General features: G+C 40.7%; 7 protein-coding genes across 10 annotated transcripts; 3 read left to right on the top strand and 4 right to left on the bottom strand.

Annotated features, from left to right (window-relative positions):
- Positions 1-9,377: 9,377 nt before the first annotated feature.
- Positions 9,378-15,292, top strand: LOC118792378 (GDNF-inducible zinc finger protein 1-like). Its single transcript, XM_036550216.1, has 8 exons — positions 9,378-9,662; positions 10,041-11,216; positions 11,607-11,971; positions 12,014-12,626; positions 13,478-13,572; positions 14,007-14,174; positions 14,734-14,891; positions 14,993-15,292. Exons 2-8 carry the CDS (start codon positions 10,042-10,044, stop codon positions 15,122-15,124), a joined length of 2,706 nt encoding a protein of 901 aa, XP_036406109.1. The 5' UTR covers positions 9,378-9,662; position 10,041; the 3' UTR covers positions 15,125-15,292.
- Positions 15,293-16,351: 1,059 nt separating this feature from the next.
- Positions 16,352-23,300, top strand: gzf1 (GDNF-inducible zinc finger protein 1). The gene is made up of 6 exons (XM_036549825.1): positions 16,352-16,415; positions 17,460-18,865; positions 19,491-19,585; positions 20,078-20,245; positions 20,531-20,688; positions 21,811-23,300. The coding sequence occupies exons 2-6, from the start codon at positions 17,472-17,474 to the stop codon at positions 22,702-22,704; spliced, it is 2,709 nt and encodes a 902-aa protein (XP_036405718.1). The 5' UTR covers positions 16,352-16,415; positions 17,460-17,471; the 3' UTR covers positions 22,705-23,300.
- Positions 23,301-25,166: 1,866 nt separating this feature from the next.
- napbb (N-ethylmaleimide-sensitive factor attachment protein, beta b) lies at positions 25,167-37,685 on the bottom strand. Of its 2 annotated transcripts, XM_036550163.1 has the most exons (11): positions 37,485-37,685; positions 33,519-33,598; positions 33,220-33,336; positions 31,550-31,596; positions 30,860-30,937; positions 29,524-29,579; positions 29,160-29,244; positions 28,817-28,921; positions 27,719-27,787; positions 27,534-27,584; positions 25,167-26,835 (listed from the first exon to the last, which is right to left on the bottom strand). In XM_036550163.1, exons 1-11 carry the CDS (start codon positions 37,580-37,582, stop codon positions 26,734-26,736), a joined length of 888 nt encoding a protein of 295 aa, XP_036406056.1. In that variant the 5' UTR covers positions 37,583-37,685; the 3' UTR covers positions 25,167-26,733. The 2 variants fall into 2 exon arrangements, with proteins under 2 accessions (XP_036406056.1, XP_036406057.1); XM_036550164.1 differs by lacking the exons at positions 31,550-31,596; positions 33,519-33,598; positions 37,485-37,685 and having other exon boundaries at positions 33,220-33,327.
- Positions 37,686-41,348: 3,663 nt separating this feature from the next.
- On the bottom strand, positions 41,349-60,287 carry gpcpd1 (glycerophosphocholine phosphodiesterase 1). Of its 3 annotated transcripts, XM_036549383.1 has the most exons (22): positions 60,209-60,287; positions 59,695-59,791; positions 59,224-59,267; positions 58,822-58,932; positions 58,412-58,502; positions 58,213-58,297; positions 56,584-56,659; positions 54,692-54,733; positions 54,173-54,296; positions 52,467-52,701; positions 51,855-52,017; positions 51,232-51,364; positions 50,536-50,590; positions 50,126-50,218; positions 49,375-49,452; positions 49,203-49,239; positions 48,524-48,582; positions 48,328-48,393; positions 48,073-48,209; positions 47,128-47,263; positions 46,232-46,392; positions 41,871-42,066 (listed from the first exon to the last, which is right to left on the bottom strand). In XM_036549383.1, exons 4-22 carry the CDS (start codon positions 58,868-58,870, stop codon positions 41,871-41,873), a joined length of 2,016 nt encoding a protein of 671 aa, XP_036405276.1. In that variant the 5' UTR covers positions 58,871-58,932; positions 59,224-59,267; positions 59,695-59,791; positions 60,209-60,287. The 3 variants fall into 3 exon arrangements, with proteins under 3 accessions (XP_036405278.1, XP_036405276.1, XP_036405277.1); XM_036549384.1 differs by lacking the exon at positions 59,224-59,267; XM_036549385.1 differs by lacking the exons at positions 59,224-59,267; positions 59,695-59,791; positions 60,209-60,287 and having other exon boundaries at positions 41,349-42,066; positions 58,822-58,870.
- Positions 60,288-93,771: 33,484 nt separating this feature from the next.
- Positions 93,772-100,681, top strand: chgb (chromogranin B). Its single transcript, XM_036549279.1, has 5 exons — positions 93,772-93,978; positions 94,417-94,463; positions 94,618-94,711; positions 96,504-98,140; positions 100,275-100,681. Exons 1-5 carry the CDS (start codon positions 93,933-93,935, stop codon positions 100,356-100,358), a joined length of 1,908 nt encoding a protein of 635 aa, XP_036405172.1. The 5' UTR covers positions 93,772-93,932; the 3' UTR covers positions 100,359-100,681.
- Positions 100,682-102,619: 1,938 nt separating this feature from the next.
- Positions 102,620-111,261, bottom strand: trmt6 (tRNA methyltransferase 6). Its single transcript, XM_036550296.1, has 11 exons — positions 111,015-111,261; positions 110,642-110,772; positions 110,191-110,300; positions 109,955-110,046; positions 109,448-109,531; positions 107,187-107,311; positions 106,469-106,797; positions 105,953-106,038; positions 103,766-103,868; positions 103,585-103,671; positions 102,620-103,047 (listed from the first exon to the last, which is right to left on the bottom strand). Exons 1-11 carry the CDS (start codon positions 111,125-111,127, stop codon positions 102,889-102,891), a joined length of 1,419 nt encoding a protein of 472 aa, XP_036406189.1. The 5' UTR covers positions 111,128-111,261; the 3' UTR covers positions 102,620-102,888.
- A 925-nt stretch (positions 111,262-112,186) lies between these two features.
- On the bottom strand, positions 112,187-128,668 carry fermt1 (fermitin family member 1). Its single transcript, XM_036549769.1, has 15 exons — positions 128,565-128,668; positions 126,595-126,759; positions 123,263-123,496; positions 122,334-122,468; positions 121,122-121,311; positions 120,823-120,925; positions 120,073-120,180; positions 118,050-118,181; positions 117,676-117,725; positions 116,324-116,448; positions 116,116-116,222; positions 115,542-115,766; positions 114,360-114,484; positions 113,482-113,623; positions 112,187-113,015 (listed from the first exon to the last, which is right to left on the bottom strand). Exons 2-15 carry the CDS (start codon positions 126,743-126,745, stop codon positions 112,842-112,844), a joined length of 2,001 nt encoding a protein of 666 aa, XP_036405662.1. The 5' UTR covers positions 126,746-126,759; positions 128,565-128,668; the 3' UTR covers positions 112,187-112,841.
- Between the last annotated feature and the right edge of the window lie 15,511 nt (positions 128,669-144,179).

The following is a 144,179-nucleotide window of genomic DNA, read 5'->3' as shown; positions in this document are numbered from 1 at the left end:
TGGGGATTGCTGTTCAGAGAATGTGGTCAGAGAATTCTACAGGATTTCCACAGGACATCAAGGATTGATTGTGTGTGTGTGTGTGTGTGTGTGTGTGTGTGTGTATGTGTGTGTGTGTGTGTGTGTGTGGGATCAAAATGCATTTCAATGTAAGTACTGACCAGCCATCATAAGATCCATTAGGCCAGCTGTAACAAATTGTATTGAACAAATGAAATTTCATTAAACAAATTCTGGTTTCATTTTACACATTTGAGTTTTCTTCTTTTTCCTTGCACTCCGATGTTCATCTCCTTAGCTGAACCTTGTTTGTGTGGTCAAATGACACGTACACTGTGCCTTCACATAGTCTTTGGATGGCGTAGAGCTTTGGAAGCTTGAGAACATGTGAACGAATCCATTTTGTCTGGGTATGCAACACTGTCAAATGCAGGCTCGGGAATCACAGGACCCTGCATCTGTTTTCTGTGAAGGCGTATCCAGAGGGATCAAACCTAAACCACAGTAGATTTTTGACCTCGGGGGGGGTGGGGGAGGGTGGGGGGGGGGGGGTGTTTGGGGTCTGGGAGCTGCAAAGTGGAAAGCAGCTGGATGGCTTCCAGCATCCTCGGGCTAACCAGGCATGAAATTCCTGCCGCGGTCACACAAGAGGCTGTGGAGGAAGCGCTGAGGGCGTGTGCGACCACGGGAGTGGACTGGTCCAAGCCAGCGGCTGAAATGATGCAATCTACGGACGGGCGGGGGGGGGGGGGGGGGTCAGCTAGGGAGGGACGGAGAAAAATAAACTGGGGTGAAGGGAGAGCTCATCACTGGCTTTGACCTTCCAGGAATGTGCTGATGGACAGGTTTCACATGGAGGAAGTCCCTGCCAAAGAAGAGAGGAAGCCGTGTGGGGATTTCTTTTCCAGTGACACCACCTGCTGTCGGACAGGAAATGTGTCCACTCATTTAAGCTCACATGGAAACACTTTCCCCTATCAAAGACAGGGATGTATTGCTAAGTCTCTTCGCAAACAACAAGGCAAAAAGATCAATGGTGTTGAACAAAAAAACTCCTATGTCTGCAAAATGTGACGTTTAATTTCTGAAGTGAATCTTTTCATGCCTTCAGCTGTACGGAGGAGCCACAGAAATAAAGGACATATATGTTCCTAAAACATACATTACCATATTCTCACCAGTTTAGAAAAGGTTGAGATGTTTCTTATCCCAGCAAAAATAACCTGATATACCATACTGGCCCAAATATAAGCAAGGATTTTCCTTAAAATATGTTTTGAAAAAATTATTTCACCCTATATAAGCAAACTAATCAGAATCACCAATGATAATGATAAGATGTGAAAGGGAGTCATTACTAGCTAAAGCACAGTCAGCGGATGGAGAGCACATTCAACAGACATGACTGTTTTAAATTTCTAAATAAGAATTTTCCCTCCATTCACCCCAACCTGGAATTGCTAAATGAGCGTTAACTCAAGCATTGAGAGGTTGAATCTAGGGGTGTAATAAAATGCATCCTCCGATACACTCACCCACAGAAAATGCCTACTTTGTAAACTGTGCATCTCTCTGGGGGAAAACTCTGTCCGTAGTAAGTGTCAGCAATCCAAAAGAGCTGGTGTCTGCAATCCAATAGCAAGGTTTGAAATCCAATATGCTACCAAAAATTGTTTACATTTTTTGCACAGGCAAAAACTGAATTGTCTTAATTAAACTGTGAAAATAGGTACTGAGACATTATTTAAACACTTATCTTTGTCAAGGGCCAGTGGGTTCAGTGAATAGCACCATATACTCCAATAGTGCTGGCTGTCCTAGAGTGCACTATGGGACTTGTAGTGTAAAAAGAAGGCCTAGCTGTTCGCTGTGAGTGTATCTGAGGATTAAACATGTTTGGCTTGTTGTAATAAATCAAAGGTTGCATTGTTTTCTTGGTTTGATAAAGTATTTTGTGCTGTTTTTAAAAAAAATTACCTCTTTTGAAAAGGGGAGGATGCCTTGTAATCAGGGCCACCTCATAACTGGGCCAAAATGGTATTGTAATTCTCCCAATATTGCACGCTAAGAACCACTCATGTGATGACAAAACAGCTGTCCTTGCCACATCAGAATTTATTATCCTATCAGTTCCATCTGTTGCAGAATTTTTTTCAAGAAGTCATCCCTTCTTTAAATCTAGTTGTTCTGGGTAAAAATGCACAGAAAGTGTTTGGTGGGGCATTTATAATTCAGCCTCAGAAGCAGCATAATGACGTGCTATGCGTTCAGTGCATCCAAGCACATGCTTTCTCTTGGGTTCATTCTAAAACAAATTTTGATTTTTCAATAGGGCCAAAAACTGTCACGGTCCAATTAGATGTGGATGAGAAATAATATTTACAAAGTAAGAGAAGCTTCCAAATACCTGCCAGTTGGTGCACCCCTCTCACTTTCTCAGCAATGATGCGTTTCAATGCTCAGAGATACGTTACGCTTGAAGATGAAGTCATTTGAGCAACTACATCCCATATTTCCCTTTGTGTTGAGTGTTTTTTCTGGGGTGTGGGGAAGGGGGGGGTGGCTTTCTCTTGTCAAACCATAATTTACATCCCACAGACACCAACCCTGTCCTTCCCTCAACACGGCCCCTATTCAGTCACATGGGTAATCACAGAAATGGATGTTCTCAAAACGCATACTGCCTGGAATGTGTAATATTGTATATCCATCACCACGGTTTATTGGTAGTCCCAGAAATGGGATCCATCTAATGTCTCACATAAACACAGATCAGTTAAGCATAATAATGCAATAAAGGTCAGTATTTAATGATGAATGAATGCTGTAAAAGGGCCTCTGTTTTTCACTGCACAGTACGTGTTTGTGAAAAGCGACTGGCATACATACACAAATGGATTATTTATGGGTATTGTGAGTACTGGCAGTTGTTCTAGAGTTCACTTTTCTAGCTTCTGAATGGCCAAGTGCTAAGTGCTGTATACAATTACACTTTAGAAATATCACCAAGGGCAACTCAAGGAGAGACCGAAGAGCGCTGGAAATAGCCAGTGATTCAGAACCAGGGCTGAAAGAATGGATTGAGAAATCTTATCACTCGCTCATGTTGTTGTTTTTATCAATGGCCTGAATTGTATTCGTTTTCATATGAAAACTGTTTCCTTTGATTCCATGGGTTCTATTCTTAGTATGTGGGAAGAAAATTCACACGCAACATATTCTTTTTTTCTCTTCATTGAAGTCAATGTGATGTTCTATTAATAAAAAAGCAAAAAAAATATGAAGGCTATATCTAAAAAAGCAGTTCTGAATGGCCATTCATACATCTGTTTCATGGTTATGGTGCTATAACTTTCCTATCTATGAACTTGTGTTGCTGTTCATCTTAAAACTATGTATTGCAACAAGTAATTTATTTTCAACTCAGGTTAACAGCAGGCAAAGCAATTCAGTCTTTTCCCCTGTACATCTCAAATTCACATTTCTGTTTTTACACTGTTTATGAGTTTTGTAATTTTCAGCAATTTTCCTGGATCACATCAGTGCGGTTTGGAAGTCCAGTCACTGAAAGAGCAATGAGTTGGAGATGGGGGGAGGCAATGTCTGGAAGCTGCCAAGACAGGATAAGAGTAGTCTGGCTGTATCAGAGGTATGTCCTGTGTAACACAGAGGCTTGTAGCATGAGGTGACCATTCACAGGGCTCTCAGACCAATGTCTGACTGCCACAATTTGTTTATGCTAGCTGGGAACTTTGCATGGTGTTGCCATGCCAGAATCACGTGGTTTGAGCTACATTGGTGCGAATCTGGGTGTTGCTCTGTGAGTGCTGAATGGTGATGTGAAGTAAAGCTAACTGTGCCCGGGGACCGTGCAGCAGGGGGAGAGCTGACTGGAAACAGTGATAGTAGCATGGAAAGCACCATTGTCAATAACGGCATGCAAATTTTTCTTCTCAAAACCGAGTGAAAATTGGCTGTTGGTGCGAAAATCCCGTCAATCTGCATACCGGCGTTTGCGGTATATTTCCTGAAAGTTCCGTTCACTTCTCAGTTCTCTGTTTCTGTCACTTTCATGCAAAGAGATTGTATGCCAGGTATGTCGTTTGACAGTCTAATCAAAGGGAAACTGCACAGTCAGAGTGGGCCCAGATAAGTTGTCTTTTATTACTTGAGTGCTTACGGTTAAGATGGAACCTCTGTTACACCAGACAAGTGCGGCAATTGACAGACTTGACAGTATAACACCTTAAAGACAGTCAATATGAAGTGGTTTGTAAAAGCCACCCACTAAACTAATGCTTCTGCAAGCATTGCCCGTGAAATAATATTTGCTAAAAAATTAAAAGGTTATTCATATCTAAGAATGATATTTCATAAAGAACCCTTTATAATCTACTTTTGCTTTACAAGAACAGAAAACATTGAAACAAACAGAAATGCTACTTACTCACCACTCAGTGCTGACCGGTACGGAACTTGAATTTTATTACATAAACAGCTGAAAAAAAGGAGAAAAATACAGAAAAACAGAAAAAAATGTGGTATTCACACTGACGAGCAGGGCACCACAGCCCAGCATGTTCCTGGTGTTTACCATCGCCAGTTCAGCGTCTCGGGGAATTGATTTAATGGATATTTAAAACCACAGAGAGTTCGTGTGAGGATAAAGCTGTCCTGTGTTAATAATTCCATGCAGCCTGCGCTGTGAGTCAGACTGTCTTACAGTCAGGCCAAAACTTTCTCTAACTACTCATTCATTCATTTTTCGAGGGTTCAGCATTTTTTCCAACCAATAAAACATATTTAGGCTATTGGCTTATTTTGCTTTTTTCCTACATTAAATGTTTTTCTTGTGTTGTTTTTATCCAACACCAGACCAGAGTAATATTTTTATATGTATGTATTTTATTTTCACCTTATTTACCTTATATTCATAAATGTATGAAGACAGCACAGTCATTCATTTATTTACACTGGTTTTGTTATTAATGCCATTTGTGTTCTATTAAGTTTACATTTCAGTCTGGATTTATTCACTGATGATTGGAAATCTCTCATAAACTCTCGTAATCTACCCTAAACTGACAATAAATGCAGAGAAGTAGATGCTTTGGTAAAAAGTGACTGAAGAGAACAGAGACAAGGCATGGGGTTATAGGGACAGGAGCCGAACCGTTGAGTGGGGGGCGGGGGTGTTAAGGATTTTGGCCCCCATCCCTCTAAACCCACAAAGTGAACTCTTCCCTCCAGATACACAGGCACTGCAGAAGGGTGCATTTAGAAAGGCAGAGACAGGCAGAGAATGCAATACAAATCAAAGAGAGAGGGATGGACACGGCAGCAGAGCACGGTCAGAAAGGCGAAACACAGGTCAACATTGCAACAGAGCACAGTTAGAGAGGCGAAACACAGGTCAACATTGCAACAGAGCACAGTTAGAGAGGCGAAACACAGGCCGACGCTGCAGCAAGGCACAGTTCGACCAGCGCAGTTGCGCAAACATTCGCAGCGGACCGCAGTGAGGATCAGTGCAGGCCGGCAGACATTGCAGCAAGGCACAGTTTGAGCGGCGCAGACAGGCAGACACGGCGGTGGCATTCCTGTGTGAAATGGAAAAACCACAACCTCCGGTCTGCGCTGTGCAGCATGAGTCATAGGAGGAAGCTGCGTGCTTGCAGAACTCATTAAGGGTAATGCAAGGCAGATGGATTTCCTGGGTCAATAAAATAGCTTGGCAGCTGCCCATGATGAATCTAGAAATCACTGTTATTAGAAACACATAATAACAGGGGAAACATGAAAGAATGTGTGAGGTTAACACTATTAAAAAAAAAAGATATGAGCAGGTATGGGAATCTCCCTCCCTGTCACTTGTGAGTGAACTGCAATTCCCCATAGCTGCTCCTGTTCATTGAACAGGTGGGATGCATGTATTAAGTTTCCGCATGATTTGCAAATTGTGAAGTATTGGATACTTTATCAAAGGTACAACTGCTTTCCACAATATAAAATCTTTAAAGAGCGCATAGTAAACGTTCCCGTAGACATTGTTGTAGCTCTTCCAGTGTAGCATTTCTATGCAACAGTGCCACTCTATGGAAGTTAAAACACATGACAATTTGGAATGAGGAAATTTAAAATGCTCTAGGAAATTCTGAGGTCTGGAGAGTACAGTTAGGGGGTAAACATTTGGGGAATTACGTGATAGTATGCGTAGAGACTCTCTCCTTTCTGCACTGCTATGGCAAAAAACATGGTCCTTGTATGGAACATGGCATCAACTGGGCCTTTTTCTCAATTCCATCCTCACCCTGGAGTGAAAAATTAAAAGATGCCAAATGATCAGGAATATCAAGAAAATACCTAAAATAACAAAAATACTTTTACTCTTTTCCAAGTGCAATAACTAGGTGTGACGACAGCATTATAATAGCAGTCGTTTTATTCAAGCAAACGTATGTATGGTGGAAAGCAGCTGTAAAATTAAAGCACTGCTCAGGACTCAAAATGAGACTAAAAGGTATGTGTAGGTAACAGTGGGCACCAGTCTGTATACTATTCTGTTGAACAGGCCTAAAAGTACAACTTAGCAAACCACTGTATTGCTTCATTTACATAGCAGGCATATGTCAGAGCAACTGTTTTTAAAGCAACTGTTTTTTTTAAAGGAAATCCAATAAAAAATGGTTTAATGCACTTGTGTTTCTACCAGCTAGCTTGTACGTTGCCTGGCCAACTACTGAAATCTGGTCATGCAGCACTTCAAATATTGTGACTCCGTGTATGTAAATGTAAATGCAAATGTAGCAACTTACACAGCACATATTTTGCAGAGCCATTCAGGGTTTGCTGGTACTTTGCTCAAAGATAGGAAAAAACAGTGCCCCACCCTGGGATTTGAAGCGGTAACATTGTTAGGCTGGTAAAATTGTTAAAATGGCAGATTCCTTGACCACATACAGCCGCCACTGTAACCAACCACAATGTGTTCACTTAAACTGAACACTAAAACTCAGTGGAAAAACATAAAGTGCCAAAAAAAAAAAAAAATCAAAACATACTGCAGGGTAGCTCTATCCTCTTCCAGGCAGGCAAGTATTCTATTAACCAAGCTACAAAGCAATTACTGTTACAGCATGCGTCTGCTGTTGAGCAGCCTGCCAGACATCTGGTATGGCAATTAACGTTGCCGCAGTGTATTCAGGTCATGCTCCTACACTGCAAACAGTGCACAAGAAGCCTGTGCCCGGCCTGGACTTCCCATTCACTCTTACAACTGGAAATGGACAAAGTTCAGGTTGCTGGGATGTCATGAAGGATCGCTCTGGCAGTTTGTGGGTGATGCCAGAGCCAACGGAAAGGGGCTAGGAGAACAGATCAGCCTGTGCACCGGTGTGGATACTGCTTATGGGAGCCTGAAAGCCTAAACTGTGTCTTAAAATATAACTTAGTCATTGTACATCACAGATGTACTTATTTGATCAAGGCACCCTAATAAATTTTTTTTTTTAATTTATGAATGAAACCGACACAACATATTGACATTCCGTGCCAGATGTGTTCCTCTTCTGTGCTCTTTGCTCTAACTTCTCTGTTCAACAAACCAAATTTAATCCATTCAAACACCTGATATGCCTGACATGAGCTGGAAAGGCTCATGAGACAATGCCAGTGAAATTCACATTTGCAACTAGTCACAGCCACAGTATTTAAAAGACAGCAAACATAATTCAATAAGTTAGGCAACTTTGGCTGGATTTTGCCATTCATGTCTCATCCTAATGGAAACAAAAATGAACAATCAGAAGATGAACATCAATTAAATATGAAATTAAATAATTGATAGAAGATCCTCCTCCACCCCTGGCTCGAAATTTCATTTTTCAACTGCTAACAAAATGACCAGACTAGCTGATGTATATCATTTTCCCTTAAGAAGAGCAATTAGTGGAAGTGAAACATGACAGTACTTGATAAGAGTTTCAGTACACTATCTTTTGATTGAAGGTATGTACACAGGAACTTGTGCAGTTGTGAAGCTAGCTGAATACCTCTCACATAAAAAAAAAAATCTTTAAAAAAAAAAAGAAACAGGAACAGAGAGCTCCCCCACCTCAAAAAAACAGAATGTTATTTAAAAATAAACAGGACCAGAGAAAAAACCCATGAAATACTCCATTTCCCTCTCCATGTCTCTTTGTGTGAACTGCAAGGCATGGCCAATCAATTAAGCAATTAACCCCTTATCCAATGCCTGAGCAGACACTCATGCAGACTGACAAACTACCAACGGTGAAACTGATGTGAAACACCTTAGCAATCGCAATACTTGCAGTCCTGATAATCCCAAGGCCCTGAACACATACACACATTTACACACCAAATAAAAAGATAAAAAGTTGTCAATGTTTACAACTGCATTTATGAGTAAAATCGAACAGCGCAGTTTCTTGTTACAGCTATAGCTTTTATTCTTGTAACTCAAAACATGTTATAAACTATTGGATGCTCACAGTATACTGGTTACATATGCCATAGGCTGGACACCCATGCCGATTTAACCACTGGTGGCATGCTGGCGACTGTGTGCAAAGCAGAGAGCAGGCCAATGTCACATGACCACCACATGTAGTTCTTCTGCAACTTTAGCTAGCTAACTGTGCTCAGACATTAAAATGAAAACCTCCGTCGGCCAAAATCAGAGGAAATATGCTGTTAGTACTACCTGTGCAGATCCACTTTATTGTTATATGTATACGCACTAATCAAAGCACTCACGTTTAGTACAATAAATATCCTTGATGTTACAGGCAATTACGGGTAACAATGAGCTGTAGATATTACTGCAATTAGCGGTAAGTGACTTCTCTGACAACGGCAAGCAAGTGTATGGGTTTTTTTGACTGCCTGTGTTCACGCGAGCCAATTAACTCAAAGCGTTCACAGCACAAGTGAAACCCTCACCTAACGCAATCAGACACTTTTAAACAGAAAGACTGCTTGCTTCCTCAATTAGAGTACGCCATCCGCATACCCTTATCCTTCTACCGATGACTCTCCCGTATTTTTCCCATCATGAAGAGAAAAAGTTCAAAGAAGTTAAACGAGACGTGCCTACACCGAACTGATGGCCGTGAACAAAATGAATGCCCTTTGTGCGGCTTCAGAGTTAGGCTATTAAGTTCCGGTTACGAGAAGTTCCGTGAAAAAAGAGTTCCGGTGGTCAACCGTTTGGTGACAAAGAAAGAATTTTCATTTTCATTGTAAACCAGGGTGTCTTGTTTTCAGAGATATCCTTTGACACAACAACAATACGCATGGGCAGGGATGACGCGCCTGTATGTGTTGCATGTGTTCATTGTTTGGGTCTTGTAACGTATGGGAAGGTCTCTGTTTCTAGTGCCTGCTGTGTAGTGTCACAGCAACTCGTACACCTGCTCTTAGGAAACCGGAATCCAACATTATGTATGAACAGCGGTGACATCATCTTATATTTATTTGCCGTATTAACAATTAAAGCTATTTACTTGCAAGGTGATTTACGGTTATGGATTCAAAGAGCAGGTCATCATTGCCATTCTTGCTTTGCACCCGACAAAGACCTCTGTTTGAATTAGCTCGCTAGCAAGCTAACTACAGTAGCAAACAGTACATTAAATAGGGTAAGTGATGGTCAAATTTTAAGAATTCAGTTTTTATTTTTTGGCGTATTATTATTTTTGTTGCATGCTGTGTCTTTGCAAACCTAATATAGTGATATTGTTTATAACTAACTGATAAGCCGTCAATTAATAACGTATTTTAATGATAACATGCACTCATTAAATATTAATGTAGAAAATAAAAGGTTAATTTTGATGTCTCCTAGATGTTTAAAGACCCAGAATCAATTAATATTTGCGGCATTCAGCAGTAACATCAGACCTGGTTAATTTATTGCAGAATTTAATCAAACCTCAAGCAATCAAGCAATAGATGGGCATGTTGGATTGAATTAATGGTTGTCCCCCAGTTGTTCTAATGGAATTATGTTTTATTAGGATGGAGGTGAAGATCACTCTGGAATCTAAAGTAGCTGCTTCTAACTTGCTGAGGTCCCTCCACTCGCAGTACCAGAGGGGGTACCTTTGTGACATCATCATTCAGACAGGACAGGAAGAAAGCCAAGCGAGTTTTCCAGTGCACAGGGTGGTTCTGGCTGCATGTAGCAGTTATTTCCAAAATATTTTTGCCCTCCAGAGTCCTGCTGGGGCCCAGCTCCCTGCTGTGATCGTGCAGAATATCAGCGCAGAGGATCTTGCAGCTTTTGTGCAGTTTGTGTACACAGCCTCAGTGGAGGTCACACCAGACCAGCTGCCTAGACTGTTAGAAGTGGCGACAAAGCTGGATTGCAGAGACCTGCTGGAAGCTTGCAAGGCCCCAACTGTGACTTCCTCATGTTTGGCTGGCAAACCTTTCCAGACTCCACCGTCAAAGGCTTCTCCTGAGCCAGACAGCACTCTGAGAGACAAGGATTCTCCTGCAGACCAGGTCTTAAATCCGGACATCAGGAAATGTGAAACTCAAGAAAGCAGCACCATAGTTTCAGCAGGACCGAGCGTTCTGAAGCATGTGCCAAAGAGCAAAGCAGAGGAGATGAGATCGCAGGGGTGCGAACCTGTTCCAGCAGATGAGGGTACAGACACTCCAGCAAATGCATTTGAGACCAAGCTGGTGATCAGGAAAGTGCATCTCGAGGAGACAAAGGCCAGAACTAATAAAGGGAAGCCTTTTGGAAATGCCCTAAAGCAACATGCCGAAACCTTCAGGTGTGAGAAATGTCTCAGGGAGTTTGTGTCTGTCAAGCTCTTCAAAACACACATGGAGAAAGTGCACAAGGTGAAACTGGTAGTGAAGTACAGCTGTGACCTTTGCCCCCAGCTGGTCTCCACCCACCAGAACCTGCGACAGCACCGGCTGGCGGTCCACACCAGCGAGAGACCTTTTGTCTGCAGAGTCTGTGACAAGAGATTCAAGTGTCCCAAGGACCTCAGTGACCATGCAAGGCGGGTACATGCCAAGAAGACCCCACAGATGTGCCCATACTGTGACAAGATCATCAGCTCCAAAGGGGGTCTGGCCGTTCACATCAGGACACACACTGGAGAGAAGCCCTACCGCTGCGCAGACTGCGGTGCCCGCTTTGCTCAGAAGTCAGCCTTCAACACCCACATCAGGTGAATCATCGCAAGCAGACACATTTATGCTTTATTTAGAGGCACCCTTCCTGGGTTTTATTTATAGAATCACCCTAGGTGCCCTTGATATGACAGCATTAGCTAATGCTCTTTACAACCCATTAGAACTGGGGCAAATATAAATGTGTTCAAGTGCTCAGGTCATACTAGGTTTAAGTGGATTAATGGTTGATACTTTAAATGCTCACATATCATATGTCATTTAAATGGCTTTAAATCATGTTTAAAGTCTCAGTTATGTTTGAGAAAAAAATCGTTGTACTCCTTTGGCTCTTATTTTAGGTGAAGATAGGTGATCATCTCATGTCTGTCTTGCTCTGCCTCTAAATGTGCATTTGTTTTCGTCACCTTAATTTTTTGTAAATTCAGAAAGGTTCATCAGAGCACAAAAGTGAGGAGTTCTGCTGGACCTGCCCACTGTAAAAGGGCTGTTCCTAAGTGTGGAGCTGAACCAGAGTCAGGAAAACCTGGAGCAGACAGTGGAGAAGCAAACCAGTGTGCAGTGCAGATGGAAGTGCCTGGGATGACCGAGATGAACACTGTGATAGAAGAACAGAGTGTGTCGAGGGCAGAGTCAAACGATGTCAGAGAGCCGGAAGGTTGGACACGCCGTGCGCCATTATACAATGAACATCACAAAAGGCCGGAGAATGTGATGCAGGAGAAGAAGGAGACGGGAGCAGTAGAGGATGCTGGGAAGGGGACCTGCGAAGGGCCAAAAGACGAGGGAGAAAGTGGGCTCCCACAGGAGGAGGAGGAGGAGGAGGAAGAGGAAGGGGAGGAGGAGGGGGAAGAAGACTTTGAATCTGATAAGAAAGATGGCGGATGTAATTTGGTGGATAAATCTTACCAGCGGCCTAGTCACAAGTGCAAAGAGACTGGCGGGACAGGGGGATGGAACCAGCAGAGGTCCAAAGGGGAAAAGACCCCAGAGGAGGCTGCTGTATCTCTCGGGAAGGAAGGCTGTGTTATCCAATGCGACAGATGTAACGGGCAGTTCCCTGCTCGTCGGACGTTTGTCCTGCACTACCAGCAGGTGCACCGGGCCCAGCCGGAGAAGAAGGTCTACAAGTGCGAGACGTGCGGGAAGGCTTTCAGCAGCCTGCATAGCTGGCGCGAGCACCGGGTCTGCGTACACTCGGAGGAGCGCAAGTTCGCCTGCAGCGTCTGCGGAGGGACCTTCAAGAGGAAGCGGGACGTCCGCACCCACTACGTGCGGAAGCACGAGGGCCGGGTGAAGAGGCCGCTGTGCTCGGTCTGCGGGAAGATGCTCAGCTCCCAGACGGCCCTGCTCTTCCACATGAGGACCCACACCGGGGAGAAGCCCTACCAGTGCTCTGTGTGCCACACCCGCTTCGCCCAGCCCTCACAGCTGAAGAGCCACACCAGGTAATGCTGCGGACACATCGGTCACTCAAACTCACCACTGCATGTAGCGGCAGGGACACAACAGCAGGTGGGGTCTCAGCAGGGGTCTCTCACATCATGTTTCTGGGAAGCTTCCTCTGAAGGAAAAAAAAAACATACATCAGTTAGTATGGATAATACACTGGAGACAAGGAAACAGTGGGGCAGAATTTGTGACTGGATGAAGTATGACTCCAGTTGTGTTTCACAGGCCACACAAGCCAGCAGTATCAATGTACCCTATAACTATATCTATATACTAGGTATTATACCTATAGCTGGGTACATATTAAGTATAAAAACTGCCATGTCATAACTACTGAGCAAATACATGCTCATGTGTTTCTCTGTTCATGTTTGCATGTCTGGGTGCCACCAAGGAGAGACCTGCTTCTACAATCTCTGAGACCTCTGCTCAGACCTAGTTTGAGTTTTTGCATGTAAAAAATGTTGGCTAGCAGAAATGGCCCCTTTGCCTATTTGAATCAGTGGTCTCACTGAATACAATTCCTTGTGGTTTGTCATTTCACCTTTTAACTTTGTGCTGCATATAACATAAGTCCTTTAGTGTTGACTGCAGTGTTTGATTTTCCTCTGAGGTGAAACAAACAAATTCTCTTTAAAACCTTATTACTTCTTTCTGTCACTTCTTGGGGAGCAGCATTTAGTAGAATGTGCACTCACTGCAAACATTTTTGATTTGCCCAGCACCATTGCAACCCGGGGCGAAGAGATTCCATTGTCTGCTACGCACCAAGTGATGTTGTGTGCTGTACTGCAGGGGCATTGATTGAAAGTTGAAAGGGATTCGTGTGTTTTTGTTGGGAGCACAGGGCCCACACTGGAGAGAAGCCGTACATTTGCGAAGTGTGTGGTGCTAGCTTTGGAGACTCGAGCAAGCTGACCACTCATCGGCGAACACATACAGGTCAGGGGCCGCGACCCCCATGGTTTTTCATTGCTGTAATGTAGTGTGCTGTTGAGGATGGCGCTTACAGGTGTAGGCAGTGCAGTAAATATTCAGCTGTACAAATTATTAATGTGTGAAAACATAAGTTATGCAAGTCATCCTGGTTAAGGGAATCTCCAAATGCATAACAATAATAATAATGTTCAATTAACAACATAATACAAAATAATCTTCAAGCTAATGTCAATATATGACTTTAGAAATGGTTGTTTGCACCAAAGTTGAATGACTACTATTCCACATCACTGCAAAATCTATTTTACAAGTGGTCCTAAACCAAATGAATGGGGTTTAGTTTTCAAAAAAACAGCAAAAAAAACATTCATTTGCAATTGATATGTGCTTCTTTGAAATATCCTGTAGTTCACACAGGTTTCCTCTCTTTAATCAAGGTCAGCGTTTGTTTAAATGTGACGTGTGCGAGAAGAGTTTCACTTCCAAAGAATACCTGAAGCGCCACAAAATCTGCCACCTGGGAGTGAAGCCTTTCAAGTGCGAGATGTGTGGGAAAGCGTTCGGCCTGCGGGCATCCTACTTTCAGCACTGCAGAGTTCATTCAGGTCTGGACTGTACCTCACTGTACTATTAAAGATAGGATTTGCTTGTTTGATACTTTCTCTTACATACTTTATGTACTGTATGTAATCACATATGTAATTGTGTTTCACAAATGCATTCTATTGCATGTGCATATATGGAATTGTGTTCTAATCCTCTTGATGTCTTTTGTGTTGTTGCCACCAGCATGTTGGCAAAAACTAATACAAATTGTTTTTGCCAACGCTGTATCGTTCAATGAAACAGAGCGACAGAAGGTCATTCAGTCAAGTCAAATCAGCCTCAAATCACTCTAAAATGTATTGACAGCATCAAAGTTCCAGCACCAAGGTGCCCTTATCAGGGTGATGAACTTGGGTTGGTACTGCTGTATCAGTGCCTTTGTGGAGTCATTTGAGTGCACAATCTCCCCCTTTTATACCATCCCCCTCATTATTTCTATGTGTCGTTTGCCCTGTCTTTTCTTTTCTTGTATTTGTTAATTGTTACTCCAAATTTACTAAAGAGAGAAAAATAAATGATGAGTGAGTAAAATTTTCAAATGTGCATTCTACCCCTTAGATACGCGCCCTTTTTTCTGTGAGCAGTGTGGAAAGTCGTTCACACAGCAGGGGGCGCTACGGAGACACCAGAGAATCCACACGGGAGAAAAGCCCTTTAAATGTAAAGCTTGTGAGCGTAGCTTCACCGACATGTCCACTTTAAGGAGACACGTGGCGGTAAGTGCTGCTTGAACTCATATGTGTAACGTTTCTGATAATGTTGTCTTAAACTACATACTTACTTTTTCCCCTTTTTTTATTACTATAATCCCCTGCAGGTTCATGACAAAAAAGCACAATGGAGGACCTATGTTATTGACCTCACCAACAAGAAAGAGCACAACTGGTCCAAGATTAAGGTTCTCGGAGGTAGCCGCGTCGAGAGCAGTAACGGGGATGTTGTTTCCTGAATATCAGTACCAAGCACATAAGGGACGGGGCGAAAGAGACCAGTCATGGTGCTGAAGTGGTGTTTACACAACAGCGACATTCCTAATTAAAATGGTGCATGTAGTAACTGCCTGCAAAATGTGCTGTTTTACTTTGCAGCACTCAGATAAACTACAATTTTTTTTTCCACTGCCACTAGCCTGATTGTGCCATTGTGCAGATTCTTATTTTAAAAGATGACAGTGCATTTATAAACCAGATGTATTCCTTGCTCAAGGGTTGGCTTTTCAATTGCATCGATTGTTCTATTGATTGTCTTTTTAAATGTAATATGTCAGCCAAAAATTTGTCAAAGAAGTGAAATGTATTTGTAGATAAACATCACATTTACAGTGTTTTACTACTGCTGTGTAGACATAGTCATTGCATTGCAGTGCTAGAATAAATGATAAGTTATAATGTTAACAACAATGGAAAGTCTCAGAAAAGAGTTGTATGATGTTGTAAAATGTGTGTGAATAAAGCTAATTTTCACTTTTCTCCTCTGCAGTTTTGTTTAAGCACCTCCAACTTGATGTTGGCAGCTACCTATGGTTCACTGGTTTGTGGGTTGGATTACATTTCTCCCGTGGTGTGCAGTGAAATACTGACTGCTAACGTGTCACTTGTGGCAGAGAGTGTGGTAGATTCATTGTAATTAAAGTTTTTGTTAGACCTTAAGAAAATAGGTCTTTGTATTTTTCCTGCAGGTCTTAAAGTTATTTTGTATTATTTAATATTTCTTCCCAGCTCAGCATTGACCTGTTTACTCTGGGCATAGTATTGTAATTACAGTGATTACTGCATAGCGTTGAAAGAGGTTTGACCTTTTTTGTCATCTGTAATAAATAAAAACTACCACTGTGTACTGAAATTGAGTCATTGAGCTGTGCACAGGTCTTTAAAAACAAAGACTGGTTACAATTATTGTCACCAGAACAGTATTCAGTCCAATGAAATACACTGTGAAGTAAACTGTAACAAAGCTAACAAGGAGTATTTTTCCATTCGAGGTCATAAGTGAAATTATGTATATATATAGAGTCTACTATACCTGATTTTTTTTTTGGGGGGGGGGGGGGGGGGAAGACCCTGGAGTTCTATCTGATTTGCAACCATTTTGAAAGGCCTCCTTTCGGCGCTTCGAATGACCCGTATCCAATATGGCCGCCGCCGAGAGCGAAGGAGTTCTGGGTGCAATTTTTACAGGAAATACTCTCAGAGAGTCGGATTGCTGCATTTGTGTAGTGCTGCCATTTTACCGAGCTTACGGTAAGAAAGCTCTCAGGGAAATGTGCATATGTTTGTTGGATCTTTCCCACTGCTGCCGACACTAGCATTGAAATGAGCTGCTTTTGTGTTAGAAAATCTGCTCGAATTGAGCCTGACATTGTTGAAGTAGTGCTAAGTTAGCAGGTTAATTAGCTATGCTAACCATCTAACAAGCTACCCAGTTAGCTATTGTGCTTTTTAAAGACGAACATCGCGTCGTTGGAAGGTTTCTTGCTAGCTAACTTAACCGCGTATAGCTTGCTAGATAAATGCAACCTAAAGTTCTTACTTGCTAGCTAGCTAGTTGGCTAACTTACGCCACTCTATATGTAAAATGTAAAAAATAAACAAACAAACAATAGTCTCACCACCACCCACGAGCTAGCTTGAGGCTACCAGCTAGCAACCCAGTACCCCAAACCTTTATAGTATGCATGCTAAGTCGCAAGCTACTGCTTTTTCAACTAGTTAACACAGTTCGTGATACAGCTAGATGGCATGTTCACGAATTATTTTCCAGCTATCGTGTGATTATTTCGACGTGCTTGCTAACTTTGCCACTGGATTAGCATTGAATGGCAACTGGCTAGCAGGCGAATGGGCTGACTGACTTTGTTTAGTAGTGAGCGACCTCTCATCCATGCAAGTGTCAGCTGAGTTGCGTTAGCAGACTGCGTTCAAGAAGTGAATGTACATCCTAACACAATCACATAGGATTTTAATGTACTTCCATGTCAAATTGGCGTGTGAAGGTAGATGTGCACAGAAGCTATTAGTGTAGAAAGCTAGCTGCATATTTTTATTTATTTAGCTGGCTACCTACATTAGAAGTCATGCGTTTAGCTGAAATGTTGAGTCCCCTTTATATAAGAAGCAAATTGACCTAGAATGTTGTACAGCTGTACATTAGTGATTAAAAATAATTGTATTTGCTTAAGGGTGTTCTGCTGTTTTCGAAGTTTGAAAGAGCAACGCCTTGTGAGTACTGTTGTCGTGTGTGTGTGTGTGTAATTTTGTTTTGTTTTCCCCAATATTTTCCAACAGACACGTGGAAACATGAGCAACTCTGTCGTTCAGCTGATGTCAAAGGTGTATCATGAGAATTTGCTGGGGGAGATGCAACAGCTGAGGCTCATGGGAAGTCTCTGTGATGTCACTGTCCAGGTGGACTTCCAAGGGGAGCTAGAAGAGTTTGAGGCTCACCAGGTGATGCTCGCTGCTTCTAGTGGGTACTTTAAAGGGCTTCTGCTGGGCAAAGATCCACCCACAAAAATATTCCTGGAGACTGTGCCAACAGCCGATTTTGCAAAGTTCTTAGAGTTTGTGTATACTGCTAAGCTGGAAGTAGAAAAAATTAGGACTGGTGATATTCTACAAATGGCAAAGCTGTTAGAGTGCCGGGATCTTATAGAAGCGTGTAAAAGGGTAAGCGAGCCTACAGATGCCGATGCAGATGGTTCTGGCGCATCACAGAGGGACCATGTGGTACAGGGTAGCGAATCGTCTGAAAACTTGCAGCATAACATCACACCAGAGCTGGAGTTTCTAACAGACGGCTTTGGACAGGAAACATCTGATGGGGTAGCGGCTTTGACTGAGAAATCCAGCCCCTCAAAAAGGGCAGAAAAGAAGAAAGAGGCAAAAATCGCGGCGCCAAGCAGGAGGCTAAGCAACAGGTTAGCAGGCCGCAAAGTGTTTGTGGAGATTCCCAAGAAGAAATATGTGAGGAAGCTGAAGGACCAGCGGAAAGCGCCCAAGAGTTTGGGCGGGCAGGAGTCTGCTGAGAAGATCCAGGAAGAGAAAGGATCGCAAGAGCCTCTGGTCTGGACAGAGGAGGTTTTGGAAAGCACAGGAGGAGCAGGGGCTGAGGCGCTGGAGGAGACGTCGGAAATCCCCGATCTGGAAGACCAAGAAATGCCGTTGGAAGACGACCCTGCCACCTCAGACCTCCAGGCCCAGAAGGAGGAGGAAGAGGAGGAAGAGGAGGACAAGGATGCAGACGAGAGGGGAACCAAGAGGAAGAGGAACGGGCAGTTCAAGTGCGAAAAGTGCCTGCGCTCCTTCCACTACGAGAAGAGCTACCTGAAGCACATCAGTGTCAGCCACGGCGTCCAGCCCGAGGTGACCTACCGCTGCAGCACCTGTGGCCAGACCTTCGCCAACCGCTGCAACCTGAAGATCCACGAGCGGCATGTGCACAGCGACGAGCGCCTCTTCCCCTGCGACGTCTGCGGCAAGGCCTTCAAGCGCAAGAAGGACGTCAAGCGCCACTGCCGGCAGGTGCACGAGGGCGGTGGCGAGAGGCACTTCTGCCCCGTCTGTGGGAAGTCCCTGAGCTCCAAAACGGCCCTGGTGCTTCACCAGAGGACCCACACGGGCGACAGGCCCTACGAGTGCCCCGACTGCAACGCCAAGTTCTCCCAGAGCTCCGCGCTCAAGACACACCGCAGGTATGGCTAACTAGCTCTGTGTGTGTGTGTGTGTGTGTGTGTGTGTGTGTGGTTGCATGTCTGTGTCTGTGTGTATCTATGTATGTGTTTTTCTGTGTGAGCATGTGTGTGTGAGTGTGAGAGAGATAGACAGAAAGAAAGAGCAAATACCCCATTACTAAGGCTTATAAATGTAAAGCTATAACACTAAGATTGTCTACTTGGCAAGAAGTTAGCCTAATAATTTAACAATGTCTGACAGTTAAAGGGACATAAATAACGTAAAGGATAGTTTTAGTCTGATTGTGTCAGTGGGTTTATTTGATATTTGTTTATTTGCATTTAAAGGATTAAAAGGCACATAATGCCAGCATTTTTTTATGGCTCAAGAGTATTTGGAATCTCAGATTTTTTGGAAACACTGTAATTACACATGTGATAATTGCTTACTCATTTCGCTGTCTAATATGTAGCTGGTCCCCTTTTAGTTCAATTGAATTCATTTCCGTCTGTCCTGTGTATACTGTGGTTAATTGTGTAATAATACAACAGTTCCACATGTCTTTGTCAGCAAGTGATAGTAAATGTAGATGCTGTAGATGCTAATTTTAAATCGCGCATTCTTTGTTGTCGCTATGTGTGACAGGACTCACACTGGTGAGAAACCTTTCTCCTGTGACCAGTGTGATGCTCGGTTCACACAGAACCACATGCTGTCTTACCACAAACGATGCCACACAGGTAAGAGGCTACCAGTGAGACAGGTGCATTTGTCTATAGCGTAGCGACTTAGCCCTAGTGCTGGAGGGTAGCCGTGTCTGTGGGGCTATTTGACTCTGATTCTGGATGCATGATCCAGAGCCAGACTCACATTGCCCTGTGCACTTAATCACCTAATTCAAGTGACTGCTGTCTGCTATCAGACTGAAGCGGTTTACCCTTCCTGCCCAGTTATAGGGCATCACAGGTATAAAGTAAGTCTGGAATTCCTGTTGGATTGTTGTCCTCCAGGACTAAAGGTGAGTATCTCTGCAGACGTTGGGGCACTCCATAGCCAGAGCTCGTCAGCTTTGTTATGCAGTCTTATTAATTTCTGTTTTGGCTACCTCTACCCACCATGTCTATCTCTATTAAGTCGTGTGACTCTGTGGGATCATTTATGCACTTTCCCTGTATCAAATGTGAGAAAAGGGAGACATGCCTACACTGCTGTATTTTAACATTCTCAATCAGGAGAGAAGCCCTATATGTGTGAGAACTGCGGGAAAAGCTTTGCATCCAAGGAGTACTTGAAACATCATGCCAGAATCCACTCTGGATCCAAGCCATACAAGTGCGAAATCTGTGAGAGGGCATTTGCCCAGAGAAACTCGCTCCATCAGCACATGAAAATACACACAGGTAAACCCGTTGAATGGGAAGTCTTACTGTTCTAAGCAAACGGAGTGGACAGTGGTGATTTATGCAGTGTACTTAGTGAAACATAATGTGGATTTTTCCAGTTTGAATGCTGTCTTATTTTTAGAGATTAGGGATTTATTTTGAATTGTGCCTTTTAAAGAAAAAAAGACATCTTGCATGGAGAGCAATTTCAGAAGCCAGTTCAGCAGCCAGAAGAACAGCTTACTCCTGCCTGTGTTGATATGGAAACTGCTTTGATCCCTGCCCTCTGCCTGGGCCTTGCAGGTGAGAGGCCATACAGCTGTGAGGATTGTGGGAAGCAGTTCACCCAGCTGAACGCCCTTCAGCGGCACCACCGCATCCACACCGGGGAGAGGCCGTACATGTGCATGCTCTGCAGCCGCACCTTCACCGACAAGTCCACCGTCAGGAGGCACACCATGGTGAGCAAAAGTGCAGTGTGGCAGCTTTGTAGTGCTGTGGTTAAGGAGGAGGACCTGTAACTGAAAAGGTCGCCGGTTCGATTCCCCACTGGGGCACTGCTGCTGTACCCTTGGGCAAGGTACTTAACCCACAATTGCCTCCTTAAATATCCCGCTGTATAAATGGATAACATTGTAACCGTAACTGATGTAAGTTGTTCTGGATAAGAGCGTCTGCTGAAATGCTAATAATATAATGTAATGAAAAGAGCTCGCTTAGCTTAGCGGTAATTGCTAAACCTGACAGAGTCCCCAGAGTGGCAGAGTGTCACAGTGTATGAGGAGCTGGGCTGGTCAGTGGGTGTTACTTTTAGCTTGGGATATTTCACTGTACCCTTGAGCAAAGCATCGTCACCAGCATTGTTTCATTAAATATTTAGCTGCATAAATGGATACGTAAGTATGTAAGTCGCTTTAGATGACAGTAACTTTGAAGCAAGCAAATAAATAAATAAGGCCACAGTTGAGAAGAATGAGCTGTGATTTTGCTTTCTTAATATAGAAGGTATTAGCATTGGACCCTCTGGGGAAGATCTTTGATTGATGTGCTCCTGCTGTGTAGTGCTGGTTTAGTGACATATTTTTTCGTTAGGTCAGAGAATGTGGTTGTATTAGGGAATGTGGACTGTGACTGAGATATCCAAAGTGTGAAATCCACCAGAGATGATCTGAATTATGACAAATATTTATGTTTGTATCTGTACACACAAGCATAACTGACCTTGTGTTACAATTTTACAATCATTTATTACCTTCACTGTTCTCTTAAAAGTGCTAATAAGTCTGTGAATGCGTAACCAAGTGAAATGAGGTAGTTTTGTTTTTCCATTAGAGATTTAATAATTTAACTGCTGCGGACAGGCACATTGGTCAGGTTTGTACATCTCTTTAACTGTGAAGGATCTGTACTTCATCTCTCCCATGTTTACCAGCCTGTCAGTTCCACATCTGTCCTGTTCATTTATCTGATATCCTGCATATGATTTTCGTAACTGGAATTTGAGGCCTTAGGTTGCAGTTTTCAGTGTGTAATTGAACTGGTGTGATGTCCCTGCCACGCTGACCCTTAAACTGTATCCACAGACACACGACAAAGACACTCCGTGGAAGAACTACCTGGTGGTTCTCGAAGGGAACGTGGAGAGCAGCCACAAGAGGATGAAACGCGCGGGCGCCAGCGAGAAGGAGGAGCAGGAAAGGGCCGCGGGGGCAGAGGGCGCTGAGGACACCGCGGGGGAGCAGAAGGGAGACAAGGGAGTAAAGCTGGTGGAGGAGGAGGCGGCGACGGTGCAGGTGGAGCCTGTCACCATCTCAGGAGACTGGAGCGCCCCTGGTCCAGGCGCTATAGCCCTGCTGAGCCACACTGCCCTGGGGGGCTTCACGGTCATCCAGACCGACCTGCCGGGAACCCAGCTCCAGCCCATTGTAAATACAGACTCTACCGGCACCACCAGCACACAGGTGATCTCCCTGGAGACCCCTGCCATGGCCGTTCCCGTTCAGGTCCCGGTGTCAGTCCCAGTCTCAGTTTCGGTTTCCGCTCCCCTCTCTGTTCCGGTTTCCCTCCACGTTCCCGTTTCGGCTCCCTTTTCCGTCCCCGTCTCGATCTCCCTGCCCGTTCCCGTTTCGGCCTCCCTCTCGGCTTCCGACGTGGCTCCGCTTCCAGGTTCCGATTCCACGCCGCTTCCCGTTCCCGTTCCAGCCTCCGTCTCCGTCTCCGTGTCCGACCCGGCCGCTCCTCTCGCTGTTCCCGGTGCCCTGCCCATCTCTGTGTGCAGCCCTGTCTCTGCTGAGGTCTGCGTTTCGGTGCAGTCCTCGGAGCTCGATGCGGTCACAGATCACACCCCCTGCATCACCTCAGACCCCACTCCCACGGTGGGCGGCCATCTTGCCGTAAGCGAGGACGTCACTGTGGAGGCTATAGCTGTGGAGACCATGGAGGTCTCCTCTGAAAATGCGCCTGACGCAGCAGTGTAGATTGTCTAACACGTATGTATACATTGGTTTGATTCTGTTTAATTCATATGTGAAAGCAGCTTTAGCTGGTTACCTCACCTTCTCTTACGCAATGTAAAAAAAAAAGTAGCTTCTCAGTCTTCTACTCTTGTTTTAATACAGAGCAATTTAATGGATAAAATTATGAGCTTTAATTTTTCAAGATGCCAGAGATGTTATTTTTTTGAGCTGTGACTGCAAAAGGACCACAAATCATTGACATATGGTCATACATTGGAAGTATTTATTACAGAGGACACTAAAACCACTCTGTGCATACCTCAGTCACTCTGTCAAAAGGTTGCAGAAAGGCAGTGAGGTTTTTAGCTTCTTAACTTAAACTTTAATCTGTAACTTGCAGCGCTGTTTCTGTGCTGCTTCACATAATACACATTTAAGATGTCCGCATTTTAAACTTGTATCAATGGCATTATCAGGACCATGTTATTTTGTGCTCGTCTCTTATCTAATTCTGCTGCAGTTGTAGTTCTTGCCAGGTGTTGAAGGTGCTGAGAGGATTCCTCTCCATTGTGGAACAGGAAGTCATTCCCATACTTTCATTCACCCCTTATGCATGCAAGCACCGTCAGATTTTCTGTAAGAAAATGTGGTAATAAATATATTTGTTTTAATACGAAACATGTTTGGCTTCATAAAAGAGAAGATCTTATGTTGGAGAAAATGAGAACATTTTCTGGTAAAATTTTCAAGGAAATTCAGTGTATGTATTCATACAGTCATTTTAAGAAAGGAAATGCAGTGTTGCACTATGTGCTGCACTGTCCTAGAATAACATTTGATAGATTGCAATGAAATGATGAATTAATTGTATACATTCAATTCCACATTGTAAAATGTCTGCCGTGTTTCGTATCATCAAGGCAATGTTAAAGGCAAATGACTTTTTGTGTTGTTTTCCAAATGCTCCCAAAGAAGCTCAGTGTTTTGTTTTCTAGAAGTTCATCAAATGAATGAAGTGGTCTGACAAAGTAGTGAAGAAATTTCCAAAACACGTATTTGGAATGATTTTAAGAGCCCTGCTGATTGTACATACAATATGTTTGTGGTTTTGGTACATTCAAAGAAATGGAAAAACGAAAGGGAAATTTTCACTTTTTTTGTTTGCAATGTGCATGTCTAAGGGTTTATTGTTTTCCATGCAGAGAATATTTTGCTGTCTGAAGTATTTGTTGACGACAATTTCAGTTGTACGCATACATAAGTATACATATTTGCATCTGTATTAAGTAGATGTGAAATAAGTAGGCTCGTTGTACATAAATCACTGAATGAACATCTTAAGAGTGAGTAATAGCACAGAGAAGTATTACATAGCAGGACATAAATGAATAATGCTAAATATATGATTCTGTCTTTAAAATTTGGTACAAATTTTCATTGCAGTAAAAATAAAAATTTAATAATGAATTAGTGTTTGTGTCACTGATTCACCATATATTTTACAAAGCATTGAGTGTCACCAAAAATAGTTAATATGGTTCATTGCTGTGTTGTAATGCTACAGATCCAAGTGTACTTTTAGGAAGGCGCTTGCCATTCAAAGACTAGAGAATTATATGGAAAGGGAATCCCACTATCTCTGTACTGTACAGATTCTAAACCCTTGTGCACAGTGGGAGACTTGTTCCAGACAGTGTAATAATGCAGTAACTGATCCATATGTAGAAACTGTATGTACAAACAATAAACAAGTGATTTGTACATTTTTTTATTATTTGTATGAAGTCATGACAAGGAATAGGAATGAATGCAGGAACATGTCCTGCTAATGTCTGCTAATCATAACAGAATCACAAGTTTACACTAAATGGTTGAGTTGTAAGTTAACAATATATTGGATCTTTTTTAAGGAAAGCAGTCAGAGTATGTGAATGCTCTAAACTATGAATACCAAATCTGCAAAGCTCTGCTGTTCAGTAAATTCACAGAAAATGTTTCTTTCTTGCTTCCCCTTCACTAAGCTGGGGTGCAGAAGGTGCATCTGTTGGGAGAGAGGAGATGGACAAGTGAGAATTGTGCAGTTGCATTGAAACTTCCATGCAAGTGTGTCCATGCATGAGGTTCAGTTGTCGTCTTACTCCATCAGAAATTTAAATTAGCAAAGTTGTCTGCTCCAATAAGTTATTCATATACGATTTCAAGACCATAGATGTATGGTTATTGTTGATACTCTGCTGACTGAAGACTGCATGATCAGGAAGATTAAAAGTAGTGTTAAAAAGCACTGCGCCCCTGCAACTATGCCCATTGTAAGGAATCAATTAAATGCCTCATTATTAGGGGTTTTTCAAAGAAAATTTAGAGAGTACTCGATTTTTAAATGACAATCATACTGAGGTGACCAGATTAAGGTGACAGTGGTACCGTCTACCTTCAGTCAAGGTGGTCCCCCTCATATTTCACAGAAATAAAAGCCAAACCAATTTGGAGATCTATCTTTATTACTGTACATTAGCACAAACCAATGCATAATAATGGGTACAGTTACGCTACTGGAATGAATCTTCATATGAAGGTCGATTGTCCCTTTGTTGGCTTAAAAACCTTTATTTATTCCACTTCACAGTACTTTACATAACACAATACTTTACAATACACACAATGACATGCTGTATGCTGGAGCTTTATGGGGTGCAAAAGGTTAACCTCTAGAACAACACTATCACGACAGACATTTAGAACATTAAAATGTGTTACACAGAGCCATGTTAAATTTCAAAGTCGTAAGGACTGAGGGAAACGGATGCACCTCTTTCTGCAAACACTTCAGAAAACTGAGAACTGAATTTGCAAACCATTAAATGTAAACGGAGACAACCGTAACAGAAATGTTAAATCGATATCAATAACTTGTTTGCGAGATTGATTTTCTCATAACAGTCCATTTGGAAATGGGAACTAAAAAACAAACACTTCGTCCAAACACACTGTCCAATTCACTGAAGCAGTACTGTGAATGTCTACCATTAGAATTCTACATTTCTTCCTTGTGACATCACAGAGTAACAAAAGCATGCCAGCAATTCAGATGAAAGCTTAAAAAACCTTTTTAAATTATATGAGACAGCAACTACAGTAACTGGTGGTAAATAACATCAATCTTTGTACCCCATTTGAAAACGTGATTCAAAGACATACCCCTCATCATCAAAGAGAGATGTGCAATTTGCCCCACCCTTTCTGCTTCAACATAAACAATATGCCACAATATCCTTCACAAAGGTTCTGAGTGTTTAACGTCATCTATTTCCTGATGGAAAACAGACTGGATGTTTCAAATGAGTGAGAAATTGGACTGAGCACCAAACTGCTTCCTTTTTGCTGGAAATCAATGTGTCAACTAGAAGTTGACTCATGATCTATGATGATGTGAAACGGTCCAGTCTGCTGTTCCTTTAATAGATATGTGAAGCAACAGATTACAGAAATACTAGAAAAACTAAAAAGCAAGAGCTTTTACAGAAAACTGTTTTAAAACAAAAAAAATCATTTAAATATACATTAAAAAATACTTATTCCCACAGCATCTCTTCAATAGATGTGCATCATGCAAGACTTGCACTAGTCCCATATAATACTTTGATTATGTGAAAGTTAAAATAAAAAATACATTTCTCAGCTTTCCTAGAGGGAGCCTGGACTTCCACTGTGAACTGAACAAACACTATTTAAACTCATAAAAGTCCTGAAACAAACAAACCAAAAAAAAAAAAAAAAAAAAAAAAAAAAGATCATGCACTTCCGTTGCATCCTATAGGCATGAGGGACATAAATAGGATGGTGCTCATGTGATCCTCACTTGATTTGACAACGCAAATCAAAACATGTTAATATTGGGGAGATATGGAATGTATATATTTTAAATATCTCTGTATATATTTATGTCTATTGCAGCAATTAGTACTGAACCTAAGAAGAACCTGAACCAGGCCATTGCACTAAAACAATATAGAATGATTTGGGTGACATGCCATGGCTGTGTTCCAGCGTTCACTTGAGGTCCCCAGCATCGCCCTGGATGGTCTTTTTTATGCGCAGAAGCATAGTGGTCAACCACTGGTCCAGACGAGAGACAGAGTCAAACTCCTTCACCTAATGAAATGCAGATCGTTAGCAAATCCTGTTTGCTGATTGGTCGAGAAGTATTCCAACCATTGACATAATCACTGTAACAGCTCAGGAAACGAAGTCTTTGGGTAAACTTCTGACCGTTTTCTACACACGAGCATCAATAAAACAATAAGGCAACAAAATTAATGACAATTGATCCCTTATGGCCAACACTTATTAACAACTGTTTGTTAAGAGGTGCCACAGGTCTCTAAGCACTGTAGCATTCAGAGAAATATGAAAGACTTATTGAAAACCAATAACCTTTGACAACTACATTAATGCAAATGCCAGTCCCCTGTATCCACTTTATCTGACTCAGTTCATAGTGTATGAAGGCAAATCACCTTTTATTCCAGGTGTTTATCAGGTGCTACCTCTAACCATGCACAAGGTCCAACATCTCCATAATCATTTCATAAATTCAGTGCCTACATAAACATTCAGCAACTCATCATATATTGTAAGACCTAAATTGACGTGCAGTTGTTTGACTTGAACATAGCTTGTGATTTTTGCGAATTTGATTTTTGGACTGGCTCACCCCTACGTGTTGTGCGGTATGCCCGCAAAGAACAGTTTTTATCCATGTATCACAAGCTTTTAACATTATTGTGGGTTTAACCAAGAATTTCAGAGTCAGCATTTATATTCAGGTGTTTCCTTTGGTGAATACTTACAGCTTCAGTGAAAGCTTCACTGTTCTGCTCTTCATGAGCTTCCAGCAGTTTCTGCAGAAGGTGAGAGAGTGTATGAATACCCAAAGATGCAATTTATCCCTTCAAACAGAAATCCAACAAACCCACCAATCTCTGGCACTATGATAATTATCTGGTACTATCCCTGTTCTGGTGTTCCAACCTACCTTCAGCAGTTTGCATTCTCTTGAGTCAGAAAATGCTGGAAACATCTCCTCATACTTCTCCACAGCAAGCTACAAAGACAGATGAATTCAGATAAGACAGATGAAGATTCTGACTGCATTTGGAAATCTACTATATGTGTATGAGATGGTACCATGGTAACACAGAGCTTAGCAAAAAGCACAATAATTTTATTTCTCCAAAACGTCTAAAAACTTGGAAGTCCTGTGTCCAAATCTGTTCTGTTCTCTTATCTAATTACATGCAGAGATTGGAGACTGAAGTTTCATGAACCAAATAATGGATGGTGTTATTGAGTGCTGTCAATCACAGACATACATAAATCAATCAGAAGACTATGCTCAACTGCACCAAAATAATTTCAATTAGTCATTGAATAACTACCATCTGCATGTAATTGCACGCTTACCAGTTTTAATCAGCAGCGTTCAGGATTATATCTCAGTAATTGATTTTATTTACAAGTAACAGAATATGACTTGTCAACTATTGATTCCGTGCTACTTCAAGAAAAATGCTGAATCAAATATTCCAACTGACATGGTTAAAAGAAGTATAACGAATTTTTATTATTATTCTGTACTTATTCTATAATAAGTATTTAAAATCTTTTTAATCTAACATTAAGGAAGTAAACGAAACTGTTTTTGGCTTGCTTCAAGACATAATGGAACAAACTGATACCAAGTAATACACACAGTATCAGCTACCATCCACTAACTATACAGGAGCTTCAGTTTCGTCTGATATGTTATGAATGCAAGCTTTGTATGTGCAAATATTTGTATGTTCTATAATTGCAGTAAAATATTTGGCACAGTGGCTGCATTTTTTAAAGCACTGCTAATGCCATTCAGACTTTCTTTTGCTAAATTTTGATGATCCAGAACAGATGCTTCATTAGTGCCCTGTCAGTGGCAGCAACAACCAAGATGGCCAACACAGAGCCAAACACCATCAGCTTTATGACACTTCCAGAAAACTGCTTTCAAAGTGTACAAAGTGAGATGTACCTTCATGAGCAAAACTTTATCATAATGTGCCAGAAGACATGCTAAATACACCCCAGATCCACTGACCTTCGCATTTAATTCGTCCACGATAAAGTGGCACAGAGCGGCTTTGAAGAAGTATTCTTTTGCACTGTATTTCAGCAAAGGGTTGTCCATAGTGTTGGTTCCAACCTGGGGGACACAAAAATGGCTTTAAAGTTAATGTGCTGTGGGCACATTCATTTCCACAGGGAAATCACTAAGAGCTATGTGGAACAGTGAACAAGACTTTGGCTTTTAATCTTGAAAGCTCATTGGTATAAACCACACAGGTACACATGGCATTGTTTAGGATCCTGCTCTCACTTTAAGAGGGGGACAATAAGACTGAAGGAGTGGCCCTTTCAGAGTTATGTGGAAGTGTCCAGACCTGCTCGTAGATCTCTATGGCCTTCTGATACTGCTCCAGCTGTGCACTGTACGAAGCCACCTTCAGCAGACATTTGTTTGCAGAGCTTTTGGAAAGACAAGGAAAAGACCAGTCAGCTCATAACCAGCTTCAAAAAACAAACGGGTCACCTCCCCAAAGACTATTAGCCCTGGGTCCTACAAACACTTTTCCAAACCATGAAGGTTATTTTGGTTATTGCCCTTGGTCTGAAAAACATTAGTACTAATATAATTAGTTCTGACTGCTGCAATTTTTGAATGCACGAAAGACCATTACATAAATGTTGATCTAAACAAGACACATGATAGTCAGCCTCATGGGAAGATCAAAGCAGTTTTATTACCTGTTCGACTCCTCTCCTTTGTAATAGTCTGCTGCCTGTTCATAATGTGCGATTGCCTGAAATATAATAAAAAATGTAAGATCTGTACTTATTTTTTTAAAAGTTACTGCACAAAGCCAGAAACATGTTCTGAGAACAAAAAATGAAATGCTGCTGTCTGTAGTAAATTTTTGCTAATCAAATGACATTACTGGTTATTTGTCAACTTTTAAATACAGTAAGCCTGTAATGTTCCATTTGAGAATGTAAGATCATTAGAATGATTTACTTGCTTCTCACACAATACAAATATCACATTTCATACATAAAACAATACAAAGATCTAAGTAAAACGAGTAAGAATAATTTTTAAAAGATTAATACTGAGCCAGCCATAAAAACTAAAAGTAGACTGAAGTTTGAAAGTTTGAGAGCCCTCCTGCTGTATAAAAATGGTTCTTAATGGTGGGTCTACAGGATGTGGACTTTTTATATACTCTCTATGCCTTTGGTGTGCGCTGCTTTGAGACTTCGGCCTCCTATAATGCACACATGTTCTAGTAAAGCACAAGAGCTGTGTGGTGTGCAGAGCCGTTTAATTCTTTGTGTGTGAGCTAAGCATGCAGATCAAAATCCTTTTGACCTGAATCTGATACGTTAAGACCCAAACTACAGTGCATCCAGTACAGCATTACATGCACATCATGTAAAAGCAGCCTAGGGGGCGGGGCAAACACTGACTGACACACAAGTTAACCAACCAGCCTGTTGGAAGCAATAAATGGTAGTTAGTGAAATAGAAGCCTCTGAGCAGGGAAGATGTGGTGGTCACACCAAAGATGGCACCGTATGGCAAGATATACTTCTCCACTTTTATTTCTGGGTCCAGTTATATGATTAGGACTGACATTCACACAGAAGTAAGGCGCCTTCCAAACACACACTATAACAAGGTGTAAAAAAAGGAAGTGAAATCTGACAAAAAAATTAACATATTAACATAACTGTAAAGCAACCAAAAAATGTTTCAAGTGTTGAAACATCTGTAATTATCAGTGGGTATAATCTGCCAAAGGTGTTTTATGTTGCCTCCTGTATACTTGTATCTGCCTGCCATCTGCTGCATTTCCCACCATCCACCTTGGTGCAGAAGGCCAAATGTGAAACTCAGTTGGGTAGTCGTTCTTCAGAAACTGAAAGTCAGGGGTTCCCCAAATTTTGGTGGGAGACAGTTAACTGCCCTTTATAGTATTAGAATGGGGCCGGCAGAACATCTTTCAAAAGCCAAGACACTGAAATAGCGAGCAATAAACACTGTCCCAAGCTGTGTTTTTTTTTTTTGTTCTTCTCTGTGTACCTTTTCAATGTCCACCAACTCAGACTCGTACACCTCGGCGATGGTGATATGGTGCTTGGCAGCAATAGTGAACCGTCCCTGGGAAAGGAAGGAAGAGAATAAACTCAAATCCACGAGTAATGTGCAGTCTTATACACATCCCTCTGAAACAAAAGCTAAACGAGTTTCACATTAAACACTACACCGATCTGCTTTGTTATTACAAATCCAGCTATAACTCACTACCTGCTGAAGTCTAACTCCAGTGGCGTTTTTTGCAGAGAGTTTTTGGGAAACATGCTGCCTGAGTTTATTTAGAAGAGATACATAGATTTGTCAAAAGATTAATACACAACAGACCAAATCAAACAAATGCCTCCATCTTAAAACATCACCCTTCAAAACTACAATGTCTAAATAACAAGTAATATATTATTATTAGGTAAATATTAATTTGTGATATATGGGTGTGTTCTCTGCTCCCATAGATAAGGACCCTATCAGCAGCCTGGTGCTGAGTGCAGGAACTTTTCAAGACCTCCCCTAACCACCACCACCACCACCACCACCCCGCGCTGCACTTCGACCACAAAACACACACACATATTCACGCAGTTATTTCTGACACAAATCTTCTATCTGTACACATATTTTAGCCATCTCTAAGCTCTAAGAAAAGATGCTTTCTTCTCCAGCGGATTCACATCTTACCATATCTGTGTATATATCGATGGCTGCATTTAAGCAGTTGATAGCCTCTAATGGGTGCATTAGGAAAAAGGAAGGAAGAGTTAGATTCGGAGACTAAGGTTAAGGGGTTGAAACAGAGGTCAGTCGGAAGAGGAGACAGCTGCACATTAACCGAAGCAATCCAGGTTAATTACCCACCACAAGACAAACAGCAGCATCCCACCCGTGATTCAAGCCCACAATGCAAGGGTTCTTAATTCAGTGGTTTAAAAACCACAACGTATCACTTTATAGATATGAATAATATGTTCAATGAAAATGTGCATTTCCCCCTTTAGGACTATTGGAAAGATGCTGACAATTTAATGAGATTACCTAGTACTTGTAGTCTAATAACAATAAAAATACCATCTGCAGTGTAGCAGTGTTTGAGGTACTGGGGTTGTAAGCAAGGCCGCAGGTTTGATTCCAAGGCAGGGTGCAATAAATGTATTCAGTTGAAGGCTTTTTAATACTCATTTGAATTATCTAAGGAGAGACCAATATTGTGCATAATACCATTAACAGCACTGGTGTCCCGTTTTAATCCTTAACAACCACAAAACAGAGTAACTCGTAAAATGATGGCATAAAAAGGGTATTAAAACTCTCATAGGCATACTATAAATAGCAGCAGAAAGTAAACCATCACAGCGTGACTCTTTTGGATTGTCAAAGCTGATACGTCTGCCTTTGATGACCTTGAAAAACTAAAAGCAGGAGAACTACAACATTGTTTTTGCTAAATGTCAGCAGCATGCTGGCTCTCAACTCAATTCACACTGCATTATGTTACAACAAAATCCCAGCATTTTCCCACCAGTTTATTGACCTTGATGGTGGGATGAAAAACATGCTGGTATTTTTTCCCCCAAGCATTTAGACACTAATTTCTCAGCCCCTGCCCAGGTATCAGAAGTGGGGAAATGCTGACATTTGTTTTACATGCAACAGGAACCATGAAAATGGCTGTGTTTTATGCCTTGAGTATTTGTATATGATGACCAAGTATCATGTAGACATGATTCACCAATAATGGTTTGACTAACCAATCACAGCACTCGAAATAACTGTCAAAACACAGGCAAAGAGCACTTCCTGCATCTCTTACATACCTTAAACTTACACACAACACAGTTCTTTCTAAATCCTAATTCTGATTCAGGGCGATAAAGGTACCACTGTGCTATCTAATCAGTGTCACAACAGAAGTCTACACTGTATAAAAACTCATTTCAGAAACTTGGAATAATGTAGAAGCCAATTTTGCACGGCAGTAATGCACAGAAACTGGCTGGGTAATCATTCTGGTGAGGCAAGATTCACAGGACACCTTCCGCTAATACAACGTAAAGCACTAAATTTAAATAAATAAATCTATATAATTTACAGAGGAGTAGGCCTAATCTATTTCTACTGACGACATACTCGACGGTCGGGGTTTGAGAGATGCTGTATTAAGACAAGGATCGTGTAATTTACTACACATTTCAGGGGAGACAGATTACTGCAGGGGCATGCTTCCAAGTTCAGACGCATCACCAAAATGCTGAACCATCACTTTGCGCTAACACAGGGGCCAGTGGTAAATATATGACCTGATGCTAAAGGCAAGGGAACGGTCTCTCAGCGACACACGGTGCCTGCCTCACCTTGAGGGTCGGCCTTCTTGTAGGCGTTCCCGGCGTCGACGAAGCTGGTGGCGGAGTCGTGCTTATTCTGCAGCTGCATGTGGAGCTTGGCCGCCTGACAGAAGGCATTCCCTGCGGCTGAAGGAGGAGATACACAGCACAGCTCCCCTCAGCACCGAGGCTCAAACGCGACCCAACCGCAGTGCAGTTCGGCACTGACACTCAGCGGTGTCAAATTCACGTGTCATGTTTTTGTTTTCTAGGAAAACTTAAAAGAAATAAAGCACATATTTACATTTGTGCAAAAGGAACATACATACCGCTCCAATTCTTGGCCATCTTAAACATGTTGGCTGCCCTGGCATACATCTCACATGCCTCTTCTACTTTGTGGTTCCCTCTGACAGAAGACAGAAATTACACATTATGTAGTGAGAAAATGCTTTCATCAGGACAACATAGTTTGTGTATGCCTTATATACCGAATATATATACACCTATTATACATATTACCCATTTAGTGGGTACAAAGACAGTGTGCACAAAGACAGTGTGCAGCCTGGGACCCTGAAAACAGCTGATTACAAGCAAAGTAACCAGAAGTAATCAATGCAGAGTGCTACTGCCCTTAATGTGGCTATAATCACCCTTACAACCACATCCACAAAGTATGATCACAGATCACTGCAAAGGATTTATTTTTCTTCCTTCAACATGCAGTCCAAGGTGACCTCTGGGTAAAGCCCCAGGGAGCAGTGATGCGCTATCCACATTCACTGCAGATGACATCATCACGGTCCACACAGTCCATCTCTGACATCATCACCTCTCTACATTCCCTGGAGAGCAGTTTTGTTACAGCTCTATAGCAGCACTGCAAGAGGAGCCTCTCTGCCTTCAAATTAGATGCATCCAAGTAATTGGCTCCCGGAACAAAAATTTTGCGCTGCATTGTATCATTAAATGCCTTTAGCCTGCTATGCCAGCATTTAACCACCCTCTGCTTCTCACGACAGCCTACTGCAGGGGTAAGCAATGCCAGGGCTGGAGTGCTAAAGATGGAGCACAGTGGCTAGGGAATGCATTTTCCGACCACAAGACTTCTGGTCTGAATCCTAAGTGGGCAAAGTTGTTGCTGCACCCTTGAGTACTTACCCTACTTGCTTCAGTAAACATCCAGCTATATAATATGTAAAAACTAAGATCTGAGAGTGGCCCTGGATGAGTGCAAATGCTAGATAAATATAATTAATGCAAATGCCTAAAAGTACTACATATTTTATAATTCACAGAGACCCAGAAACTCTATAAGGCAACTCAAAACTGTGGCACTCTAAGAACTGGGTTGCCCACCCCAGTCTTCCAGCACTGTAGCCATCCTTCTGTAGAAGAGGGATGAATTATGCATCTACTGTGTGCAGACTGCCAAGAGACCTATAACCTATAGACTAAACACTCTACATCCCAATCACACAGCAGACACCAAAATCACAGACAGATTCCACTCAGCACTAAACAAACAAGGACACAGCTAGTAGTGACCGGCATCCACTCTGCTGGAGCCTGTGGTTTTGTCAAGATCGCTGCCATATGATGATAGACAGGCACAGAGAGCCTATGGACCAATGATGAGACCAATTTGTCATAAATACTGCATGGAAGCCCGTATAGGAGACTATATTCACCATCTGCAACAGGACTGGAAAAAGAGAGTTGCTTCAAAGATGCTAGATTATATCACTCTACATTACATCAGCACCAGGGTTTCGACTACCCTATGTATTAAAGGCTGCATACTTGACAACTACAGCAATTATCAAAATATAACATATCTCAATGGTTTTTATGCATGTTTTTAGCATTATATTAAAGGTAAGGATAAGTGTAGCTAACACTCATAATCTGAGGTAATGTGTAAGGCCTGACAGAAATATAAAATAAATATAAAAAAAAAAAAAAGATCAGCACCATAATCAAAGCCTAACACGGGCACTTTCTCCCTCCTTCTAAATTGCCCAGCTTGGCGTCTTTCCATCTGGCAATTTCTTCCATAGGAAGGTGCGAATTCATCGACAGCCTTAACGTCAATCCTCTGACCCACCCTCAAACCGTGTAATGAGTGTGTCCGGTGTCCAAACACAGGCCTAATGTGATGTCTGTGGCTGTCACAAACGAAATGTCGAAGGGTGACCTTTGGTTTGTTTGGAAGATGCGCCAGTCCTGCAGCTCTGTACCGGACCCGAACGCCTCCCCACAAAACTACACCTCACCGCACCTGCGTGCGCACACCGCAGTGTAGGCCTGGCACCCACACAGCAGGACCCACAGCCTGTTCCCGGACCGCAGCGGGGATGGCCTTCCTCCAGTGCAAGGACCCAGCAGGACTGGCTTAGGCGGCAACGTCCATTTCACACCCCTGTACCTCTGCAGTGGAGGTGCTTCAGCCAATGCTCGACAACACCAAGAAATGGAATGCTACATTATATTACACTACTGTCATCTAGCAGATGCTCTTATCCAGAATGACCTACACAGCTTACAGTTGTACATGTTATCTGTTTACACAGCAGGATATTTACTGAGGCAATTCTGGGTTAAGTACCTTGCCCACGGGTACAGCAGCAGTGCCTTAGTGAGGACTTGAACCAGCAGCCTTTCAGTTACAAGCCCTGCTCCTTACCACTATGCTACACTGCCGCTCTCCTTACCACTAAGATAAATTCCTAACCCGGTAAACTCATAGCATGATCTTCATGAGTCAAGAGGAGAAGGGAGCAGGATCTTATTTTTTGGTTCACTCTGATGTTTCAGATGTGTGTAGTGTGCAGTGCTGGCCAGTGGGATACAGAGCCAGCTTTATCCTGACCAAATGCTGGTGTGAGCAGAAGACCACACATCATCCACAAATTGTTTTAAATTATATTAAACTGAACTGTTGTCAATGGCCATGGGAAACACCACTTTAGTGAATTGATAGGGCACATACTTTGGCTGTCCGGTTAGATTATGCTGTTATTGTTTGTACCTTACTAAAAACGTTCTTTATGTAAACCAAACTCAGGAAACTTCACAAACAGTATCCGTAACATTTTTGTAATTTACTTTTTTTTTTTTTACATTTTGGTTGTCATCGACCTGTATATCTGTAAAATACTTAGGCCAACAATTTAAACTCTCGGACCAAGAGTGAATAACCGCACTCTTTCAAATTTGTAAAATACACATTTTAGGTTGCACACATGGGCAAAAACATGAAAGCGAAATCGTACATTTTACTCTGTTGTATATTACTACAAATAAGTGTAATACCTAAATATTCAGAACTACGAAGCGTGACGAATGACCAAATGCACGCATATCTAAACTGCATTTATATACCCAGCCAACAAAGAATATAACCTTTGTGGGGAAAAAAAACCCTCAAGTCAGACAATAAAAGTAATATCTTAGTAGTTACACAAACCTCAGTCCCCCACACGATTACATAACCATCGTTAGCTAGATTCTGTAGGATACTCTACTGTGCCATTCATACAGTATTTTATTCGATATTAATAAGCGTTGTAGATACCTAGTGACCAACAATGGTTTGACAGTGTGAGTGACCTTTCACTGCGGCGTTATTTCATAATTTCGCTGCAAAAAATTATTCCTTAGCTAGCTAGCTAACTGAACCGACCTTTGCCAATCGCGCACACTCGAATTTCTTTAACCATCCGTTAGCAGGTGCCGATATCACGACACTAGATATGTCGATATCACGATACTGTATGTCACGACAAAGCACATAAGTAACCCATCATTTGGCGGTTTTTACTAGCGCTAGCTAACTGGGACAGACCTCTGTCACACTGCTAGCGAGCATACGTTAGTACAGACGTCTATAGCCGTTCCAGCTAGCTAGCTAATTTCGTTGATTCATTGCTTGCTGGCTAGCTAGCAATTTATCCTATGGTGCAAACCGGCCCCAGTCTAATCAAGTAGAATGCCAGATGCAAAGAGATGGACTGTCTAAGTCATGGCCTGATATCTATAGAAAGCATGTAAATACAAGGACCGTAGTCCCCATTTTTCTGATCGTGTTTTCTCCGTACGATGTTTCATTTGCTATTCCAAAATACTTAGCTAGCCATCTCTTCCCACGCATTTCACATACTGCCTTGCGGCGCAGTGAGCCATTTACCTGCCTATATATCAAGCTAACTGCGTCTGCTGGGTAGGTACCCATCACTGATTTTAAACATTTCTATCCCCTGGCAAATAGCTGGCTAGCTAGATAATCTTACCCAAACATTCCTCCCAAGAACGAACCAGAAGACTTTACTTTCTTATCTGCTTCAGCCATAAGCTGAATGGCTTCTTTTTCTTTACCAGAGTTGTCCATTTTTGTTTATCTGAAGCCTTCTAATAGTATCAATTCGGCAAACAAACACTAGCTAGCTAGCTAGCAAGAATATATCCGCATCAGCCTGGTGTTGACAAGATTAGCTTCCGTCGATGGTTTTATCTAGCGTAGGCGTACGGCTTTCAACAACATGGAATCATGGGATTTGAAGTTTTTATGTCTTTCATTAAACCGCTGTGTAAATCAAAATTAAACTACAAATCCCAGGGTTAAACAACACAATGATTCAAACCACCTGATTCTGGCGACAGATTGTTTATTCGAGCTCAGTAGTAAAAGAGGATATGTACTCCGGTGTTGTATTCACATATTAACGGCTTATGCCACTTGGGCCAGGTGCCTTCTTTGAGACTTTGCGGTCGTTTGTTTTGACAGTCAGACTGTCTGAGTAAAATTTTGTCATTAAACACTGAGCACAGAATTGCAGTAACCGTTCCTGAAGTGGTCACCCCCCGCAGGATGAGCCGAAGAGTCCGCGGTACTCTCAAAGTTTTCAGTAGCTAACCCTTTCGTACGGCTCGTGTTTAGTGGTTAGCTAGTAAGCTCTTCCAGGGTTGTTTCAATTGTATTTGCGATTCAGAGGTCTAAACTGAAAGTTTAAAGTCCCCGTTGTCACCACGTTTAATGTTTGTCTTTCAGATCGCGTATTGATGCTATAAATGAACCATGAAATGGACCTGGTTTTAGTTATTTAATCATTCATTTTTATCTCGTTAAAATGTCTTTTTGGACAGTTGTGGTCATGCAGCAAAGACTCAGTCTTTGGACGTAGGAGGTAATGAGGTAAGTGGGCGTTTCTACCCCCATCTCATTACTGTTAGAGACCATTTTTTCCAAACGCTACAGCATCCCTTTGATGCTGCAGTAGGGGCGCTATGAAGGGTTTAGACCGTAGCATAGCGTTTGCAAAGAACAGGGTACTCACAATAGGTGATTTAAAAAAAAAATCAAACCACAACAGCTCGCTCGAATGACATGCATTTTAGATGAAATTGTGTCGATCAGAGCGCGTGCGTGACAGTCGATCAGAAACGAGAGATGACATTCTTGAATTTCGCGAAGGGAATGAATAAAGTATCTATCTATCTATATATGTATGGTTTGATTGGGCGGTCTGGAATGAAGCCAAGTCCTTCGATCGTGTGTCCCCCCCTTCAGATGCAAAAAACCACGTCCTGGTTACCTTACCAGTACACCAATATTAAAGGGAATAAAAATAAGAAACATAATTTCCCCAACAGCGTGACTCAGCCTTTAATTTCCGTGGCATTGTAATCTTATGGCAGTAAGAACGATATTGTTCCGTTTCTTTTCTATCTCCCCAAACAGTGCCCACGTGATCTGTCTTTACTGATAATGATAAATTCCCATATTTTTGTGTCGCTTTCGTGAACCCTTGATGTTAGCAGCTGATGACAACTTTCTGCGGCAGACGTCACAGATTGCGCAGCATACAATGCACGCTGCAGTTACACACCAATTTAATGTGAGGCGTATGTTTGCCGGCCAAGTGCTTTTTCATAAACCCTTAATTAATAGTTTTTGGCTAATTACCTAAAACGGTTTGGGGGAAAATAATATGTTCAGGCTCAGGCTTATATTTTAGACATAGCCTACCACGTGGATCCTTATTAACTACAATTTGCGATTCCAGTTCCACACTCTTCTGTGATTATATTTAAAAGAAACACACTGCCTCTCCGTTCCTTTATGAAACTCAAGTAATTTGTGGCAACAAGATTATATTACAGATCATTTCAAATACTGTACACACCTTGAACCTTTGCTCACACCTTTCCTCGATAGAGCGCTCTTACACAACTTACACTGGGTGGCAGCCGTCAGCATTTATCGTGGCTAAGTTTCTCTGGCTGACAAAATGCAGTATTAGCAGTGAGAGAGAAACATTGTGGAGCACAGTCATTTTTAAAAAATGCATATTAAAATGGCTCTCTGGACTCAGGTTTCAGTTCATCAGGAAAGGTTATTTACTCCTATTCCATAACATACATACATACAAAAGTAAGACTGTGCCCTTCCAAGGAGTCAAACCAGCAACCTTAAGCCCAGTAGCATTTCTGCTGTGCCACATTAATTTGTACCTGCATTCTCTCTGGTATTTCCAAAGAAGGTAATCCTGTTTTTTTCAGTCAATCTAAGCATGGCTTCACAGCAGGGAGAGACATGCAAGGCTGCTACAGGATTTAAAATATGATGCAGGAATTGCAATATGCTTTGAGGCTAATACACCACGTGTGGACAAATAATTCTAAAACACCTTGGTCAAACCCAGCAACTTCCCTTAATGAATTTAACTCCAAAAGTGTCCATTTTTTATGATTAATTAAATATGATTTTCCAGCTACACATTTCAGAAACTCAAAAACCCAAACCTTGAAACAGAAATGTGTTATTGGACAACAGTGCATTGAGTACATGGTATGTGTACAGCTCCTTGGGAAGCTATTTAATCTTTACAGTGTGTTCCTGTGGGTCTCTTTCAGTCAGTGCCAAACCCATGTATGCCCACAAAATATTTCCAAAAAAAAGAGATGTAACAGTACTTAATAGCTTTATTTTTTCACTTGAGCAATTCCCTCTCTGGAGGGAGGAGTTAAGTCACACCTGGCAGTGGATTCCGCAATCAACCTGAAAGATTCAGGCAAGCCAAACAGTCAAGACATGCGTGGTTTTTTGCACCCTGCACGGAGTCAGAGTGGAAATGGACATTAAGGTTTACATTTTAAAGTTACTGTATAATTATAACACACACAATTTACACTTTTGCTACAAATCAAGTCGTTCTTGCTTTGCAGTGTTTCAGGGAGAAATGCTATATGTTACAGTTGGGTCGGTTTAAGCAAGACCATAATTGTATACTAGGAATATTAATGACAAAAAAAAAAATGTATAAGCACATCATTGTTACTGGAAAAATGCTTTGTGATACATGAACAGAGGTACATTTGTTCAGCTGGTGTTAAGCAAAACCTTGGTCTTTAGAGATTTTAATTTTTCACTATGTTGCTGACATACACCGCATACAAATAGAAATATAGACTTTACAAAACTGAATTGAACTAATATTCTACAGCGTCTCTTCAAGCTAATCAACAGTACATTTTGTCCTTCACTTTGAATAATGGATTGAGGCATTTCAATTTTTTCCATTTTTCCACTTCCACACGCATCCATTTCAGCCACCACAGACCTCACAATGTGCGTGTTGTGATTCTTGTGGGCCCTCTCACAGTGCTCCAGATGGTGTTCTCGTCAATGTTCAAGGGTGGACACAGATCAAAAGAGCTCTCATTGTACATCTGTACAACGTGCTATTTTCCACAGCTAGCCCCCCCCCCCCCCCCCCCGTCCCCGTCCCCTTTAATTTAAAGACTCACTGGAGGGTTGTGATGAAAATGAGACATTTGGCACAGGTGAAGTTCAAACTAAATCGGCTATATCTTTAATATTAAGCAAAGAGGATGCAAACTGATTTGTGGTGCTGTTACGCCCGGCACAGGAACACCCCTGCCTCACAGCCCTACAATCTCAGTAATAACTAAAATAAACAAACTCCTTAACAAGAAGCAATATATACAAAAAGCTACTTTACAGCATTTTATTTAACTGAGGTATTGCTAATTGGCTAAATAAAGTTAAAGAAATATAAAATACAGTGGCAGTCCGAGGCTAGACTAAATCTAAAGGCCCAAGCCTCCTCCATTTTGGGTGGTTTTTTTTTTTGATTCTGTGCTGTTCCCTTAACAGTAACTCAATTTTTTGTATTTAAAGTGATTACTCAGCAAGCTGTTGTGACAGCATGTGCATCTGAAAGTTACGGAGCTACATTCACTTCAGTATTTCCTCCACCTGAGCAGGGCTCTTACAGCCGAGCTGAAGACCATGCTCACAGGAAAAAGAAAAACTTTGTTGCCTGGCGACCTGAAACACCTCTCAAAAGTGCTTCGGGCGCAGGTGTGTGTGCGTCTCCGGTGAACAGAATCAAAAGGTATCGATTAGTAAGCAGTCGCATCTTAAGTTAAATAGCAGCCATAATCAAAAAAAAAACATGAAAATAACAGGACGTTTTCTGTACGTAAATTAAATAGTCTTTCATGTGATGTGGGCGGGCAGGTACTCAGTGAATTGGAATGCAGACCTCACGTTGGCACACAGCCCTCTTTCCGTGGAACAGAAATCCTTCAAGTGAAAAAGTAAAACCTATGCATGCATCGCCCCAGAGCGCCCAGGCCAGGTTTCTGGGGGGTTAAGAGGAGCTCAGCCCTGAGTCAGACTCGCCGCTTCCGGCCCCCGGGCGCCCTCCGCACGGCACCGAGGTGCAAGGGATGCTGTAGCAGGAGCAGGCGCAGCTCTTCAGCGTCTCCTCCGAAATCACCTCTTGCAGAGACACCTGCTCCTCTACTTTGAAGATGTTCGGCTGCTCGACTTGGTCATCCCAGATTCTACAAGAACAAGGAGAACAGTTCTCAGAGTTAGTGGATTCAAATGAAATGTAATGGCTGGTCAAGTCCCATGATCTAGATAAAAAACTAACAAAGGTGCCATACAGTGTAACATTTATAAATCCAAGCATCTAGGAGGGAAATAAGATTATTTTAGCAAAAACAACATGAAACACAAGAAGAATAAAAATGTCAAATGTTCCAACAGTTTCAAATGGTTCCAAGAACAAAGTTGTAGTTGTTGAAAGTCTAACCTCATGGTAAAAATTTCTTTCTTCAGGACTACAACATAAGGTAATGCAAACAACCCCCCCCCCCCCCCCCCCAAAAAAAAAACAAGCAAAATAATCCCATCATCAGAGGTGCATTATTAACAAACTCTTGGGTGGTTATCTACTTGATTTTCTAGCCTGCAGTTTCACCTTCAGTCCACAAGGAGGTGATCAAGGCAGCAACACAATGGAAAAAAATCAAGTCGATAAGAACCCTGTTATTAGTAATAATGCTCAACTTTGACGAAAACACACAGGAGTGCATAGCAAGGCCAACATACCTTTGAACTGTTGGACCAAATATATCTATACTACACACAATCACTGCTGCTTAATCTTTACACTTCTATATAATGTGAGGCTTGCTTTCATGCATATATGTTTTCATGTACAACACTGACAATACATAGATGACCTGAGAGAAAAAAAACAAAAAACAGAAGCGGTTCAGGGTATGACAAAAATACAAATAAAATGTATAAGCCACACTTCCATCAATAGGAGTTTTGAATCAATTACATATCATAATCATACAATACAAAAGTATTTGAATCGTACTTCTAAGACATAATTGTGATACTGAACGCCCCTAACAATGTGTAGAAAAGGAAACTAAGAACTCTTTCACGTGCCTGCCATCTGACAACCCTACCTTTGTCAAGGTGCAGTACTATGGTGGCAGTATTATTTCTTGTGTAATGTTGACACATTACATTTTTATTATTGACCCCCCTTATTGGCCGTTTTCGGCTGTGTACTCTGTGTCTCTTGTTGACTCAGCCTTTCAGTAAGTGTGAACAGCAGTGTTTGGGTTTATGGAGTCATGCTGTCAACTGCAAAGACATGCCAGCAATCCAGCAACGCGGGTGCTCTGATCTCTTCGCCTCATTTTCAGTCTGCTGAAGTTAAATGAGTGACAGCATGCACACACTCAACGAGGGTAGAGAAGAATAAAAAAAATACCCGGGATTATGTGAAAATTAAAAAAAATATTAGCGTGGGTGATGACTTAATGTCATGTATAGGCATGAGCTCGAGGGGGGGGGGCTTGGGAATTGTACAATGATGGTCTGGGCAGTTGACTAGTCACTGGTGTCAGGGATGACAAAAGACTACGCTGTCAAAGAGATTTCCAGTTAAACGACACCCTGAGGTAACCGGTAAGAAAATGCCATGCTGTTTCCCCCCTAAACTGTGCAGCATGATTAGTCAAGCACCACGCATCATTCTTGCGCAGTTCCCTGTGCAGTAAGTGAATAAGGTTGCTCAGGCATTAATCTGGAGCAAAAGAAAAAAAAAAACCAAAAACATCCAAAGTGAGGAACGCAGTCAGGAACTAGAGAAACATTACTGGTATCTGCAGAACTCGGGCCAATGAAATTTGGCGGCGAGCATTCGCAAATTCTGAAAGAAAGAGGCAGAGTTATCACAACAATTCCTCAACACAACCAAGCTCTTGGTCAATGTCCCTCTAATGCCGTAAGGAGAAGAGGTAGCCAAACTTATAGCCTCTATTCTTCCTAATATAAGTCATACTTCTGAGTTCTTTGTCAGAATTACTTGTTGACTACACTTTTGATGTCAGAGGGAAGTACAGTCCTTACTCACTGACACATTACTGGCTTACTCTGCTGTTTCTCTCAGAGGGAAGCATACTCATTACTGGTTTACTCTGCTGTGTCTGTCTGAGGGAAGTATACTTGTCACTGGTTTATTGTGCTGTTTCTCTCAGAGGTAAATTCACTTGTTAATGGTTTACTGTGTGGGTTCTGTCAGAGGAAAGTATACTTGTCACCGATTTATGCTGCTGTTTCTGTCAGAGAGAAATGTACTGGTTTAGTCTTCGAGAAGATTAAGTGAGACGCATTCATCAACCATCTAACTTTTTCTGCCACTTGTAATCAGTGTTCTTTCCACTTCAGTTTAATCTAATACTACAGGAAATACCACTCTTTTGGCGGTCTAAATATTCTCAGGACACACACTGAAAAGAATTTTCCACATATGAAGATATCTGAAATTAATCCAACCGCTGTAACGTGTTCAAGACATTTGAGCTTATTTTTCCTTATGATTCATCTAGCACCACCTTATTGCAGAGAGAAAGATGACAGAAAAGATAAAGAAAAGAAGGAAAAGCTCTTCTTAAGATACACATGAACAGGCTTGACTACTTCCTTGTCTCCACCATGCTGCCCATATTCTGCCTCAACGATAAGCGTTTGGTCAGACAGGTTTGGTGATAATGTTCATTGTAATAAAATGGGTTGGGTTTGCTTTACAAAGTACTGTATAGTGTTTTATCTTATGTAGGCCAACTGTATAGATTATAATTTTGCTACTACTAACTTGAAGGTTTAATGACTGGGGCAAATCTGTGTGGCTATTTGTACAAACGCTAACAATACTGTTGTTGTATAGTACGGTTTACCAGTACTTACTCATTTACAAGTGCACATATACTAGTTGCTTTACTACACCATCCCTACTTGCAAAAGAAATAATTCAGCACTGTTGCTGTTAACTTTAATTATTTTTGGTTATGAATAGAGTGTTCAACTGAAATTGAATCTTCATCAGACTTATATTTTAATATGGAAGGTGATTTTACAACCACTTTAACTGGAACAATATATAAACAAGTGTGTTTAATCTGTAATATATCACACCACTGTATTTCCCATTTCCAATATGTTAATTTCAATTTGCATGATGTTCAAGGAGTCGCACCAGCTCTTAAGTATTCTGCCACTCTGGACAGGTTTTTCTGAGAAAATAAAAGATATCTGGGTCACCAACATTACACAAAGGTTTGCGTGACAATGAAGACACTCACAATTTGGCAGATAGTCCACAGTCAGTCTGTAACTTGGCCAGTGGAGACGAGGCACATGAGAATAAAAGCTGGTTTCAAAGAATATAATGGCTGCATCCTTCTATCAAGCATAATGACATCATGCCGCATTAACAGCTGATGTTACCTTATGTGAGCAAGAAGGCATCTCTAATCCTTAGTATTATCATTCAGTGTTACTGTCTGTTACTTAACCAAAAGTTAAAAAAATACTGAATTAAAAAAACCATTTAATTCAGTAAAATGTGAAGCATAAAACTTTCTGCAAAGAAGGAAAAAAACAATGGATATGCAAAGTATGTGTGTATGTGTGTGAGGGTATCTGTGAAACTGTGTGTGTGGGAATATGCTTATGGTGTTTGTCTGTGTGTTCGCATGTATGTAATCACCCAGGTGGCCATGTGTGCATCCTTACCTACAGACTACAAACATTCCTAGATCAAATCACAAACTTCCTTTTGTCACACTCATCCTGTCCTGACCAACTTTGCACTGACAATTTAAGAATTTAAGAAAGAATTTGGGTAATTTAAGTTGTGCAGCTATCTCCACCTGTTTAAATGCAGAGCTCTCCAGAGCTCTCCATTTGGGAATTTGAAATGAGTGGACAACTGAACATGAATTAAAAGACAAACAAACAGTCAAACGCATGGCACAGTAAATGAATCTCACTGAAACACTGTTATCCTCACTAATCAGGGAGGATGCAGCTCTGTGCCCGCATGTGTATGAGTGACTGGGGGGTCAGTGATTTCTGTCAGCTCTCCTGTGCTCTCTGGGAGTGTGGCTCTGCCCTGTACGTTTTATATTACATTACATACATTACATACATATCCAGAGCGACTTACGTAGGTTACAGTTTGTACACGTTATCCATTTATACAGCTGGATATTTATTGAGGCAATTCTGGGTTAAGTACCTCGCCCAAGGGTACAGCAGCAATGCCACAGCAGGGAATCGAACCAGCAACCTTTCAGTTACGAGCCCTGCTCCTTATCAACGCACTACGCTGCTGCCCCGGTAACGGTCTGGGTTTACCTGTCGTAGATGAGGCCGTCGATGCCGTGCTCACGCAGCTTCCTGCGGGTCTCGTGGTCGTTGTTGTCGTCGCCCCAGCAGAAGACCACCAGGCCCTTGGCCTGTGCCTCTTTGATGGAGTCCATGTTCTTCAGCAGGTCCTCGGTGTGAGCGCTGATCCCCTGGGAGAGGAGAGAGTGGTGTTACATGCGTCACGCGAAAACCGCAACCACTGCTATCGCACACTTCACGTGAAGACTCAAACAACTTATCTGATTTTTGCTGTAATCCTAAATCTCTGCCGTTACCTTCCAATCCTCCAAGTATCCTTGTTAAGAGCTCTGAATGGGTGAAAAGTGCTATATAATTTATTATTGCATTGTTTTGCCTTTGAGTTAGTGATGGACAGCACATGGTAGCTCCATCCATCATGAAGTTCATGATGCCTCACTCTGACATCCACCTTTCACCCATTCATGCAGTTCATTAATAACATTAATAACAATTTTGTCATTCTTTTATCCATCCATTTGGCAGATGCTCTCAGCACCAAGAAGACCATTTTAGTTTGATAGATGCACTGATAAATGCATATCAGTATCAGTCACAATACAGTACAGAATCAAGCTGAAAAAGAGCACTAATATAACAGCACACAACAGTAACTGTTTTATGTACACACACGGTGCCAAACGAACACCTTTAAGAGCACCATACCAACATCATCCTGTGTACACATAATGGCAGCAATGACAATATATTAATGACCTATTAGAACAACATTACCTTATATTGGTGGTTTACATGGTGTGCAATTATCATCTGATTAGTATGAGCTTGGGTGTGCGCAGTGGATCACTTATACAGTGTGCACTGCAGAAAAGGTCATTCAGGTGTGTGATCCAATTCTAACTCACCAAAATGTCCTCACTCTGTGCAAAGCTCATTGCTATTTGAGTGGTCTGGCAGCGTATGTCCATGAGCTCTGGGTAGGACTCACAGACCCCTTGAGTCAGAAATAGAATGGGGTATCTGTTCTGTTTCCTCCGCACCCTGCAAAGCAAACAGTCATACTTCCAGTCACATGGAACACAAGACCCTTTTCAGTGAAAAGCTGCCGCTTGGTTTGCTTTACACACACGCACGCACACACATACACACATACATACACATACACGTACATACACACACATACACACATACATACACATACACGTACATACACACACATACACACATACATACACACACATACACGTACATACACACATACATACACATACACGTACATACACGTACATACACACATACATACACACACACGTACATACACACACATACACACATACATACACATACACGTACATACACACACATACACACACATACATACACACACATACACACATACATACACATACACGTACATACACACACATACACACATACATACACATACACGTACATACACACACATACACGTACATACACATACACGTACATACACATACACGTACATACACACACTTCTTTGAAAGAGCTAGTAAAACTCATATAAGGAAGTCTGACCTCTAACTATGGAAAGGCCAAGAACATGACCCTGGAAAAACTGCTGGTGTTTCCAGACAAGTAGACAGTCAGATCATGTTTGTACTCAAATCTTAAGTTTTGACTAGATTCAATGAACCTTAAGATTAAGTCAAAGCTTATAACTATATTACCAAATACAGTATTAATTTTGCAGTACAGGGTTTTTAAATGTATAATTACTATACTAGTAATATAATAGGTAGACATTAAAATTGATCAGGCATAAACTGTTTGATGTTCATGATGTATATACACTGTATCTATATACCTACATTGTGCAAACATCAGGATCAAAGCAAGAGAAGACTATTCTTCTTTTTCCAGCATTCTGGTAGACACATTTCAGAACGATATCCAGGTAGAAGTTCATGTCAAAGTATGACGACAAGTTTCCCTCCCAGGATCCATCCTGTGCAAAAGACATGCTTTTAAACAGCCAATCACCATTCATCAAAGTAGCCACCATTCACTGAATGTCATCAAATGAGCACAAATAAAGCAATATTATAATATTAACATCATAAAACCTTCAACTGTGTAATCCACTTCAGTTCAATGTTGAACCCCACGTGTTCTGGAACAGCTTGAAAGATCTTTAAAAAAAACATACATGATTTTACAAAGTCAGTACAGCAACAGCTTGGTCGTAAATTACTAAAAAAATATAGTAATATGAAATTAAACATATCAAACAGCCTTATTTGTGCATGCTGTTGGTGCTACCTGATGTAAAGAGGGGAAAGGCTGATGCTCTGCAATGTATTCCTCTTCATCCAGAGAATCTGTGAAAAATATCCACTGTCATTTCAAAAGCAAATCGATCTTAAAGCTTAAAACCCCAGGGCACAATTCAATCTAACTTTTACACATGTACACATGCAATGGAGATACAGAACGTAGAATACACACATATCTAAATAAAACAAATAAAACAACTGTATTTATCATTGTAGTTTCACAAAAGATTAAAGAATGGTCTTTCATCAAGGGAAGTCTAATGCATAACTAACCGGTAATTTTATATTTATGCAAAAAAATAATTTAAAAATATATATAAACTTTACAGAAATATCTCAGCCGTATTAAATTGGATAATAAGACACAGAAATGCTTCGAAGATGGGAGCGTAGACACAATCCTGAGCTTTGCATCTTGGAACTTGATAACTTGTTTAGCAAGATAATCTCGTAATTATTGACAAAATGCCAAAAACGTCATCACTTTTCAAGAAAACATCATGTGGGCCTGTAACAACAACAAATTAAAAAATAACATCTGCCATAACAAGCAGTCATGACCAATGATGACCTATGGCAGTACTAGAAATAAGCACTAGTCATTGGTCAAGTACTAAGGCTAGCAGATCAAGGAAGCTGACAGCATAAAATCTGTTTATAAATACCTTGTTCATTCACCTTCAAGGCAGTCACATGGGCCAGCTACAGAATACAAAGGGGAAACAGTTACATACCTGAACATCAGTACGCAGACAAATGTTTCAGTAAAACCTTGGACACAATTTAAACACAGATGGGTCTTTCAGACGCGCTGAGATTTTAGCAATGGGTCTTCACCTTTAAAAGCTGTAGTTGGTCAAATGTGAGATCCTTCACAGGAACTTCAAATAGTTCCAGAGAGTTTTTGTCATTTTTCTGTGAAGAACAAGAGGTGCAGGTTACAGCTTTTCAGTTGTAAATCAATAATTACAATTTAACACAGTATCCTAGCGACGTGCTTCTGGGCAACAGTGTAGTGTTGTGGTTATGGAACATGGCTTGTAACCCAAAGATTCCTCAGTGAGACATTGCTGTTGTTCTGTTGGGCAAGATAAGTTGCCTGAATTGCTCAAATAGCATCAAGCCGTATAAATAATAATACATAAGCAAAATTTGGACTAACTATGCAGCGGTTTGCGCTTATAGGCAAATTCTTTAAAAGGAAATTAAATCATTTTTAAGAAGATTTGTGTTTTTGTGTGCTTAGCAAACCAATGAATAATTTTCTGTAGGTGGGGAAGTCATCACTGGTAGTGTTTAGCATATGTAGCACAGATGAAATCAGATTTTGCATTGATACACGTTTTGAAAAGGCACATATTTTAAGACTAGAGGGACAAGGATACAAATAAGACACCTGCAATCGTCTATTAATACAACTGGCCAAAACAATATGGCCAGGTCAAACCATTTTGGACAGGGTGAAACCATTTTGGAATGCTGTTTATGGAACACAATTGGATCAGAAGCTTGCCGGAACTTTCTGTAAAACAGACAGTGAGTTTCTAATCAAGGAGTGAGTGTCTTTCACAGATCCACCAAGCGTTACCTTTTTTGTTGAAATACAACAGGTGAAGTCGTGATACACAATCGGAACACAATCTTTGGAGAGATGGACATCAAACTCCACGTACGCTGCTCCCTGGGAATGAAAACATTAAAAACCCAATGTGTGAATGTGGCAGGGAGCAGTGCATTATCCACATCAACTGTACAACTGTGAAAGTGAATGCACTGAGGTGGAAATGTGGAAGAAAATAGAACTTGAAAAACTTCTTCTTCCCTCTGTGATTGATCAGGTTTGCAGGCTAGTATCACAGGTTCACGGAGTACTGATGAAAATTAGCTACTGGTTCAATCTGCCACAACTCACTAAATGTTGCAGTGTATGTTAAATATTGTATGTGGTCCCTGACAAATAATGAAATCACAATCAAGTAATTAATGTCCTTCACTCACGTAATTCGCAGCACTTTTGAATGAGGCGATGGTGTTCTCCCTTATTTTGGTGTGTCTGAAATATGCAGACATACATTTCAGCACATGCATATTAACAACACAGAAGTCTGAGACTGCACTCACTGTAACAGCATTTCACATGCAGACAATGTCACATATATCCTTGACTGAAGAGACCTGCATGTACATAAATTCATTTTTTTCATTCATGTTCCAATATTTTCCAGTCATTTTATCCACTGCTGATACATTAGTACTGATAAAACAGGAGCAGTACAAGTTTAAATTTATTACGCAAGGTGAAGGCAGAAGAATGACGTGGCTCGATCGAATCAGAGCGCAGAATTATATTGTGCGTCAGCTATTAATCTGTGTGCTGTTGGCACTTAACTATCAGGTGGTTCCACGTGAGACAGCGAGATGCTGTGTCTGAACTTCACTGCTATCAGTCCAGGCCCACTGCTTATCACAGCACCGCCCTTGTGTACACAGCCACAACCTTTGGCATCCATGTAAATGCTGACGGCTTCCAAACGTACCCACTGACCACTTAACATTTCTTTTTCCTTCTGTCAACAGCTGTTTATTGATTTTTCTGCTTCCCAGCCCGACACTTTCCCCCTCATTACCTCACCACCTCCCTTATCCTAATATAAGAGGGAAAGCCCAAACAGTCACGGGGCGGACTCCACTCACTTCGCTGCATGGTGAGAGCTTCCAGCTCCTCTGTGCCCCACGTCCAGGGCACTCCTCTTCCTCCAGTACTTAGTGAAGGAGGAATGCATGTCGCACATGAAGTCCTTGATCGGCCTGATGACGATGTAGTCCACTGAAACGAGAAAGGACAACACAGACAATCTTTGTGACTGAACATACACTGCAGCACGTTTCACAGCTGTGTCATTTCTGAAGAAAATCTCAGTGTTTCCTCTCCACTCCTGTGGACAAACAACAGCATCACTCCAATCACAGAAAACTGCTGTTAGAAACCTCTGTAATGAGACCCCTTTCCCTAACGCTTCATCAAGGAAGATTTACACTCAACCTGCATGTCAAAATTTACATCTAGTATAATTCTCATGTTTTTTTCACACAATTTGTATCCAAATCTAATTCTAATCTTTCATATTCTGAGGGCAAGTCTGAATTTATCCCAGTGGGAAAGAACTATTTCATAATTAAGAATTACTTCATAATTAAAAAGTGACCAGTGAGGTTCTCAAAGGTGAGGAAGACCGAAGTTCAAAGGAAGCAGATTTTCTTTTTTGTGTTCCTGCCACCATGCACTGTCCTCCTCTAATCTCCAGGAAGCAGCTCACCTCGCACTTTCCCGATGGCCGGCCTGGAGTTGCGGCCCATGATGGGCAGGGTGACCATTCCTGTGTTCTTCCCGCTCTCCACGAAGGAAGAGGAGAGGAGGCAGGCGGTGCCCACGTGCCCGGGGTGATCATCGCCCTGCATCACCTTCTCACTCAGGTCCTCCTGCAAGGTCACACAGACTCATTATTTCACAGGACATTCACAGCACATTCTGTTGCTGCCAACTGATGTGGCACCCAGACATGCATTCAGTAGAGTGCCAGGTGAAACCTACTCATATAGGAGTTAGGAGGGGTGGTAGGGTAGCATAGTGGTAAGGAGCAGGGCTTGGAACTGAAAGGTTGCTGGCTCAATTCCCAACTGGGGCACTGCTGATATACCCTTCGGCAAGGTACTTAGCCCAGAACTGCCTCAGGAAATATCCAGCTGGATAAAAGGATAAAATGGAAAATTGTAGCCTATGGAATTTGCTCTCGATAAGAGCATTTGCTAAATGCCAATAATGTATTGTAATGTAATGTAAGTTTGGATGGAGACAAGCACACACAGGAGGTACGCACTGGGAAACACAACGTTGCCGACCATTCAGATCATGTGGTTACATGACTAACCTCAAAAAACTCAAAGGTGAGCTCCAGGTTGTCAGGGTCCATGGTGTGAATGCTATACTCAGTCCACTGCGCGGGTTCGAGGGCGTAGCCGCACTCTGGCTGGGAGTGGCGGGACTTGTAGCCACTCCCACTGATCATGCTGATCTCCAGAGTGGTCGTCATCTTGTTCCAGGAGGTCGGACTCTGCTCATCTTCATCCTCGTCTTCCTCAGTGCCCTCCAGCATTAGCTTCAGCCTGCAACAACCAGGTTCACATAAAACTAATCTTAATAAAACTCTGGTCGAGACAACAGTGAAAACCACGGAGTTTGTATGATTACACACGTTCATATATTTTGAAAATCATACATCCTATACAAGATTTGGGTAGCTTGGGTGTGTCCGGTTAAATACACCACAATGTTTATGCAGTGTTATAGTGTTATAGTTAGTATAATGTACAATGTTAGTATCCATACTAAAGTTCCTCTGAAGGTAAGAAAAGACAATTTTTTCAGGTGATGGTACTGGCCCTGTTTGGGCTCTATGCAAATGAGGCAACAGGAAAACAAGAAAAAACAGCTTACATGCTTCTGATATCATAGTCCCAAAAGTTAATGTTTACCCATTTAAAAATAAATATACTGCAGTATATTGAAAAATATGCTGTTTGGTCCAAGAATATATGGTAAGTACATTGACATATTAAGCCCCTCAGAAATATATTGCAATATACCAAAACAGCAATTATTCATTATATTACATTATTACATTATATTATTAACATTTAGCAGAAGCTCTGGATAACTTACATCAGTTACAGTTTTTTTAAAATGTTATCCATTTATACAGCTGGATATGTACTGAGGCAATTGTGGGTTAAATATCTTGCCCAAGGGTACAGCAGCAATGCCCCGGCGGGGAATCAAACCGGCAACCTTTCGGTTATTTAAAAATATTGTAGCGTGCGCTGCCTGCGAGCCTGGGGAAGGAGGAGACGGGGACAGGATATTGCAGAAGGAGAACTTTTATTTCCTTAACTGACAGACTAAGGTGGGTTGTGCGTGTCACCCACTGAAAGCTATAAACTTCTATCACTTCCAAACGGAACAAACAACTCATTAACGTGAAAGAAAATCAGAGCTGCTAACAGGCTCGCTCTGCAGACCTACGCTCATCAGACATTTCTCAATCTCAACCCGTTTTTCCACTTCATCTAACTTTCCCCGCCCTAAAACCCTGAACCACCCAATTGCGACCACATACCCCTTCAAACTTAGGAACGAAACCCCATATCCCTTGGGCCACCCTGCCCAGCCCCCGGTCCTCATAGGCATCCTCACTGCAGGGGACTGGAGGGCAAAAAACTGCCAAAACTACCCCAACCGGTGCAAACCAGTACAGCGACTTGGAGCACAGCTCAGAACGCTACAATATACTGCACATGTATAAGTAAAGACTAAAGCATTTTCAGAAGCTGTCCTGAACTCTTTTGTATTTTCCCCCTTCCAGGTGTGACCTAGCAAAAGCAAAATAACTGATGGGAAAAGCACCCAAGGCTCACTTTCCCATCTTATCGACCTACTAGTTAATCAACAAATAGAAAAAATATCTATTTTTGGAACAACACACATATATATAGATTTTTTTTTTTTTTTTTAATTCCCTCCCTTCCCCCAATTGTCACATTACTCTCGTGGCTCCTGGCCTTCAGCCAGTGGTTATACCTGAATCGCGACTTCTTGAATTTCTTCTTGGATATGGACACTGCGGACTTCTGCGAATAGTGCAGCCGTAGGCGGATCTCTGTCTGACACGTCAGCCATCCAGAATCCACACATTCCACACCATCTGCAGTGCGCACAACGCATACACATTTAAACATGGAACAGTTTTCATGTAGGTGAGTGTCAACTTCTTTTAACTCAAAATTAAACAGGAAAAAAAGACAATAAAAACGCTACTACTTAAAAGAAATGAGAGGTCAATTTTTCTGAATTATTCATACAGGTTTCAACCCCCAAAAAATACAATCCCATATAATGCAGTAAGTCATTGATTCTCAGCTAAGGTTCTTTGCAGCTAAAGCTTTCTAGCTAAATCAACCAACTTCTGTCTCAGTTTTCTGAAGGTCACAGCCTTGACTGGGCAAGGAAACACATTTACCAAAGACTGTAAGTCTTTCATTATCATTGCGTTGTTGCACAATTCATCAGGTAGTATTTACAGAGGTGAATATTACTTACTGTAAAAACCAAACTCTCCATCGTCAATAACGAGGTCAGACTCTGAAACACAAGACCAGCATTAACAACTATGACACAAACAATTACATAGTGCTTACTATACTTCTTAGTACTTAACTTCAAAAAAGTATTGCTTAGTGTAGAGCATTTCCATTTCTTTTTAAGTTCACTTTTGTTTTTCCAAATGTTTAGCCCAAAATTCAAATAGGCCATCCACATGGAATGCTAGGTTTTCTGCTGTTGTTTGACCACAGGAGAAGAGAGGGCCTTTTAGGCTACACTTGATTTTCCTGTGATTAAATGCAGAAGAACCAGTGACGCAGGAATGCAAATGCTCTGCACCTGGTTACTTCTATAATTTTGTTATTTTGGTTTAGTTAACTGAAGATCTATTCACAAATTTCAAGACCTAAATAATTACACATTGTCTCTACTGGTTCTCATAATCACTGTCTTCAACAGCTTTTGTCAGATCCCATACTTCACATCTATGTCCCAAGGCTGTGCCATCTACCCTGACAATAGACTGTTATAAACTGGTACAGTTACATAAAACAAGGCTGTCCTAGCCTTGCTAAGTTGCAGTGAAAACATTACAGATTAGACAATAATTAAATGAATGAAACACATCGAAAAATAATATAGTATCAATTATATAGTAAATATATACATTTATTCGAGGAAAAAAGAAAAAAGAAAACAATAACAGGTTCAAGGAAAACCTTTATGACTCACCCATATATGCTAGTCGCGAGAAAACTCAGCATAGCATGCTGCTTATTTTTGGGGAAAAAAAAAAACCCGAAACCTACAGTGTGTATGTGTGTTTTCTGTTTTAACAGACATGTACTTGGCCAACTGTGTGGCATAATGGTTAAGGGAATGGACTTTTGACCTGAAGGATGCAGGTTTGATTCCTAAAAAGGGTACTGCTGCTGTCCCCTTGAGCAAAGTCCTTAACCTCAGCTAAATATCCTGTGATGTAACAGACTAATATGTTAAAAAATGTTAAGTGTATGAGCTGCCCTGTACACAGATCTATGTAAACGCTATAATGTAATGCAACAGACCTGTCCTTCTTTCTCACTTCTCAAATGTTGTGTTGGTCCAAGTGAGTGCGAGAACCAAAGACCTAAACTACACTGCATTTCGGAGGCTGCAGCCGGTGCTTTAGTAGGTTATGTTTATATTCAAACACAAGGTGACCGCATTGCGGCACTTAATCCAACTCCCCCATCAGAACAGTGCTTCCCCTAATATATCATAATAGCACACCCTCACAACAGCCCGCTCCGCTACAGCCAAGCAATGCTGCCTTCAGCAATGTGGGCTTCTTTCACTTTCTCTTAAATGTGTGTTGCATCACTGCTCCCATCTCTGGCTGACTGTGGACAAATCCGGGCGCCTCACACAAAGCACTTTTGCAAAGCGTACAAAGAGAGGCGTTTGTTACCAAAAGCAACACATGCTTTTTCTATTGCAATTTTACAAGGGTTCATTAAACCTGGCCTGCTGTCCAACTTTGCTTCAAGTATAGCATAAAATTTATAATACCAATTTAGCCTCCAGTTTTTTTTCTGTCCATCCTTATACAAAGGGACACAGGTCAGGCCATCAGGAGAATAGCCCCATTACAAACAATGACTGATGTCAGCTAATCAACAGAATCTTCTCAGACAAAAGCGACACGAGAAGGCCAAGGCCACGAGACAATGCAAAAGTGACATCTGCAATTTGTCCACAGTAGCTGACCACACACTGACAAGTCCCCCGCCCTAACCCTGACCCGGCTAAGCGCGGTAGGGGAAGCACTGTCGTTGTTGCACAAGCAGAGTTATCTGTGTGTAATGCACTGAAACCAAATCGTGCAGTTCAGTGTCTGGGTTTTATACCTGAGGAGTTCAATGCTCTTGGCTGCTGATGCGTCTCCCACTTATTGACTATGACTTGACATGGGTCACCTGCATTCTGCAATTCCAATGTTTAATATAGTGTTAAGATTATGTACGTATACGTAAAAATCACTTTTTGGTCTCATTCTTTGTTGTGGTGTTTTAAACTAAAAACACAGATCTCCAACAAATGTTTTGAGCTGGAAATATTCACCAATCTTCCAGCCAGTCTGCCACAATTGGTTGAAATCTGCAAAGTGGATTCATTAGTCAAGGAAATGGAACTTGGCATCATCTTTCTAAGAAATGTAACATTTTTCTGTAAATAGTTAATAAAACAAAAACTTTTTAACTAGATCTTAAACCAATTAAATCTTAAATTATAATGCTGAGCTAAATCCATCAAATTCTCCTACTTCTTCTAAAGAACTGCTTCTTTAGAAGTTTGACCTGATCTCTTATGGCATTTAAATGAAATACCAAAACAACATTAAATGCTAAGGCCTAGTTTCCTCAAAACAGTTGTGTTTTTACAGTTTGCTGATCTCAGCACGTGAACTCCACCCACAACATGAGGCTTTCTGCCCAGGAAACACAGTATAACTAGTCATTTACGTAAGTTAGTTGGGCTTCTTCTTTTCTGTCTCCAAATTATGCATACTGAAAATAAAAAAAAGAAAACAAGTAACAAGCAATGATCAGTTTTACTTTTCCAATGGCCACTGTGGCATAAAAACTACATTATGCTCTTGTCAGTGTACAATCTTTTCATTGGATCGATAAAACAACACGATATGCTGTTTCTGACATCATTGTGAGAGACTGAAACAAGATCCTGGGTGCAAGGTTCACTCCACTGCGCTGCACCAATGGGTGTGGCTCATGTGCTGAGATTGGCAACGGGTCAGCTGGCACTCTGCCCTCCCTTGGTTGTTTACAAACACCAAATCCACTAAATACCTTAGCGTACGTGGCAAAAAAAATTGCAACAAATGACTACAATACTATGGAGAGCTAAGGAGCATTCTCTCCGTTGAGTAACCACATGAATTCAAATGACCTGATAAAGCCCCTGTTGGGTGCATTGTCCCAATGGGACGGCACTTGTACATTCAACTTGTAGGTCGGAGTTCTAGCATAAAATGTACTACCAAGACTTTTGCTGTTTTATGGCAGAAAGGAAAAAACATTTTTTCATCAGTGGCCAGCTCTCTAAACTGGCCAACCAGTCTCCTGCCCTGAGTTTGCTTTTGGGTTTGACCCTCAATGTACGCTTTAGAACTGGAAGCCTTCACTACCCAATGAGTAGATGAAAGCCTAACGACAGATGAAGTACATGAAGTTGGGAGGAGCAGTCTGTCCTACAACAAAGAATGTACACTTCCTCTATGACCATCAAAAATAATAATAAGATTATAATACCTCCCCTTCAGATATTATGAAAAGACAGTTAGAGCATATGCTTCAGCTTCAAAAATCAAACACATTTTCACCTCTCACCATTACAAGAAACATCACAGTAAAGTATGGAATATGTACAGGCCAAATGATTTTGATAACTGAGAATGAAGATGTGTCACTATATTCTTGACATACGATATGTGAAAAGTGGAAATCAAGTCATCTCACCTTTGATTCCAGAAAGAATCCTTTAAAATAGCGATAATTACATTCAACCCCCCGTGGCACAATGACAGTCCTTTTCCACACAGTGCTGGTGGCGGGAGAGAGAAGTTATTACCAGCATTGGAAAATTAAAAAAAAAACAAAACTCTAGCAAAACTGACTAACAAAGATGCGTTGGTAATTAAGGGTAAACTCCACTTACCCATCGCCTTCCTGGGGTTGTAAAGTGACTGCTTTTTGTGAACACCAGTTTCCCAGGCTATCACAGCTGCCAACAACTGCTATCACCTCACCTAAGGGGACAGGTTTTGCTCAATCTGAGTGTGGGGAAATTTAGCCATATTATTTACTATTATTGCTAGTTCTTAGTAGTATTATGTTTCTTGTAATTATTACTGGTGTTATTATTACATACATATTTTCCTCCGGGTAGCACAGAATGTTGATAAACTCGGTCACTTGGAAAATCTGTTTCTTACTGAGAAAGGGTGTATTTATTACAACTCTGCACCGTCACACATGCAAGGAATGCCTCTTCATAAGAATGACTTTTCTTTGCTGTTTTTTCACTCTTCCAAAACAGGATAGGAACTTATGTGTGACCGGCCTTACCTAAAGACGTTGTTCCCCTCACGGTTAAAGTGACTTGCACGACGTCCATGGCTTGATTAGTTTGCTACCTACAGGCTGACCTGAGATCAGGCATAAGCCAGATGGGCCAACCTGGATGAAAAAACGTAAACAAAAAATTACGCGCATGCAATCTCCTTCACTACTGATGGTGACAGTTTGTTCCTGCCTACCCCGATACAGAATAAAGATATTCTGCTACAACAATCGGTACCTGTTTACCAGTTAACGTACAGCCTAACCAACAAAGCGGTCGCTAGCTAATCTTTACATCGAATTTAGTTAGTTAATCTAAATTGGCTAAACTAGCAAAACCACTCAGAGGATTTAAGGATGACTAACAGTAACGTTAGCCAAAGGACGAGCCGCAATGCAGTAGTTTACCTCGTTTGGGTGCTGTTTGTTGTAGCGGGCTTTCACTTCTTCAGCTGTAACATTAGACATTAGTGACTCAGCGGGCTAGCTAACGTTAACTGTTATGGTTAAGATAAGTAATATTATTACTGATACCGCTGGCTACGCGCGTAAGCGAGCAGTGCCTTTAATCAACGTAGCTTGCCAGCGTTGCCAACAAACGTGTTAGTAACACCAAGATACAACGTGAACCGTTCAACCTTCGTTTCACAAAAAACCCTCTATCACAGCAAATTCAATTAAATTTTATGACGGTTGTAGTTCTCTCGTTTCGTTAAACTGTCTTGTGTCAGTTCAAACCGCCCTAAGCCGGTTCAGACAACAACTGCAATGGTAGCTAGAGAGCAAAGGATGACGAAAAATTTCAAAATATACGTATATCCACCTAAGCCTTTTCGCTAGAAACGGTTTTGCTTTGTAAAACTAGTTTAGATGGTTTACCTTTTCTCCTGGAGGGAAATCCGTCCGATGACGGCTTTTGTTGTTAAATTCTTATACTGCTCCTGTTAACATCTCTCCCTCTCACAAGGCATACCGGCTGTGGAATAGGTCAAGGATTGTCAGCGCCTACCAGATAATTAATTTCTCAACATTTTCCATCTTTAGCTCAATATGTAAGGGACGCCTAATAACGTTATCAAGTGAGAAAATGTAATAAAAAAACGATCTTCCACCATGGTACACAAAGGACTGACTTAACTATGACGAGTTTTATATAGGAGCTGGGAGTTTTGCTCAAAACAGTGTAACAAACAAAGTCGCTAGCTGTGAAGAAAGGCAGTCAGAAAGGAGAGGAGGGGCGACTGATGCAATCCTAAACGTTGTTTATCGGTTTCATTACTTGAAGTAGGCTACAAATCCAAATAGATTTAAATAACTTGACCTTAACTCGCAAAACCCTTGAGTTTTAATTACCGACACAAAGCAAGAGCTTTTCGATCCAGACACCACTTACCGTAAAAGCACTGATACCCGCATTATGGATTACACCTAATACTGGAAGAGGTGAGAGTTATATGTCTCGTAATCTTCACACCATCTTGGGTCTGAGTACAGTCGGCACCGCCTCTGCGCTGCGGATTGGTGCGTCAATAGCTCTCTCCTCCGTTGATTGGCTGATGTTTTTATGTCATCATGCCGGTTTGTTTGGGGGCACTACTAGAACACACTCATGAAAAAAAGATGGAAAACACAATTTTCTCTCGGTATGTCAAATCGGGTGACATATATAGGGTGTCATTCTCTCAAAATAAGGGTGGAATCAAGCAGTAATCAAGACGGGCTTTACATTCCACCCAACCAGTTGCCCCCAACTGTACATTTCCTGTCCCTGTTAACATGTGAGCTTATCCGACAATATCTATGCTTCGTTCGGGGTAGGCTTTTGAACTATATTTTGAAGAGCAACAAAGGATTATCAGTACTTAAACGGCATCTTTAAAGAAACCATGCCTTCACCATGAAAACATATGTTCACTTACTTACCTTACTGCTTACCTGTAATGCCAGTATACTGCTTTTATAAGCCAGCTGACAAATTGTTAGAGAAAATTTCTTTTAGAAAAAAGATCTATCTATCTATCTATCTATCTATCTATCTATCTATCTATCTATCTATCTATCTGTCTGTCTGTCTGTCTGTCTGTCTGTTTCGGTCAGTCCATCTATCTATCCATTTATTTATCTGTCAGTCTGTCTATGAAGCAGTTAGAGGAATGAAAACACTGGGCAGTTTCATTAAAATGGATTAGGAAACAGTGAAGAGATCCAGAGCACATCCAGAGGGTTAACAAGCTTGAAACTCTGAGGAGCTGAAAACACAGGAGACAGGGAAAGGGACAGAAAGTACAGAAACAATGGCACACACTCAAACACCCATTATCCCCACTTTACTGAGGCAACCAACATTTGAGCACAAAAAGCGCCTTTATCTGGGTACATGTAAAATGAAGATTAGACCACAGACAGGTCAGAACAACACACAGCCAAAGAGTGTGCCTGGATTCTCTGTAACAGTGAAAATGAGAATGCTTTCTTACAAACCTCCCTTTTTAAAACACATAGTTACTCACTGGCCTTGGAATGTGGGGCAAAGGTCTGAGAATGGCACTGAATGGTAAATGTGGCGCTTTGTAACCTTCGAGAAAATCGCTTTCTCAGAGGCATAGTGGAATCACATGAGTAGCAGCTCAGCTCACACATGGTTTTACAAACTTGGTTCTCCAGGTTCTCCAGAGTAGAACCAGGCCTGTACCATGGATAGATAGATTGTTTCTGCTTTAGATGTTTGTACTGTTTCGATCACTAGCGTTAAAATGCTGTTAATGTGTTCCGAGGATTTGGCTCCGTTGTCCGTTCTGACCAGAGTTGTAATCTAGTAAATCTGATTAAAATCTCTCGAGCCTCAACATGTGCAGCACATGAAGTTTTCAGTGTCGCCATTTTGATGAATGGTGAGTAGCTTTGTGGGAGTACGTGTTCATTGCACACTTAAAAACCTTTATCTGGGATGCTGCATGCCTGAATCCTAGGAAGTGTACTGTAGCCATGTCCTTGCACAAGGTATTCGTCCTGAATAGCTTCAGAAAAGACACAACCACATAAGTCGACAACATGTAAGATGTGCAACTAGATATAGCTTTCAATGCAGGGCATTGTTTTAAATTTATTAAAAACCAATCTATTCTTCATCCAGTAATTGAGTTCATAGGCTGTGTGCATCCAGAACAACGTTATTAATAGCTGTCTTCCGTGGCCTAACCCTTCGATCACCTCAAACTGCTGGATTGCCTGTGGTATGGAAAGGAAGCCAGTGAATGTATTTGGAAGCAGACATGTGACCATCCAATATCAGCTGCATTAACCTTCAGAGGCAGTAACCTCGGGTACTTATCAGCAGGGAAATTGATTGGCAGCAGTGGCAAACAACAGCATAATTCTGAGCCAATCTGAATCAATCTCATACTTTTTATTGTATTAAAATCAGACAGCTAAGGTCATGCAGTATAGCAGCTGAGAAACAGGACTGGTAACCAGCAGGTTGCTGGTTACTCATGTCCTGAGTGTTGTAAAACTGTGGCACCACATAGGTAATTCTAAGTCAATGTAGATTTTTACAGAAAGCAAATGGTATTTTAAGCACAAGACAGTAACAAGAAGTGAGGAACAAGTTCTTTCTGTGAGGTCAGTCTGATCCGTTTCTAAGTTTTATCTTGGAAACATCTAGCGCACGGTACAGATCGTTCTCTCAGAGGACCCGGAGTGAAGTAAGCCTGTGTCGATCACAGAGATACAGCTCCCTCTAGTGTTCACAAAGTATCTTGACTAAATAATAGGGTGTTGGCTCTGTAAATCCCGTTACAATGGATGATTGACCGTATAATAGGCGTTTGATGTGACAGAAATGATTCATAAGATTGATTTGTCACGTTTTTTCCATATCATGAATATGTATCAACACAGATAAAAAGAAACAACAGGAGGCTTCCCGGTTAAATGACACTCTAATCAGCCTTTTATGTTCATCTCACCATGACAACCTCACATGGGGCTGCAAGGTGAGGTGCATGCAATTCTCAAATACACACGTGCAACAGAATGATTAATTTTTGTGCTGCAAGTCCCGCAGTGCACTATAGGGAAATTGGAGTTCACTGGAGGATAGGCAGTACACCAGTGATGTCATCTGAACAACTCAGCTTTTTTCTTGTGTTGTACTCTGCCTCACTTGTAATTCGCTTTGGATAAAAGCGCCTGCCAAATGAATAAATGTAAACGTAAATGTAGGTGCTTGACAGGTCGCAGGGAGTTGAGAGCGGAGGTCCCTGGCTATCTGACCCAACCATCCTGCAGGGGAAAAATGCCACTGCAGGCTTCCCAGCAGATGGACAGAAAAAAAATAAAATAAATAAAAGCCTACACAGCTCATGCCCAGGGCTGGCACTGCTAAACATAATGTTCTAGGGAGAAGCTATGCAATGTGTCCTGATTTAGGGAATAGTATTTTAGTGTTGCTGGAAATAATTTTCTAGCATTTGTCTATAAAATAAAATGAAAACAAAATTAATTAGAATAAATTTTAAAAAATTGAAATGGTTTAATGCTCTCGTTGGCTTTAGCTGCTAATTTGTACCTTGTCTGGTCAACCTTTGCAACCTTGTCATGCAGTGCTTCTAATATTGTTGAATCTGTATGGTTTTTCATTTGTGTTGTATTGTACCTCACTTGTAAGTCGCTTTGGGTAAAATCGCCTGCCAAATGAATAAATGTAAATGTAATGCAAATTTGTCTGTTCCCTCTGCCTTTTTTATTCTCTCTGGAAAGTTTAATACACTTGTATGGCTTGTATGTTACTATGGAATGTGCCACAACAAAAGTATTTTGTTTACTGACTGATTGACAAATGATACCTGAAGGTTTGGACTCTCATTTCTCATCACAAATGAAAAAAAAAAAACAGAATCAGGAGATTCTGAATTCAGGAGAATCAGAGATTTAGAAAAAACACATACACAAAAGCAAAAAAGGAGATACTCACAGAGTTATGCTGATATTCATTACCAGTCCACACCTACTCAGCTGATTCCCAGCTGGGGCACTGCTGTTGTACCCTTGGGCAAGGTACTTAATGCAGAATTGCCTCAGTAAATATCCAGCTGTATAAATGGGCAACATGTAAAAAATTGTAACCTATGTAAGTTGCTCTGGATAAGAGCATCTGCTAAATGCAAATAATGTAATGTGATGATGTGCAAAATAATATGTTTAATGACATCACTGCTTGAGGGTCTTTTTGAGTGAAAACTTGGGGGGGAGATTCTACCACAGCAGAAAGCTGTGGTAGAACTTGCATGTTCTCTTCTGATTGACAGTGCAGTGCAGGGGGTTAGCAGTTTTATGTTGGTTTGATATCTGCCAATGGCATTTACTGCAGAGAGGTGAGTGATGTTGATGATGAGGGAAACTGCAGTCTCATAAATATTTAACAAACACCTCACACAAATGCTTCCACAACAACTCTTCCCCCTTCCTCTGTTTCTCTGGCAACATACACAAACAGAAATAAACAGCATAAATCATTCTTCCTGGTAATATGACTTAATGGGATAGATGCAAGGAGTTACTGCACAGTTTGGCAGAAAATTAAAAATATATGAAGCTCTATCAGTGTTTTGGATAAAGAGGATTCATATGCTTATGAAATATATTAGGCAACAGCAGGCTTACTTAGAAAAATACATGTATAGCAAGAAAAAATGTTTTTATAGATGCCTTAGCAGCATTAAACTTATGTTTTCTTACCACTTAGATTAAATAAAGCATTGGTAGGATGTTATGCTCACACTACTATCCTTGTGTTTGAACCTCTGGGTTTGAACATTCAGGTTTGTGTGTTTAGGTGTGTGTGTTAAGGTGCTCATAGTTTTTTGACACAGTTCACACTGTAGAGAAGCTTCAAAGGTGTGTTTGGTTTTAAGGTGTGTGTCTTTCTACCATGTGTAATGATTTGGTTTCAACATATGTACAGTGGCTACATTTTGATTGCCAGTATGTATGAAAAATAAACATACTTATCATACTGTAAACACACTGTCAGTCTCGATCAACATCAGGACATGTAAAGGAGTATTCAGCTAAAGGGTTGATGTGTAATTAATTTAATTCAATAAGTAATTAAATGAAAAATTCTTCAAGAATATTACCTGCTTTTTCACCAAAATTCTGGCATATTGGTCTATCTGAAAGGTATTTGCAGACCATGACACTGTAATGTAATTATTAACGGACATTACACCTTTGATCACAGGGCACAGCTTTAGATCATATCTGCTCTTGGAACACAGTCGTCCTGCATTGTGGATTCAGAATATGTAGCTAATTGAACGCTCTGGGAGTCCTAGATCAAACTCGGCTCCCAGGGAGCAATGGAAACCCAATTTTCCTGCCTCAGCATGGGTTAGTCAGTAAAGTTTTATGGCTTCTTCCTAATTAAAGCGCCGTTAACATTACAAAATTGTTTATTTATGGGAATTGATGTTTCAGCCTTAAGCCCCTGATTAACATGTTTGAAATAAAATAATGAAATATAAATTGAATAATGGCAAATCTAATCTGTGCAGGAATAAAATAATGCCAAGAAAATAAAATAAACAAAAACATGACTTACATTTCTTGTTAGTAAGTATTCTCTTCTCCAACACTTTTTTTTTTCCCTGTGTTGATTAGTTTAAATTTTAAATGTAGTCTCTGTTTAGGTTTTATGAATTACAGCTCAGAATTCATAAAAGGGACTTTAGACAGTTGTGTGTTTGTCCAGCAGGGTGTATGTGAATATGTGTGTGTGACACTAATGACCCCGTTTCGGGAGTGTTGTTTCCCTGTAGGTTCAGTGTACAAAGCACACAGCGACTTTCCTGCCTCGATTACACGCTGCGCTTGCTTTTGGTGCCTTTGCCAGACGGCTCATTTTGATTACAGTCCTTCGTCACTGTTAAGAAGCCGGGGACGCTGTCATGCATTGGCTGGAGACAGCGGTGTCTGTCTGCGCCGTGGGGAGAGAACATTGATCCAAGCGAACAGAGCTTTTATTCTGCACCCGGACTGACACAGAGTGGGCCTGTCAGAGCAGGCAGGGGACTGCAGTGCACAGCCTCAAAAACGGATTTTTTACAGATGCTTCTCCACAGGACGCTAGCGTGTTTGTCTGTGGATTTTACAACTGGTCTGTGCCCATTTCCAATACCAGACCACAGGGCCTAAATGGACCTTGAGGCTCAAGAGTTGTGAAAATTATCATGCGCCAACACCACATACAAGATACAGACTGAGAACAGGCCTGCAGCAAAGCTTTCTGTGGAGATGTAATGTTCACAAGCAGGGCTGTGTATCAACAGTTGTCACGATATAATATAGTCTTGTTAAGCAACTTGCTAACCAGTTAGCCTCATCATTATCTAGCCAACTAGCCAAGTTTATTTTCAGACAGTTTTCTGTGAGATAGCTAAGGTGCTAGCTAAATCATTGGCCAGGTAGAGATAATACTGCCACAGAGGTTGTGGCAATGCCTGTACCTACATATGACTATTTTCTACACACCGTATTTGAAAACTCTTATGTGAAAGTCTCATGTTCTATTTGTATCACCCACCACAGTTAACATAACATGTACGTTAGAGCAATAGTGCTATATTTTGAAGCCACGTTTCTGTACTCTATGTTTTAAGTGCTATAAAACTATAAAAAAGATGTCATGTACCATTTTTTAGCCTCTTGCACCACAGCTGGTAGGTCACAACAATTTTCCCTATCATTACTACTTCCTATTCTTCTTATTACTACTGCTATCTTCTTCAGGCTGTAGTTATTATTACTTTTATTCACAGCATTAATTTTAATGTCTTTCTTGTACCACTTCTATTGAAATTGTTAGAAATATTTGGTTATGACACAAAGATTGAAAGACCCTGTTCTCTTCAGATGATGACCTGAAAAAAACACAGGGCCAAGTTACACTGAAGAATTTTGGAAACATTTTGTAGGTTGCTTTGGAATAGTGGTGCTCCAGGTAATTAGATGATGCTGCTGAATTTGTTTAGCGTAACTTGGCTTCATTTAGGTTTTACATACTGTAGTTCAGCATTTTCAGGCCTGTCCTGGGGGCCTTTTACATACACCGAGCCCCTTTTTGTTATTCTGCCTTCTGCTCAGTGTTGCAGCCTTTTAGCTGAGGTTTTGCATGGACTTGCATTCAGGTGAGGAGTTTCCCCAGCACAATAAAAGCTGAAAACCCGAAACAGCACCGCAACCCGGCAGGAAAACCACCTCCCTCTCCAGCATCCTGGTGCTGTAAACTCCATTGTGACTCTGCTGATGTTGTTGGCTGCAGCCCTGGTATTCATACAGTGGTGACAGCGGTTACGCACATGCAGCCAATTTAACGCTTGCATCGTGTTTGAACAGCGAGCACGAGTTCCTCACCAGCTTTTAGTAACATAAACTTACATGCCCACTTCATTCTTCAACTTTGTCTTGCAAAGCTCCTGATTAACATCAAATATCATTGGTCAACCATACTGTATACATACTATACATTCAAACTATACCCATGCATACATAACAAACTACACCTTTCAGTATAGATTTTTTTTCTCTGTAGAATTAGCATATTTTTCATTTACATTACATTATTGTCACTTAGCAGCTGCGCTTATCCAGGGGGGCTTACATAAGTTCCAATTTTATCCATTTATACAGCTGGATATTTAATGAGGCAATTGTGGGTTAAGTACTTTGCACAGGGAGATTCCCCAGCGGGGAACTGAACCAAAAACCTTTTGGTTATGAGCCCAGAGCTGCAGTGCGCTTTGTCTTTAATCTGGAGACACAGAAAAGTTCCTTACATAGCTGTTGTTATTTTAAACACTTCCGCAGCGTCATGGCTTTGGGTGGATCTGAAACATGCACAAAACATTTATTCAGATTAAAAAACAATTAAACAATTGTTTTCACCTGCAGTCTTTTGTTTGTCAGAATTCCGGTATCAATAACCTAGGCCGATAAAACAGTCCGATAAATGTGTTTATTTGAAGACATTGTTATGTCTTGAAACATTACATTGACATTGTTAAGTCTTGAAACATTACTGGAGGTAATGTTTCAAGATATTTAGGTCTGTAGTATCATTGCATATCATTGTATAATTCTACATGTTGTCTATAGGTGAAGCACACACTGTACGTGAGAAAAATTTGGATCTTGTGGTAATTATATAAAAATATATGTAGTATGGCAGCAGAAAGGGAATGGTTGTGGCTGGCTCAGCGTTGGCTCCATCCACTGGTGACAGACTGCTATGGCAGGCCCAGGCAACCTGGCCAGCACCCCTGTGAAACTCTATTAATCTCCTGCTGCAGCAGAAGGGGGAAGTCCGGTGCTTGGAGTAGCATGACAGTGGAGAGGTGAAACAGGTTCTCCATAAGGTGCAGTCGTTGGCCATAGGGTTACTGCCGCATCTCTACAGTAACGTCTCCCTCTAGTGGCCTGCAGTAACCATACATTTACTCTTGCATATGCATTTTGTACTGTACTGCATCCTTACTGTCAGTTACAATAAACTATACCAAAACATCTCCCACTCATGAGAAAATTTCTTTTTAACTACAGTAGATCTCTGTTAGGGACTTTGCCCTTGTGGTCTCTTTAGGTCTGAGAACATTACAGAAGGCTCAAATTTATTATATTAAAACCTTTTCTTTTACAAATCCTCTTTTTTGTTACTATTTTTTAATAATTACATTGAAGTCACTTCATTAATGTTGAAACAAGAATATGAATTTGAACATAGTCATTATATGTTGAAAATAACAAACATTTTTCTTCTCAAAAGCAACACTTATTCAGAGAGATATTCATAATTAGTAAACAGTGTTAGATTAGGAGGCAGATATGTGGTTTATATCCTTTTGTTTGTAGCGCTGACTGGCTGCTCTACCTAAAGGATCCGTTCCAAACAGAGACCAGTCTCTGAATCTCAGACAGCAGAACCTCTCAGTAGTTAAAGCACCGGACCCAAGCTTTTCTGCCACCAAGCAATCATGCATGTGAAACAGCCAATGTTCAATGCAAGTGCTCTCTCTCACGTGTGTCAGTATGATGTTGACCGTAGGATGTTACCTGTGTGTTCTGATGACAAATCTCTCAGTGTACAGAATAAGTAAGGAAAGGAAATTGGGGTGAATTCTGTACCATTTATATCAATCAAACAGCACTCAGTCTCCTGGTCCCAGTATTCACTGAAAAAAAGCAGCACAGACACAACATATATTTTTTGTCAGCTGGAATGTAAATGTACTGTTTGATGGTAGTATGTATTTCAAAAATATTGAAGAAATTTATTATGTGCACCATCATATTACATCATGGCCTTAGAGAGAACTCCTGCCCTGATAACACAACTGTAATCAAATCTCACAGCTAAACCCTGGCTTAATAATGAAATATATATGAATCACTTTCTAATTAACATTTTCATTAAAGTTATTATCAGCAACAGAAATCTGAACCTGTCTCACTGATATAGAGTAATGACTACTGTTTGTATTCAAATAGATGTGGACTTTACAGGCGAATAGACACGGACTTCACAAGCATATAAAAATCACTGAGAGATCACAGCACAGCAAAAGTAAATGCTGATTGATGGATGGACAAATAAAACTTGGAAGAAAGAAAGAGAAAGACGATTGAGAGCAGGAGAGAGAGATAGAGAGAGAGAGAGAGGGAGGAGTGAGAGAGAGAGGGGGAGGAGTGAGAGAGAGAGGGGGAGAGAAGGCCAGAGGGTGAAAGACCATTTGGGTGTCTTCTGGGACACAGCCTAACAGAACCATTTAAATTGGCTGCAACATCCATTGATTAGATCCCACACTTTTCCACCACTTCTGTCTGTGGTCATTAGCCGTGATGGAGGAGAGAGGCTTTGCCGTGTTATGAGACAAGAATCTTCCTCGAGAGTAGCTTGTTACTGCCATGTCAGCCTATTGGAGAATAATCCCCAGGGGGCTACATGCATTTGTCCTGACAGATGCAGAGATACAAGGGAAGCTTTGAAGCTGCCCATTTGGTCCTTAACATTGAGTAATGAATTTGAGCAAGCATATTTTACAGTTTATACAGAACATTTGTCATTATCAGTGTCCACTGAATATGCGTTAATTGTGTAAGAATGAGCAAACATAATACCTGTTTAAATCTGTAACAGGGTTTAGTAAAAAGCAGTGTAGTGGTTTGTACCCCCCCCCCCCCCCCCCCCCCCCCCCCCCCCCCACAAATCCCCATAGTATCTGGTATATAATACTGGTGCATCAGACCTTAAAGATATTAGAAAAGGTCTGAGGGCTCTGTTTAATCTGTTCAAGACAGCAAATGAGCTGCAGATAGTGCATTTATTCATACTCTTCCAGGTTTGTGAGCAGATAATGGAGTTACTGAAGTGTTAATATAACTGCAATACACTGTGAGTTACTGTTGCAGAGAGGTGCTGTAAGCAGGTGTTACTTAAAAAAAACATATAATTAACAACATCATAAATTTGGTAGTCAGTGGAATTAACCCATTAAAATGTATTGCTTGGAACCGTTGCTCTAAAGTCAAGGGCAAAGAGCATTGTGCTTAAATAGATTTCTAACAGAAGTATATTGCAATTATCTGCTAGGAAGAGGAACCATACATACAATACCATGGCTGCATGTTTACAGGATCATGTGTTAGGGATACTACCCAATGGAGACATTACTTTGTATGTTCATTAGTGTGATTCTGACAGAAAGTCAGTAAGGATTATGAAAGGGAAATGTTTGCAATACTCTGGGGCAGCTTTTAAGCACTGCTGATGCATTTCCTCGGCTTGAGAATAAATAACGCAAACTGTGTGTTTCAGCCAGAGAGAATTTGCTTGAGCCATTTATATTTCTGAGTAGAAACTCCCCCAGAGAGAGAAAGAGCAATAAAATATATTAATAAAATAAATAATATTAATACAGTTACAATAATTCATATTTCTTCTTGATCTCATTATAAGTAATCAAAACACCCCCATAAACAACATTAATGTACACAAAAACACACTTGTGTATATTTACAGGAGTGTATCTTAGATAATTTGCTCAAAGGTGCAGCAATAGTGCCACACCCAGAACTTGAACCTATGACCTTCTGGATGAAGGCTTAAGCACTATACCCACACTGCTGTGGGACCTTATTTGCAGGTGAAAACTTGTTTACAGGTGAGCATACGTAGGCAAACCATTCTTCAAAAAGGTATCAAACACTTAATATGAGTAACAGTGTAACAATATGTTTAATTCATATCTGTAATTACCAGAAATTGTTGAACATTTGATGTTGTGTTCCCTGTTCACCCTGCATTGTGAAACACGGAATGAATCACAAGCGTTTTGTTTGTGATCTAAATGCACCAGAGACAGATGTGACTAAGGCATCTGTGAGGCCTGATCATAAAAGGGTCTGGCACCACAGCCCTCTCCCCCTACCGCTGCGTTTGGGGAGAAGGGTACCCCTTCGACCGGGAGCATCGGGGGACATGACGTTTCCGTTCAGAGCCTTCTCCGCGGCGTGACGATCGCTTGTGATGATTAATTCAACAATACGCCCTCCTTGGCCCTCTTTGATTCGGCTCTCAGAGTTCCCAAACACCGCGCTGATTAGCGGAGGCTCTGTCAGTCCCATTCCCTCTGAGTGTATCTGCTTTCTGATCTGACATGAAAGTCTGCTTTTATACTCTGAAATGCAGACGGGCAGAAATGAGGAGGGTAAGCGCTGTATAAATAAGAATAATAAATAATAAATAAGAATCTCTCAGAGTGATTATCTTATTGTGTCAAAGGGAAATCGCCCCACTTCGACGGTTATATTGCCCTGTAATTTGCATGTATTATTTCGTCATTCATTTGATAGACAGCCTGTTTCAGGGTAACTTGCAGAGCTTACATTTTTAAATGTTCAGCTGCAGCTTCAAGCCAGACATATTACATTTTAAGCAGAGTGAAGACAGGAAGCTGGAACTGGTAGTTGTTCTCTTTGCTCTCTTTTTATATATACAGTGGTACACACATTCTTTGACCAGAAATGCTTTTTCATTATTGACATTTTTAAACAGATCGATTGAAGATGGCTTTGCATGTACTCTGGTTATAAATAACTGTATCAAGCTTTGCAACAGTTGTGAAGGGGGCTAAAATTTGATTTGATTGATTAAATGAATGATCAAATGATTCAATTGTGATATATTGTACATTGCTGAACACCTTCGCATACAAACTAGGAACTGATCCTTCAACCTTCTGGTTACCATAACAGCACTAGCACATCCCACTACCTCCCTACCGACATGTACAAAGATGTATCTTGCCAAGTTGGCTCTTGATAAGATCACAAAAAGAATGAAATAAATAATACTTTACAGTAATGTCTGTGCTTACAAAAAAAAAAAAAAGACAACAACAACAGAAAGTGGCAGAGACCCATTGTTAACCTGCGGAGAGTGTGGAAATGTTGCAGTGCAGAGTGAACAGATGGATGTGTGGGGCCCCTCTTCCCATGCACACAAAAACACATTCTAATGAGGGAACGGGGACCGGACCAGCTCTGGAGCCAATGAAAAATTAATACCATGATTATAAAAGTATTCTTTTTGCCTCAGTCCCCTCAGCGGCTAATTTTCGCTGCCATCTCATACTTCTGCTGCGCTCTGTTTAATTGGCTGTGCTAAAAAAAGCTCCTTCTGCTGCAGACCGCGGTGATGATGCGTGTGGAGACCCTGTGCCGCTACAGTTCAGAAACTGTGAAAATCCGAGAGGCACCGCAGTGACAGAAACACAGATTCAGGCCAACCGAGATGCACTTTCTCCTGCAGTTTGCGTAACAAGTGTAACAAACTGTCACTAAATATCAAGGGTTTCACTAGCTGCTGAAATTACACTCCTATGTTCATTACTCCTCTTACTTTCATGTGAATTTTTAACTACCATTAAACTATTTGTCAAGGAGTTTCTTAAACAGACAATTGTGCATACGAAGTAAATTCAAATTAGGCAATCCATAATCAATAACAATTGCCAAAAATTTTATTCCTCTTTTTGCAATTTCTTGGAGTTCAGGTGGTTCTTTGGGAAAGCTTCATAAAATGTGATAATTTTCTAAATGGGTTTTATCTGTTCATATTTGTCTATATTCAGCACGTGTATTTATTTATTTTCGGTTGTATATTAATAAAATCAGTTCACAAACAAATATTATACATCCAAAAGATATGTTTTGTGTTCACATTAATAAGCACATTTGCATGTGTGTACACCTAAGTGTGGCTACTTGGTGTTGGGATGAGAATGTATGCTTTTACTGTATTCACACACTGCTTTAAGGGGGTCATGCTTTCTGTATGTTTTCTGACTTTGGTTATAATTGGGGTTCATTTTTATTTTGTATTTTTCAATCTTTCCCTCTCAGAAAAGCATAAGCAGGAGCATGGTTTCTTGGGGTTGATTCAGGCTCCATTTTATGTCTAATTAGCCTCTGTTTTAGACATATAAAATAGTGCTCTGAAACAGAATGAGAAATTTTGATGGACGTAAATTAGAAGAGTAAAATTTCAGCCACTGTTACTGGGCCGTGTTCCAGCTCTGCTCCAGCGGGCAGTGCTTGCACCTGCACCTCCACGACTCTCATGGTACGGTCCATGCCAACAAGAATAGCAGTCATGCTTGTGTTTGTGAGCAACACAAGGACAAAATTCACACCTTGGCCTTACCTTAAATTATGCGTGTGAAAACACCCTGGTCTACACAGGCTACATGCTACTGCTGGTCTCATTTCTGGAGCTGCCGTGCCGGATACGTGTCTGTCACTGCGTTTCAGCTGCGTCAGAGCAGAACTCGGCAAATGCCACCCTCCATTAGCGCTCGGAGGAGCACCTGGCAGCCGCATTTGTGCGGCGGCCATGAATTAGCAGCAGCTGAGATGCTGCAGCTCTGTGAGTGAGTGAACAATCCCACTATCACCCCTCTGGCCAAAACAGAACGTGAGGGACACCAGCAGGCCGGAGCAGCGATCTCATGAATCATAAAGGCCGGAAGCAGCATTTTAAGTGAACCAAATCCCAGGAATATGAGGGTACTTCTCGAAAGTTGCACAATCTTTGTGACAGATTATAATGCCTCTCAGGGCTTCTGAGTAAGAGTTCTTTTAATTCTACGAAAAAGTAATGGGGCCTTCTAATGACTTTTTTTAAAAGGCATTCAGCCCAAATTGTGACCAGCTGGTGGAGGGATGCATATTTTCATGCATGTAATTGTAGTAATGTGTATGTAAGTGTGTTCCATGAGTGTATGAAAGCTTAAGAACATCAAGCTATACTGTCTGTAATGTATAACTTGATGAGGTACCAAAATCCATATGTTAACATATTAACAAAGAGGGAAAATCAGCAACAGAGAGCAAAAAGTGTAACATTTGTCTTTAAATTTTCTCTGCTCATGGCTGCCATATTTTGAAAATCTTTTCTATGATTTTCATTCATGTTATTTTAACCATGTTACTTTTGATTGAAAATGCAATTTGACAAATTGTGTATTTTTACCATATTGTCGTATTTTGAAATCCTCTACTGTGAAGTTTATGTGACGTCATTGTGCTGATAATATCTGTCTTTTGAAATACAATTTGTTCATGTTTTTGGACCAGAAAAAAATAGTACAGAACTCTTGAATGTGAACAAAAATTACGTGGCAGAGGCAAATAAATGAATTGATGACAAGTGATAGATCATAGCTATAACTGGCTGCATTAAGATGTTAGGGGCATTTTACTGAAGAGGGATTTAAGTCAGCTCAAGTCATGTGCTATCCTTAACTTTGAGTAATGGATTTAAGTCTGCTTTGTGCTTCTTTCAGTCTTGTTTTCATTGTTTTAGTAGATTTCTACACGTCATTTCTAGTTTTTAACTGAAATGGAATGAATAGGTTGTGAAAAAAATGAATTTGAAAGATACTATGATACTTGATTATATTCATCAATTGAAGTTAAGGACAAAGCACCATGGTGGTTTGATTGAATTCCCCCTTATTGTGACAAGAATATGTAGTACTTTACTGTAAGCTGTAAGTATCTCCTCTCTATTCTTCTTATGCAGAAGACCTGTTTACATGCTAGAGGTACAGCAGTATCAATGCTGATAGCCGTACAGGCCCATGAGAATACAGACTGCAAATCCTGTTTTCTCCTGTAAAAGCATGAAAAAAGGGAAGATGAAAAACTTTGGGCTTTACAAACCAGATCTATTTCAATAATAGTCCAATTGTTTTCCTGTGACTCATGGGTAATTTGCACTTAAAAAACAGCTCAGCCCACGCCTGCATGGCTAATTTCCATATCAAGCACCGCATTGGACAAAGCGGGCCGCATGTTGTCTCTTTCATTTCCATAAATATTGTTTGGAACGCATTTGGAACATATCTACCCACGAGACAAACAAGCTTTTGGACACCTGGCCGCTTCACTTATTTATTCTTACTTACATGCAAGTAAGTCTCAGGGTTGCGGTGCCGCGGATGAGGAAGCATGGCTTCGGCCTTGTACAGCACAGGACAGGACAGGGAAGGACAGGACATCGTATTCTGTTGATTTACTCAGCTTTCCTTTTGTGTGCATTTCTGATTGGCAGTTTGAGGACAAAAGTACCCGCAGAGCTTTGGCAGGGACATGGAGACGGATTGATTGGAGGAACTGGATATTCTCCCCAGCTGAAATCATCGGAGTCCTGTAACAAGAATAAATGCCCAGGTATGGGCAATGAGAATGGGTGCCATCACCATCCTCTGGAAAATAGCTTGGGTGACAATGACTCAGGCTGTCAGATTCCATTCCTCTCAAACTTTACCTGAAGTAAAACAAACCAAAAAATAAGTGAACTTTCTCACTTCTTCAGCAAGAGTACTATACAGACTCTCTGTAGTATTTGCTGTTGGACTTAAATTGGCTTCCTGCAGTAAGTCCCCAAACACATCCACCTCTGTTGGTGGATTCAATAGGTAGAACAGTGCAGAACACCAGAAAATTCTTCAACTGAATAGTCTGTTTTGTTTTTGAGTGTGTCGGAGATTAAAAAAAATATTTCAGGAAGTCAGCGAAATGTGATAGTACTCAACAAATACCCTTAAAAATGCAATGCTATGCATTAAACTGAACACAAGTAGCACAGGTTGCCTTATTTGAATTTGCAGTAGTTTTCTTTCTGTAAATTGTGTGTGGCTTTATACACTTGTAAAAACGTAAAGACTCCGATATACAGGTTAAGTCAGCTAACAATGACATGCAAATAGACAGGCTCTTAGTTATTTCTGTAGCATTGTTGAAATATACACGTCACCTTCCTTCAAAGAAGTTCTGCGGGAGACATAATCAAAAAATTGAAGGGAGTCATCAGAAATCATGTCCTGAGTTTTTTGGTGTTTCCCCTGCTCCTTTATGCCTCAGGTTTGTCTCTGCCCCAGATCCAAACGTCTCCTCCTGCCTCCTACACATTTTTTTTTTTCAACCTGATGCTAAAACCTGTCGTATTTTCCTCTGCTCTTTCAATTTTCCTTCACTCCCAGCCAGATCACACAGGCTGTTGTGTTCACCCATTCTCTCCTTTCAGGCGGTTCTCTGTAAAGCTGTTGATCTTCCTGTGGCAATGAACTATGCTTTTGATGTTCTGTTTACTGTTTTGTACAAAGGAATGAATTGCTGTCAACTCTCAATGTGCCTGAAAGTATACAGTTTCACCAATACAAAAGCTCTATCTAGCCTACTCACAGGAAACGAGGCAGGCTCTTAATAAGGTATACTGCATGTCAGCTCTGGCAGACAGCTATGCTAGGAAAGAACATGGTCTCAATACATGAGAATGTTTTGATTATCTGTCTTTTTTCTTATTTTTATCTTATTAACTTATTTTTCATTTCTCAGATGTCATAAAAATTTTCATTTCTCAAATGTCATTAAAAAAAGATGGTTTTATTACATATTTTGACATGTATTTTATTTCCGTCCATGTAAAATGTAATAGAAATGTCTTGTGTAGGTGTTTGTGTATTGTTATAATGCATACTGGGTAGATTTAACATTCTAAGGCTGATTTGACATCAGACCATTTACTTCTCCAGCTTTTTAGTACTTTTTAATTTCAGTACCTTCACCTTTCCACATTCAATTATTAGCGACTATTATAACCAATATCATCCATCTAAAATGATTTATGAGTTAAAGCATGGGGAAATACTGAACATTCAGAGCAGTTGTCCTTAAACCATGTTCAGCATCTACAGTACAGTTTGTTATTGCTAGAAGTATTGTAGTACAGACGGAGGGCATTAATGGTTCCCTGCAGCTGTAGGGTTAATATATTAGCACTAGAGGGTTTTCCTTGGTATCGGGAGCAGCATTCAGACAGTGCACCAGCGCTGTGCACTCCTGGTCCCGGCTCATTTGTTTCCGCTCTCTGAGCCTTGCATGTTTTTCCTGCAGATGTCAGCCCCAACAATGATGCTGGGTTTCAGGCTTGGGATCATACACTACAGCAGCAGGAAAAGTTGACACAGCAAGCGGGCTATGCTGTAGCCTGTACACTGACTGGTCTCCAGTTCTTAGTATTCATTTCCAGACGCTTCAGAGCCCGTATATGACTTACGTTAGTTTACAGGAATAATGATAATAATAATAGTAATAGTAATAAACAAGAAATAAATATTGCACACCAGACATAATCAATTCTAATCAGTATTCTACCCAAGGCTTTTCTGTTCTGGGGCTTAACAAAGAAATCTAATTTGTCCTCCTGTTTTGTTTGTGGTTGCAGGGTCACTGCAAGCTCCAGGCTGTGCAGATAAGCCGGCTCTGTCTCGAGCTGTAATCACTGCAAGATTACTGACCCTGTTGAGAATCACGGGATGCTTTGTATTGGATTAGACATCAGTCCTTAAGGGTCAAAGACAGTTGTTTGTCAAGGCTGAAAGCGTTTAACCTGGTAAAGACCTTTAATGCAGATAAATCTTCCAAATACTGTATCATAACCCCCAAAAAATCATTGATTAATTACTTTAATTACTGAACTCAACTTTAGTGTAATGGTTGTTGTAAATGTCATCATTGATCAAGAAATTTAAAGCGCAAACCTGTAAATGTATCTGTACCTGTATACCTGTATCTATGTAGCTCTATTGCACTATTTTTCCACATTAGCTCTCGTGTCTCTAACGAAAACATGGTCATTAATGTTTGTGTGGCATCAGCACAAACAGAGTGCGTGAACAAGCCACTGATGGTAAAAATCCTCAACCTAAAAAAAAATGCATTTTAAAGTTTCTGCAAGGCACCTCTTGTCCTTGTTCTTGCTTCTTTCAAGATGAAATCAGACAGCAATAAAAGGAATATCCCTATCAGAACAACCTGACCTTTACCAGCCACTCAGACATATATTAACAAGAATTAAGAAGAGACACCTCTGTGTTCTGTGAGAGGATGGCTGGTGCCCAAGGGGATTTCTGCAAACTAAATGGGTCGACATCACAAGAGAGGAGCAGCTTTGGCTAGTGATATGAGAGCGAGGCTTCATGAGCCCCAAAATGAGTGGAGGTATCAGCAAATCAGTGAATCACTGCTTGAGAGATTCACTAATTTGAACCAACCGTTCTGTTTTGATGTCTGACTTGCTAACGAAATAAGAGCAGTAATTTACTGCTCATGGTGGCCCTGCCCATGCCAGGGTTCATAAAGCCTCTCCCTAATCATTAGCTTTTACCCCTCTTTGAGACCAATGATGGAATCCTGGCCAAGAAATGTTCAGACATGTACAACAGTCCTGATCTGTATGCATCATTTGTGTATGCTTTACTTTGCCATCGTTAGTATGTGCAAATGACTGTGGGTCTGCTGCTTTGCAACAGAAGTGGGAGACAACAAAAATGAACTACACACAGGTAGGCACAGGATCTCCGCAAAGCTGCTCTGCAAGAAACGTTCCTTTTTTTTACATATACAATTGAATTGAATGGAACTGAATTGAATATTGAATGGAACTGCTGCCAAGAAAACAATAGTCTCCTCCAACAGTAGAGTCATGCCGTGCTGGTATGGTCACTTTGTCGGCAGGAGAGAGGAAGAACAGGACCAGGCAATGATGTAAACAGTAATAATGCGGTGAGCAAGGCTATTGCAGGGCCTCAGGAGGGAATTAGAGTTCATTTTAAGATTACAAAACAACAGAAATGGGACAAAAAATGACATCAAATAAATTGAGCCACAGTGAACGGTCCCTGTGTAAAACAGCTTGGGGGCAGGCTGGGTGAAATGGGCAGTCACATGCAACAGGGGACACTGAGGGTTAGCCACCCACTGTTTCTGCTGAAAACTGTCAGAAAACACAGTCAGCCCAGAACACCCTCCCACAAAGCCATGGGGGTGATGTATTTTTGTGTGGCTCCGTATCTTTGAGATGTGCTGCTACTGCTGCTGTGCTTGTGTATGGAGCCAAGACTGTCCATGGTCCTGTAGGACTAAGTAGGGCTGGTGCTGTCCATGGTCCTGACGTTCTCCTGTGAGCGTGCATGGTGTAACCCATGGTCCTACATTTTTCCTGTGAGTATGGATAGTGTGATCCATGGTCTTATAGTGATCCTGTGAGTATGGATGGTGTGAACCATGGTCCTATATTTTTCCTGTGAGTAGGGTTGGTGTGATCCATGGTCCTACATTTTTCCTGTGAGTAGGGTTGGTGTGATCCATGGTCCTACAGTGTTCTTGTGATTGGGGCCAGTGCTATAGCCATGGCCCTGCAGCACCACTGGTCTGTTGAGGCACCTGTGGTGCTAAACAGACAGTGATAGAGAAGCCACAGACAGGTACGTAACTGTCCTACTCTTTCCAGGAGTCTTCCCCTCACAACTGCCTTATTGCTCCAATCACACAGGCCTGGGTGTCCCAGCATTGCATCATCTTGACCACAGACAAACAATCTGCCTGAAACAGCTGTGCCTGATTGCATGCATGAGCTTTCAGAGAGCTGCTGGCTTTACAAGACATGGGGGATGCCAGAGACTGAGTCTGTTTAGCACAGACCCCCCCCCCCCCCCCCCAAGTAAATTTTCAGTGCAAACCAGATAGAAACCAGCTCTTATTAGCTGGCATTTAATGAAGTTACATTTATGCCAATTAAAGCATGAGTATGGTTAGAAGGCAAGTCAGAATGCATAGTGACAAACCATTAGGTTGCTTATAGAATCACCAGTTACAGTTAATGATGAATTCTCTGGAGAAATGTAAAACTGCTTGAAAATTGCATAACTGTTCTCTCATAGAAATTATGTAATTCTTCTAAAATCAGACACAAAACTGTGATTCAGTCCAAGTTACAATTCAACTAAGTTAAGAAGTTAGTCTACTCTTTTTGCAGTCAACAGGATTGGAAATTAGCATGCAAATGGGGTTGAGAAATAATGATGAATTTACTCTGAAACCTGAAATTATTCTAAACTATTATATTCCTGTATATATTTTTACAGAGAAATGAATTATTCATTTTGGGACTACCAAGTTATTTATTTATCAGATATCATGGTGCATCTTTATTCATGTTAATATTGTGAATATCTTTGTGGTTAATTTCTCACTGGATATAGCAGTAATAACATATAATTGTTCATAATTAAATAAAGCCAACATGTTTGGAATAAAGGAGTCTGAGAGAGATTTTTTTCATGGTCACACAGGATCTGACTTTTTATGAAGAAATGGACACAATTAAAGGGTAATTGCACAATCAGTGCCGGCAGAAGAAATATGTGTGGGTTGTCTGTTTTATAAGCAACTATTGTGGCAAATAATATGAGTAAGGAGCAGAATTTCACTGTAGCACTTAAATGATATTACACAATTATAATGATAAATGACCTCATCTGTGCAATTTGTGACTCACCACTAATTTCTCTCTTCATTATTAACAATAGGGGAGTGTGAATATGAGAAAAGCCTGATCAATTTTGCATGGAGTAGAATCATTTAGAAAGAAGCCTCTCTGCTGTTTGCGATACGGCATTGCTGGGTATTTAATTGATCTACAGTCATATGTCTTGCATTTGTTATGAACCAAATTAAGAATGAAAACGTGCACTTTTCCAGTTTACCACTTAATTGCAGAAGCGTTTATATGTCTGAATAAATCTGTAGCAATGTAATTGCTTTTTGTTTTTCAGACGTCATCATGTTTTATTTGCTCAGCATATATACTGTAGCTCACCTCCATAACACACCCATTTACACAGCTATAAATTTACTGAAGCAATTTCGGGTGCTGTAGCAGTGCCCAGTCCTGGATGTAAATAGCAGTCCTCCGATCACAAGTCATGTTACCATGACACTGCAATGCTGCCCATTTTCCCAATAGTTCTACTACTCCGCTGCATCAAGTGTTGCCAGGGGAACACCCTCAAGAAGAGCCCCTGCTCTTGTGGTACCATCACTACTCTTTTTAGTTTTCTCTTTTATCTTTTTTTTTTTGCAAGGCTATTTTGCTTTGGAACCACCAGAGAGTTACTGAGCCAGCTGAATCTTAGAGAGAGCGACTCAGTTCCGTCTCACTCAAGAGGAGCAGCTCTGCATTTGTCATTTTGAAGGAGCAATCGGACAAAAAACAATGCACCAGTTTACAAAAGTCTGACAGAGGCGCACTGCAGGACGACCCTTCCATGTTAATAAACCAGCGGAAGGAAAGCTCATTCCGCAGGCAGTGTGGGCATTCCAGGCCCTTCCTTTTGGGTGAAAGGTTAATGAGCAGGTCTCAGATGGGACACTTGCACAGGCCTTTATTCCTCTTTTCTTTGAAGTCCAGGATGAGCAAAAAAGAAAAAAAAAAACACAGACCACAAGGCAATGGAGCAGCAAAACCAGACATACAACTTTGATGATGTTTTCAACCACAGCAGCGCAGGCAGGCACAGTGCCAGGAGCCGATCTGGGCTACGCTGTGCTCAGCGGCTCTGACTCTCGACTATAATGTCAGACATGCAGATGTTTCACACGAGCAAGCAGGTAAGCAGATCATGAGAGCTCTGGCAAGGAACCTCCTCCCAAAGGCACTACTTTATGGACATTAGACCTGCGTCGACAAACCTGTCTCGCTGCAGGCCCATTCAGCAAGCACTACACAATAATTTTCATATGCAGCATGTTACACAGACTTAAGGGTGTCCACTGGAATCCCGCCGTGCAGACCACAATGCCAAACAGACCTTGCCGGGAATCAGCACTTGTTTGTAATTGCTATCATGTCCTCACCTCCTAATGAGCTTTCAGATGTGCCTGGAAACACGCAGACTGCAGCAGGGGGAAAACTCCTCTCATGGGTTTTCCAATTTCCCTGATATTTTTCTCAGATTTACGGCGGCAGTGCAAAAAAAAAAAAAAAAAAAGAAAACAGATGGGCATAATCAGAATATTTAAAAATAATACTTCAAAAATAGTTTTTATATGTCTAATTTATGACATATGCATCACCCAGTTTTTTAAAAAGAGAATCTCAGTTCTCTAGAGAACTCCTGAAGACTCTTCTAGTGTCTCTTACTGTACGCCTGACTGCATAGTTATTTACTGATGAAATCAGACTGTTTGCATGCTGCACATGCATTGTCCAGGTTTTTTTTAAAATAAATTGTTAATCACAGCTGAGACTCCATAAACACACACACGTGCAAGCAGCCCTTCCATAGTATCATTGTTACATGTACAACTTGTCAGATTAATATTTCACTAAATGTTAAAATGTGATGGCAAATATTCAAAGAAATTCTCAAGCCAGGAAAAGAAGAAAGGCTCAAAACAGGATGCTACACAGCAAGAGCTCGATACTGTGAACAACGCATGTCATTACATACACTGCATTTTATTCTCTGGGAATATATATTTTTCAAAACCAAATGATGAACCATGATAGCATGATTTTTTCAAAATCCATGACTCTGCGTCAGAAAACTCAAGTGGCTTCTCTCATGAATTGTATTTATAATTCATAGAGCAGGCATAGCAAAAATTTCACAGTCCTTGATTAGCTATGAACTAACCACAGCACTAATTTCTGAAAAGACATACAGTACTGTACTGTGGTGATTTCAAACTAAAATAGCTCTATTTCATGTAGCCCACTTATGAAAAAATTACCTAGGAGGATTTGGGGGGGTTAAAAGTTGAACTTTTCTTCAGTGGTGTGTTTGAACATATGGTGGATGTCAGTGATTGGATTAAAGTTACAGTATGTCTTGAGGGATTATGGGAGAATATTTAATTGCTGGTTTTTGTGCCAATGAAGAAATACTCAGAAATGTTTCAGTTACTCCAGGACAAGGCTTACCTTGGGATTCTGTTAGGCAACACCTGTGAAATATCCTTAAATGATACGAAGAAATGGCCATTTCATATATGTGCCATTTAGATTGAATCGTACAGGTAATACTTAATGAGCTGTCATTGCCGTGTATTCAGTTAGTTTGAGACTGATGCTACACAGAGACAAATGAATGAGAGGGAGAGACAATGATGACAGGACATGGGTTTAATCAGTACCAACCCTGGTCTCTTTAAAGTGTGCATATGCAGTGATTCATATGATTCGATGATTGATGGTGGCATTGTTCTCCCAGCCCCCTGTTTGGGGAGATCGCTGACATTTTAGAATCAAGCCACCCCCCCCAACCCCTCCAGGTACAGGTTCCAGGGAGCGGTATATTGACAAGGCATTATAAATTGTAGGAGAGATTCCCAGAACAAAAGAGGGAGATGTGAACTGTCCGGCGTAGGAGGGAAAAGAGAGACAACATCTTTGTGTTCTACAGAGAGACGAACACAAAGCACCTTTGTTGCCATCTGCTTCCTGAATGTATAAGTAAGCAGATGAAAAGCACACCTGCAGACCGCGCCTTCGCTCAGCCACCGGGCCTCGCCTGCAAATTCGCTCTTTCTTTTGCCTGCCCCCGTGCAGATGTGTGAGGGTGATGACGAAGGCCTGCAGGCTGAGTGTAAGGTAATCAGTGAAGATTACTGTGATTTCGGAGAGGGCAGAACTCCCTGTCATTCATTTTCTGAGTAATAGTTGGGGAAATCTGTAATGTCTTTAATCAGATTGTGCACAAATTAAGTGGCAGTGTATACGCTGAGTAACGCCTGACTAACTCCTAATAATCCAACTTTAGATGTTCCACAATGTTGATAACCAGATAAATACATAATGAAACTTCCTGCATGAATTGTTTATGACCCATCATATACATACATCATTGCCTGTTTGTAAATGTATCATGATGTCCCCCTTTGACCACGCTTCATCTTTTTATCTTTAACAATAATAGTACAATATATGCTGTTATATAATACATATTAATGTGGTAATTCTCAGCTGAGAACATCAATATTCAGTGCAAATGCTCAAGGTTATTTCGGCATATTACAGAAATGAGGAAATTTGTCATCTTGTATCATGGTACCAGTACTCTTTGTAAAAGCTTGGGAAAATCAATACAAATTTACATTTCAGATGACGAGTGGGGTTTTATAATCCCACAAAATGAATAGCATCTCACATAAAACTAAAATAAGTTAGGAAAAAGAAACACATTTTACAAAGCTGTGTATAGGGCACATTTTATAACAGAAGGGTGCACTGGTCCAGTAACTCTAATAAATGTCTAAGTGATAATACAGTATATACATTCATTTAAAACATTGGCCAGATGAAACATTTCCAGTGGTCCATTTCCATTGGTCTATTTCCATTTGTTTCCAGTGGTCTAACTACCATCTCTTGTGTGTCTGGTTTATCGAATCAAAAAAGAAAACATGACCACAATAAGACCTGGATTCTTGTGTTCTTTACACTGACTCGCCGTCTGGTCACCTTGAATGTACTTTGTATGCATATGCTAACTAATCAACCTGGCCTAGAAACATAGTTGCAATGTTAGCACTGCTGTATTTTAAAAAAGGTTTTTATTCATTGAGCAGATTTTAGCTATGTGGCACTGTAAAAGCAGTAATAAGGAAAGACATTCAGAATTCAAAATAGTAAACTTGTAGGATCTAGTTTGCACCTATTTTTATCTGTCATTTTCCCTCTTCATAGTTTTACATATTATATATTCAAAACAAATTTGCACCCTGACAGATACTGTTTTGACTGTAAGTAGGCCTGTACAGTACCACCCTTTCCCAAACTGAAATTTGAAGATCTCCATGACAATGGGTGTGCTGCCACTCTTTCTCTCAGTCCTGCCATGAAATGAAATGCATCCGCTTTCAGATTTCTCCCAAACTGTGTGCAGGTTATTCCGGGTCATCATAAATTAAACGTGTTGCCTACATTTTTCAAAACGTCCTCCTTTATATGATGAACCCTTCATTCACTCTTAATAAAATATTAATTAACATTGATAAATTATTGATTCTTTTGCAGGGCATGTTATTACTGTTGATTGTTTATTTTACAGTGAGTGTCTTAAAAGTAATACTCACCCCCATTTAAACGACTCATAAAAGCAAAAAAAAACATGAAAACACATGAATACCAGCTGATTCTATACAGGTGTTGTTCTGAAGTGGCATTTCTGGAATTTGTAAGGAGTGAGCAACACAAACTTTAAGACAAGCATTGCAAAAAAGTTGATAATGTTTTTAATAATGAATTACCTATTAATGATAAGTTAATGGGACATTGATACAGAGAGCTAGAAATCTATATCATTTTAAACATTGCTTTAATAAGTCCTGACCATGTACAATAAGCCAACAAGCCTATAAAAAACAACAATGTTTTTTATAAACTGACTGATTGAATGGCAAAATTATACAGATGGAAAGTAGATGAGTACAGTTTCTGCAAATGTAGTAGCAAGTAATGTGGCTGTCCTGTTTGATCCTGAGGGGGGTGGCCATTATTTAAAGACATTTTTCTCTCAGTGGGACAATTTACTAGGAAAATTGCTTTGGTAAAACCAAGAAACTTGGGGGACCTCTTTGTTTTTCAGATTAAGCAGGAGGAGTCCACTGGTGCATTAGCTGGTGACTTTATTAACTTTTAAAAAATAAAGTACATGGACAGAAATCCATGGGGATTGATTATAAATGAAAAGATATTTGGAAAACCATCAGGGCAGCATGCAATAAAATGTGTTTTACACAGAGCCGCATGTATATTTCATAGTGTGGAACTGATTTATGCTCAGAGTTCAAAATTACATACTTCAGATACTTAGAAAAATCTTCCTTTCACAGTGGAATATTTGAATGATTCGCTTTACATTTCACATCGAATATTAATCAGCTTTTTAACATGATAAAGAATAAACTCAAGAGAGATAAACTGTTACCGTGGAAATGCGGTGCTGCCATGGTTACTAAAATGCAAATAGATAGATGTTAATTGATAGTCTATTGTTGTTGCTTGTTTTTGAGATGATAATTAAAGCATTTTGTATTTAGCAACACAAATATGTAATATTATATAAATATTGCACCTAATTGCTCAAATGTAAACACATAAATCTTGGCTTTGCTCTAATGGGGGGTTATCTCTGCCCCCACCTGACACAATGGGATTTCCAGGGCTGTCTCTAGTCTGTATTCATAAAGCATTACTGCTCTCTTATAGCTATCATCCATTCACCTGTCTATTTATTTACATAACAACTGATTTGTCAAAATGTATTTTTATTACATATTTTTACCAAATGCTGGGTGAAATATGTTTTTCATGGGGAAAAAAAGACCATATGATGATAATGATACTACATTCAGAAAATCAGGCAGAATAGGTTTACAGGATGGTAAGGCTGCTGGCTTTCAGCTTTTATGCACTGAGCCAACAAATTCCTTCAAGAATGTTGAATGTGAAACATTTGCCCTATTTTCACATTACTGATGAGTCGGTGTTACTGAACAGTGATGAGATTTACGTAACATGGCTCCAGCTGTCTGTGACCCAGAAAGGTGTGTGGTTTTGTGACAGGGGTGTACTGGGAAAGAAATTCAGCCCTGGACTTATCCGTTAGGACCTGCCCGGGGGTGGGGGTGCTTGGGAATTAAAGTATATTTGGCTACGCTTCTCAAGTTCTGTCTACAACTGACACTGCCTCTTAATTAGTTAATGTGCATGGACTTTACAAATGATTATATTCTTCTGAATATACATCAAGTAGCAAGTTTTATATCATCGTGCTTAATGCAGCTAGCTAGCTAGCTAGGTACAACTTGGACATCAGCGGTCCTGAAGTTCCCTTTAACCCGCTAGGTAGCCAGCTAGCTTTCTTACCTCGATAACAGCACACAGCTAACATTGAAAACTTGTCTTGTTTTTTGACTTGTCCGATATGCCCAATGGCCAGTACACCACTGTTATGTGAACACTAACCGCCCAACAGACTCCTTAATTCAGACAAAGACTTACATGACAAGGCTGGAGAGCACGCCATGAAAACAGCTGTGGACAAATCAATCATATTATTTGTCTCTGAGACTTACCTAAAGGGCCCAGAAAGTAGTTTACAGTCTTTAGATGAATAACCTTCAGTTTTACCCAGTGTGTTAACTGAAAATGAAATGTAAGTTTTGTAACTATTGTAACTATTTATTGATCTTCTAAAAGTAATGAATTTTTAGGCTTTTGAGTGATGAGCCAGAAGACTAATACAATCTTATCCCATGCTGTTCAACAGATTCATTGAAGGCGTATGAAAGAAAAAAACAGCATAGATTAAATATAAGTTGTGCAGAGCCTCAGGAGATGCTATATGTGTGTGAATGCAATATTTGCACATATGGTGTCTAACAATTTTAAGGACAACATTCTTGCTAACATCACACTAATGTATATATAAGACCTAGTGATAATCTACAAGAGCAAGATAATTAGTATTTGTATGGTGGTTCACTTTCATTCAGAATGTAATTAAAATCCTTGTTACAATGAATAATAGAACTGTGATAGATGGTTATAAGGAACATTTTATGATATCATTATTGATTCATTGCATCCATCACATCGAATTGCATGTGAACCGAGGGGACATGTATGGTAGCCATTTGGAGACATAGCATAGAACAAAAAAATGAAAATATTAAAATCCCAGTAACACCCTTATCTGCCTACAATGCTGGGTAAAATAAAAAGGGATACTTCATCTGCAGCTCGTTGGCTGGGCTGAACATGCCAAATTAACTCCTGAAGTACGAGGATGCATTTTGGCATTTTAGTTGGTAATTTAGTTTCCCTGACAACTGCACAGAGCAGTGAGGAAGTGGAAAAAATGCACATTAATATGCGCAAATATCACAGGGCATATGTGAGGCCCTGTACTGGTAGCTTAAGGCCACTGAGGCCAGTGTGACAGCTGTTGCTTTCATCAGAGTTTCGAAATTGAAGCAGAGAGGCTGTTGTGAGGAAAATTGGAGGACATTCGTCGCTGTTACCTTTGATAAGGTTTGCTGGAAAACCAAACAAAACAAAAAAAAATGCTCATATGCCTCTCTTTGTGATTAAAAAATATAATCCTGTTAGTTTTGACTCAGAAGAGTGCTGTGTCAGAGCACAGATCAAAGCTCAAAAGCTTTTTCGAGCACTAATTTTTTATTCCTCTGGCTCTTATTTTATTCCAGCACACAAACGACCTTTGATAAAAGACAAATAATCGCATGTCCAAAGGCCTTGAGGGCAGCCTTCTTTTCAGTGGTAAAGGTCCATTTAAATATTTTCTGCTCTTTTTTTTCTGCCACTGCGATGCTTTAAAGCTTGTGCTGCTCTTTATGACTCAATGAAATATTAATACTTAATAGGGCCCTGAACATTCAGAGCATGATGCCTGTATAATTCATTGCACTCAGCTTTCGAGATTCAGAGCTGGAAAACAAAGCTGTAGCCAGCCTGAAATGGAATACCGAACTGCAGTGAAATGCTTCCCACTGCGTTTCTTTGGACGCTGAAGTGGAGGAAATCAACACTTGATTGATGGAATGACTTGACATGCACCCTGTGACGGAAACAAGATTTAATTTGTAGCCACCATGTAAAAAATGCAAAACTGCTGAGGGTAATCACAAAGTAACATACAAATACGTACATCGCTGTCATCAAATTAGATCTGTTGTAATCCTAAACAGATTTTGCTATGCAAAAACACTGATGTGTACAAGATCAGTGATGTGTATTCTGTTAATTATAATTCAGTAATAACTTCAAAATAGTTGAGAGATTAATTTGCTTCTGCTAATACAAGTAAAATTACAATTTTAGTAAATCATGTGTTAACAACCAATCACAGCTTTGCAGTACTTTACCTTGCTGTGGGTCAGCTGCATTTGCATGTCTGCTTTGGAGTCCAGCATGTGGTCTGGAAATATGCAATAAGATAAATTAGCTGTTGGAGCGCCAATATCATTGGCTGGGCTGTATTAATGAGTATCATTTCTCTCGTCTGTCTTAGACTAACCCACCTTGCTCCGGAGTTACAGCACTACCCTGCTCCTCTGTCATATCGGCCTGAAAACCTACTCATGCAGCACACCCCGGAGTCTCCGCTGTAAATACCGCTGCCAAGACATCAAAGACTGCCCGCCACTGTAACCTCCTCAGCAACACGGGCTGGCAGGAAGCTGCAGTTGGAGTCTGACCCACTTTTCTCATTTTCATGCCTTAAACTTGTATCTGAAGGATTATCTTTAGCTCTTTGTTTTGGGCGGTTATAAGGTCCGTAGAGCATTTTAGCCCAACTGAGGGCAGTTTTGATAGGTACAGGTCAGTGTAGGGCTTAGGAAAATCTTAGCCATATGGGTAGACTGAATGTATCTTTCATATATGTGCATTTATTATCATTTTTGCAGGTTAGTCTTACACTGACTCTACAACAACGGGGGGGGGGGGGGGGGTGCTCTTTCACATTGCATTCAGAAAAGAGAACATTATTGTCTGAAAGTGTATTAAGAGCATTAAAAAATACAGAAATGGCTTTTGGGTGGGTTGGAAGGTCATTCAAATATCTGGATGCCTTGCAACTGAAATTCAAGTTCAATATGTGTCCTTGGGATCTTGAAGGAAGTTCTGCAAGAATTACCACTGTCATCCTGAATCAACAATAATAGAGAGCACACATGCAGATATATTTAGGAAGGAACTGAAGCCAATAAAGTTAATGTCTTTTCTAGAGGGTAAACCACTGTAGTTCAGAATACATCACACAGTAATGGTTTTTCTAATGACACTCAAGAACAAAACTGCCAAGGCTATTATAAACAACACCACTCCATATGCCCTAATTCAAACAGTGTCCTGCAACACACTGACTAATAATTACAAGCTGTACAATATATAAATTGTTCAAATATTTCAATATTCCATACAAATATTAACTATGCTGATAGGCTGGTTGGATATTTGTAAATATAGATCCTTCCTTCTTTAAAACTCAAGACAGGCCTCTGAAGTAGGCCATTTAAAAAAAATAAAATATTTCCATATTTTAGATATTAGGACTTTTAAGAAGTTCACTCATTACATATAATGAAGGCAGCTGCTTTCTCCCTTCAAGGTGGTGCTGCATATTTAATGCAATTCTGCTGAAGGCTCTGTGGTATTTTCACAGCATCGGGTTTACATCAATAGCCCGTGAATTATTTAACTGTGTCTTACGTAACACCCTTCACCCAAAAATACCCATTGAGGAGTGTAACTGAGGGGTGTGAAATCTGTTGAGTATGAAACGTGAGTCTCCCAAGGGGTCGTGATTTCTCTTGGCTAATCCCGACTGTTAAAACCCTTCATTAAGTGGCCTTTGATATTCCAGTTTGGTTTGGTCCTTTGAGTATCTCCTCCTCCCTGCTGATACAATTGTTTGTAACTTGAAACTGTTGGAGTGATGATGCCAAGAAAATCTTCAAAGCAAAGACTCTGACAAATGCATTTAAGAAAACCCTCAAGGCTCATCTGTCGTGACCAAACCTTTTACCGTATATCAATACCAATACCAATACTGTGGTACCATACATACCATTACGCACTGTATATTGCTGTCTTACTCTCTTGTGCTGGCCAGAAGCAGATGGGCTCCCCCTCTGACCCGGGTTCTGTTCAAGGTTTCTTCCTATTGGTCAGGGAGTTTTTCCTTGCCACTGTTGCCTTTGGCTTGCTCTGAGGGGCTATCAGGCCTGGAATATCAATGTAAAGCTGCTTTGTGACAACTCATGTTGTAAAAAGCGCTATATGATTAAAACTGAATTGAATTGAATAGAATTGAATGCCAATACCATCTTACCATACATATTTTCAATAACAAAATACATGCAGTGAATAAAAAATAGTTGACTGATTATTACATTACATGGGCAATGAGTTTTGGCTAAATATAAGATATGTGCTACTGTTTTTTAATAATTCAGAATATTATTTTTACACTCATGACATTCTAGTGTTATTTTAATATTCAGCAATTAAAGGCATTAATAAAATCTATGCCACTGAACTATTTTCAAGTCTTTCTGTTGCAAAGAAGTCAGCCAGACTGTAGTCATATCTGTGTGCCTTTTAAATGTTTGAATATCTGAGACATTTACCCAAATTGCTGTGATTCTCTTGCGGCATCAAGGGGGAACTATACTACACCGACCCTATAAAGAGAACCACAAAGATTTCAAGAATGCATTTTAAATTTTAATAGTAGTTCATGTTCACAGACATGGAGAAAGTGCATTTGGCACTCACACCTGCCATTAGCGCTTACAGTTACATGAACACATGTGGGTGTATACATAGAGAGAATAACTAATGAGTCACAGCCAGAAACCTTTTCATTATCACTTAACCATCAGATATCCCCTTGATGTGACATAAGTTTCTTTAATACTTGCACCCCATGTATATGAAAAGACTTATTTTGGGATTGAGTGCATCCTGGCTATCAGTCCATATTTCTCGTGCTGCACATCATCATTGCAAAGGTCAATGCATAAAGAAAACCTTAAATGCACTTTATGAAGATAGGGCAGTCTCACATTTGGACTAACTGGAATAATTTCATTGTATTCCCTTTAATGATGGTATCATTTGTTGCAACAGGCAATAAGAACAGCCAAAAAAGTGTGGATGACACAACTCTTTATATCTCATCACTTCACTAAAAACACAGGCTCCAAGGAGAGGGAGGGATGTTGCACAGCAACGGCGCAGATACTGATGAAAATCAATGCAACAGCATGACTGTAGGAGAGAAGCCGGAGAATTGGACTGGAGTACAGAAAACTGCAGGCCCACTGTTGCGCATTTCAGCAAGGTGCTTATCCAATGTTGCTTCATTACATGCAGTCAGGTATATAAGTGTAGAATGCGAAAGTTATGTGTGTCACCTTGGATAGTGGTGTCTGTTCAGCAAATCCAATTAATAACGTAGAGGATCTTTTGTAGAATCACACAAGCCTGATAAAGACGTTATGGATCTGCAACTGCTTTTTCTATTACTTCAAATTCAGCTCCTTTAGCATGTCAACAAATAATCTAACTCTGCTTGGAGTTTGAATTCACAACCAGCACCTGTTTATGAGAAATGACACTGAACTCTAAATTCAGGAAATACGATATAAAACTACTGTTTCATTGTCTGTCACAAAATGTTAATGTAAGTTGGAGATAATCTCTATTTTAAACAATCCTGAGTTCCCTTCTCAGGTAGCAATTTACTGAAATTTTAAGATTTTTTTCCAAAAGTAACGGGGCCAACAGTTTACCATGTGATTGAATCCTCAATGAGGCCCATAGAAACTATGATTGAATTACAAAGGCATGGAAGAGACCATTGTTTTTGATTTACAAGCAATTTATATGCTTCTAGTATCTAGTACATCTCAGATGTACTGTCTTTCTATTTCATGCATTTTATAGCCCATTTATTCTGTCTGAATTTTTACCAGGGAAATGTGGTTTGAGTATCTCACTCAGCTGCTGTGTGTTTAGAAATCTGATTGATCCATCCAATTACACTTTTTGAACATTATTATTCTAAATATGCACATTTCAGTGGGCCTGTGGATGACACTGGTGACAGAAATTGTCTGCTTCACATAGGAGCCAAGTAATTTTGCCGATGGCAGTGTAGAAAGCCCAGAGAGTTGACCTCTAAAGATATAAAACTCAATGAAAGTTTTTGGTTGAGTATACCGAGGATTTTTTAAACAGCCTTGCACATTAAAGACCGTTGATTTACCTTTTGCTCGACATGTCCTACAAATATTTTTCCTGGGATTAATTTACAAAAGCGTCACTTTGTTTTTTTTTTATCCAGAAACCCTAAAATACATTTCAAATGCTAATTAGATCTAAATTAATTAACACTTGTCAAGAAAACCTGTGAGGATTATCTTTTCAAAGACCTCTCATAGATGCCAAAGTCAGTATAATATTTATATTACAGTACAATCGGCAATACTTGTATAAAAGGATACATGATATGATCATTTTGCTTCTGCTTGACAGTAATCATCATTTTTTGTCATATTTTTAATCAATACCATGCTAGCTGAATCCACGATGCTTCCCAAACTGTTTTCCACATGTATCCGTATTAAATTAGGCTATGTCTTCGATTTTTTTTTTAGCTCAAACTTGATGCACCCCCCAGCACTATCAAAATATTGAAAATAACGGATCAAAAACGCTTCTTTAGGCAAAATCCCAAATAAAATAATGTCCTGGTAAACGTATGAGCATACTTCTGCAAAAAGACTATAGCCTACTACTCTTAAGCGATGAAGACTTTATCATGGAAAGTCATTTTCTCGGTTGGGGTATCATGACGCAGGCTCGGGGTATTGAGGACGTCTCCCACGCCTCCTCAATCTTGAAACTGTTTTTTTGTGCCTCCCCTTTTTATACCGGAGCAGAATGATCCAGTCTGCCGTAGTGCGCTGAGCTGAGAAACCCGCTCGGCTCTGACACACTACGGGCGAGGACTTGGCGTCGATGAGTTTTGTTTCAAGTTGCCCTTTCTTTTTTTAATCAGTATTACTATCTTGTACAGTTGCGAAAAGGACAACTGATCAGCATATTTTCCATTATGAAACTTACGTTTCTTGTTGCTTTGGCGGTTTCTTTCGTCGCAGGTAGGCAAATGTTATTCGGTACGACGAGGTTTTGAGAGGGGAGACAGGCATTTCAGGACCGTGGACAGCAGCCGTGCGAAGAAGAGCTATATCGTCGGGTGGGAAAGGGATTCTTTCAAGTGGGAGTTTTATTCAGTGTTCAGACGTGTAACCAAAATGAATTAGTTACTCTGTCTTTTCCTTTTAACGTTCACATATGGTAAAAATATTAAATCATTCGGGAAAAATACAGGTTGTTTATAACGATACATTAAACGAATCTCCAAGCTACTCTTGATTTGCACTGAGTTTACCATGATTGCTTTCTTGATCTATTTGAAAGAAGAGCCTGCTACACGTAGCGGCACTGATAATTGCAGACATATATCTGCATGCTTTACGTGGGTGTCATACCGTCTTGATACCGTTTAAAATATTTCAATATTCTTACGTTTCCAGATAATTTATCTCTTCCTGCTGGGGTAGAGACGAAGAGGGAGGATTTGGTACGTGTTTTTCGATAACCAGAAAATGAAGATGCTTGCCCTTCTCTCCGACACAGATCTGCTACTTAAATTAATACGATTCACCAAAAAGTTACACACTATTGTTGCAGAAATAGAAAAGTCCAAGGAAAATAAGCAGAGCCTTTAATTTCAGGTGACACGCTGTATCGTTGAGGTCCTGTCGAAGGCACTGTCCAAACCAAACACTCCGCCGGTGGATCCAGAATGCAAAGACATTCTGAAAGCAGGTAAGTTCAGTATAGTCCAGCATTTGCTAACCTCTTGATGGAAACTGACATGAGAACTTTGATTGGGCTAAATCTGCGTACACCTTTGGAAAAAGTCTTCTGTGCAAGTTATCAGGCGGAGTCTTTAAAACATATTCCCACTCCTCCCATTGATATTGCATCTCCCTGCCGTCGTTTTCTTTTGCGTATATTTAGTGGTCATTCATTCTGGCGCGGCTGTTTGATTGCATTTACGTTTAACAGAGCTTTCGTTATACATGCTGGGTAACATTACACGAACAACTAGCGGCAGGACATGTAACGATTTATTGAATTCGTCCCGTTGCATTGTACACCTCTAGATTGCTGCGTTCGATTCAGACTAAATTGCCGAGATTTTGACTGCATTGTAGTGATGCTGAGATTCTGAATCGAAATGCTCGTGACATGTTTAAATGAAACAAAACAGAGATTCTCGCACATGGTTACGTACTATCAGGCATAGTAAAATCTATGACTTCACGTACTGTAAATACTTTAACACAACATATATGATCGGTACACATGACTATGACTATCAACAGCACAATGTACTCATCCAAAACGTGAATTTTCTGAAGGAATGTGGGGCGTATAGGCTGATGGCGTCTTGCGTTATATATTAAAAGTATAATAAATATATGTACCTATCATGCTGAATGTTAAATTCCAGATCAAATTAAATTCAACACACTTTGCTCTTTTTCATTGCATCCTCAATCTTGTACAAACCTATAGATCTTCCAAAAGCTGATATATAACATGAAAAATGTGGGTTTTCTAGGCAAAGTATTTTCTTTTAAAGTTATTTCCTGTGTTCAGTCTATTGGAAAATATGCAGCAATACCCCCTCCCAGGTAAACAGGTTCCTACTTCATGATTATGTGTAAATGAGCTGGGTGTTATTGCTGTCAGGAGCTAGAGTTGCAGGAAGGTAGTTTTGAAGGGGGACTGATTGCCATTCTGGGCAGTCCTTGCACTGCGGTGAGCTGATGAGGTGTCATCAGACTTGTTTTAATATTGTGCTGCTGGCAAAGTCCTTTGTGAAAAGGCAAATACATATCTCTGAACTTTAATGAAAACATATCCACAAAAAAACTCAAGTCAATCGCTTGCAATAGGCTCTCAAACCCCAAGACATCCCAAAATAATTCATCCCTTGTTATACAAAGCAAAAGCAAAAAATGAGCAGTAATTCTCCCATCAAAGTAAGCCTATGAAAGGTGATATGCTGCTTGCTTCATTAGTCTAGACAGCTACAGTCTAACAATGATCTCACCTACCAGAATGGCAAGAAATGAAAACTATTAAGTGCTGACTGCTGACTCGAATATTAAACAGCAGCATGTCACAGTCAACAGAGTTAAAAATATCTTTTTTTGGGAAAAACACAGGTGAATTTCACACATGTAGTGTGTGACTGTTGGGTTTCCCTGAAGGGGTGTAGCTCTTCAGGAGTAATAACAGACTATGACTTACACAATTGCAAGGTCATTAGGGCAGCTGACAGAATGTTTGAAAAGCTCTGACACCACTGGCCGAACTTTCACGAAGTTTAATTGCAGTGGCATCAGATGTAGGCTCAGATGAGGAGGTTTTGCCTGAGGCAGTGAGTAGGAAGCATTGTGAGAGACTGCACACTGTCTTACATTAGTCAGAAATCCAAAACAGACCTGGCCAAAAACAGAAAACAGATTGAGTTTTCTTCAGAGCTTTTGGAAACTGGTCATTTTACTCAATTTGCTTTTGAATGATCCTGACTGTTTATCTGTAGGCTCAAAACATGGAACGGAAGAGAAGAAGAGTGGTGAAGAGGTGGTGCGTCCTGAGGAAGATCAAAGCCAGGAACCCGAAGAGGAAGTCAAAAGGCACGTGGAGGAACCTGACCTCAGGGAGGGGGACAAAGAGGAGGCCGAGAACCTGAAAGACCTCCTGAAGACAGAGGAGGAGAAACGACAAATCCATGAGGACAAAATGACAGAGGGGGAGCAGCACCATCACCTAGTGGACAGAAGCCACCATGTAGACAGTGCAGAGGATGAGGGGGAGGTGTCTAAGCGAAACCACCACAGCGGGTCAGAGCACAGCATGAGGGTGGGGGAGGGACCAGGAGAGGAGTGGGACCATGAGACTCAAGAGAAGAGATCTGATGAGTCGGAGGAGAGCGAGGAGAGAGAGAAACGCATTTGGAAGCCCTCTCATAGATATCACCAAAAAAAGCACAGGCGGAGTGGAGATTCCTTGGAGGATGAGTCAGAGGACCTGAACTCTGAAGAGAAGAGGTCTGAGGAGTCAGAAGAGAGTGAAGAGCGAGAGAAACGAATTTGGAAGCCCTCTCATAGATATCACCACAAAAAGCACAGACGGAGTATTTTTTTTGAGCATGAACCAGAGGATCTTAACTCCGAAGAGAGGAGGCCTGAAGAGCTGGAGGAGAGCGAAGAGATAGATAAGCGCATTTGGAAACCCACTCACAGGTACCACCATAAAAAGCACAGGCGGAGCGGAGACTCTTTGGACGAAGAGTCAGAGGAATTGAACTCAGAGGAGAAGAGGTCTGAATTTTCAGAGGAGAGTGAAGAGAGAGAAAAAAGGATTCAGAAACCCTCTCACAGGCACCACCACAAAAAGCCCAGACGGAGTGGAGAACCTTCTGATGAAGAGTCAGAGGAGCTCACTTCCCAAGAGAAGAGATCTGAGGAGTCGGAGGAGAGCGAGGAGAGACACAAACGCATTTGGAAACCCTCTCATAGATACCACCACAAAAAGCACAGGCGGAATGAAGATTCATTGGACGAAGAGGAGAAGAGGAGCCAATCGGATGAAAGCGAGGAGGAAGAGAGGGATGAGGAAAAACGACACCACGACGAGGAGGTCTCCAAACGGCACAGCCTGGAGGAAGAGGAAGACGAGCTGGAAAAGAGGCATCACCTGTCAGAAAAGAGACACCACGCTGGTGAGGAGGCGAAGAGGCACCACGAGGACGAGAAACGTCACGACGATGACGAGGAGGAGGAAGATGAGAGGGAGGCAGCTATGAGGTACCTCCTGGCCAAAAAGAGTAAAGAAGCGGAACCGCACCTCCTGAGTGAGGAGGAGACGTATGAAAAGAGGTCCCCTTGGGAGTACCGGGGCTACTATCACCCCGCCTGGTGGAAACGTGCTGTTCTGAGGGGGGGAGGACAGGAGACAGAGGAGGACAGGAGGCAGGCGGAGGGGGACTGGTGGAGCAGGAGACTGGACAGCGCGGAGGCTCTCCCCCAGCGCCTCCAGGAGAAGAGACCGTATCCAGCCAACAAAATGGACGAGCTCGCCAAATTCCTCAACTACAAGAGAGCCGAGTTTAACGGCCTGTCGGAGCCGGAGGAGGAAAAGAGGACTCTTCATAAGAGACCTCTCACTCCAGAGGAGGTAATGTAGTAGAGATGTAAAAAAAAAAAAAAAATCACATTCATTAACCTGTTTTAAACAGCATATTCAGTCATTCATTATTACCCATATGCTTGACAGACACTCTCATTCAGGGCAGCTTGCTCACATTATTTCAGGAGTATCCAAGTATACAGAAATATTTGTTTTTACTCTGTTCCCTGACCAATATGGTACACTGTACACTTAAGCATTGGATCTGGTATGAAATACGACAGAACCATGCTGGCCATGAACAACACGTTACAAAATAGATATTAGATGTTTTAAGTGAGTGTTGCATTTCAGTCCTTACACATCATTACAAATATGATATATATCGCTAGATATTAACAGAAAACATGGAGAGAGAGTTTAAAATTGCAGTACTTGCTTAACTTTGATACTCGAAGATCTAAGCAAAGTACTTAAGGTTATATTGAATGTCTCCCTTTGTGGCATACACTTTTCACACTGAACCATTTAGCACAGAGTGTTACGGTTGTAACAGATTTTTCATTAAGAAATAAACCCTGCAAGCACAGATGGTTTCAAATAATCTGAAACCTTTCATCATTTCACTTTCAATCTTTCAAAACAGAATTTCATTTAACACCATACCTTCAGGCCCTGTAGATATATCACAGTTACTATAGTGGTAGAATTTCAACCAGAAGAACACCAGAAGTAAATACCCAATCCTGTCTCTTTATTTGAGAATATTCATCTGTCTTTGGGATATGAAGTTTTTAATTGCTCTCTTGAGCAATTAAATCATATAAATAAACATAATAACAATTCTAAAACAGTGCCAATAACATACCGCATGCATAATTTATGTTCACCATGTTTTCAATATCAAGTGCTTTCTAAATTTTTATTTTTTTATTTTTCAATGTCTTCCATAAGTTCTTGCAAGTGTACATCTACATGGACATAAAAAGTTTGTAGATAAACTTAATGCCTTTTTTCTTGGGGGAAGCCGTACGGTTTGTTTTGACGGATACTTACATACTGAACATAAATCAATCCGTAATGAAGTATCTTCCCTGGCTTATTTAGCAAGCAGTACCTCCGAGATCATAAACTTTGTGAAAATATTGCGGTGGGAATTACATACCTTCTGCTGCCAGGCGTAAGGCAGCAGCAACTTCAATAATGTCTTGAGCTTGAACCATCCGTCCTCCAGTGATGTGGGCTATAAAACTGTGCTGCGTTCTGTGGGAGAATGCAAGCCTGAAATCTGTGCACAGGCCCATTCGAAAGCAGCAGGCACTGCAACAAGATGGTTCTCATTTACCCCTCCAGCCATTTTCAGATATTGAACATTTTCATCAGAGCGGAAGACAACAGGTAGACGACGTCTGAAAATGCTCATAGTTAAAGCTCCTCCGAATTTTCAATTTCCCTTATGTGGGTGTTTGATTAATTGCAGCATCAAAGCCCAACTCAGAATTAAAGTGCAAACATGGAGAGGGTGTGCCAGAGGCCAGACTAACTGACAGCTGTCATATTGTTGCTGGAATAAAGGTGCCAGCAGTGAGAGGACTGCGTCAATCAGCCAGGAGCGATACGGCTCTGCTTCATTGCCTGCGTGACTGCACCAGGCTCCTGTAATTACATTGCACTGCCACAAGTTCCACTGGGAATGGCAGTTTGCAGATCTCTCCAGTCGGAACATAGCGCTGCTTTTATTCTGCTTTTATTCTGTTCTCACTTCTAAGTAAACTTTCAGTCACAGGGATAGCCTGTACCCTCATAGCGAGGAGCGAAAATGAGTGATTCTTTCTTGTGTAGCCAAGGATTCACACATTAACACTTTACCAAAGGGACTTGGGGCAGTGGGCCTAATTGACCATCCATTCATTTTCCGGAGGACCACAGTCAGATGTAGTCTTGTATGTTGCTGTAGAATTAATTGATGTCTAATTAAAGAAGTTTGACCCATGGGGTCAAGCAGAAATGCCCATTTAGAAAGATTTCACATGCTTTGCTGTACTGTACATTCAACCCTGGGTTTACTGCCCATGAAAGAGGAATAATTAGAATGGGATTCAAACCGATACAATACGTCATTCTGTCTTCATAACAAACTTTGTGTTTTTTTTTTTTTTTTTTTTTTTGCTTGTCCCTGCAGGAAAAGGAGCTGGAGAACCTAGCTGCCATGGACATGGAGCTGCAGAAAATAGCAGAGAAGATTCATGAGACCCGGAGAGACTGAACCGCGACACAAAGATACCATTCCAGAGCTAGAGAACTTAGTGAGAACTACAGGCGCCATCTAACTCGCGGACATGTTGATCTTCAGTTTAAAGAAAATTGAATGCATAAAAATAAAAAAATAAAGTCTTGTTCCTGATGCACTGGAGTAAATATTTGTATTTGTGCAATTTTAAAAAAGATAACTGGCATGGGAATTATTTAGAATTAAATAGATACTTATAAGAAAAAAAGTGTTTTGCTTATGTGTTAATTCTGAATGATTGTTTTGTGTTCTTGACAGATCATTGTTTTTCTGGTCTTTGCCTTTGCAGTCAATAAAAAATATTTATTCTGGGACCAAAACTATTCTCCCTCTGAGGATACTGCTTTCACACAATTCAGTGTTACACTTGCCAAACATTTTTAAAGTGAGAGAATTCACAATACCTCTCCTCATTCTTTGAAACACTATCATTAACAATCTGCTTCTAATAAAGCGAAAAAAATCTAAAGGCAACAATTACAAAATGCGTCAAATGTGAGATTGTTAAGAGCTGCATCAATTATGGCAACAGGCATGTTTGAAATCTCTTAGTAACAAGTGAGCTGAGCAAGAAGAAACCTTAATAGTAAATGACAAAATTCAACCTAACCTGACTTCTGGCAGTCATATATTTAATGAACTTTAATAAAACAAAATTGAATTCAAGGCTTGTTCGTAATGATCAAACCACCAATGAAACACCCCGAGAGCAAGTATTCACCTGACGCTTTATTTCGTCTAGCTGTTGGTAATTGTTGCTGACGCAAATTAAACTAGATCAATTAAATTTAATTTTATTAGCATACAACACTTTCAACACTTATGATTACACTCCATAACATTTTATTGTGAAATGGAATGCATGCTTTGTACAAGACTTGTTCCATAGATATCTAGGTTTGATATTCAAAACATAAAGACTTGGAAAAAAAGCACTGAGCCAGCACATTGTAGCAGGTCAGCCTACAGACTACATTACATTACATTAATTTAGCATATGCTCAGAGCCACTTCCAGAGCAACTTCCAGCACTAGAGAGCAGAGCTAGACTAATGATGTTAAAAATCCAGCTGCAACTGTGATACATGGATAATCTGTGATAACCACAATTAGTCTATCCTACCAAGTCATGGAACACTCCACCTGACCGCGGGAAAATGGTGAAACTATGGATGTTACCATGTATGGTTTACATCAGACCACTTCTGTGGCCAGCACAGAGCCCCAGCTCCAACCCGATAAAACTTCTTTGGAATGAACTGGAAAACAGAATAAGGGCAAGGACAAGATGGCCGTTCTCGGCAGTGGAGTTTTCTAATGCTTTAAAAGACTGGCGCATAATGACATCATCTTTCAGCCAGAAATTAGCAGCCTTCTACAAGGCATTTAAGCAGCGATTAAGGCCAGAGACAGGCCAACATGCTATTAATTTAATAAACACATATTTTATTCATAACTACCCATGTGCTGTGAGTTTTGGACCGTACAAAGCTTCAGAGGTATTTTCATTTAACAGAGTATAAACAAGAGGCTTCTACCATCTATAATTAATCTGCACACAAAACTTTTACCCCCTTGAAACTGATGTCTGTACTTCTTAAAACTTTTTTTCTTTCACGCTTTGAAATGCTTACTGACTGAAACGTCATGTGTGGAGGGAATCTGCAGACTACACTTCACTGTATTTGTTTAGTTTTGGGGACAGTGTACAGAGGGGAAAACGAACCACCCCTTAAAAATCCAGAATTTAAATCAGGAATGACTTTGATGTCATTTTGAACACCCAATGCTCTTTAAATATTGGATGAATGGAACTAGAAAGACATTACAAGAAATCTGTGTAAAAGAAGAAACTGCATCAGGAGGTGTAAAGAAAACCAATCGTACATGTTACTATTGCACAGTCTATGCGAACCGTGACAGATGCACAACCTAAGGCAGACGCTCTACAAGACACTCTGAATCAGAATCTGAACAAGTGTAAAATTTACTACCCATCTAACCTCGGTGAAAATGCCAGATTCTTTCACTTAAAATGATTAAAGAGTAACAACTTGCTTGTCCGTGTTTCCTTTGGTGCAAAATTTACCAATTACCAAGCGTCAGTAACCACTAACAGTAGTGTCTCAATGCCACATTCCCTGAAGGCTTCAAGTGCATTGAAAACATAACTTCACATAACACGCTCTAGGAAAACAATTTTTTCCATATCATTTATTGAAAAGTCTATACATCGCTGGGTTTGTAATTCACTGTACAGGCCTGCCATAATGAAACATTTAGTTTTCTGCTTGGCACTTGCTGTAAAATAAAATGAAAAATAAACTCCTAAACTGTTTGGATGATTGAAAGTTCAGTTAGAAGCAGCTTAAGTGGGCGAAACAGGCTCTCTGTATCGTCTTCCTTCCCACTCGCATCTCAAAGTAAAACAGAATTTGGTTCTTTCGGCATCGTTCCAGAAAAATAACAATATTAACTATTAAAAAACCTAGACTGTCTTGTGATATTAGCCTTCGGTCTCCGCTAGTTTTCTTTTGAGAGAAGGCTCCTCTGCTCTTTGTGAGCCGGAGGGCTGGGAGGCTTCGGCCATGACGGTGGTCCCTGACAGAAGATAGCCTCCTCCTCCACTCATCAGTAACACAGGGTGTGTCCTGTTGGGCAGCACCTGCAACACAATCACGCAGCAGGGGGGTCAAAGGTCACCTGCATACTCCTAACAGCTCTGTGACTGCAACGAGCAACACCCACGTTCTTCTGAACTTGGGGAGGAACTTCTCCTACCTCTGGCATTCACAAATTTAGTTCAGCATCAAATAAACACTAGAAAAAAAACTGGCATCGACAGTGCCTACCAACGAGTGCCATATGAGATCCTTCTCACTGGCACTTTTATATATGAATGACTGGAGAATTCTGCAATAAACACAGATTGATGCCAGTGATTCAAATGGGAATTTTCTCCGTACCTAGCGGGGGTGCATTGCAAAAACAACGTTTGCATGCATCAAGCCCCATCATTTACAGGTGTCATTATCGTTTCCAGCACAGAGAAGGCAAACTATTACAGTCCGATAAGCAGAAACACTGTAAACCCACAAGCGGCTCTTCGTGACTTACTTAACAGGACAAAATTTCTCCGCGCAGCAATCAGAATCAGATGGGCGGCGGGACGATTAAATCGAAGGCGAGGGGTGGAAATTACCTGGTAATGTCTGAGCCAGGTCTCCGAGAGCCGGAGGTTGATGGCGCCACCTTGTTCCCTGAGCTTGGTGTAGCACTCAATCAGCGGCTGCAGATCGGGGAGCGAGAGAGAGAGCAGAGTTCAGTGACAATCCCTGAAGAAAATCACAGTCACAGCACGAGTGGAGGGAAATGAAAATGACCTCTCTGTACTGGCAGAACACCACGAAGGGGCGAGACGGGGCCACGAATTTCAGCAGGCCCAGGAGAACGGGGCAGGGATGGAGGCGACTGGCAATCACCAACCTGGAGAACAGAAATGGCAGAAATAAAAAGAACATGCATATACATTTTATATATATATATATATATATATATATATATATATATATATATATATATATATATATATATATATATATACACTGCGTAAAGCAAAGCCATATTGTTCAGTTCACAAATAACGAATTTTAATGAAGAAAACACAAGGGCCACACCCACTCAAATCTTTGTAACTGCCGTTCTGTAAATCCTCACTTTTCATTTCAAGCAGAAAACAGTGATCCAATATGCATTTTCTGTTAAATTGTTTGCTCCTATTTAATTAGGGGTATAAATACATATGGGTATTTATGTTGTGTAATCGTGTAAACCAACCTATCCTGAACCCACACAAACACAAACGTGTGCACGCATACAGGCACTCAGTTACTCTTTATGAACGTACATGTAGTCCACTGTAATGTGTGCCGTTTCGCACTTGTGTTATGTAATGTGCTATGTAATGTCACCTGTCATATTTTGCAATAAAACCTGACTAACAAAATCAATCAGCATCTATGACAACACTGTCACGGTTTGTCTACTACAGCTCACTGCTGACTTTACACCTCTGTTCTCCTCGTATTCCCGACACAGTCTGCGTCACAACAGATGAGATCAAGGTAACCGACCACACCTGGTGTGCTCATCCAAGGGAATGAGCTGCCAATCACATCTAAAAAGTCTCACACATTTGGAAGGACCGCAGTGCAGTAATGTTACACAACACCTCCATCACCAGCGAGGGAATTTGGATGCTATATCTGTACTGCACAGCCTACACTGGTGAAGCAGGTTCTTAGCTAGCAGTCCCATGTGGTCCGATGTTCTGAGTCAGTGTTGGGAGGGAGGGGATCAAAGTTGGCTTATTCTTCTTTAGTTAACTTTGGCTCCAGTTCAAAAGCGTCAAAGTAAAATAAGACAAAGTGAGAAACTGTGTAAAAAAAAAAAAGCAAAGCTGACTGGGAAGTATAAATTATCAAAAACATGATGTAACCATCCTGCTGTTGTCTTTGAAATAAAAACTTTGAAAACCCTCTCTTCCTCTCTGGAGTCTGTAGTGTTCATCTGAAGAAATCAATTTTTTAAATTTCTGGCATCAAATAACTTATGTCTCACTGCCAGGTAAGATTCAGAGTAAGTACCTTTTTATATTCATATTCTATGAAATCTCTTTACTGGCCTTCGGTTATTCCTCGCCTTGATTACAGTAATACTCTCTCTGCTGGCCTTCCTCCCTAGGCTCTTCATCATCTTCAGTTAATGAAGAATTCTGATGCTTGACTTGTCTGCTTCTTTCCTCTCCTCTCACCCCACTCCACAGCTTAATTCTACCCATGGTTCACACCTTCAGTTAGTGCTCCCGTTTCTAAGAGCGTGTTCTCATATACAGCTCTAAGTTGCATTCCATGCTGACTTCTAATTCAGGGACAGCACTGAAGCATGATTTTTTTGCATAATGCTAGTACACAAGGCACAACTGAAATTGAAAATGACCAACTTCTAGCTTAAGTTAATTGTGTGGTATAATTCCTTCTCTATACATAAAACAAAACCAAACCTCACGTCCTCACTTGATTTATCTGAAGACCGTGACATCATAGACATGAAGAGGTGGGGTGAATTTATCTGCCCCGCCTCCTCTTCAAAGCTAACAGTGCTTTTCTTCCCCACATATGCCAGTGAGTTTGAAGACGAGAGACCAACTGGAGTTCCCTTTTAAACAAAGTGCATATGTGAATACTACTTGAATCTTAGTCTTTCTTCTCTCACTCTCTCCTGTGGTGAAATAAAGTACTGCAGGCTCTCACTGCTCTTTATGAATCTTAAATATAATTTCTAAATCCCCCCTCCTTCTTGACTCTCATGTTCCTTATTAATAACTACAAATCCTTCACTGACTTTGCCAAATGTAGTGTTATCAAAGATTTCCTTTGCTGTCCTGCTTATGCTAACGTGTACCATCTTATGAATTCAAACTAACTTCCACAATGCTATAGAACAACATCGATAACAATAACACTAATCTCAGTCATAATCACAACCATAATCATAATAATCTCACTGACCCATCAGCATCTCTCCCCTGTAACAGAGCGGCAGCTGCAGACAATTTCTTCCTCTTCTCTGCCATCTTCACCTTCTTCTCCTGGGCCTGTGGAACAGGATCATTATGGTGAGAACGAGGCATCTGGACACTGTATGAAACTGTTCCAGCATTAAAAAAAATTAAAAGGCCAGGGTACATTAAAAGTACTGCAAACCATCACATCAAATTTCCATACACTATTAATGGCCCCAGCAGCCTTCATTTTCTAGAACTACCAATCTTACATGAGAACTTTACAGAGACATTTGTAATAAACTGTTGGCTACACCATGTTTGGACATTATATCTGTATGTATATTATAGTATGCAGAGTTTATACAATCATATACTATATGTACACCATAATTCAATATATATTCAATTATAATTACAATTCAGTAATCACAATAAATACTTTAACCGACCCTGGATTTTTCAGTAAGCAACGGAACAGGTGTCGGTTACGTTAAAGAGAGAGAATGATACTCCGGCCTACTTTATCTTCCCTGCGTCTGTCCCTCTCCTCCCTCTCCTTCCCTGGCCCCTCTGGGCTGGTGTCCATGCTCTCTGCCTCCGGGCTCCCCTCCTCCCCCTCCATCGCCGCGGGGTTTGCCGGGACAGCCCCGGGGGCGTCCCCCGGCCCCGCGTCCGCCTCCTCGCCTTTCCCCTCTGCGTCCAGCGACAGCTTCCCCGCCAGCAGGGCGTTCACTTTGCAGAGGGGGAACTCGTGCAGCGTTTGGTGGAAGCGCTCGGGGAAGCCGAAGCTCTCGGTGGCGGCCCGCACCGGGCCTCCCCCCGGGTACATCTGGATCACGGAGCCGTGGCCTGAAACGGGAGAATGGGACATGCTCGTTAGAACACAAAACCACCTGTCAGGGTACTAAAAGAGTGCCGTTTCATCATGCAGCGATGTTGACTGTAAGAAAAGTGTGAGCTTGAATCCCATCCATGAAAATTAAGACATATATACTTTCATCAAACCTTCCTTTCAAAGCTTAACAGCACATAAATTTCAGTCTATTCTTTGTGCACCACTTGTCAAGGACTCAAAGCGCTGGAACTGTCAGTTTTTTTAAGCACCCAATTATCTGAATGTTTAGTTAGGGGCACACTCCTACAGTGACTTGAACGTGACTAACAATGTTGTACTTTTTTTATAAATTAGCCACACAAAGGTTTTACAATCTTGTGTAATATGTTTTGTGTTCTAGTACCTCCCATTCGCTCCATGACTGCCCCTAATACCAGACCAGCACAAGTCTCAAACACGATCATCTTGGTCCCCGCGTGGACATTCCCCAGGGTGAGCATCTGGGCCAGGCTGTCATAACGCAGGTGACTGCGGAGGGAGGGGAGAGACATCAGAAACACAGACAGTCCTATGTGTGATGCTCCAAACTCTGCTGCACCAGTCTGTCCAACACTACGAGAAATTATGAACAGGAAACAGGCCAAGGCAAGGAAGGACAAACAGAGATGAGCAGAAAAACTGATATTCATCTGAAACAAAATAAATAAGGAAAATGGGTGTTCATAGAAGAAAGGGTCTTAAAGGACACAAACAATATGCATTTGAATGCTGCTGGTTTATTTGCTATACGAGAACCAAAGCACGACTTGTTAATGTTACCGAATTAAAAAGCCTTTATACATTTGTTACATTACCTTAACTAAAAAAATAAACTCAAATGAGTCACTACCTTGACCAAGGAGTACCTTGGATTTCCCTGTAACTTTCTAGAAAATAAAGAAGGTACTTAGAAGCACATCATTTCACTCAGAAGTGGTAAAGCCATAACTCCTAATGCTTAACTCTCAGCTGCTGAACTCAAAAACAGCACTTCAGTGTAATGTATTCAGTACAGCTGGATAGCTATATCCAGCAAAGTAAAAGATTTTGTGAAGTACATGGCTGTCAGCCAAGCGCAATGAGAGATGCTCCTGAGGAACGATCCCTGAATATCAATGAGCGCTGAGTCAGATTGTGACAGGGAAGCCGTATCTCACATCCTGAGAGGGCTGATATTTCAACAGGCTCCATGTTTTCAACAAAAGGCAGGATATTAAGAGTACAATTCATATTCCTTATCAGGGGTGTAAATACCGTTTTTAATAAATTTTGGTTCCCACAGGCCCAATATTTTATGCGTGGGTTTTTTCAAGGACGCTGAATGGTGCTTTTTTTCATGCATCGGTCTTGCTACACCAAACAGATAAGGACCTAAGGGACCCCAATATAAACAAAACACGTTACATCCAAACATACCACACTATTACAATATCAGCTAAGGATAATAACAAATAAAACACCGCCAAAAGACAGCCACACAATAAATTCTGGGTGTGCAATGGTTAAAAAAAAAAAGGTCTGATAGTCATAAAAGTATGAAGTACTTCAAAGCCATGAATACAAAATCTCTTGAAAAGCAGTTTAGGATACATCTAATACATCTATACAATTTTCATCAATTACATCAAATGTACTTACGACAAGATTAAATATATTTTTTAACATAGGCAGCATCACCGTCTCCTATTTTTCCACACCAATTACACATCAATTGACTTGTGGGTATAATTACTAGCGTTATTTCCTGTTAGTTTTACAGACAAGATCTTCAATTACTTTGATCTTTATGGAAATCAGCCAGTGGAGGTATGTGCTCAGACCTTGCTAGAATCAGTTTCTCAGTTCGTTATGGCCACTGCTTACAGTGCACTCCATCCGGCCCCCTGCTGACAGCATTTAAACTGAATTTTCGAGCAGTGAGATAAGCACGTTTGCAATTCTGGCTTTAGTATATTCTATTCCAATGAACCGCTGTTCTCATTTTTCACCAGGAAAGGCAGAAGTGCTCACCCACTGTGCAAGCAGGGACAACCTGATCACAGCAATCAGTAGATAACTGTCACTTTAATGTTCCAGCCAGCCGTGAGCGTACACCACCTAGTTAATCACTTAGATAAATCAAGGACGAACTACTCAATACTTTAACAAAGGAGCAGATATTTCTCTAATTAGAGCCTTTTGCCATCCAGATTATTCAAGATGTCAGCCATACATACTTTAAAAGAAATCGCTTGGTTATGTCTGGAGGCACAAAGCTTCTAGTTAATGTCAGCTTGTAATAGCTTTGATACGGGGTTGAAGCAGAGCTATTCTACATCACATGGTTATGTTACCTGCCAGAATAACAGTGGAAAAGCACACCTAACTAGGATCCCTCTGTCAAACCAAGTCAAACAACTAGCTCCTTCAGTCAATTATCGAGAGACTGAGAAGATCAGCTAATTTGAAAAGTACCTGTCCAATTCTTGTTTTTTTTTTTCCCTTCTAAAGCAACTCACACCCTATACCTTGAAAGCTATAGTGAAGCTTGATATAACAGGATTCAACAATATTTTTCATATTAATGTATTATATTGTATTAAAAAATTAATTGTAATGCAGTTCTCCATATTAAACATGACATACCAGATTTTCCCAGGTTCCCTGCCATGATACATCTGTGCTAGGATGCGAGTAGAAGGCTTCAGTATTGTTACGATATTTTCATACCTGTGGGAACACCAGACGTGCAAAAACCATCATTATTTGTGAGGAAACTCTTATTCAACATACATGTCATTAGGGCAAAATATTGAAAAATCACAGGTGCAGTTAAAAAACATAGCCACACAACACCCAGTAACATTCTAATTGATCATCAAGCTAAAAAGGGCTAGAATAAAGGCATACAACAGTAATTGCTTTAGTGACTAACACAATACTCTGCTAAAACTACATTACTCTGTATGAGATTTCACTCATTGCTAGAAATGATCATATACTAGAATCTAAAACAAAAATGTATCATGCGTCTAAAATGAAACCAATGTCAAGTGACTTTGACAAACTTAAATTTTTAAGTAAATATTAATTTCTTCTGCAAAATACATGATATTAAAAATACCACCAGTGCAAAATACCTAGTTAACTCACTTTTTCTTTTTCTTCTTGATGTATTTCTCCTGAGCAAATTCTGTTTTATCCCTGAAGGTTGTGCTGTTTTCGACCAGCTGCTGTACAATTTCCTGAGGAGAGGGACCAGAGAGAATATGCCTACTCGCCTGCACGTCTACATACATACAGGCTAACGCCAAACTCCTGTCAGCTCAATGTATAAAATAAGGCAAAAACCACTTTACGGAGCCATGACCTTGTTGTCCAACACTTACTTGTCCCTTAAGTCCTTGTCCTTTTAACGTTTCTATGTCATCTCTGGTGAGTTTCTGCGATCTTCCATCGTCCACGATGTTCCTGTTATCCGTCCCTGCCTCTTTGATCTCTGTGCAGAAGACAGATCAATGCAAAGTGAAACACCGAGCTGCTATTACAGGGCCTTAACATTCATAGCTGTAACCACTGCCATACGACGAACATGGGTACATATATTACAGTTAAATAACCCATGCTTCTCACAGTTCACAACTGAGAATAGGTTACAAAATTTACAGAGCACTCCTGAAACATCCCACACCAGATAGGGTAGGGATGTTTCAGCGTAGGGTATGGAACTACAAATCCACGTCCGTTTCACGTTAAGGGGAAACTGAAACTCGTATTTTCAAATTCAATACCAATAGAAAATATAGCTGGACAGCAAGCTAGATTGCAAACTGAAGTTACCTGCTGAACACTCGTTATGTTTTGGTTTTAGCGGCTGTAGTGTTCCACCTGAGGCAACTTCAAATGTGGTTCCGTAAAGCTCCCCAATCGCATTGTCAAGGAGGAACCACTGCTTTTCGAAAATGACTTTCCTGCGCGTTAAAACAAGCGAAAATAGTTAACAGCAAATCAATCGACACGCAATGTTTGTTAGCCGTTAATTACTGCAGCATTAGCTACTGGCTAGTTAGCTATTTCAGAGGACGCCCTTATCCACGGCAACTAAGCTAGCTAGGTGGCTAACGTTGCATATATTTGCACATATTACCAATATACACATCTGGATGCTAACATCAGCTAGACAGGTATCAAAACATACTGGAAAGCTGACTACCTCTTCTTTTGTATTTGCGCTGCTTTGAAAACATCCCCTCTTTTCAATACCACGCAATCGCCTTCTTTGATCGTAAACTGTGCGTCAGTTACATCATCCCCATTATTCGCCATTCTAAACCGACAACTAACTCGCTGGCTAGCGAACTTTATTTTTTATACCCCCTATTATATACACCAAAACCCCATGTAGAGCCCGGCTAACATATGTCTCCCTTTAAAATGGACGTTTGAGTAGCTCTCTTCCCCACGTGTGCCAGCGCTTCCCTGTGAAATAAGGAAGAATAATCAATCACAGATCTGCGAGGGCACTCGCCTTCACCGAAAATAGAGAAACAGCGAAAGCTGAAAACGTCTGCGATTGGCTTCTTTGCGCTCGAATACGCACCTTATCCAATAGAAGTAGTTCATACTGAGTTTTAGTTGCTAAAATCATCGCCTCAACCCGTACCAGGGAAAATCGATCACAGAAATACACGTTGACGCTTCAGTGTTATCATAGTAACCCCGTCAGCTCGCAAAAGGTAATTAATTCGCATGTAGAAATAATATATTCGGTCTTAGTCAGTACACCCACATTTATACAAAAATGATTGATTATCAGATCAATGTGTTGGCTTGCTAAAGGATTTTTAAACCATCTGCGATATAATCAAACCCTTACTGCCCTGGGTGGTTAAATCCTTTAAACGTTTGTTTGGGCGAGTTACATACTGAATATTACTCAGTATGTAAAAACTCAGTATTTCTCAGTACGTAAAAATATTAATACACCATATCATCTCTCTGCACTTATAAACCTTTCTATAGAGTGGCAGTTCATACTGTCTGATATGTATTCATAATAGCCACTCTCGCTTGTGTCTCCAGCCTGACAACTCACCTGGTGACAACTGTACTCTAAATACAGATGCTTTCTTACCTGTTCTGGCATGAGACAACTCAGAGGAATACAGGTAGGTATGTGAAGCTAGTGTGCAGAGATAACTCAACAGGAATGGAAAGACAGTTTGGAAACCAAACTTTATTAGAGACGGAAAAGTACCAAAACAGTTTTCAGTTATGTTGCTTCTCTTCAGCTATGTTGAGACTCATACAGATTTTAAAGTTCTTAATTACACCGTTGCTAATTCAATTTAGACACGGACCTTAAATATCACATTATTGCCTGGATTCAAGATGTAAATACTGGCATAGTATAGCAGAATACAGACTGTTAAACAATGAGAAGCACATACACTTGAGAGGGTTTCCAGCACTGTATTTTATTACAAATCTTATTTTTTAAAAGAAATACTACAGTTTTTTTGTAAACAAAACTTGAACTCATTACTTAAACCGCCCATTTTCCCCACTTCCATGTTTTTTCATGGTTATTAAGGCAAAGAGTACGAACTCTCTCTAGGGACCCATTCGTTATTGCAAAAGTAAAATAATTCATCTGAAAAAAATCAATAGAGCATATCTGTATTTAGGGTACAGTGCAGCTACAAAGTGGTTACCACTGAAACCAGTGACAAAATATTCACTTACCTTACCCAGATAAGCATGTTTTCTGGCCTTTATGTCAATTCATTACTCTGAGACATAGCCTGTAACATTAAATGTGTTTGTGTTTTAATGTATTTACAGTGCTCAACTACATCCTCCTTCCAACAACAGGAAATTCAAACTCAATCCATACTCTGTGGAGTTGATTCGCGGGACCTCAATGAGCGCATGTCTAGGAATACCGGGCGAGTGTCTGAGTCACAACATATCCTGGTTTTGCTACACAAGCAAAACTTTCATCGTCTTAGCAAAGTAGCCCACAGACGGTCATTCTTGATCATTCTTGCCCTCCCGTAAGCTTGTGGAATAGCTCTTCATCTAAAGTCTCATTCTGGTCCTTGGACCGGGTCGACAGGAAAATGTACCCTCCGATGTACTCATGAACTACCTTGCAGTCGCAGCTCTGGCAGGAGAAGGCCACAGAAATACCCTGGTCAAACTCTATGGCCACCTGAAAGGGGAAAGCCATTGTTGGAGCAAAAGCAAGGAAAATATGCACATCCACAAATATATCAGATGCCGGACATCATAAATTAACCTCTGTTAATTATCCTATTAAAAAAAAAAAACAAAACAAAACAAAAAACACTTGTATAGTTCTGATAACCTTAGAGAATCATCATAAATGTTCATTTCATGTAGCTTTAATGTAAGATGTAATTTATAAATCCATTTGTGTACACTGATGTATTAGTAAATGTATACACATTTGTATTTAAAGTTACTTAATGCTTTGCCTTTATATACGTTGTCTTATTTTGTTAGTTACACGCTCACTTTATACATCAATTTACTAATAATCATACTTTATGTCAAACTCCTAAGCAATGGAGAATCATGTATTTGCTTGATTAATTGTAAAATAAATGGACACAGAGGCAACCATTTTGCATCAGCAGGTCAGAAATGCTGTTCACCTGGCGGATCTCCCAGTTCACATTCCACTGTTTCATGTTGGAGAACCTCCAGGTGGTCACTGGGAGGCCTGTCGACATGTCGATCCGGATCAGCCGGTTGTAGGAAATTCCCAGGAGCTCATCCTTTTTGCTCCCTCTGAATCTGTGATGCAAAAACAAAAAGGGCAACAGACATTACAACCCTATATTCTTGTACAAGAAGGGGGTCTAAATGAACTAAAAAGCAGAAATAATAAAATTACCTTCAAACCACATATTTATCAATTCAGAGTCATTTGCTCTGTGGAAATACGGAGACCTAGTTGACACACGTGCTAATGTTACTGTTATTTTTGCTGTTCCTGTGATGTGTATCTAATGAATAGTGTTGTGGATAAGAGCATTTGCTTAACAAAGCCATACCACCCTGAACTTGCTTAATGGCTAAGCAGGACTGGGCTTGGTTAGTACTTTGATGAGAGTTCTTTTGGGAAAATTCAGCTTGCTGCTCAAGGTGGTGTTGGTGGGCCAGTAGGGGCAGTCTTTCCTTTAACATGATCTAACAGAGGAACATTTCTCCAGTGTAGTGGTGGGGACACTATATTGTAGGAGATGCTGTCTTTTGCATGTGACATTAAACCAAGGCCATGACTCACTGTGGTCACTGTGGTAAAGATCCCATGATACTTCTTGTAAAGAGTAGGAGGTTCCCCAATATCCTGGCTAAATTCCCACTAAGGCTCTAGTCATTATTGAAATCTAGCCTTTATAGGTTTGAGGTGTGAAATAATGTAAAGCCAACTGTTTTGCTGTATCTACATTATGATTTAGTGAAGCATAAACGGCATCAATGGGAAACGGTAGCTGTTTCTGAAGGTGATAGTAGACTGTGTGTTCACCTGACGATGTAGTAATTTATGCCGAACTCTGGCAAAGACTGCCAGGCTTGAATAAATCGCATCTTTGCCTCCATCAGGGACAGCTGGGTGAAGTTCTGATGGGCCTCCAGAATCCGGGCTGTCAGCTGAAATAAACCACAATAAGATCAAAACGACAAAAACTTTAACTAATTTTAAAAAGTGTGAAAGTATGTGGGGTATTTAGGAACCCTATGATAGGTGCAGCTGCTATGTGCTCTCTACGGCTGAACTTTTCAAGCCAGTCAAAACGCACAGCAAAAGATTATCATGATTGAAATCAGTGAGTCGCTGACAACAGAAGGTGGGTCCACCCATTCTGCCCTTCATGAAGATGATTACTTGTGCTTTGTCTTGAACTCTAAGAGACACACTTCAGCAAAGTATTTCAGCACACTTAGGAGCAAACACAACAGCACAATAGGAATAATAGCAACAAGCACAATATTAATGTGCAATAACAAATAGACTGGGCACCCCCCACTGCAGCTGACATGTGACATTCTGACAAATGACAGAACTCTGAAAACTCTGAACTATAAAATTACATAAACATTGACCAAGAACTGTACTGACATGCGTCTGATGAGAAACTCAAATAATATTTAAGCGTGATAGTTTTATAACTACAGGATTCACATGTTTGGAAATGGTAATTCATGGTTCAAGCCTCATTAAATCTTAAATCTTTGGCAACAACAACAAAACCAGTGAAAACATAGAGAAAACAAATGAACTGTTTCTGTGCTTCATTTTGGGCATGGATTATTTCCCAGCAGGTAGCTATAATTAGTGTCACAGATACCTTGAGAAATGAGTTTCCATTTATCATACTCTCAAAACATTGAAACGAATTCTCTGATATATTCATTTTTACTTGGGATGTCCCCAGTGAGGCTAGTTTTAGTTTGCACATGCATCTCTCTGTCTGTATGGAGGACATGTCCACTGCGTAAAACACATCATGCCAGGTCCCTTTGTATGGTTATCGCCATCATATTTCACAAGTCTAAAATCATATTCTGCTGCAGTATTTCTACGAAAACGACTTCACCTTATTTGTTTGTTGAGATTCGTTCATATTGAAAAAGGCCTGACTGATGTTCACAGCCACAAGGGAGGCGGATGGGTTCACAGCAGAACTGTGCACAGTGAATGCCTCACCTGTTTGGTCTTGTACTTCTTGGCGTATCTGGGGGAGACAAAGCAGTCAGCGTTCATTTCCATGGCGTCTACGTCTGGGACAGCTTGGCCAGGCGGGGGCGCCAGATTTTTCATCTGCAGGAAGGACTGGATGTTTCGCACCTCTGTGCGGTAGGAGCTGTACGCCATCGTCTTCCCTTTAGAGGCCAGGAGACAGGCTGCTTTCCACTTGGCGTACTGGGTTTCCTTCATAAAAGGATATTAGGTTACAAGGCAACTACTACTACAGGGATACCCAAAGGCAAACTCACATTTTAACTTTAAAATTGTGGCACTGTGAAGTTATGCCGCTCAGATGCATTAAACATGAAGTGACCACTGCCACAGGACTGAGTGCTACATGTTTTCACACTCTGCTGGTAACCAGTGGTTTTAGGTTCAGTTTCTAGTGGGGCATTATGCTCTTGTACCCTTTAGGAAGGTGCTGAACTTTGAATACCTTACTAATTAATTCTAAATTGCAAGCTAATTCACCTTGGATGAGGTTTCTAACATACAGATAAATAACATAATATAAATAAGAAGGTGTACTTACATTGTCACAGCGGATGTACACCTCATTCATACCATCAGCAACCGGGAGCAGCAGCTTGATTCCAAACTTCCTGTCTGTTACGTTGACGTCAGGGACAACCTCACACCCTGGGTGGCACACGAAAACGTCGAACTCAAAATGTACGGTGGGATTCTGTGAGGATTCCATTACATAAAGAACAATGTAGAAAGGCTGACGCTGTTTTTACCCCTTAAATGAAACTGCTCGATGGGTTCTCCACTGGCTGCCTCCTTGTTCTTGTAGTATGATATTGTAGTGTCTTTAAAAACAAACCAGTACTCCTTGTATGGTCGAAGTGTCAGTCTTTTGGGCCTGTAGTATGAAGATAAAGGTATCAAGAACGGAGGTGTAGCACACAGATGGAGAGCAGCTACTCACTGCTGTTTAAGTACAGGTGCTTAAATCTTGTATCATAACACTCTACACTGGTGCATGCTAACAAATTGTTTACGTATATATCCAAAGAAATACAGCAAAAAACTCTCATTTTCAAGGAAAATGGTAACCAAATAATAAGTACTGTATTTGTTTAAATGAAGAAAGAGGAAATCATACCTAAAGAGTTTGTAGCATGGCTAACCTTCAATTCTTTCTCAAAGGAAAACCACTTGGTTGTTATATGATATCCACAGCTTACCATATTTAATATGCACATGAATATGATTTTTCTATTACATATGAAGCTTTTTTGCAAACAGCGTGTACTGTGCAACAACACTGATTGATGTTTTTCTTAAGATGACCTTTATCAAGATACCGTTTTACAGGGTAGATATACCACTAAGTATGGAGAGAGTGCCACAATTGCAAATATCATGAAGAACACAAGTGAACCCAAAGCACAGCACGTAATTGTTAAAATTAGGGCAATGTTAAAACAGCACTGATATAGTTCAACAACCTTCACGTGAGGCCGTTTGTACAAATCTAAGTAATACACAAATACACTGGAGGTTATATAAGCAAAAGATCATTTCCACCTAATATTCTTCTGGCATGTGTTAAAAATGAAAAAAAAAGAGAAAATCTCAGTGTTTTTGAAGTTTTTTCCTTTCTTTTTCAGTGCAAGTATCTTGTGTTGCTTATGGCCGTGTTAGACAAATCAAAAGAAATCTGTCCCATTTTTTCAACAGAGTGACGCAAGAGAGAAGCTCACAAATGCTTCTGTCCTCTGGCCCTCTAGATGGCACTGTGAACATAAATTCTTTATGAAGGTTTCCTTTCATGTTTCATGTAATTGAGCAAAATGTATAATCTACTTAATTTTCATTCAAGACATCCACAACTGTGATGATGAGTATCATCATAATTACTGTGATTATATATTTTTACCATCTGTATTTGTGCATTTGATATGAAAAGCAGTCTAAACAATTTGTTTCATTGCATGCCAGCTCACAATTTTTTAAATCTATTCAGTTACTCCCTGTAATACCCTAACGTTAGCTATAGTACATCAAAGCAAGCCAAGGGCTGCACTGCAACAATGAGTGTTTGAGGATTAGTAGATTTGGTTATACAGGCTGACTGTGTGCTCACCTGAACAGCCTGAGGGTGTCGGTCAGCTTTGGAATGTCTGTGATGTCTTCCTGTGAGGACCAAACAGGTGTCAGTTTTCTACTCTGTCTCATGACATCACGCGCAAAGACATCCAATCAACAGACACTACCAAGTATGCAGTTATGTGCAATGCTGAGATGTGCACAGGTAGAAACCCTATAAAATGAATGCAGCTAATTTAACGGACAACATAAAATACTTATGATTCCCCACTATTACACATCAATTACGTATTAAGTATTTTTGTATTTACCTTTAAATATGTAAAATCCCCTATAATATAATCCCATTTAAATGTACATACATATGGACACAAATACTCTTATTAGTTTTCTCTGAACTGCCACATGTACCAGAATTCTGTCTGTGTTTCCTCCTTCGAGAGTCACTTCTAGGTTAGACAGTGCAGCCTCAACCTCATCGATTTCTGGTTCGTTGGAATGATCCAGTGGTTCAGATGACATGGTCAGTTTGCAGATGTGATACTGAAAAATAGACAAAGTAATAACATAACACTTCTGTTCATATGTAGTTTTTTTTAGAGAAATCTGGCTTTTTCTGTGGGCAGAATAAACCCCACTGCAAATGAAGGACTGATGAAGAAACAGCATTTCCAAAGATCTGATTTCACCTCAGTCTGCTTCATCATCATTATTATCATTTAATTACATAGATGTCTCCAGGGTAACTTAAGACAGTTGTCCCTTCGATGTGACACACTTATACACTACCAAAGCTATCAATACAGGGCCTCCCCGGGTTTTGAACCTGCACCCTTCAGGTGACAAGCCTACATGGTGGTCTGCTTTAGGGGCTTCTAAATCAGCAGAACTGATTTTTTTGTCCCCTTCTGGAGGCCATAATTCTTATCTGCTGCATCTTTAGTTCATTATTTATGGAGCCTTATTTTAGTTTAGCTTTAGTTTGAATTCACCCAGAGATTTGTAAGTCATGCAAGTGTATGCACATCTTAATGTTACATGTCTCACATGAGAATAAAGACAGACAGACTAAATCCCACAAAAGCATGTCTGTCATTGTGATAAATCAGCACTGTGGGATTCTACAGCAGGCTTCTCAGTTGCAGGAACCAGAGTGGTTTTCTCCTAAGCACTGCTGGGCCAGATATCAGATTGCTCTTCTTTGGGGGAATGATCCCAGGATCTAGCAGTCAATGTTTGCCCTGACACGCCTCACCCTGGATATCACCAAACCGGTTCTGGAGCAGCATTAAGCTTTGCGCCTGCAGGGATAGATATTAACATCTCCTCCCCGAGCAGTAAATCTCTCACCACTGCTAGCTTTATGGCTCGCAGCTAGCTATGATGAAACTGGGTAGAAAGTATGAAAAAAAAAATCCTAAATAGTACAACAGGCATTTCTAAAAGCCTGTGCAGCTCTACCGCAGCTGCTGTGACCGCATGGTTTTAACTCATATACCTTGCTAAATCAGTAAATAAGATCTCTTGTGTGGAATGGAATGCTTTGGTGAATTATTGTTTATTTATGTTCCACCACTGCCATATCAGATTCCAATGCGTGTTCATCAAACCTCCTTAACAGGAGTCAATTTTGGGACCATATTATCACCACATCATCCCTCAGCAAACCACAGTAAGTGTAACACAAGTTACAGTGTTCCAGGAATTCTCAGGAATGGATCTTATGGAACCATTTCATCATATGCAATGCCATCACAGTCCACATCTTTTCAGCGGCATTCCATGGACCACTAAATTGAATAATTTGGGATTATGTATTGTAGTTCTCCCAAAAATATTTTCAACACACACTCTAGTCAATCAGTGATACAGTTTATGTTATTTAAACCCAGACTATAATATAAAATTTCTCACATTAGATACAGTGATACATATTAATTAATACTATGAGCACTTCAAGTCTATTTTTGTTACAAACCAACCATAACCAACCATTAATAATATTTTAGCAAGTCAAAGAACAATCAGTCCAACAAAAGAGTTTCCCATCCCAAAATAGCATATATTGCAATATGCTGTGAAATATGTTGCTGAGTGCAAGATACATTGCAAATACATTTAATGCAAACATATTACAATATACCAAAATGGCAATCAGCCACTTATTTTAACTATATTGATAGAGCTAAAAATATATTCTCTAAAATATATTCTCAGTATATTATTTTTTGTATGCGTTTCTCATGAGAACTATGGTCAAGTGTCCCACTCACGTTCTGATATGGAGTGTGGTACAGTATAACAGATGTATCGTGTTCAGATGCACCAGGATCTCTGGATGCAAGGGCCTACCAGTCAGCTCTTGCCCCAGCTGTCCCCTCCCAGCTGTTCAGTTCAGACCGGTTCTTTGGCTTGGCAAGGTGAGAGCCTCTACCTGTAAGGCAGCGAACATCAGCATCTCCTCCTCTGTGCAGTCCACTTCCTCCAGTAGGATTGCCCACCTCGCCTGTTCGAAGAGCTGGTTTATTCTCACTGCGTCATACTGCGGAGGGGAGGGAACAAGGGTACTTACTACTGCTGTAACACACCAGAATACGAGTACTTACTACTGCTGTAACACACCAGAATACGAGTACTTACTACTGCTGTAACACACCAGAATACGAGTATTTATTACTGCTGTAACACACCAGAATACGAGTATTTATTACTGCTGTAACACACCAGAACACGAGTATTTATTACTGCTGTAACACACCAGAATACGAGTATTTATTACTGCTGTAACACACCAATACACAGGTATTTACTACTGCTCCAAACAGCCCAACACACCAAAATGAAGCAGTTCTCTGTCAACTCTTCCCAATTCTATACATTTATTCTGTTAAATAAATTGCCAGTTGTCATATTTTACACAGCGCAGGATGTTTGAAAAGAGTCTGCCTGTCAGTACAAGACCCATTCATTGTATCTGCCTGTTTTCTCATTGGCAAATATTGTGTTGTGAAATACACAACACCAGGTGCACATCAAGGAGGGGCACATGACATTTCGTTACTTGTTTAAAGTGCCCTGCTCAAGATTACCTGTACGTATTGTCACAGTTTTCTGTGTGGGTCTACTGTGTGGGTGTTGTTAGCTGTGATTTCAGAATAACGAACGATAGGGAAAGGTCCCTCACTTTTGGGTTGAGGTCAAAGAAACAGTGGTACTTGAAACGCAGCAGCAGTTTGTCTTCCTCCTGGATGCCCTGCTCCATTAAGGATCGAGACGAATCAAGCCACCTGAGGAACACAACATCCTGTCACATGATGCACAGCTTCCTGTCACACACTGCATGTAGGCTAAGCCACGAGAAACACACAGATGCCTGTGTGGCTATTGGCCACTTCAGTAGAAGCACAAACAATCATCAGCGATGATGTCCTCTTCAGAAGTGGCTCCCCCTCTCTCATAGACAGCGAATGCCCTTATTTTTACCCCGAGTTGATGAGCGCTTTGTCGGTCAGGGTCAGGGGCTGGTACATCTTGGCCAGCTCTGCAGGGGGCAGGTTCGGCTGGCTCTGGGTTAGAGGGTTATCTCCAAACCACAGGCTTGTGGCAGAGGCGGGTGTTCCGTTGTCTGGGTCGTATGTAGGGGTCATAGTTTTACTGTATAGCCCAGGGCTGCCTGCAGAGGACACACGGGTTTGGATTGAATTCAAATTAAATTCTGTGTAAGAGATTAATTGTCATGAAAACCTCAGTTTACAAACTTTTCTGAATGCCCTTATTGTAGCTTGAATTATTGATTTGGCAGACACTTTCATCCAGAGCAGCTTAAAAGGCCATCAAAGCAAAATAACATTAAATGTGCACCACATAAGCAAAAAGAACAAGAGCCCGGATACACAGTGAAAGAGCGTGAAGCGGCAAACGAAACATAAACATTATTAATATTTTAAACCCCCAAACAAAAAGCAGACAATCCAGAATGTCTGAGACTAAAAGGTGATAAAAGACAATGTCAAACAAAACACAGGAGCAAAATTTAAATAAAATGAAAATAGCAAAGTATTGCATCTGTTAAAAAGACTTGCACTCAATTCAGGAACATCATAAAACATTTAAGGATAAAAATCAACTGAGGAGATTGTAAGGAAAAATAAATAAATTGGAGAGGTTACGAGGCACAAGTGGCAGGAGACAAAGAAGAACTACAAATTTAAATATGAAACCATAACTTATACAGCAGTTGATATGGTAGCGTGAAATTAGAGAAGGAGGGTCGTTAAATGGCAGAATGTTTAACACAGTGGTAGCAAAAACATTAATTTTAAAGTTAATATGAGCAAACGCTAGGAATTAGGGGGCTTTCAGCTTCAGTTATAGCTAAAACCTGGGCCACTGATACATGAGACAAGAGCAAAATAATAGAAAGATACAGTATTAATGAGAAATTGAAGCACCAGGCTGTGATTTAATGCGCAACAGGTCACAGATTATAATAGCACACTTAAAAACAATCAATACAATTTTACAAAATAAAAGCAAACCCAGTTTTGAAAAAGAACATCCTTACCCGGTTAGAATCAGTGGGTTAGCATCAGTGTTTGTAAAAGATGATAATCATGTCTTAACAGACACAGGACATAGTTTGTCCAGACTACACTTTTGTGAATTTATTATCAAACTGCATGGGCCCAGGTCTACCTGTCATTCCCCCAAGGGCGTCCATGTCTATGACATCTTCAGTGGCAGAGTCTTTGTTCTTGTCTTTCTTCTTCTTCTTCTTAGAGGGATCGTCAGGGGGCTTCAGCAGGGAGAGCTCCTCTGGTCTCCGGATATCTTTTAATGAATTCAATAGCATCAGCATGAATGACATTCAGTGTTTCTACGAAGATGTAGAGGGAAAAGTTTGGTGGCAGCTCTGGAAAATTCAACATACGAAATCTGGATGAAAGGCACGCTGCCATGATAATTATAATTGTGTCGTAAAAATGCCAAGTATGTACAAATGTATGTACAAAAGGTATGGACTAGTAGTCTTGATTACATCCACAGAAGGGTTTAGTCGTTTGTAAATATTCTGAGCTGATTCTGCAATATCAATATTTTAGATGTCAAATGTTTTAGACAGGTCAAAAAGTCTAAATCTAGTCAGCCAAATATAGAAAGAGTATAGTGCATGTGTGCTACTCTATGTAAGTAATCAATGCCAATAAAAATCAGCAAAGCATTCTGGGAGTGTGAGATTGAGCAGACAGAAAAGGTATCTGAGACTCCAAAAAGGTTATTAAATGACATTTTGTTAGATATGACTTACCTGTCTGGACCTGTGTAGACTGGCATAAGAACAGTGAAAAAAAAACCTTGTTGTTACATCTTTTCAGCAATGCTGTTCAGGGGTGTGGTACAGATAACTCAATCCTCAGTTTTAAGGTTAAAACTGACCACTTGTTTTTTGGATCCTGATGCCCCTATGCAATAGTTAGAGCTCTGCATATATTAGTCACAGTCTTGTATTGTTACCACTCTGCAGACCTTGTTCACAGGCTTGCACATTTACAGCTGTGCAGATCTCTATCATATTTTTTTGTACATGGAGTTACGCAATGTTGGTCGCGGTCCTGCGTACTTACTTAAAACTTTGCAGATGTCGATGACGGTCTTGAAGACCACGGCAGAGTAGCTGACGTTCAGTTTGATGGTCTTCATGTTGGGCAGCTGCAGGCACAGAGCCTTGTGCTGGGGAGTGTAGTGTAGGTCTGCGTCGGCCTGGACGCCGTACTTGTCCAGAGTCCAGTGGGTCTTCAGCAGCCAGCAGTTCTTCTGTTCCCACCACAGGGCGTAATCTGACCAGTCCTGGGGGGCCTCTGCCAGAGACACAGAGTCAAAAGCCACAACAGGACGATGAAGAACGACAGTTTTATTACTGATGACTGGAGAGTGAGGCTGCAGAACCAAAACGGGTTTGAGCTTACGATGTGTCAATTGTAACTCACTGATTTGAACGCAACCACAGTATTACGCTATGGAGTGTTTTGATTGGTTAATACAGCACAAGTCAGTGATTGACAGCACATGATAGCTCCATCTGTTATAGGTTTCATGAAGCTTAAATCTATCATCACCATTGTAATCATTGCATAAAAATTATGCTTTACTTATTCTACACCATGAATAGTTGAAGTGATTTTTTTTTCTTCCAGCAAGAACACCAGTTCAACTGACTAATGTTTGTACAATGTGAAATAAGTCAGCTTGGTTAGATTAATGTTAAAATTAATCAGTTAATGTCCTCAGTTAGAAACCACAAATAATTTATATACAGAACACTGAAATGCTAAGCTGTGGCAGAAATGTTTTCTTTTCTAAAATACACACTGATGGCAGGTGACACTCTTGTTCAGGGTGACTTAAATAGATACATACAATCTGGACATGTTATCCAGTCATGGTTGTATATTTACTGAGACAATTTGGTTTAAGTTCCTTGCCCAAAAATATAACAACAAGCACCCAGCTGAGAAAAAACTGGCAACCTTTGGGTATCTGCCATGCTCCTGGCCACTACAGCACACTGCTGCCCCTTGGATATATGATAAAAAACATATGGAACGAGTTTAAATGTTACAAATAACATACACAAAATCAGTGTCTATAGGCTGCAGTGCCTTCAGCTTTAAACACATGGAATGCTTTCCAAAAGACTTGTAAGCCTGTCACAGCTTGACTTCCCCCCTATTGCACCAGCACATACATGCACTGAGGCATTAGGTCACACTGTGTTAAAATTACAACGATTAATGTTAACCCAATGATGAAAATTCAATAACAAGAAGCTGTTTGTACTCAGAAAGGCCTGGTTTAAGTGGGGGCTGGAGGGTCTGTTTGGAATGGGCTGCCTTGTGAGCCAATTTACAATAACCTCGCATTCCATCCTACAGGACCTCTACACATACATACTGTATATACTGCATGTACTGTTGTACTTTCTATGAACAGGAAGTCAAGCAAAATAATGGAAACTGTCATGTCGGTGACAGTTATATGCTGCACTTGCAAGTCTCATCCAGTCCAGGACACACTGCATGTTTGAATCAGTGTGCTGATTAAGACTGACATTGATTACAGAGGCAATGCACAGTAACTGTACCTCTGACTCTCCAATCTGATCACACAACACCCACACTTCCACAAACACAGATGGGAGAAAGGGGCACACCACCGCTGATGAAAGCACGTTACCAGAGGAAGACAGAACTAATATGGAGTCTCGTCCCAACCTCAGCGCTGGACTGCAGGCAAAGTCCAGGCAGTCACCCTGATGTTGGATTATCACCCTGATACACCAGTGCTTGATGCAGTTACATCCTACAGCATTGGCTAAACCAGGATCAGTCAGCTTTGCTTCCAGATCTACAGCGGTCTATTACAACAGGCTTGATGCCACCCACTTATAATTGGAGACTGAGACTTGATAATATGTGGAGCTGATCAGGTCACTTACTGGTTTGAACCAATTGCAGTGTTTTGATGATGGAGGGCAAATAATTTTGATTTGTTTAAACAAGCCATTGATGGACAGTTCACGGCAGCTCCACCCATCATGAGGCCTAAGGCCTACAGTGATCCCATTAGAACTAAACACACACGTCTATAATTTCTACTAGGAAACACACCAACACAAATAAACATTTGCTTTGGTTTATTTGAACCAAAGCAGGAAGGGAGAGCAGCATGTAAATATATGCCATAAATTCCAAAATATCAAGAAGTGAATAGGAGAGCTCTTCCTGAAAGCAATAAAAACAGGACTGAGAACTGCAGACAAATTCATAACCATGCCACTAAGCATTATCAGTAGCTTAAGTGAATCCACTGCAACGCAACAAACGATTTTCACTTTCCTTGGGAATTTTATCTCCTTTAAGATGCATTTCACCCCCTGTGGCTATGGGCAACAGTGTTGTGTAAAAGGCCTAGGTGAACAATGCCACTTTGCCAGGAGCAGTCAGCCAGAGTGCTGCACAAACATGGGTGTGTCCCTTTGTTTGAACAGTGTCCCATTCTCCTGAGATACAGTACTGTGAGGTGAATGGGAGACAGGGTGTGTTCATAGTGTATAAGGCCTGCTATAGTAAAAGAGAGCCAGCTCTGTATTCATTCATGCATATTATGCATAGTGTTCAGTATGGTTAAAAGTGTTCAGTACAAACAGTGCAATATTCACACACAGATGGCCTAGCAGAAAAAGCTGTAGGATATACACTATGAAAGCAAGGTGATACTTTATGGAATGCAACATGGTATATTTACACATGAAAGATTAGATAATACTTACTCTACCCAATTTATGAAATATAAGTTAGTGCAATAACACTGAAAATGCATAAGCAGATGTTTACTCCATGCCAATTTACCTGACACAAGATTTACATGGCAGGTCTCCAAAAATTACCCAGAAATCATTAGGAAGCTTAATTAGAATAAGTGATAACAGCACATTAAATGGTCCTCCATTAATATGATGTAATTACATTTAATATGAATGCTGAGACCTGTCAGGATCATAACCTGAGGTTTTACCAACAAGGCCTAATGCTACACCTTCATCAAAGGACCCAGTAACGATGATATATACAAGCTCGGGGAAACAGCTGGTGGGTGTTGGGGATATAGAGGATGTTTACCGGAATTGATTCTTGATTCTAGTGCACATTTTAAAGCTTAATGATCTTTGTCATTCATTAGTTCTATCAGTAGATCAAGCAATCAATCAATTAATCATTTACTTAATATTGTTTCTTAACAAAGGCGATGTGAAAGGGCTCAGGACAGAGTCTATAATAAATCAGCAATGCAGAAACACAATATGAAACAAACAGAGAGGGAGGAGTGATGATACAAAGACAGATGTAGAAAAAAAACAAATCTGTTTTTTAAAAAAACAGTAATGAAAGAAACTCACTTATTTTCTCCACCAGTTTGAGCATGAGTCCGCCGATGTGGAGCTTCCCCTCCACCCTGAGTTTGAACCTCATGTTCTCCTCCCCGTTCCTCTGGTCCACCTGGACGGTGAGCTCCCAGGAAGTCTTGCCATACTCCGCAGCCGTAAGCATGTCTCACCTGCAACCTGGACAAAGGAAGTTAACTCATTAACGCTGTGTTGTCCAGGTCATTGAACAAGAACAGCAGCTCTGCTCCAGCTAATCACAGTCCCTGTTCACAGCACAAGAAACACAGGGCTAATGCTAACAATGGAACAACAGAAGCCAAATTTTTACAGCTGGGGTTTTGAACAACGCGAGATAACCAGTGTGTTGTGAGTAATAATTACCACTACAATGTCTTGCCTACTGTTTTCGCATGGCAGTCTCTTTGAAACTACAGCCACAGCTGTTTACCGCAAGGATGGTCTAATTAGAAAGTTCAAGAAGGGTTTCCCCCTTACAGAGTCATCAGAGACACCAAATTAACAAGTAGAATAGAATAAATGACGAGTTTGGGGGGCTAGTACGAGCATCCAGGTTCGGCAGTGGAATTCTGGACGTGTAGGGACATGACTGCATGCAGGCAAACCACGCAAAACAACGGCTAACCCTGCATACCTCCTGTGAATTACGAATCATTGTCTAAACTCCTGGGAACTGTGGTCAGCACAAAAGCATTGAAAAAAAAACTAAACTACAGTGCATTGCACCAGAAATGCAGCAGATCCAATAGCTTTTTTTTCTTTTTAAACTTTTAAATGGCACACATTACTGTCATTATCTAGAACAACTGTGTTTACCTCTGCTGTTAACATACAATGTACAGTAGTAGGTACAATTTCAACATTTTTTTCATTGGGAGGAGTAGAGATTCAAGGTGAGAACCCATCCTTATGTAATGATTTTAGACCTCCTTAAATGTATTATTCAGACATATAACTGGAGAGAAAAGCAGAGCTCAAAGACCTCAGTTCTGTTTGTGTTTATTTCCTACTTGCACAAGAAAGCAGCAGCCAACAACAGCATTTCACGCTGGGAAGTTATCTCAAATCACATCGCAGCTTTCGAGCTGCCTTTTCTTTAGCTGCAGGCCGAAAGTTAAGGCACGTCAAAATACTGGCCTGCAGGGTTAGCAAAAGCCACGAATCCACACCCTCAGCACAAGATACCTGACATTGTTAAGCAAGCAGAAAGCACTGGGCAGAATCAATAATGCACATCTTAAACTATTGTATGGTAGTGGAACTGGGGTGACTATAATGAGTTCCAAAACTATGGTAATCTACAGTGGAGAACCCCTGCCCTACAGCGCCGTGGGCCGGACTGCAGGCAAACTAATATGTTGGTCGTGTATTTCAAAACGGTTACATTTTCGATAAATAAGGGGAAATCAATACAAGTGATCACTGGCCATTCATTAGTAAGAATATTTTAATAGTCGTTTTATTTCGTTAAACTTACTTTCGTTAAACTAAAAGGGTTTCCTCACTGCGAAATAGGTTTAATTTCATCACTGTGCTTCAATATCCACACAACACAATCGAAAGGCTACAAGGCGGGACACGAATTCACATGAAACTTTATTTGAAAACTGTATTTTTGAATAATTAGAATGTAAGGTAGACGAGTCATGCTTAAAGGCATAACTTGGTCGTGACACTAAAAAACAACATTTCACTTTACAGTAGGTAATAAAAGTCTAATCATTACATGAATAATAATATACTATCATTTATCGCTTTTCGCCAGAGTTTACGCCATCGTGTAGGAGAGGCTAACTGTACACAACGATATGCAATTGTAAACACATCAAGTGTCCCACCTACAATCCGCGAGCTATAAAGTTGAAGCGAATGCAAGTCTTTCAGTATCTGTCAGCATATGTTATTAGCCGATTTTTTTTTTTTTAAGTTATTCAAAAAAGAATTGGCAATGTCTCGAAACTCACCTGGACGTAAATTGTCCCCTTCCCTCACGATTGTCGTGTGATTTTTCTTTTCTTTTCTTTTTTCCCCTGAACGGGCGGTGAGACGTGAGTGAGTCAGCACCCGCCCTGTCTGTACAGGTAATCCAGGTAAGAGAAACTTCCTTAGAAATCCCAAAGGAAGTGTGTGGAGTCATAAAGCCCAGCCTTTATTGTGGAGATTATTTTACGCGCTAAAAAGGAGAACTCAAATAGGTTATACTGCTGTAGCCTACTATACTTTCATATACACACTGTCAAAAGTGTCAAAGTGTAGCTTCATATTGAACTAACATGGGCAGCATGTATTAAGATAACTGTTGTGAATGGTTCGTATTTCCAGACGAAAAGACTGAATAGAAAACTAGTAGTGTCCTTTTTTTTCGGAAAAATGCTGCGTAATATTCATCAGCAAAGTTCCCATGAGTTAAAGGTTACATTTTATTTAGGGATTTTGCTTTGCAGGTAAACTTGCTCTAATTCTTATTACTATTATTGTTATTATATTTTTTAATCGAGTGGAGAAACTCTGTGTTTGTTCTCTATGTGAGGCTACGTGTCACTCTGCAGTAGCATTTATGCCCCTGAATTATTTTGTCATGTCACTCCAGGTAATCTGTTTTTATTTTCACTATTTCAGTTTTTACTTGTTTTAGTGTCTTTTGTCTCTAAATTGATCTTTTTTTTTTTCATGTGTTCACCTGTTTAGAGCGAGGTGAAGAGTAAACTTTAATCCAAGCATGAGAATGATGTGTCTTTCCATGCAACTACACAGTGTAGATGACAAACAAGCCGTCGTTTCGGGGGTTCAAATAATTCCTCAGACTTGGTGTGTGTGCGTTCTAAGCCTATATTTATTATAACAGAATATAGCCCATGCAATTTAGTTGTGCGAAAGACATGCACTTTCAGCCCCTTGAAAATCACGACACATGACATAGCCAGACGCCACCTCACTGACATCCAGATTCGACAGGTGTAATGGCGGCTTCCAAAGAAACGCATTTTTTAATGGCTCAGTTCTACATCACAGCAGGTCAGCTGCGCTTTTGCCCTGTGAGTCACCTACTGTAAGAGCAGTCATATATCCTGTCTCAGACGTAGTCTGCACGTCCAAGTCGTGATTCAAAGGCCAGTCACTCAGTATGGTTAAATTCCAGTGACGCTGCCAGACTTGGTTTTCTGATTGTGAAATCAGCAATGTGTATTCATAGCTGCCCCATGTGCATGCAGTGGCCCATGTCAACATAACTTGGAATTAATATATTTGCTTTGAAAAGAGGTTGTATGCAAATGTCTTACAATACCACACCATTCCCAAGTCGTTATTAACTCATAAAACTTGGACACAGCTGGACATAAATGTTGTGGTGCTTTAGTTCAAAACATCAAGAGGTTCAATCCTGCCACCTCCTGGTCTTTTTTTCCATTTGTCCTTCAGTGGCTGTTTGAAGTACCAAAGCAGTGGCTGGAGGAGTTGAGACAACATTGTTTCTCCAGGTGGTGGTGCCTCTGTCTGGGATTAAGTTATTTGTGTAATGAACACTTTTCTTTCCATTTATTAAAGGGAAAATGAAACAGTACAATTAACTGAAAGTACTATTTTCTGTGTTGTTATAGCTGAGCCCACAAATGGTTTCATGCCTTGACATACCACATAGTCACACTCAATGCTTGTACAGTATATTTGAAATCACATGCTGTCACTCTGTTGGAAACCAGTGGCAAAGGCTCCCCAGTCTGGGAATATTGCTCAGAGGAGGTATATATGTACATTTGCATTCCTAGGAATTTGGTCCCCTCATAGGATACATCTTGAAGGGGCTCTGTAATGATTTTAATCTTATGTCTTATAGTATTACCTTATGATTATTTTTTCATACTTTTATAGTTTCCCTTCTCCTGCAGACAAATGGAGCATATAGCATGTCTGATTGGCCACTTGTATCTGAAACAGATGTGAGGAGGGTCATCAGGAAACAGGAAGGGAGGGCTTCACCATGGTCTTCAGCACATCCTGCTACCCAGCTACTGCACAGATTCTAAACAGATGCATCAGTTGTCATAATTTGAGGGTAGGCTGGCACAGTGGGCTGAGTTAATGGGTAGAACAATCCAGAAATCAGGAAAAAAACATGGAATCTGTGCAGTGTGGTGTCCCTAAAAGACAACATATTTTACTCTCAGCAAAACATGTGAGGTGAAGGGAAAGACTGGATTTAAGCAGATGCGTCTGATGTATTTGTTGTGTACGTAGGGCTCTCCTTGTTTATTCATATCCCTGACTCAATAGCAACAAAAATATTCCATAAAAGGAAATGACTCATGCTGAGCAATATTAAGCTTTAATCTTTGATCACATTGCACAGAGCAAACCCAGATTCTTACCAAAATAATGATAATTTATCATAATTCCAGAAAACACTATAGCCAAATTTATTCACATATTTTGATTAATCTAATGGAATCCAGCAAAAATATATCTTCACCAACATTCCGTATTTTGGAAGTTCAGAGGAGTCACTGTCACTAAAAATCAAAAGACAGGTTATAGATTTTCATTTGGTGTTTGCTTTGATGTGCAATGAAATATCAGGCCAGAATTTCCCAGTAGGCATATTACCAGGCATACCCACTGAGGTCCTTATGGGTCTCCTGAGGAATATGAGACCAGGACCGTTTAACATTATGGAAGCAAACAGTAATTTTCATCTTGTCTCATTCTGTAAATCACACCATTATTTATTACCTTTGCTCGTCATTAATCTAAAAAAAAAAGAATGCTTTTTATTTAAATTGGGTAGTTGATTGAGAAAATGAACACTAACTAGAGAGAGAGTATGATTGCTCATCATTGCTTCCCAACAGATGGCGTACACCGTACCCTGGTCTGTCTGAGAGTTCGTGAAAATCAATATGTAAATTGTATATTTTTCTGCTTGTGCTAAAAAATAGCATCTTAACTCTGAGTAGTAGTTAGCGGTGATCTTACCACCACATGCAAAGTAAAATTGCAGCAGTTTCCCTTTTTAGGACTTGCTGACACAAAAGAAGAAGGAATTTGCTACAGACAAGACAGAAGACGAGTGCAAAGACCATATCAGCAGCAGCCATTTACCTTATAAATACATTTAAATATAATTAATTAAATATAAGTACACATTTTATAATATAGAAGAAATTAAAAGGAAACAATTGAGTGGTTAATGTGAGACCAGTAGAATTCTGAAGGATTTAGTTGTGTTGCAGCAAGTTGACAAAACAAATTCATTTCAGTTTGCTTGCAAAGGAATTCGATTTCACTCGGGTTTTTCCCTCAGGATGGGTGCTCAGAATGCAAATTCTATGCAAGTGAACTTGGTTTGAGAGTGCCCTCAGTGTCCATTTTGATGTGAAAGACGGATACCTTTTTAGAGGGCATTCCTAGGTGCACTTTACCCCTTTAGCTGTGTGAAAGGGACAGTCCCCAAACATACTGTATTTGGTAAATGAGTCCAAATGTGTATTTGTACCCATTGTTGAATTTTCACATGGAAACAGAGAAACTTTAAATCAACAGCAGGGGGCAGCGTAGACCAGTGTAGTCACACGCTCATGTAGAACCGAGGTTGTTCTCCGGAAATGAGTTTGGAAGAATATGACCTTGAGGTACCGAGGTCTGCTGTGTGATTTTTTTTCTTGACAAGAATGTTGGTTGATTTCCAGGTTTTCCCAATGCTTTTACAGTAGTAATAGCTGTAGAGTGTGGTTTGTCAATACAAGGGGAAACTTGTGCGTGTAAGAAAGCCGTACGTACTGATGGCGCGTATCTGACGCAATAGGGTGACGCTTTTGGGGTTTTTTGTGTTTAGAAGGTAAACCTCCTGCTCCATGTGTCCCGGTTTGAAGCGGGACGGCGCAGCGGGTCATACACTCGGTTCCACTCTCTCCTGCCACCGCGTGTGGGTTTGGCCTGGTCTGTGGCTTGGCCTCCCGTGTCGCCGCTCGCAGCTATTGTTAGTTTGCACATGTTGTTTTGCAAAAGCTGTCGTATTAAATTTCTGCCCTCTGGCATCTACTCCTACGTCTTTTTGAGCTTGGCATGCCAGCATTCGCACAATTAACTTCTACCCCACATGCTGTGCTGACTGGCCTCTGTCACGATGATGCTTTTTTTTTTTTCTTTCTAAATTTTCATTCAATGTCTGTGAAAATGCTAAATTTAACAAAGTGACGAGTAAGGGCCAGGTGATGCAATTCTCTAAAGCGGAGGTATGCAGCTAATGTGGTACAGCGAGACCGTTAGAAGATCCGCTTGTCTTGTGAAGTTATAAAAAAAAGATGCATGATACTTTTTGTATGGGTCTGGTCCTCAGTTTTGTACAAACCAGTTCTATAGGGCCCTTTTAACTGCTTCACTATAACAACTTACAAGTGACTTCTTTTTAATAGTTATATCAGTTATGTGGTAATATAACCACACACTAGCCAGCTAAATCAACATGCAATTAGCTTTATTTCAGTATACTGTTGTGCAATGCTACCATGGGTGAGCTATCATTCACTACAAGTCTAAAGTTAGCACAGAAAATGGCATGTTTTAAAAACAGGAACAATGTAAAAAATATTTATAAAACAGTAGTAGTTGTCTAATGATAGTAATACATACAGGTGATGAGGTGAAGTAACCTTGGTATTGAGTCAGTGAACGAGCTATGTTGTAGTGTAGTCTGTGGTTAAGCAAGGGTTCCTATCTGGTGTTACAGTACATATGCTCCAGTCCAAAGCATTAGACACATTGTACAAAAGTTGGTTTTATTACAAACTGAAATTGCACTTAAATATTGAACATTTATGTTGCCTAGAAAACCAGTGCTTCATAAGATGGTGCTGGACAAATACTCAGCGGCAAACTCTTAGTTGTTGCTGGTTAGTTTCACCCAGGTACTGTTATGAGGTCAACTTCAGTGCAAGCACTACATTTATGGACAGTGTACTGCTGGTGCAGCAAATTTATACAAGTTCAACAGCCCGGACTGATAAGTGTGGTTATTCCACTCACTGTTGGCTCTTGTGTTGTACTGCTACTGCAGACCACCAGAGACTAGGGCTCTCTGAGGCTTTAACCTCTGTTTTTCTTAGCTTTTCATTGTGTTTTTCTTTCCTCGGACGTGACAAAGTAGATGTTGTTGGCCCCACTAAATGTTTTTGAAAATTTGACAGTTCAGTAAGAACCCTCAAAGAAACGTCTGCACTCAGGGTGCCTCCTGCTACCCCTGGTTTGAGATCCTGACTGCGGTCTGTTGTTCTGTAATCTCAGGAAGTCGTGTAATAGTGCATAATTACCAGCACAGTTCTGTGAACAGGATTTGTATTTCTCGGTTCAGTCCTTTGCAATCAAGGTACAGTTTCACAGTGCAGAACCCAGCCTCATTCCACCGGTCAGCAGGCATTTTCTTTTGTGCTGCGACCACGGTGCTTTTCTTTCTTTTTTTTTTTTTTTTTTTTGCAAATGCAGTGTTTGGAAGAGAGAAAAATGATGCAAAGTCCATGAAGCTTGGATATCAGGAACTCCTGTAGCTACTGTGCATTACACAGTCTGGCTATTTGGGGAAATTACCCTTTTCAGCAACTGGTGCCAACGTTGTTCAAGCTAGGTGCCCAATAATTCAGCCAGAATGCTATTTACTGCACAGAATCAGATCCGCTGTGGAGCAAAGTTGTTTATAGCAACTACAGAATTTGAGGCAGAAAACGGCATTATGCAAATGGAGCTCCATGGCTTCCCTCCAATGACTGAAGGCTAGGGGCAGTTGAGAGGTTTCCAGCACTTTGAACTGTATTGCTTTAGGGAATTCACAATAGAAGTAGGAGCAAAAAAAAGCATAACAAGTCTAAATTATGCCAATAATAAGCTTAAACAGATCGCATTTATCATATGTTACACTGGGTTCATTGTGCCTCTGGAAGAGGATGGCACAAACTTGAAGTCTGGTGTCATGTGTTCCTGAAACACCACACTGCAGCACAGCCTCAGAGGGACACCCAAGCCCAACGGTGGAGCCAAAAGTTGGAACATTCATTACATTTACATTACATTACATTACATTCCTTTAGCAGATGCTCTTATCCAGAGCAACTTCCAGCACAAAAGAACAGAGGAATATCTATTGAAGTTGAATGGGGAAACAGTGTCAGACCAGGATAACGCTTCCAAATCAGTGAGTGTGAGCATAACACCATTCAAGGCCTACCACAAGTTAATTTGAGCAAACTGACTGGATAAGAGAAGCCAAGTATACTACCATACACCTCAGTCACTAGATCACAGAACAAAACACATCCTGATACTACATATAAAATAAACAACAATTAATACAAGTAGCAGGTGTTAGGGGCTGGGGATTGAGGTGGAACCAACTTCAGACTTCTAAATGCTGATCCATGTTCCACTGTGCCATTTTGTCATGTGCAAGAGGGTATTTTGCAGTTCTCCTCTGTAACAAAAATCTGCCCTACTGACTTGCTTCTCTAGCTAATACTTCTGTGGCTGGAGTCCAAACTTCAGCTGGCCTCCTAGTCACGGAACACAAAGTTGTTGATTTGGACAGACAGTACACTGTCTGTCTTCATTGAGCAATGGTGCTATTTTAGGAGGGCCTGCCATCAGTGGTTTTGTGAGAGGTATTCAACGGGTTGATCATTCTTGAGTCAACATGTTGCTTTTGAAAAGAGGAAATTAATGTGGCAAAAATTATCTGAATTCCCTTGGGGATGTGGGGGGGGCACTCCCTCTGTTACTGTACTTACCTGTAAAATTGGATGCAGTTTCACAATTATGGGGCATGAAAGGTATGGCTGTGAGCACTATCTACAGATAATCTAGAGAGAAAATGTCAAATGTGAGGACGACTTTGTCGTCCTTACTGTGTGTAGGTGGAGGTGAGACCATAACTATGACATACCCATGCTGGTAAACTGCAGTTGACATGGTGTTGTTTCAGTGTGAAAAATCCATATTGAAGTTGCATTTAAACTGGTTTGGATTTGCAAATAAAATTGACACTTTCAACATTACCTAAATCAGTTAAGGCCACATAAAAGATTAGTTTGATTAATTTTTTGAGAGAATGCATGTACTTATTTAGGAAACACAAATCTGGCCACCATCCAGGCTGCTCCTTTACTGCAGTAGCTTGGTATTTCCCTTTTAGGTTGTTCTTGATTAAGGTTGATCATCAATAAAACAAATGCTAATAACCAGGTTTTCCATAACAATCACAGAGATTAAAGGCCAAGTTTAAAATTTACTGCAATATGTTTTCTTCTTAACATTGAGTACCATCATCAAACAAGTGCTGCTTAATTTCTTGCACATTTGTAGTTTGAAGGCTTCTGACATTAATGAAAACAATGTGTACTGCATGTATCGGGGAAAAAATAAAAGAATTAAAGCATTTCATTTGGGTGTGAAGTGCAGGATGATTCGTGTTATGGTTCCCTTGAAGTAAGGGCAGGGCAGTTCACAAGAAGATCACTCTTGCAATCATTTTTCCTGAAAGACACAATTTCCTGTGTCACAAAACTGTGTATCAGGTAAAAGTTTTATTATGAATATCTTGCTATTGAAACGCCTTTGCCTGAGGGATGCGTATTACGATTATGACATGATATAAAGGCTTAATTAGCCCCCCAGTTTATACCTCTCTGACCTCCACCCTGCCTTCTCCACCTCTCTAAAAAAGCCACACCTAAATCCCTAACCCCAGACTTCAAAACAGCGCAACACAGTGGCAAGCTTCCATTTCTCTGAATAATCTAATTACATGTTATTCAACAGTGGGAACCTGTGAGTCACCCAAAAACGGTTATTGACTCCCATAAAACACCACTCAAGAATTTCCTGTGTGTGTGTGGAAGGTCACTATTCACTCCTAAAAATGACTGTTCCTGTGTGGGTGAGTTTCAGTGAGACAAATTGTTCTGCTAACCATGGAAGAAAATTAAGGAAAAATAGAACAAGTCGGGGAGGTGATTCAGGGTAAATTGTACCTGGAGGTGGGATTTGCTGGGAGTTCTTCAGTTATGGTCAGCCCCTTGTGTCCCTGTGCCTGTTTTTGTGTTCAAATTCTGAACCTGCTGAAACATTCAGGATGCTACAGCAACAACAGGCAAAGCTGCATTTTATCTTACAGGACACCTCCCTCTTAAGTAACATAGAGCCACATAACTACTGGGGTTAATATGTTAAGGTACAATATACTCTAAGTACTTGATCATCATCTTTTGAACAGATTCATAACTAAACCAGCCAACAGGTTGTTTCATATGTTAGCTCCCAGCAGATCTGTGTAAAATACTGTAGGTTTGTTTTTCTTGGGGTCAGAGATGGAAATAGTCAGTCAAAGTGCTTTGCTTTTCAGACCATAAGGTAGAGAAACCAATTGATCTTATAGCCAGTTGTGTAAGACGGGCCGGAGCACACATTCTCAGCCAACAGAGGGAGACATTTCACAATCTCCTGGTTCACCCCAGCTGTGAAACCACAATCATGTTGTTGTTATTTATCAGCCTCATTGTTCGCTTGCAGAGAATTCCTCGGCAGTGACTCCATTCCCTAACGTGGAACATATGTTTTTAGGACAGACAAAAAACTTTACAAGTCACTTAACAAGTGCCACATGCTAGGGAGTTTAAATGAAATTATGTGTTATAAAAATGCTGTAACGTTCAGCTCCATCATTTTGGAAAAAAAAAAAAAAAACGGTGTCGGCATACTGTAACTATTTTCACACCTGGCGTGGGTGTGTGTGTGTATGTGTGTGTGTGTGTGTGTGTGTGTGTATGTGTGTGTGTGGGTGTGTGTATGTGTGTGTGTATGTGCATGCGCGCATATAGAACTACAGTACCCAGTAGTGGCAAACTGACTGCTTCATTTTCATTGTCCTTCTGTCACGGTAATCCAACACCTTGCTGGTCCTATTATTCCTCCTGAAGAAAAAAAAAAACAAAACAAAACAAAAGTCTGGCAGTCTTCCCTCTTCCCCCTGGGCAACTGACAGCTGCATCTGACAGAAAAATAAAGAAAACAAAAAAGTATGCAAGAGAAAGAAGAAAAGCAACCACACAGGCTTTCGCTCTGTCTCAGTCTGCGGGCAGTGTGATTACCTGACAGAAACCATGTCCCCACATGCAGCGTAACCCACTAACCTATACCTGTTCAGGTTTTGGCATGAGAGGACAAAAACAGTTCAGTTATGAATAATTCAGTGCTGATTATGATGGAACCCAGCAATACCTTGAAAAAGTCCCAACTAACTAAAGTGAACACTGACACTAGCATGACTTACATGTCTTTCTACACTGTGAGCAAACCACCCTTGCTGTTATATTGTCATGTGGAAAAAGAAGAAAAATAAATTAAAAGTAGTAAATCACCTTATATTAAAATATATTAGTAATACGTTTTGTTGACGTTGATAAGGCTGTCCTCATGAAACCCGGCAATTTTTTTTTTTTTAAGGGAAAAAAAAAAAAAACGTAACCACGTGATGAACATGAATCTGCTCGGGTTATTGTGGTTTTATCATAAAGCCACAGTATGCCTGCTGCGCTTAAATGTTTTCAATTGCATCATTACTGATTTGTCCCTGTGCCAAAATGCTTTTGTTCATGTACTTGGATGTGATTACGCTTTTGAAATGAGGTTTTTATTTTCCCATAAATGTGAGGTAAGAGATGTAGTCACCCAAACGCTGCAGAGTCATTAATGGAACCGCACGGGAAGGGACTGATTGACAGGAGCCCCCTGCCAATAATAAATACGGTTATAATTTCATAATGGCTTTTCTTAATTAGGGTTATTTGCCACATTTCCTGTGGTTGTTTTTAAATGATGTCACTATAAATTTGCATCGTCCTTAAATGCACTTTAATAGACCGCAGTATCTGTGGCAGATTCAGGGAATTTGAAGACTTATTTTTCATGTGACTCAGATTTTGTGTGTGTGTGTGTGTGCGTGTGTGTGTGTGTGTGTGTGGTTGTGTGGGGGTGTGTGGGTGTGTGTGGGTGGGTGTGGTGGGGGGGGGGGGGGCGTTGATGGCGGAGGACGACTTACTAGTTTGTGGGTCTTCTACTTCTTTCCTAAAATTCCTATTTTAAGAGGTGTGGGGGTAATTATTAGGTGGAAAGTCTGAAGTTTCCCATGAAATTGAAAGAGCAATTTACTCATTATATTACTTTATAAATACACCCAGGTATGACGCAGAGACCGACAGATGAAAATAAGAATCCATTGTAAACATGGGCTCCAATTACACGTGGCTGTGCATTTTTCTGGTCCCCACACGACTGTCACGCTGCTGAAATGAGCGGCGTATTCTGTTTCTGATGGATGCAAGGTATACATCTCTTAGCCCCTGAACACCGTTAGCACTGCTGACCTTCAACCTCACTGGACGCATTCTGCCCTTCCGCTTTCCTTGAAGCTGGATTGCTTTTGCCAGATTGATGTTGAGGTGATAAGGTAGTTTAACATGTTGAATGGCCTGGCCTGGTGAAAATTAAGACAGAAAAACACAGACAGGAACCAATAGGTCTTGCTGACCAAGAAAACACTGCTTTTCGTAAATTACCTCATTGTCATTTAGTGGATGCTCTTACCCACAGCAGCTTAAACAGGTTACAGTTTTTACGTTGGTATCCCTCTATACAGATGGATTTTACTGAGGCAATAGTGGGTTAAATACCTTGCCCAGGGGTACAGTAGCAGTGCTCCAGCAGCAAATCAAACCAGGAACCTTTTGGTTACAAGCCTTGCTCCACTATGCTATCCTGCTGCCCACAATCCATGCAATCTGTTTGTTGGAGTCTAGAGTATCGATTGCTTGCTTTCCTAACCTGGGAAGACATTACAGCCAAACAAAGAACACCAAACGTTAGGCCACAATCTGGGAGACCACAAGTCACGCAGCCTCTCCAAGACTTTGACATCATCATGATTCAACGTCCTGACAAATTTCTCACTGTAACTGCCACTGCAGTCAGACAGGCTGACAAATTGAAAAGCCATTTTAACCGCAGATAGAGATCTGGGAGTTTAACATTATTTTTATATTGCTGATAAAAATGTCATGTCATTTTGAAATGAGGGAAAATATAGAAGACTGTCCATTCAGACAGGTGAGACAAATGAAAGAAATTTAATGGAATGAAAGTGAAATATGGACGAAACTGTGATCTGCAAGTTGCGTGCAGTAGCGTGCGGAACACACAGCCCGAGGGCGTAATGAAAGAGAGAGCATCTTCGGTTAAACACCTCTTTGAAATTTCCCCAAAATCGATGTTAAACTGTCACTCTGTATAGCTGCTGTTGCGCTACAGGCAGCTACATTTGTTGGCCGGTGGCCTGAATGATGTATATTTGACTAAAGGCAAGTATTTGATTGATAGACCTGAAGAGTTTAGCCAGACTTCTGTCTCTTCTCTGTTCCCTGTCCTTCCCCTGCAGTAGTAATTTAAGTGTATGAAAAAAAGCAAATACAGGTTAATCACCATTTCCTGGCATTTCAGCTGAATGGACCAACTGGTACAATACAGCAGTGTGTTAATATTCAAATGCCGTATTCTTCACCATTAAAGAGCCTGATTTGAATGGACTTTTTTGAAAGTCTGGGCAAAATCCAGACACTTAGAGTTAGTGGAATGAATATTATGCTTCAGATATTTGAGATTTTTTTGTCTATTTATCTTTCCTGCATTTTTGTTGCACTTGGTATTGCATCAAGAGCCTGCTACCAGTGTGGTGACTGTGTGTCTAACGTGTATGGGTGGGCTGTCACGAGATGTGTCATGTTTAAAAGCTATAGTCCCACGTATGTTCAACCCCAACGGCTTTCGGGGACTCAGGAAGATAAATAATCATAGTTGTATTAAGTTTGACAGAAGAAGCTTGGATTATAGACAGATGATTACACTGTCTTAAAGTACAAGTCTTAAAGTAGAGTGAGAAAGTGTGCACTCAATCAGCAGAGTGAACAGCCTATATATTCCATTCAAATAAATAAACAAAATGACCGAGAGTCTGTCGGCTAGGACAAGGTCAGGATTCATATCTTTTCAGCCTTTTGCTTTGATAGATACCTGGATACTGTATTTGTATTCTTTTCACCCTGCTGCATCTGATCTTTTGCGTCTATTCACCAAGAGTCCAACCTTTTTTGGACTTAATATCATGGTGCTTTTTGCCTTGCGAATGGTCATACCTCTTTTGTATAATGTATTGAATCTGGTCTCCTTCAATGAACATTTCAAAATACCCCCAAGCAAATGCACAGTCTCTGAGCTCAATGCAGTCCAGCTGCACCATGCTCTTCCATAACTCTGTGTGCAAATTTGAACACGTTTTACTTTAGTCGGATAACTGTACCATATCAGAGGCTCTGTGTATGTTCAAATTCACAAGGAATGCATTGAGCAAGAATCAGAGGTAATTCGTTCCTTCAGTTCATTAAAATAAAGCTAAGGACAGTCTGGTATATTGGGCACACAAGGAGTAAAGGTGATGTGTTCTGACAATGGGAAAACAGTAACAGGCCTCTGAAATCCCTGCCACATTACAGGGACGATAGAGTATGGTCTTAACACATGCACAGCGTACTCAGATGTCAGGAATTTTTAAGAAAAGTAACATTATTAGACTTATTAAAACAGAAATTTCATTCAACAGCCTTCTCTCTTGGTACTCAGGAAACTCACCAGTTTCTGTATGCATGATGAGTAGCCATGGCCTTGACAGGTGTGCAGACTTGATCTTTCCAGCGGCAGGTCTACAGAGAGGATCTTAACTGTGACAAGCCTAGAAGAGAGGATGTTTGCTCTCCTGAATTTCCTAAGTAAAATGAAAAAATGAGTAAGCCACTCAATAAACCAGTATATCAGTCCTCAGGGGGCGGAAGCTGCAGCAGAAACCACTCAGTACACCAAAAGTGAATTTCTAATCGCCCAAACCAAAAAACCTGGCAAACAGCAAAAAGCAAACCAGTATACTGCATCAAGTATATCTCATTGCTTTTATTTGTCTCATTTGTCCCTTTGCACCTAGTTCTAGTAATATACCACCAGTTTTACACTCTTCATCGATGCACAGCTTATACTCAATCAACTGTTGCTCTGTTTCAGAATGATTGCTGATGATTGAGTCATTGAAAGTTCAGGTGTGTTGAACTTTGACCTGGTCACTGACTCTTTTGTTACTGTTATGTTCTGGAAACTGGAAATGCTGTGTAACAGCCGTGTGTTAGCTAACTACCTAATTATACAATCTTGTCCGTGTATTTATTTCTAAAGAGTCCGCTTTTTTATACTGTAAGACATGTGCATCTTTAACTCTAATAATTCTCATAATGAATTATGAATAAATTAACAATAACCGTAAAAAGTGTTGTGTTAGAAGTAAAAGTTCAGACAAAATCAGCTTTTGAGTGTCGCTCACTAGATGCCCAGGTTTTTAGCTAGTTGCTCAAACCTGATGTAGTTAAGCTCGCTGAATCTGGTGTACAGTTGTGTTAACTTTTGTGTTCGACTAGATTTGAGGAGTAAAACAGCAGACACAAAAGAGAAAGTAAGATTAATTCTGCTTCTTCTGCCATGTTGTCATTTCTGTTGCTGCCTTCATGCTGATGAAATATCTGCTGGTTTCCATGACACCTGTTTGTGTTTATAGTTTTCCACTTTCTGCATTTAGTGACTGTTGAACCATGTTGAATAATGATGTTATTTGAAAGACAACTGGATGATGGAGTAGGAACAATTTTCCACTTCCACAAAGAAACATGAGATGACAATAGGGTCAAGTGTTGCTGGTGGTACACCAAGAAAAATAAAAAAAATTCACATTTTTATTGTAATATATTGCAGTGATTATGCCTTCCGATGGGATGATGTTCTGAGTTGGTGTTTTTAGCAGGACATTTCTGCCCCGTTATGATGCCCTGTCTTTTTAGCGGTGTAGGAAGGCTGTTGAGATATAGTCTGTGCCTCTGTAAAGTTGACCAACTTTTCAATGTAGGAGTGCTGCTGTGCTATTAGGCTTGTTTACCCCACAAAACATAATTAGATCATGCATTGTTTTTGTAATGTTATTTTTAACATTTATATATAGTATATTTTCAGTTCATTTTTATTGTGTATTTAGTGAACAGACAGGAAGCAATTAGGCTTGGATTATGCACCGCAGTTCACCAAATACCACATTTCCCATGAACCCATTGTGCTGCAAGCTGTGGAATGGAAGCCCTCCTGCTGGTGAGGTATTGCTGTAAATGGTAAGAGTAAGTCATGTGTGTAGGGCCTTGGATGGCACTTCAGCATCAGAGCTTTGGGGTGGGATTGGGGGGGGTTGAGGGTATTGGGCAAGAATGGCCCAACAGGTGTGCAGCTCGTACCTGTCTGAAGGTGGCTACTGTGAAGTGTTGTGATACCCGTTTTCATTTTTGGTGTATGATTACCAAACTAAAAAAAAAAAAAAAAACAACTCCTGTAACATAATAGCAATGTGTCATTATGAATAGTTACATCATAATTTTAGTATAGCTATATGTAACTCTAGACTCTTCATCATTGTTCTCTCTCTCTCTCTCCTCATCACATTTCTCTCTGCTGTCATCTAGCTCACGGTGCAAGGTAGAGGGGTGTGTCAAAAATGCCATGGTGGCAATTTAGCTTTTTTTTTAAATGCTAGCGTGAGGTGCTTAAGTAATTTGATACTGCTGCTTCTCCAACTCTGATTGCAAAATAAGGCCATAAAAACTGAAAAAAAAGAAACATGCCTTGTCATTCCACCTGCACAGATAGAGCGCTGGAGGGGAGGTCCTCGTGAGTCATTACTGCTCATCGTGTAGGTGTTAATGGACGGGTTGTAGAGTCAGTAGGCTGTCGCGTGCAAGTGAGAATACCTAAGGTGACAAGAAAAAAACCCCTCTGTAAAATCCCTACACTGACGCCTCTGAATGTGTGAAAAGGTGGAAGATGAATAAGTTAATTATGGTGGGTGAGAGTCAGTCGCATTAACACCTGTGACACAGAGTTACTGGCATTTTACCATATAAGGACAACTGTGCCAGACAGCAGGTGGTGCTGCAGGCCTGTTGCAGTTCAGCTCTCGAAGACGTAGAGAGGGAGGGAAACTTTAAAGGTGGGCATTTTTGTGAAGACCTGCATTTTTCATCTGACACTGACACCATTTTCTCCTTGGATGCCTTTTCATGCCTCTTTAAAGTTGACCAACTTCTCACATGTAATACCCTTTTGCATTACTTGGCTTCCCTTGTCTAGTCGGGTTACACAAGTTAACGTGTGGTAGGGCTTGAATAGCATTATGCTCACACTCACAAGTCTGGGAGCGTTGTTAGCCTCATCTCACACTGTTGCTCATTCAACTTGAACAGACACGCTTATGTTCTATTGTGCTGGAGGTTGCTCTGGATAAAAGCATCTGCTAAATGAATGTACTATAATGCAATGTATGGAGCCCTTAGATTTGTCTTACAGAGTACAGCACCAGGATTAGAATTTGTAGGGACAAACGGTTATAGTTATGCTCCCCATGATGACGGTCACAA

The sequence above is a fragment of the Megalops cyprinoides genome, chromosome 17 (assembly GCF_013368585.1).
Source record: "Megalops cyprinoides isolate fMegCyp1 chromosome 17, fMegCyp1.pri, whole genome shotgun sequence".
In the NCBI taxonomy this organism is placed as follows: domain Eukaryota; kingdom Metazoa; phylum Chordata; class Actinopteri; order Elopiformes; family Megalopidae; genus Megalops; species Megalops cyprinoides.
Note: the sequence above shows the minus strand (reverse complement) of the source record. Positions and strands in the feature narration are given on the sequence as shown.

What these genes read in the sequence shown, in the direction of transcription:
- LOC118792378 (XM_036550216.1), top strand. Translation starts at nt 10,042, where the DNA reads ATGGAGGTGAAGATCACTCTGGAATCTAAAGTAGCTGCTTCTAACTTG. An exon ending in GCCTTCAACACCCACATCAG is followed by an intron (nt 11,217 to 11,606) that starts GTGAATCATCGC and finishes TTGTAAATTCAG; the next exon opens with AAAGGTTCATCAGAGCACAA. An exon ending in TCATCGGCGAACACATACAG is followed by an intron (nt 13,573 to 14,006) that starts GTCAGGGGCCGC and finishes TCTTTAATCAAG; the next exon opens with GTCAGCGTTTGTTTAAATGT.
- gzf1 (XM_036549825.1), top strand. Translation starts at nt 17,472, where the DNA reads ATGAGCAACTCTGTCGTTCAGCTGATGTCAAAGGTGTATCATGAGAAT. An exon ending in GCACATGAAAATACACACAG is followed by an intron (nt 20,246 to 20,530) that starts GTAAACCCGTTG and finishes TGGGCCTTGCAG; the next exon opens with GTGAGAGGCCATACAGCTGT. An exon ending in CCGTCAGGAGGCACACCATG is followed by an intron (nt 20,689 to 21,810) that starts GTGAGCAAAAGT and finishes CTGTATCCACAG; the next exon opens with ACACACGACAAAGACACTCC.
- napbb (XM_036550163.1), bottom strand. Translation starts at nt 37,582, where the DNA reads ATGGACAACTCTGGTAAAGAAAAAGAAGCCATTCAGCTTATGGCTGAA. An exon ending in AGTTGGTGGACATTGAAAAG is followed by an intron (nt 29,580 to 30,859) that starts GTACACAGAGAA and finishes ATTATATTTCAG; the next exon opens with GCAATCGCACATTATGAACA. An exon ending in GTGAAGCTTTCACTGAAGCT is followed by an intron (nt 26,836 to 27,533) that starts GTAAGTATTCAC and finishes GCATTTCATTAG; the next exon opens with GTGAAGGAGTTTGACTCTGT.
- gpcpd1 (XM_036549383.1), bottom strand. Translation starts at nt 58,870, where the DNA reads ATGGACGTCGTGCAAGTCACTTTAACCGTGAGGGGAACAACGTCTTTA. An exon ending in GGCCATCGGGAAAGTGCGAG is followed by an intron (nt 51,365 to 51,854) that starts GTGAGCTGCTTC and finishes TTCTCGTTTCAG; the next exon opens with TGGACTACATCGTCATCAGG. An exon ending in AGCTCTCACCATGCAGCGAA is followed by an intron (nt 50,591 to 51,231) that starts GTGAGTGGAGTC and finishes TGCATATTTCAG; the next exon opens with ACACACCAAAATAAGGGAGA.
- chgb (XM_036549279.1), top strand. Translation starts at nt 93,933, where the DNA reads ATGAAACTTACGTTTCTTGTTGCTTTGGCGGTTTCTTTCGTCGCAG. An exon ending in GGCGGTTTCTTTCGTCGCAG is followed by an intron (nt 93,979 to 94,416) that starts GTAGGCAAATGT and finishes TTACGTTTCCAG; the next exon opens with ATAATTTATCTCTTCCTGCT. An exon ending in GACCTCTCACTCCAGAGGAG is followed by an intron (nt 98,141 to 100,274) that starts GTAATGTAGTAG and finishes TTGTCCCTGCAG; the next exon opens with GAAAAGGAGCTGGAGAACCT.
- trmt6 (XM_036550296.1), bottom strand. Translation starts at nt 111,127, where the DNA reads ATGGCGAATAATGGGGATGATGTAACTGACGCACAGTTTACGATCAAA. An exon ending in GACAAGGACTTAAGGGACAA is followed by an intron (nt 110,047 to 110,190) that starts GTAAGTGTTGGA and finishes CCCTCTCCTCAG; the next exon opens with GAAATTGTACAGCAGCTGGT. An exon ending in TGTTCTGCCAGTACAGAGAG is followed by an intron (nt 103,672 to 103,765) that starts GTCATTTTCATT and finishes CCCGATCTGCAG; the next exon opens with CCGCTGATTGAGTGCTACAC.
- fermt1 (XM_036549769.1), bottom strand. Translation starts at nt 126,745, where the DNA reads ATGCTTACGGCTGCGGAGTATGGCAAGACTTCCTGGGAGCTCACCGTC. An exon ending in TCTTTGACCTCAACCCAAAA is followed by an intron (nt 120,181 to 120,822) that starts GTGAGGGACCTT and finishes TCCCCTCCGCAG; the next exon opens with TATGACGCAGTGAGAATAAA. An exon ending in GAAACACAGACAGAATTCTG is followed by an intron (nt 117,726 to 118,049) that starts GTACATGTGGCA and finishes TGGTCCTCACAG; the next exon opens with GAAGACATCACAGACATTCC.